The sequence below is a fragment of the Barbus barbus genome (genome assembly GCF_936440315.1).
Source record: "Barbus barbus genome assembly, chromosome: 7".
In the NCBI taxonomy this organism is placed as follows: Eukaryota; Metazoa; Chordata; class Actinopteri; order Cypriniformes; family Cyprinidae; genus Barbus; species Barbus barbus.
In genome coordinates this window covers 3,145,330-3,255,315 of record NC_136735.1, presented here as the reverse complement: position 1 = coordinate 3,255,315, position 109,986 = coordinate 3,145,330, and the positions used below count along the sequence as shown (strand labels likewise).

The 109,986-nt window shown below is 38.8% G+C and overlaps 7 protein-coding genes across 9 annotated transcripts; all 7 read left to right on the top strand.

Moving 5' to 3' along the window:
• The first annotated feature begins 1,826 nt into the window (after positions 1-1,826).
• LOC306873213 (NXPE family member 3-like) lies at positions 1,827-7,577 on the top strand. The gene is made up of 6 exons (XM_079422325.1): positions 1,827-2,177; positions 2,399-2,814; positions 2,904-2,974; positions 4,633-4,836; positions 5,190-5,530; positions 6,191-7,577. The coding sequence occupies exons 1-6, from the start codon at positions 1,926-1,928 to the stop codon at positions 6,386-6,388; spliced, it is 1,482 nt and encodes a 493-aa protein (XP_079278451.1). The 5' UTR covers positions 1,827-1,925; the 3' UTR covers positions 6,389-7,577.
• Positions 7,578-21,352: 13,775 nt separating this feature from the next.
• LOC306872452 (uncharacterized protein) lies at positions 21,353-28,986 on the top strand. The gene is made up of 7 exons (XM_079421013.1): positions 21,353-21,613; positions 21,735-22,049; positions 22,168-22,251; positions 22,798-22,863; positions 23,251-23,355; positions 23,444-23,478; positions 27,637-28,986. The coding sequence occupies exons 1-7, from the start codon at positions 21,574-21,576 to the stop codon at positions 27,961-27,963; spliced, it is 972 nt and encodes a 323-aa protein (XP_079277139.1). The 5' UTR covers positions 21,353-21,573; the 3' UTR covers positions 27,964-28,986.
• A 9,867-nt stretch (positions 28,987-38,853) lies between these two features.
• Positions 38,854-68,086, top strand: LOC306872273 (NXPE family member 3-like; the record flags this gene model as incomplete). The annotated part of the gene is made up of 11 exons (XM_079420771.1): positions 38,854-38,930; positions 41,773-41,949; positions 42,609-42,782; positions 42,960-43,133; positions 43,494-43,611; positions 64,220-64,576; positions 65,026-65,441; positions 65,545-65,615; positions 66,414-66,617; positions 67,053-67,396; positions 67,889-68,086. The coding sequence occupies 11 exons, from the start codon at positions 38,854-38,856 to the stop codon at positions 68,084-68,086; spliced, it is 2,310 nt and encodes a 769-aa protein (XP_079276897.1).
• An 8,863-nt stretch (positions 68,087-76,949) lies between these two features.
• LOC306872272 (uncharacterized protein) lies at positions 76,950-83,582 on the top strand (the record flags this gene model as incomplete). Its single annotated transcript, XM_079420770.1, has 8 exons — positions 76,950-77,176; positions 77,289-77,603; positions 77,722-77,805; positions 78,370-78,447; positions 78,838-78,942; positions 79,031-79,065; positions 81,987-82,160; positions 83,346-83,582. Exons 1-8 carry the CDS (start codon positions 77,137-77,139, stop codon positions 83,580-83,582), a joined length of 1,068 nt encoding a protein of 355 aa, XP_079276896.1. The 5' UTR covers positions 76,950-77,136.
• Positions 83,583-87,413: 3,831 nt separating this feature from the next.
• LOC306872412 (uncharacterized protein) lies at positions 87,414-91,680 on the top strand. Its single transcript, XM_079420944.1, has 6 exons — positions 87,414-87,525; positions 87,685-88,002; positions 88,224-88,370; positions 89,904-90,008; positions 90,303-90,355; positions 90,451-91,680. Exons 1-6 carry the CDS (start codon positions 87,477-87,479, stop codon positions 90,673-90,675), a joined length of 897 nt encoding a protein of 298 aa, XP_079277070.1. The 5' UTR covers positions 87,414-87,476; the 3' UTR covers positions 90,676-91,680.
• A 4,174-nt stretch (positions 91,681-95,854) lies between these two features.
• On the top strand, positions 95,855-100,895 carry LOC306872271 (polymeric immunoglobulin receptor-like; the record flags this gene model as incomplete). Its single annotated transcript, XM_079420769.1, has 8 exons — positions 95,855-95,894; positions 96,039-96,359; positions 96,698-97,018; positions 97,109-97,438; positions 97,646-97,735; positions 97,813-97,911; positions 99,301-99,353; positions 99,482-100,895. 8 exons carry the CDS (start codon positions 95,855-95,857, stop codon positions 99,977-99,979), a joined length of 1,752 nt encoding a protein of 583 aa, XP_079276895.1. The 3' UTR covers positions 99,980-100,895.
• A 230-nt stretch (positions 100,896-101,125) lies between these two features.
• Positions 101,126-107,424, top strand: LOC306872285 (polymeric immunoglobulin receptor-like). 3 transcript variants are annotated; one of them, XM_079420790.1, is made up of 8 exons: positions 101,126-101,217; positions 102,361-102,399; positions 102,725-102,812; positions 103,154-103,345; positions 104,814-105,131; positions 105,490-105,810; positions 105,901-106,230; positions 106,991-107,424. In XM_079420790.1, the coding sequence occupies exons 4-8, from the start codon at positions 103,306-103,308 to the stop codon at positions 107,095-107,097; spliced, it is 1,116 nt and encodes a 371-aa protein (XP_079276916.1). In that variant the 5' UTR covers positions 101,126-101,217; positions 102,361-102,399; positions 102,725-102,812; positions 103,154-103,305; the 3' UTR covers positions 107,098-107,424. The 3 variants fall into 3 exon arrangements, with proteins under 3 accessions (XP_079276916.1, XP_079276917.1, XP_079276918.1); XM_079420791.1 differs by lacking the exon at positions 101,126-101,217 and having other exon boundaries at positions 102,318-102,399; XM_079420792.1 differs by lacking the exons at positions 101,126-101,217; positions 102,361-102,399; positions 102,725-102,812 and having other exon boundaries at positions 103,157-103,345; positions 105,493-105,810.
• The last annotated feature ends 2,562 nt before the right edge of the window (positions 107,425-109,986 follow it).

The following is a 109,986-nucleotide window of genomic DNA, read 5'->3' as shown; positions in this document are numbered from 1 at the left end:
TGCTTTATTGATTTTTTTTTTTTAATTGCATTCAACTACAAATTCAACTGGCTGAATTGCATTCAACTAGAAATCAAACAAAGCCAAGCTAAAAAGCTGTTACTGAGAACAGCCATGTTTATTCAACTGAATTTTGGTCATATAGGCTACTATGTGTGATCACCTCATTTTCAGAGCCGTACGTCCATGTTCTTCACTCACAAGCTGATGTAAAATAGGAGAACAACAGACTTAGCCATGGTCAAGTCATCAACGAAGAAATCAAATGCACAAGGTAATCTGGAGTTTATGCACATTATTACATTTGTCATATTATGGTTCAAAACGGTGTCATGTTTTGAAAGAAATTAAAGATGATTATTTCCATGTATTATCAGTTTGCAGGTTAAGACACTATGCATTACTACTGGCTTGTTTTCTTTGGACATCATACTGTTTGGTAAGTTTGTAAGACATTTTAAATCAGATGTTAAAATTATGGTCAAATAAATAAGCATTTTATTTCTGCCTATTATAATGATCAAATAAATAAGTGTTTAATAAACAAGACAATGATGTGTGGCATTCAATTCAGTTTGAATTAAGAATGCATTTCAATGCATTATCAATTCCTAAATTAAAAATGGCATGCTTAAAAAAAAAGTAATTTTACAGAAAAAAAAAAAAAAAATTCTTTCATACAACATTTCATGAGAATTAACAGAAGTTTAGATGTTAATGTTTTATTGAAAATAATCAAGTTTGAAGTCATCGTTGTGGAGATAAGTGTTTAGTGCTTTAGTTGGGCTTCTGACTCTTCACTTTATAATATTAGTTTTCTTTGGCTGCTATAACTTTGTTTTTCTAAGGCACATTTATTACAACACAAACTGGTAGCAAATAATCTGATCAAATAAACCAGGTTATTTATTGATGATGACTCATCATACAGTATCCTGATCACATCATGAGTCTGAATATGTTAGGTTTTTTACAGCAGTCTTGTGACGTCATGACATTTTTCTTTTTAAATCATTATATGGAAAGTGGCTTGAATGGAGGCTTTTTGATTCACACAAATATCAGGAATCAGCACATGAATCTCAGCAATGGTGACACTCAACAAAAAGCTTGTTTTGTAATGATCAGAGCTGATCTGAATATTTTGTCTGAATATTGGTCTCAAACTGAATTCTTGGAGGACTACAGCTCTGCACAGTTTAGCTCCAACCAGTTCCAAACCATATCTGCTTGGAAGTTTCTAGTGATCCCGAAGAACTTGGTTATCTGGAATAGGTGTGTTTGATCAGGTTTGGAGCTAAACTGTTCAGATGTGTGGCCCTCCAGAAATTTAGTTTGAAACCAATGCTCTTGTGTATATAATTTCTTCAAAAAGATTTACAAGCCTTCAAAATCTCAATGCAGGGCCACGTTTCAATCAGTAAAACTGTAGGACTGCAACAAAATATTTTTTATTTTTTTAGCATACTCGGATATTAGGCATTTCTGATGAAGTTAGTGATTCAGGCCACTTTATGATGACAAGATCATCATCAGTATGTAAACCACTTCATCTGATCAGGGTTTATTTTTTCTCACAGGCTTAACTTTAACAAATGTGCTTTGGAAACGCAGTTACATTAAAAATACATTGTTAAGTCTTATCGGAGTAAAATTACAGTAACATCATACATAATGTTGTTACTGTAATTCAACTTTATTTTAAAATTAATTATGTTCAAACAACATGTAAAAGTTAATTCTGCATAAAAGATGCCTTTAACCATTTGAACTAGAAATGAATGTAATTTGGTGTGAATGATATCCTGGTTCTTTCTCAGGCTCTATGGTTATCGAATACTGCGATCCACATTAAACAATTTCAGTCCCCCAGACCTAAACCAGCTCCTCAAAATAACAGTTCATCCATAATATCTGCCTTTGACATGGGAATCAGTGATGAGGAGTGGGAAAGACTACAGAAGGCTATTGACTGGCCAATTCCAGATCAAGAAATCACTCACTTGGATCAGAGCACAAGTCCAGTCCACTCAACTTTCTCTATTGTGGGACTCAAAGAGAGTTACAAAGTGGGAGAAACCATCTCTGTTACTATCACAGCCAGAGACCACAACAAGAACCTGAAAAGATATGGAGGAGATTTTTTCAAAGCAAAACTTTTCAACGCAGAGCTAAAAGTGTGTTATTTTAAAATATTTAATTTTTTAAATACATTTTGTATATATCAAAAAATAATATACAGACATTTTTCATGTTAAGTTTCACTTGTGTTAATTGATTTATTTGCTAAATATGATGTTTAGGGTTTAAAAGCTTATATAAAAATAAAAAATAAATGTATTTGCCAACAGACATTAGTTTTCTCCATTACACTTGTTCTTTTCTGTTCTTCTTGAAGGCGAGTGTGTACGGGGAGGTTGTGGATCATCGTAATGGGACTTACTCTGTTGCTCTTCTTCTGCCCTGGGAGGGTCAGGCACAAGTGTTTGTACGTCTTGAGCACTCCAGTGAGGTTGTGCAGATTCTTCAAAAATACAGGGACTCTTCATTCCCACGAACCCACTATAATGGCTTCTTTGAAGGATTTGGACCCGATAAAACCAGGATCAGTGAAGTAGTAGAATGTAATATTAAGTGGGGTGCAGATGGAAGTTGGAGGAAAGGCGACTGCTGCTGTGAGTATAAGGATATAAGAACAGGGACGGTGTGGCAGTGTGAGAGACCAAAGAAACTTTCCTGTGACAAACTAGTTCATCACTCTTACGGAATTTTGGAAAACCCATTAAATCTTTTTGAGAAGCAACTTTTTGCAATGTGGGTAATTATTGTAAATTTAATTTCAGAATAATTGCAGAAGTAAACAAATTGTAGATTTTACATTATTATTATTATTTTCTCCACAGGAAATTAACAAATGTTGCTATCAGTGGAGACAAAAAAATCCTAAATGTACTTTCCAACACTGCAGCCAATGGTATGTTTACCATCTCATTTCCTGTTTGGAAAGAAGTTTAAATTCAACTACAGAAAACTAGAATTAGGTTTAAGTTCTCATTTTATGTTTATTGTTTACAAATTGGTTTATTGCATGAATATTGTATTTGCTCATATGAGCAACACTGAATCGCATCAATCGACTTTTTTTATCAAACTGCCCCTTCCTCTGGAATCCCGTTTCTGCCACTGAATACAAAATAAAGAAGGGAGACAGTTATTTATTAATATTTTTTTAATCACAAAATTCTGACTTCTCGCAATTACATGATATAGAATTATATTAAGAATTGTGTGACATAAACTCTTCTTTTTTTTCTCGCATAATTGAGACAAATGTCAAAATTGTGAGATTTGTTTTCTAATTTTTTACTTTTTCTTTCTCAGAATTGTGAGATAAAAAGCAATTACCTGAGTCACAATTTTTAGTTTGTTTGTTTAAATTCCATGGCGGATATTACATTACATGTATCCCAGCTAACAGAGAACGTTCTCAGATCTTCTAACATTCTCTCAAGGTTATAAACAAACATTCCTCCAGTAATGTTAATATAATATTACATGCTATTTGTAGAAGGTTTTTTAAATGTCCTCATAATAATGGGAGAAACCCAGAGTTAGATAGTCCAGGGGCCAGAGAGTAAAAGTCCTGCCATATATTTGTTCCACCCATGAACTCAGCAGCTGATTTCACCAGAGGAGGAACCAAGACATAGGTGTGTTCGACTTGAAGCGGTGCTGCGCAGAATGATCACTGTATGACATCAAAGTACCACGAGAGTGATTAGAAAGCATAAGGATCCATCTGCTCTCTTATCGCTCTCATGGTATTTTGATGTCATACACTTATCATTCTGCGCAGCACTGCTTCAAGTCGAACACACCTATTCCTTTCAAGTCACAAGCAAGTCTCAAGTCAAATCCCAAGTCCTCAAAGAGTGATATAATTAAGTGACTAATTAAATGATGATTGTGCATTAGTGATGAACACCTGCTGTTAACAATCAACATCACTGAAGAAAAGAGAAACACAAGACCTACAACTGACTTCAGCCACAGCCTTGGAGGAAATCAAAATCCAAAACATTGCCACCATAATTTACATTTATTAATTTAGCTAACACCCATAATTCCCATAATTGTGGACAGTGTTTGATTTAGTTGGGCTCTTGAGCCTTTTAATAATTCAGAGAAATTTGCTTCTAAGCAATTACAGTGTTGTTTCACAACAAACGTTTGTGCGTTGCTGAATCAAACCTTTATATATCAGATTAGTTTATGCTTTTGATGAGTGAATGTTGTTGGTTTAAATCTCGTTTGTTTATCAACTGCATTTGATAGCTCAAGAAAAAAGAAAAACAAAACTTCTATTAAGCAAATGCCACCATAATACTTCAATATTGAAGAAAAAAATCCTGTTCGGGATCAGGCTTTTAGACATAAACAAGTATCATTTGATGCTCAACAGTGATGAAAATAATTATTAATACTGCATTGCATGTTGGAAAACTTTCTCCGGCACTGGCCAAAACATACACAGACCACAGATTAGAGGACAGATATCATCTGAAATCAAATTACAAGATAATTTACATAGCTATAACATAGCATTTTCATGTGAATGTTTCTTTGCTTTAGGCACAGTGGAGAAATGTAGGACTGGCATGATGACACCGGTTCCCGCAGGATTTTATTTGAAAGATGTCTGGAAGTCTTTTGTATGCAACACTCGACAGTTCAGTCCTGCACAAATGGGAAATTGTCTTAAAAACAAGATTGTCTATTTGATGGGAGACTCCACCACAAGACAGTGGTTTGAATACTTCGAAAGAACAGTACTGGGCAAGTATGACTGTGTTGTCATTGTCATTTAATTTGAAACATAATAGCATGAAAATATAATGCAAATTAAATGAGGAATTGACATACAGAAGCCACACAATGTATATGGGTATAACAAAAATGGAAATTACATTAGATGAAAATATCCAATCAAGTGGCACACTTTTCAGGCAAAACACCAAAACATTCAAAGTTTTTAGCTTGAAAATGGTCATTACAAAAAATGGCTTATAAAGGTGAACTTAGTTCTGTTTGCAGATGCTGCTTGGTCATCATTTACTCACCCTCTTTTCCTTCTTGTCGTGAATTTGTCATGCTATGATTCTAACGTTTGTTTCATGTATCTTTATTAGGTATAAAAAGATTGCACCTCCACACTCATTATAAACTTGGACCCCTGACGGCTGTGGAGTTGACAAATAACATCATTATTCACTGGAGGCCACATGGTGTTCCTTTGCGATTTGCTAAAATGCCTATTACTGACCTGCCTTATATGAGCAATTATATTGATACAGTAGCTGGTGGGCGTCATGCAGTCATTGTCTTCACATACTGTGCTCATCTGGTTTTTCACCCGATAACATTTTACGTGCATGAAGTGGCCAAAATCCGCCAGTCTGTGGTTGCACTACTGAGCCGCGCTCCAGAGACCACTGTCATCATCAAGTCTGGAAACACTGCAGCACAAAAGGTACACTTGCTCTTTTCTTAAATGAGAGTAGAAACTCTGGGGTTCAAAGAGACATCTCAGTATGTTACAAAACACCCTGTACTTTTATTCCCAATGTAAAATTACTGCTTTCAATTGGAATAGTTCACCCAAAATTTAGTGAGTGAGTGAGTTATATTTATCCAAAAATACATTATATAGGTCAAAATTATTGATTTTTCTTTTATGCCAAAAATCATTAGGACATTAAGTAAAGATCATGTTCCATGAGGATATTTAGTAAATTTCACCCTCAGATTCCAGATTTTCAAATAGTTGTATCCAAATATTGTCCAATCCTAACAAACCATAAATCAATGGAAAGCTTATTTATTCAGCTTTCAGATGATGCATAAATCTCAGTTTTTCAAAAATTGACCCTTATGACTGGTTTTGTGGTCCAGGGTTATATATATATTATGAGGGAGAATCTGAGAAGAATAAATAGTGTTTTGTGAAAAGTGGTCAACATTTGATTTCTTGAACATTTTGCTATAAATATTGGATGAATAACACAATTTTGGGCAAACTACTCCATTCTGCTAGGTAAAAAGAGTGGGTTTGTTGTCATTTCTTTCCATGTTTGTTTGTATAAACACTCTTGGCAATAAAGCTCTTTCTGATTCGGATGTGTTTTTCCAGAATATTTTTCATAGTGATTGGCACATGTTGCAGTTGGACACAGTGATGCGGGAGATGTTCAGAGACATAGATGGAGTCATCTTCTTAGATGTCTGGCAGATGACTTCCTGTCACTATCTACTTGAACACATTCACCCAGGACCTGTTATCATTGCTAATGAAGTCGACATGTTGCTCTCATATGTCTGTCCTGCCTGAGGCCTGTTCAAATTGATTTGGTTCCATAAAGGAAATGGGAAACTTACCTGGTCGGTGGAAGACTAATCAAGTTGTCACTTAACCAGAATTCCTCTAACCCGATGGGATATTACCACTGACTCTCTGGCAGTGGTGTAGGCAGATTTTTAGTTTTCATTTCATAATTCTACAGTAAAAGTGGAATATTCAAAGTATGTCTTTTTTTTTTTTTTTTGCCAATTTGTTGTTAGTTTGGCTTGAGAAAGCCAACCTACTGATCTTCTACTTAAGCTTGTTATTATTCTTCTTCTTAGCCAAATTTATGAACGCATCTCCTCCTAGAGCTTTCAAGCTAGAACCACCAAACTCAGCCCAGCTCTTCAGACTGATCTCACTTAGTTGGCTATATTTTTTCTAACTGATCCGACTTATAGTTTTCATACAAATTAATATTAAAAATCATAAAAATCCCATAGCCTTACATTCATGGAATGTTCAGATGAGCCAAGACTATTCAAACTCCAACTGTCAAAATTCAAACGTAAACAAACTGAAGCCCTTTAGACTCAATCAGACTTCCCTTCTATGTACTATTTCTAATCAATTCAAACTCATCTATCTAATATTTCTAATTAATCTATCTATCCTAGCGACATGCTAATCATGCTAGAAACATACTAACAATATGCTAGAAGCTTGCAAATCATGCTAGCAACATGCTAATCATGCTAGCAACCTGATAGTCACTTGCTAATCATGCTAGTAACTTGCTAATCATGCTAGAAACATGCTAGCAACATGCTAGTCACTTCTTAATCATGCTAAAAACATCCTAGCGACATGCTAGTCACTTGCTAGTCATGCTAGCAACATGCTAGTCACTTGCTAATCATGCTATCAACATGCTAGTGACTTGCTAATCATGCTAGAAACATGCCAGTGACATGCTAGTCACTTACTAGTCATGCTAACAACATGTTAGTCACTTGTTTATCATGCTAGCAACATGGTGTTCATACTAGTGACATGCTAGTATCTTGCTAGTGACTTGCTAATCATGCTTGAAACATGCTAGCAACATGCTAATCATGCTAATCACGCATCTCCTCCCAGAGCTTTCAAGCTAGAACCACCAAACTCAGCCCAGCTCTTCAGACTGATCTCACTTAGTGTGCTATATTTTTTCTAACTGATCCGACTTATAATTTCCATAAAAATTAATATTAAAAATCATAAACATCCCATAGACTTACATTCATGGAATGTTCAGATGAGCCAAGACTATTCAAACTCCAACTGTCAAAATTCAAACGTAAACAAACTGAAGCCATTTAGACTCAATCAGACTTCCCTTCTATGTACTATTTCTAATCCATTCAAACTCATTCAAACTCATCTATCTAATATTTCTAATTAATCTATCTATCCTAGGGACATGTTAATCATGCTAGAAACATACTAACAATATGCTAGAAGCTTGCAAATCATGCTAGCAACATGCTAATGATGCTAGCAACCTGCTAGTCACTTGCTAATCATGTTAGAAACATGCTAGTGACATGCTAGTAACTTGCTAATCATGCTAGAAACATGCTAGTGACATGCTAGTAACTTGCTAATCATGCTAGAAACATGCTAGCAACATGCTAGTCACTTGCTAATCATGCTAGAAACATCCTAGCGACATGCTAGTCACTTGCTAGTCATGCTAGCAACATGCTAGTCACTTGCTAGTCATGCTAGCAACATGCTAGTCACTTGCTAGTCATGCTAGCAACATGCTAGTCACTTGCTATTCATGCTAGCAACATGCTAGTCACTTGCTAATCATGCTATCAACATGCTAGTGACTTGCTAATCATGCTAGAAACATGCTAGTGACTTGCTAATCATGCTAGAAACATGCCAGCGACATGCTAGTCACTTGCTAGTCATGCTAGCAACATGCTAGTCCCTTGCTAATCATGCTACCAACCTGCATATGCATATAACATGCTTATTTCTTTATCTATCTATCTATCTATCTATCTATCTATCTATCCTAGCGACATGCTAATCATGCTAGAAACATACTAACAATATGCTAGAAGATTGCAAATCATGCTAGCAACATGTTAATCATGCTAGCAACCTGCTAGTCACTTGCTAATCATGTTATAGACATGCTAGTAACTTGCTAATCATGCTAGAAACATGCTAGTATCTTGCTAATCATGCTAGAAACATGCTAGCAACATGCTAGTCACTTGCTAATCATGCTAGAAACATCCTAGCGACATGCTAGTCACTTGCTAGTCATGCTAGCAACATGCTAGTCACTTGCTAGTCATGCTAGCAACATGCTAGTCACTTGCTAATCATGCTATCAACATGCTAGTGACTTGCTAATCATGCTAGAAACATGCTAGTGACTTGCTAATCATGCTAGAAACATGCTAGCGACATGCTAGTCACTTGCTAGTCATGCTAGCAACATGCTAGTCACTTGCTAATCATGCTACCAACCTGCATATGCATATAACATGCTTATTTCTTTATCTATCTATCTATCTATCTATCCTAACGACATGCTAATCATGCTAGAAACATACTAACAATATGCTAGAAGCTTGCAAATCATGCTAGCAACATGCTAATCATGTTAACAACCTGCTAGTCACTTGCTAATCATGCTAGAAACATGCTAGTGACATGCTAGTAACTTGCTAATCATGCTAGACACATGCTAGTCACTTGCTAGTCATGCTAACAACATGCTAGTTACTTGTTAATCATGCTAGAAACATGCTAACAACATGCTAGTCACTTGCTAGTCATGCTAACAATATGCTAATCATGCTAGTGACATGCTAGTATCTTGCTAGTGACTTGCTAATCATGCTTGAAACATGCTAATCATGCTAATCACGCATCTCCTCCTAGAGCTTTCAAGCTAGAACCACCAAACTCAGCCCAGCTCTTCAGACTGATCTCACTTAGTGTGCTATATTTTTTTCTAACTGATCCGACTTATAGTTTTCATAAAAATGAATATTAAAAATCATAAAAATCCCATAGACTTACATTCATGGAATGTTCAGATGAGCCAAGACTATTCAAACTCCAACTGTCAAAATTCAAATGTAAACAAACTGAAGCCCATTAGACTCAATCAGACGTCCCTTCTATGTACTATTTCTAATCCATTCAAACTCATTCAAATGCATCTATCTAATATTTCTAATTAATCTATCTATCCTAGTGACATGCTAATCGTGCTAGAAACATACTAGTCAGCTGCAAATATGGCTTGAACCCAAAAAAATTCTAACATAAGGTTTCTCAGTGGTTTACAGTAGTATCAGATGTACTTAAAAACATACTAAAAGTTTACCAAAGTTTGACTCCAAGAAAGGCCCCATTTTCAAAATTTTCTGTCAGGTCCTTAAAATGACCATTACTCCTTTGTAATCCTCCTAGACCAGGAATAGTGGTGCCTGATACATGTTTTGGCCATGTAATATTCTAATTAGCATATTTGCATTATAGATAAGTGATTACAAGTACAATTATATATTAAATCAATTGGTTACAAGCATATTTATGCGAAAAATAAGTACAGTTCCCCTTAAGTAATTGCATATTTCTCCTTTCTCATATTGTTTTGCCTAGTGTTGGTGGTTTCTGTTCATAATTCTTTTGATTCCAATAAAGAATAAATTCATTAAAACTGTGTGGTACTGTAAAATTATTGTTTGTGTTTTATTTTTTTAAATATTTTTTTATATTTTTTTTAATGTTTTTTTTTTTGCCTTTTTTTTTTTTTTTTTTTTATACTTTTCTATTTTGTTCAGTTGTTTCCTCTTATTCTGGTTCATATTTTATACTTTTTTGCACTGTGACCTTCACTAGATTTACCATTAGTCGTCACACTCTTCCTCCCATAGAGGTTGATTATAGTGATTCTCACAATTCCCAACTTGACATGGTCTACAAGTACCCCTTTTCCACCAAAGCAGTTCCAGGTGCTAGTTCAGAGCCAGTGCTATAGCCGGTTCTTAGTTGGTTTGACTGGCGAACCCTTTAAGAACCGGTTGCTTTTCCACAGGATAGAGAGCCAATACAGAGCCAGGGCTTACGTCACTGAATACGTTTCATGTTTCGGTTCACTAGCGCGGCACAACAGGCTTGTTCGAGGTGCATCAGCGCCACGCAGATCGATCGGCACACAACACACTAAAGCACAGCGAGAGCGATCCAAAAGCTTAAAGAGCCGTCTGCTTTCCAGTCGCTCCCACAGCACCCCGATATGCCTCGCACCGACCGGTCCGCGCAGCGCCGATCCATCCCGGACAAGCCTAAACAAACTATCATCAATGGCGGACGTTGCGTTGCTATTGATGTTCATGGCTTTGCGAACCTACATTGGCATCCAAACACGGCGAATCAAACGTGTTAGCGTTTAGCTGCTATTTCAAATATGGCGGTCCAATTTCTGTTCGTCTTGTTGGTCACGGTAACCCTGCCCCCAGGCCCTGACGCAAGAGGTTCTTCCTTCTAGCCCAGCAATGTTTTGGTGCTACTTACGAACCACTTTTACTGGTTCGGAGCTGGTGCTTTGGGTGTCGAAAAAATAAAGAACCGGTTTGAAACAACCGGCTATGGCTCCGAACCAGCACTGGAACTGCTTTGGTGGAAAAGGGGTAAAACAGGCATGCACCGTAGTCCATATGCCCTGCAACTGCACCGTTGTGTTCGGCAGGCAATTGTGCAATTACAGTGGATCATCTGCAGGAGGCTTTCTGGGGCAGCAGTCTTACTGGTCATAACTGGCAGGAACCGGTTGTTCACCAGTTTCCATCCCCAATCCACTGTGTTCATGTCTTCCTTTCCAATCCAGTGAAAGCCCATTGATCTGCACGATTGTCACAACACTCAAGAATGGACTCTGCGAGTGTATCAGTCTTAACACTACTTGTGTCTTTACTTCCATGTGTTATCGTAGTCCCATAGAAAAGACAATCAGTTTGGCTATTGAAAGGACCAGTTGCTTCTCTGGTACTTCTTTTTGGTGGCTCAGATTTATTATCTTGTTGGATTTTAATGTCTTTTTTATTTATGTACTTCTGTCAACATTTTGAGTGTACTATTTCACCAGCGGAAATGTGTACGTCGTCGTCTCTTTGTACACTTGCATTGTTGATTCCATCAGCTCCCTTCTGATGAACCTCAACCACATCAGAGCCATCTCTTAAGTTTTTACAGCAAATGGGGCAGGCTTCTTGGTTTACAACAACATGACTCATAGTCAAAATTGCATTAGTCCAATGGATTAATAGACCAAGAAAACATGGGGTTAGATACCAAGATTACTTGGCTAGGCCAAATAATGAAGGAGTTAGGATATTTTAAGGGCGTCCTGCCCATCTTGGACACCATCTTGAAAATTACACCTTTCTAGTGGTTAAATTTTGGTAAACTTTTAGTATGTTATTAAGGACACCTAATACTACAAAAAACAACTGAGAAACCTTTTGTTAGAATTTTTTTAGGGTCAGGTGGTTTTTTTTTCATATATGCAGCCGCCTATACTAACAATATGCTAGAAGCTTGCAAATCATGCTAGCAACATGCTAATCATGCTAGCAACCTGCTAGTCACTTGCTAATCATGCTAGCAACCTGCTAGTCACTTGCTAATCATGCTAGTAACCTGCTAGTCACTTGCTAATCATGCTAGAAACATGCTAGTGACATGCTAGTAACTTGCTAATCATGCTAGAAACATGCTAGCAACATGCTAGTCACATGCTAATAATGCTAGAAACAGCCTAGCGACATGCTAGTCACTTGCTAGTCATGCTAGAAACATGCTAGTGACTTGTTAATCATGTTAGAAACATGCCAGCGACATGCTAGTCACTTGCTAGTCATGCTAACAACATGCTAGTCACTTGTTAATCATGCTAGAAACATGCTAGCAACATTCTAGTCACTTGCTAATCATGCTACCAACCTGCATATAACATGCTTCTATCTATCTATCTATCTATCTATCTATCTATCTATCTTAGCGACATGCTAATCATGCTAGAAACATACTAACAATATGCTAGAAGCTTGCAAATCATGCTAGCAACATGCTAATCATGCTAGCAACCTGCTAGTCACTTGCTAATCATGCTAGAAACATGCTAGCAACATGCTAGTCACTTGCTAGTCATGCTAACAACATGTTAGTCACTTGTTTATCATGCTAGCAACATGCTAATCATGCTAGTGACATGCTAGTATCTTGCTAGTGACTTGCTAATCATGCTTTTACAACTGCTTTTAAACTTTTAAACTTTAAGGCTAGGCTTTCTCAAGCCAACCTAAAGTTTGTCTTGACAAACTTTTTTATCTAGTTTAAATTAACCCTCTAAGCGCCAAAGTCGCAAAATTGCGACAAGACGTCATACTTCATGAAATGGGCTGTAGTTCCTAATCTGGTGTAATGGCTCATTTGTATTCCCTTCCACTAGATGGCAGACATGTAGTACTTCGATTCTAGACCAAAATTGTTCGAGGAAATAGCAGAGTAAGTGAGCTATCGTGTCATTGATGCGGAAGCAATTCAGTTCATAGCGTCTGAGTAAATTGTGAGATTTGTGAGAGAAAATCGCCAAACGGCTAATAAAAAGTTGTACTGTGAGGATGTGTTGCAAATGTTATTGGCCGATTCTGACTCTGAAGGGGAATATTTGCCTTTTGGAAATGACGATCGGCCGTCTAATGATCGCGCTTCTCCCGGTACACCTTTTCCGCGCAATTGTGCCGCTGCGCAAGGCGCGATCGTTCACAAAGCACAAACAAGTGATCATTTCAACACTTTGCCCAACGGGGATGGGGGTGGCAGGGGTGGACGTGGTCTTAGTGTCCATAGGAGAGCTGTTTCTCTCTGATGATCGGCCAGATTGCGCTGTTTGTTCTGATCGCGCGCGCTCTAAGTGCCGCCGGCAGACAGTACAGGTGCGGTGTGTGGGGTCGGTCTGTGCGCTGTGCCATGCAATGAGAGCTACCATACTCTCAAGAACTATAAACTGTCACATAGATACCTGATTGGACAGATAGCTGGTCAACTGATCAAAAAATAGGCACATGCATTTTACTATGGCACAGTAATATAGTAATAATTTACTACTTTTTCCTGTTTTACTGTTGATTTCCTCTTTACCTGATCATTTGGAATGAGGATAAAAAGACAAAAAAACAACAACAACATGCAAATAAGTTCAACCATCCATTCAATATCTATTATTTCCTGAATATTACTGATGAACTTATCAAAAAGTAGGCTACTGTTCACATGCGTTTTACTACTATATAGTATAGTAATAATTTAGTACTTTCTCCTGTTTTATTGTTGGTTTCCTCTTTTCTGATCATTTGGAATGAGGAGAAAAAGGCAAAAAAACAAACAAAAAAATCAAACATCAATTTAATATCTACTATTTCCTAAATATTATGAAATTCAAGAGGGCCGCCCCTGATGACGTCATAATATGCAAATTAGATGAGTATATTTACACCCCACATAAACTTTCGGTCATGCCCAACATTTTTCTAATTTACAGTAGATCTCTATCTTTAAGCCATTTCAAGCCACAAGCTTTTGAAATCTTTATATCAAAATCCAGCATTTTTTCCAAAAAACCCTGGCGCCTAAAGGGTTAATATACCTACATATCCAGATGTATACATACAGCATTTTGCTAAAAGTTTTGGGTCACCACCTTCTAATGAACATGTTTGACTACTTTAGTCATTTCTATGAGTTACAGATCTTAATGTTTAAACATATAATGATATTCTAGGGAATTGTGTGCTTCTAATTTTATAGCAACAGTTTGGACAGAACCCTTTTCTATTCTAACATGACAGTATCTCTGTGTATAAGACACGGTTCAAAAATACATGATTGATTCAGTCAGTGTGGAAGAACTTGACTGGTCTGCAGAAAGCCAAGTCCTGATCCCAGCTGAACACCTCTGGTGTGACTTTATATGCAGACCTTGAGCCAAAAACTCATCACCAAACACCAATGACTTGTATAGACACTATAAGGACAAAAGTATTGGGACACCCCCTTCTTTAGAACAGAAAAAGGCACTAACAAAACTGTGGCAACAAAGATGGAAACATAATTCATGTAATTAAAAAAATTATTTCCATCTCTGTTGCAACAGTTTTGGACGTGTCTAAAATGACAGCACCGTCATGTACAAGTCATTGGTGTTTGGTGATGAGTTTTTGGCTCAAATGACACTTTGTGTGGGACAGATGTGGAATCACTTATGGATAAACTTCAGCTTTTTCTTCAACGGGAAATTAAGCAGTATTATCATGCAGTTACTTTGAGCAATTATCTCCGCCAGACAATTATTCCAAGAGGTCTACGCCTGCAAAAAGCACCTGCATTTGGCTTGGAGAACTCAGATTTCTGTACCCGTTGGTGTGAGATATTGAACAAATGCTCATTTGACTTGATGGCATTGGTGATTAAAGAGACTACCAAACAACTTGAGTAAACAAGTTTGGATTCTAAGAAAATGGAGATTCAACTTGGTGAAATGGTGACAAAAAGTAAGCTCACAGAATTAAAAAAAGATCTTGAACGTCAGCGAGCGGAGTTGTCTAAAGAGATCAAAGCTATTAAACCTACAAAGTTCGCAAGAGACAATGGTGACTATCAACATGGAAAGGATGGAAAACCTGAGTCTAATACATTCCATCGCAGTCGGGCTGCTACCTCTGGTTTTCGCAGGCGCACACAACCTGGTGATAACAGAACTTGGGCTTCTTCAACCTCATGTGATTCTGACTCCGATCCTGTTGGACGACGGCAAAATGGTTCCACCTTTTTAGGCCATACTCAGCCCGACAGTTATGGAATGGATCGAAGGGTAAATCGATCAAGAAGAGATGTAGAAGGGGCAAGCGGAAAAGGCCTTTCTCTACCTCCACGGATGACAAGGCGCAACCAGGGGATGCGTTAATGAACTTTTCAGATAAGTCACTTTCAAAACCTTGTGTTACTGCTCTGAGCAAGGTACTTTCCTTTATTCCTACTAATGAAACTAATGATTTTGACACTATGATTGACTTTCACAAATTCTTTAGAACATTGAGACTTCGGGAGTTCTTTGGTACAAGTGAACAGTGAACAGTTGTCCGCATCTAATGATGTTCCGCCTGTTACCACACAGGGTGTTACTCTTGAATAGTCTATGGCTCGTCTTCCTTTTAAAAGGAAATCTACCTTTATTCCATCTAAGAATATAAATTCGTCCTTAGACACTTATTGTAGACTTGTGGAATTAGATGTAAAAAATGCACTTAAGAATAAGAGGCAATGTAAAATCTATAATAATTTGTCGAAAATTGAGAGGGATGCTTTACTTGATCTTAGTAAAGACAATACGGTGGTAGTACATCCTGCAGATAAGGGTGGAGCTATTGTACTTCAACAAGCTTCAGATTATGAAAAAGAAATTCGCAGACAGTTGGATGATCATGTTTTTATGAATTCTTACCTGCTGATCCCACTAATAAATTAAATACATGTATTAAGTCCAAGTTATTGTCATACTTTGAAAACGGTGAATTCAGTAAAAATTAATATTAATTTCTTAAAGTAGATTTTCCAATTACACCTATTATATATACATTGCCCAAAGTTCATAAAGGACTAGATAACCCTTTGAAAGGTTGTCCTATCATGATCGGTATTGGTAGTCTTACTGAGAACATTTCTTCTTATGTGGATTTTTATATGAAATCATTTGTACCCATGTTATCATCTTATGTAAGAGACTATGGATTTTATTGAATCTTTATATGGTGTTGATTTTGCTGTTGATGATGTGCTCTTGCTACTTTTGATGTTCAGAGTTTATATACCAACATTCAAGATTCCAGTACTGGAGTTAACTTCGACTCTAGAGCTATTCAGAGTCGGGGAATCGAGTCTTTTGGAGTCGACTCCCCATCTCATATAGTTAGCCAAACTAGATGTAGTTAGATGTAGTTTTTGTTTGTTGTAAATGAAGATTGTTTTCATTCTAATTAATATGATATTTTTATGCTTTACTACATACAAATATCATGTTTAATATGTAATGCAATCATTTTCATTTTTTGGGAACCTATCCCTTTAATGTAAATTTAACAAAAAATAAATATTCTGTTGTAAATTTGAAAGTAATGCATTATACTTGACTAGATACTTGAAAAAAGATTACATGAGTCTAGAAACACTGGGGCTTAAAGATGTGTGCTTTGGTGAGGCTCAAGCAGTAAATCATGGGCTTGACTCCCAGTGAAGTTACCATGCTTGAACTGATTTAATTTTAAGGCTTCAACATGGATGATTTTGGGGAAAACAATTCCTTTATTACTACTAGTTTACTGTGATTTTTTTCAATGGTAGGAAAGGTATATTATTGTTTGTGAAAGACACACTTGGCAATAAAGCACTTTCTGATTCTGATGTGTTTTTCCAGAATATTTATCAAAGTGATTGGCACATGTTGCAGTTGGACACAGTGATGCAGGAGTTGTTCAGAGACATAGATGGAGTCATCTTCTTAGATGTCTGGCAGATGACTTCCTGTCACTATCTACTTGAACACATTCACCCAGGACCTGTTATCATTGCTAATGAAGTCGACATGTTGCTCTCATATGTCTGTCCTGCCTGAGGCCTGTTCAAATTGATTTGGTTCCATAAAGGAAATGGGAAACTTACCTGGTCGGGAAGACTAATCAAGCTGTCACTTAACCAGAATTCCTCTAACCCGATGGGAGCGTGACTCTCTGGCATGCTACAATATTATTTGAATTTATTAACCACTGTCAATTTTGGGCCTGATATTCCAAATAACTTAATACACTTACAGGCTACAAAATATGTGTGCTATTTTCATTCAGAATTAACCAGTATAAATCCTCTTAACCTGCGCTCCTATTTTTGAGCATTTTGTGAAAAACGACACCAAATAAAAATGTCTGTACCTCTTGAACCCTAAGGTCTATATTTAAAAATATGGTATTGTTTGAAACTAGACACTTGAACCTTTGTTACTCTAGAGTCATAATAACTCAAAATTAGTATAGCAACAAAGCAAAACAAGGTAAAATATACATGAAAGTGAATCGCGACATTTTTGAATGAAATTCACTAAGGGAAAAATGAATGAGAATTTGATGCCAAAGGCCTGAAATCACCATAGAGATAAAGCTGAATATCTGACCATGTTCTGATTCAAATTTGAGGATGATACTCCCAAAAATGTAGTTTCTGTAAGCTTTTATTTATAAAAAAAAAAAAACAAAGTCTAGGCGTCCTTTCAAAAAAGCCATTTGGAGACTCCAAATGGACACCTGGTAACCAAATGTCCAAATGAGTCAAAACTGCATAATACATACTGTATATGTATCAATTCAGAACTGCTCTGCCCACCAAAACACACAATAAAAAACTATTTCTGAACAGCATTTGTAGTGCTGACTCATTTGGTCATTTGGTTACCAGGTCTACAAATCCAAATGGCAATTCTGAAAAAAAAAAAAAACAAATTCCTAAACTTTTTTTTTTTTTTTTAGGTAAAAACTTACAGAAACTACATCTTTATGGTATTTAATTTCAAGAAAAACTTTGGAAAAGACATTTGGATCTTTTATTTCAAGAAAAGTCTAGGAATCCTTTCAAAAAGGCTATTTAGAGACTCCATAAGACACTGCATACTACATACAGTATATATATATCACTTCAGCACTGCTCTACCAATGAAACCACATAAAAACACTAAACTATTTCAGAATTTGGACATTCTAACTAAACAGTCTTTATTTTGAACAATTCTAAAAATGAAAACAGTGAACCAAAACAGATTTGATCATTTTTGAACTAATGAAAACACAAAACATGCAAAATGCATTGTTTTTACAACATTTATCATTTTATTTATTTTTTTCTCTGGTGTTCTCGATCGCCGCTCCTGTGGTATAGCAACGGTGCCACAAGAGAGCTGCCATGGTTAATGAAAATGAAAATAACTATAGAGACTGAATTGTTAGTTTTTTTATTTACAATTTACATGTTAGTATTGGGTTTCGACTTAATTGAATATTGCAATGACATGAAAAAATATTAAATATAAAGCTGTTTAAAGTTGACTTATATCTTACCAAAATGTGATTATATGTTATTTTATTTTATTTTAATTATTGATTATTTTATTATTGATTATTATGTACATAAATGGTCCATGGTGAACATATTTAAACATGTTTTTAACCCTGTTTAGTTTTATGCAGCTGAATATAAAAAGTCCACTTACAAACTCGTCAATGACAGCTGTCACAGGCAACCGGTTCGAGTCCTCAGAAGCAGCCTTCGTTATCGGACGCCGTTGAAATCAGCAACTATTTGTGATATTATATCAATAAACTTTGATCCTTTAATTTCCAAAATAAAGTGGTGGAGTGTAACTAAATAAATTCCTTGTATCCATACAGCCTACAGTTCAGTGAGTTTTTTTTTTTCCCACATGACAGCAACACTACAAAAACATTGTCTTTTACAATATGATGCACTGTTGTACATTAACAGTAGCCTATATAACAGATGTGGCTGATTATGTGCAAATGGCAAAATGAGCCACTGAGTAATGCTCTGTATTTAAAATTGCATGTTTTTTTGTTGTTGTTGTTGTTGTTGTTGTTTTTTAAGTGTTTGTTTTCAAATAGATGGAAACAATTTGGCATTAACCTATGGCACTTTGGCCAGGTTATCCTCATGAATTATTAGATTAATATTACTCAGGGCTCAAGTGCAACAATTCAAGTCACATTTGAGACTGAAAACTAGGCAAAACTAGATGAGTGACAGCGTTTAATGATTATTAAGGGAGTTTGCAAATGTGATTGATTTAATACAACTGTTTGTTAAACAAGAAGTTAATATTAATTTAAGTGACTTATATTGTCTGACTACAACAATATTGCCTTATTTTGCTCTTTTTCGTTAACAAAAATAGTTTCCGACAAATTAACAGCTGAGCCGATGCGTATCTCCATTCAAACACAGCGGTGTTTTGTTTATAAATGAGCTGCGTTTTTATACTAATCTAGTGTGAATGATTCATAAAGACAGTTGTGTACTTTGTTCCTGAATGAATCAGCCGTTCAAACGAATCAAATAAATGAATGTTTCAGTGATAAAATCAGTGACTTGTCGCCACCTGCTGGCAGTTTTAATTTCATTTTTAAAGTATATTTTCTCTTATTTAAATAATTTAATATTTATATATTCAACATTTTATCTTTAAAACATTAACCTCAATATGAATTTATGAATTTAATTGCACTCTCAGCCTCATTAAACGTCTGAAAATACACCTACAAGCCACTTGTGTGTTCTTCTGTGCCACCTCTGTAGTACAAATGTATTCCTTAAATACTGATTTCATTCGATTGATAACTTATTCTTATTCTACTTTTTATTCTGTTGTGTTATTTAGAAATGTTAAAAAGCTTATACATTTTTGAAATGATAATTAAAAGATTATATACTTTTAATAAAGTTAGAAAAATGCCATTACAAAGGTAAAAACTAAATTCCCTGTAAATCACTTTAAGGAGTCACATTTCACCTCGTAATGGGAAGGTTAATTTTTTATCAGAATTTTTAATTATTGATTAGAAGGTGCTCCTAAATTAAAGAAAAGTAAGCGTAGAGCTCTGTTACTCCATCAGTTGATCTGTAAATTATTGCAGATTTGGGCAACATTTAATGCACTTTGGCTCTTAAAGTCACATAAACTGAACAAAATTAAAAATGCAACACTTTTGTTTTTGCGCCCATTTTTCATGAGCTGAACTCAAAGATCTAAGACTTTTTCTATATACACAAAAGGCCTATTTCTCTCAAATATTGTTCACAAATCTGTCTAAATCTGTGTTAGTGAGCACTTCTCCTTTGCCGAGATAATCCATCCACCTCACAGGTGTGGCATATCAAGATGCTGAGTAGTGATGGGTTAAACATCTATGCTTCTTGTTTACTTTTACTCTCATTTGAAATGAATTTGCACTTCAAATAAACATGAGGGTACTTGCAGTTGAATTGCAGAGCGACTTTTAATCTATTTTGCCCTATACAGAAAATAGTAATAGCCTACTGAAGTGTTGAAGCTTATACATTTATATGCCCCCAGAATGAATGGTAACACCCACAACTATTGTCTGCCATTAGATTTAGGCATGCAACACTATTCTGTATTGTGCCACCCTAACGTTTTATACTGGCCCCTTTCGGCCACCCTATAAAAAAAATCCTGGAGGCGCCACTGGTCGAGGCTTTGAAACATTTCAACACTTGTCTCTACGGTGACACCTAGTGGTCATTTTCAAGTATTGCTCTGAAACAGCTTCAACAAAGAAACAATTAAGCAAATTGACGAATTATAATATATGTTGTGTTAGTTGATCCACCAAGTGATTTGGGGGAGTGGTTAGTGCTTGGGTTTGAATCCCAGGAGAAGCAGTCATCTTCACAAACAAAGTCTCCTATGTGCAGGTTCGGTAATCTCACTTTGATGGCAATTAATATGTTCTTGTCGTTGGCATTAAAGTGAAATGATTGAACCTACACACAGGAGACTGATAAAAATGCTCATTTTAGAAGACAATTTCAAACAACACTTACAGGCTTTTGCATCTGAACTCTGACCAAAATAAATTAGTAGAAAATATATTTATGTAAATATGTTTTGAAACACATTTCTATATATATATATATGTATTGGCCATTTTTGTATATTTTGAAATATATTTAAGCATATATTTGCTTATATAAATATATTTGCTAAAATGTTTTTCAAAAAAGTTGAAAAACAGGAAAGGCTGTGGCAGGAAACAGGATGTGGTTTGTGAGTTCACAGCTAATTTCCTGGTCATTTTTCACACATAACGCTCTCAACATCACATGGAAACTCAGACATATTGTCCGTCAGCGCTAGTGTTTGATTCTCATCACATGAGATGAGCAACAGACATTACTTTACTCTGCACCGAGAGAAGAGAGCAGTATTCACAGTATTACTGGAGATTTGAGTTTAAGAAAGTTGTTTGAGGAACTGCTGAGAGTTTCGTGCTGATCTTCTGAACTCAACCGATGAAGAAATGAAGTCCACACTGATGATTTCTGGATTTCTACTGATGGGTAAAAGCTCAAAAACCTTTCATTCATTTTTTTTTTTTTAAATACATTTTACTGATACATAAAAAGTGTTTATTTAAATATGGCTGTGTGTGTGTGTGTGTGTGTGTGTGTGTGTGTGCAGTGAGCAATTCAGTCTCTGAGAGGATTACAGAGAGAGGAACAGAAGGAGGACAAGTGACTCTTAAGTGTCCTTATGCTAAAGGATATGAAAACTCCTACAAATACTTCTATAAAGGACGTTACAGCGATAAGAAACTTCTACTAAAATCTGATGGAGGACGGTCAGTGTCTGGTGGCAGATTCTCTCTGCGGGACGATCATCAGACGAGATCATTTATGCTGACCATCAGAAACCTGAGGATGGCAGATGCTGGAAAGTACGGCTGTAGAGCTGGATGGGGAGAATATACAATCATCCAGCTGAATGTGATCAAAGGTGATTGATATTCAGGACTGAACAGCAGTCTGTTTTATCCACTATGTTCATGCTTCACGCTGCAGTTGATGGTTTTGTAATGTATTTTTCATCTAAATAATGTGATCTTGTTTCTCAGCTCCAAAGAAAACAAGACCTGTCCAGATCTCGACCAGCACCATTGACTCGTATACACACACCAGCACTGACCACACCAGCACAGGTACCTGAACACACACAATCACTGACTTCACTCTCAGGCATCTTTACACACACGCATTTGTGTTAAAACCATTGCTAATGTGTAGTCCCTGTGTTTACATCAATAATTCAAGTCATAATTTCAGTAAAATCATTAATAGTTAGTCTGATTATCTTGAATACAGAGGCATCAAAGCTTCTGAACACATTTTCAACTAGTTCTGACTAGACTGGTCATGTCTCAATTTCATCAACACCTCAACATCTGTAAAAAATGAACCATTATGACCAGTGACCTCAACACCTGAAATATTGATTCAAATGTAAAATATCTGAATGTTTGATATGTCATTTTATTACAACCAGAGGTTCTAGAGTTTATGAACGGCTCAAAATAAAATAATTCCATCATTAAATCATTTGGACATGAGCACAGCATTACATTACATGGGTTTTCCATGATGTCTTAACATCTGCATTCATGAATCTTTCAGACACGTTTATCCAAAGAATCAGTTCATTATTAATTGTGAGCAGCATGCTCTCTCTTTCTCTCTCTCTCTTTTAGTGACACCTCCAGCAGAAAGTGAAATGACAGGAAGTACTGCAGTTCATCTCAATCACAGAAACACTGGTGAGCACACAAATTACACTACCTACAATGCAACTGTGTCCTGTTTGATTATGTGGTATATTTTGTAGAAAAGCAATTTTTTTTTGAATATTTGTAGAGACGCATTTTAGCTGAGGATGAACCTGATCAAAGTGATGCACACATCAGATGTGGTTAAACTGGTTTCACATCAGCCGTAGACAGAAGCGTTTTCCTCAGAGGACTGAGGTTCACCATCGCGGTTTCCCTTCGGTTACACAATATAACAACAATATATTTCCAATATTTTATAATGTTGGATGTTGCAATAATCAAAATCATTTATGTCAGTTTTAAGATTGTTATTGTTTATTCAGCAGTATAATCATAATCAGTGCTGTGTTGTTTTGTGTTTAACGTTGTGTTCAGATCTGGCTTCTGTCGCTGGCGGTCTGGGTTCGGTTCTGCTGGTTCTGGTTCTGTGTTCTGGAACGTTCCTCATCCTGAAAAAGAGGAAGATGAAATCTGGGACAGGTAACAGTTTATTTGTGATTATAAAGTCCTTTTTGAAGGTCTGAATAGATTTGACTTTGACTTTTCTCTCTTTTCGTGGTCCCTTCAGCTTTATTTCAGCAAAATGTGCAGCTCAATACAGAGGTGGGTGATCAAATCTTTATCTGTAGAAGCTCAGAAATATATGTTACATTATTATTTATTGATGAGCAGTGAATGCTATCTATAAAAACCAGAGGTGGGTAGTCCAGGGGCCAAAGAGTACAAATACATATAACAAACAATCACATACAATACACAAAAAACTACACAAAAAAAGAAAGTCGCTAAAAATACAGCCATTAGAAACATTTGCAAATCTCCAAGTCTTTCTCCAAACCACTTAGAAATATTTTTAAATATCTAATAGGCACCAACTGATTTAACCTTAATTTAATTTGAAGAAAATTCCAGTCCGAAGGGGCAGTATATTTAAAACCCTTAGTACCCAAATTAGTTCTAGCAGAAGGTACATTGAGATTATAATACATTTGTGAATGAAGTGAATAATTACCAACTGTTTTTTATTGAATCAAACAACAGAGATACTGTGGTTAAAAAAAAAAAAATTTCCTTATATATCATTAGGTACCAATGCATTTTTCTTTGAACAGCAAGAGAGGACCAAGCAACGCTACTGTATAATGTACAATGATGTGTTAAATGTTTACAATCAGTGATAAACCTTAAGGCACCATGATACACAGAATCTAAAGAGGAAAGAAGATAAGATGGTGCATGTTTGTACACTACATCCCCATAATCAAGAATTGGTAAGAATGTCGCAAACACAAGTTTCTTCCATGCATAAAATGAAAAAAGAAAAATTCTAAAATAAAACCCTAACTTTTTCCTTAATTTTTGTTTCAAATAATTAATATGTGAGCCAAAATGTAATGTGTTATCAATTATAATGGCCAGATATGTATACTCTGACACTAAAGTAATCAAATTTCCTTGCAATGTCCGGAGGGCAATCGAACTGTCTGCCATAGATCTAGAATTTAATAACAGCATAAATTTAGTTTTCTCAACATTTAAAACCAACTTTAGAGTATAAAATCTTGCTTGAATGATCAAAAACAATCTGCAAATCACTCAAAGCTTCTTGTTTTGTAGGTGCAGAACAATAAATAACAGTGTCATCTGCGTAAAAATGGAAACTTGCTTTGTCAATGTTAACATCAACACAATTTATGTAGATAGTAAATAATAAAGGCCCCAATACAGAACCTTCAGGAACTCCCTTAACCACATCCAATAATTCTGATTTGCAGCTTTCAACCTGTACGCATTGAGTTAGTGATGAACACTTGCTGTTATTGAGAATTACAGAGGATCAGATGTTGAAGTTTTATTGGTTAAAATGATGCCACCATCATGGAGATCAGTGTTTGCTTTAGTTGAACTCTTGGCCCTTGACTCTTGCGTTAGATTTTTGTCTGGAGCAATGCATATGGTGTTGTAAAGCAAATAGATCAGTGCTCTACAGTGAGCAGAAAATCAGCATGAGGTGGTTAGATTATATCCAAAATAACTTTCATATCATTTATATGTTATGAAACTACAGCATGCAAGCAAAGTTTTTCTTTAACAGTTATAGTGAATTAATTTGTGATTATGTAACGCATATAAAAATTTGATCTCCAGTAATAATTAGACACGCGAAAGGTGTGTCCCAATTCAAAAACCGCATCCTACAAAGGTCTAATTTGTAGGCCGATTGCGTAACCGCGGCAAAGACCGTCCCAATTCACGATGCGTCCTCCGAAGGATGCATTTGAAGGCCGATTCAGTCATGACTGCTCAATCATCATTTAATTAGTCACTTAATTACCTCATTAACGTTAACTCTTTGAGGACTTGGGATTTGACTTGAGACCAGAGGTGGAAAGTCCAGGGGCCAAAGACTAAAAGTCATATTTTTGTTCCACCCATGAACTCAGCAGCTGATTTCACCAGAGGAGGAACCAAGACATTCCTTTCAAGTCACAAGCAAGTCTCAAGTCAAATCCCAAGTCCTCAAAGAGTTAAAGATAATGAGATAATTAAGTGACTAATTAAATGATGATTTGCTGTTAGCAATCAACATTACTGAAGAAAAGAGAAAGAGGTTTTAATTTCTCTGTTTGGTTTATTACCTACATTTGATTATTAACGAAAACAAACAGCAAATGCCACAATAACGCTTCAATATTGAAGACAAAAAATCTGTTCAGGATGAGTCTTTTAGACATGAACATTTATCAAATGATCTTCAACAGTGGTGACAATAATTATTCATACTGCAGTGTATGATGGGAGTTTTTCATGCATTGCAGCATGAAGCATTTTGTTGATTGTCACCATTGTTGAGATTCATATGCTGGTTCTTGATGTCAGTGTGTGTCTAAAATAAACCATAGTTCAAGTTTTTATATGTATTACATTGATTTAAAATTAACTGTTAGAAAAATGCCTTGCTTTCTGCAGTTTTTTTTTTTTTTGCAGTAATGGTGAACCAAACATATTAACAAAGCAGTAAACAAAACATATTTTGGATATGTTTGAACAAGCTCATAGTGACTAGTGATGTTACGTTCGTGAACGAATCGTTCTTTTTGAACGAATCTTTTAGGTGAACGAATCATTCTCGTTCACGTAATCCATTGACTGAGACTCATATTTCTCGTTCACTGAAACTCCTCCCTCCACCGCAGCGCGCCGCTATTGCGCGCATGCGTAGCTCTGGACCGTTTCCTCTGTCAAAGAATGACTAAACCTCGAGCCAATAGCCTTCGAGTATGATACGAGGACGGAGCATGTGATTTGTTGAATCTAGTGAACGAATACGCCCTTCATTGAGTTGCTTTGAGTTTGAAAGAGTCAAATGAACTGTTACATACATACATCTCGTCTCATTATTACGTTCGTCGTTCGAACAACTGGTTCTTTGTTTTATTTTTTTATATTAGTGTTGTTTTATGTTTGAACAGTTACATACTTTTAAATAAAAAAATATTTCATTATGTTAGTCATGTCATGCACTTTTGTTTGTTTAAAAACTGTGAAACATAAAAAAATATGGCAGTATTGATTATTTGCGTCACGTCATCCCATCTCATTTGCGTCACGTGACTCACGTCAGCAAATAGCATTTCAGCTCGGGTTTAGAAGGGGCATGTAATTGGTTGGATCGAACGAACGAATATAATAGCATCATTGACCGAGATGGCTCTGTTTTGAGTCTGAACGAGAGAGAGATCTCCCGTTCGTGAACGAATTGAACGAACTGGTAGCTATACCCAGTTCGTTGACCGGGTAGGTCGGCCATTCTGTCAATCTAGTTCATCAATCAGCAGAAAGCGGATGCAAAGCACAGGTATCCGTACTGTGCATGCACGCTTGTTTATATTCATATTTTACATACAGAATAACTCCTCGTTTAACATAATCTCAGATTTGAACGTGTAAATCTCTGCCTAAACAATTAAATGTTAACTAGCCTAGTATGCAAACAAATAAAAAAACACTTGTGCTTTGGTCATCCGAAAAGAGTGTAATTTAAAAGATAAAAAGAGTAATGACTTTGATCACTTATTTAGACTTATTTTATTCATTTAATGAGAAGGGCACACTTTTTAATGAAGCCAAATCGGTTTTTATTTTGTAACAAGTAAATACGTTAGTTGAACGGCACATGCTGACGTATTTGTGTAATATGGAAAAATGGTCACTGAACGAGTTAGTGAACGAATCTGAACGAATCATTTTGGTGAACGAACGAAAAATGAACGAGTCTCTGGAAAGAACGAAAATTTCCACCACTAATAGTGACTATTTGAACACTGTAGAGCACTGATCTATCTACTTTACAACATCACATGCATTATTACAGAGAACAATCTAGCACAAAAAGTCAAGGACCAAGAGCCCAACTAAAGCAAACACTGATCTCCATGATGGTGACATCATTTTAATCAATAAAACATCAACATTTGATCCTCTGTAATTCTCAATAACAGCAGGCGTTCATCACTAATGCACAATCATCATTTAATTAGTCACTTAATTATCTTATTAACTTTAACTCTTTGAGGACTTGGGATATGACTTGAGACTTGCTTGTGACTTGAAAGGAATGACTTGGTTGCTCCTCTGGTGAAATCAGCTGCTGAGTTCATGGGTGGAATAAACATATGGGAGGACTTTTACTCTATGGCCCCTGGACTACCCACCTCTGATAAAAACTAGTAAATATTTTTTGTACATGCTGTTTTTCAGTCTGAGCGTATGTATGAGGAGATTCCAAACAGTGATGTCATCACTGCAACATCTTTGACCAATCAGACGCCTGCATTACACTTCAACATCCGCCCACAAGTCTCTACTGTTTATGCCACGGTAACCAATCAGCAGCCTGAATCACACCCCAGTCGTATCCACTCCACCAATCAGGTGACAGATACAGACTGTGATTATTATGCCAATATGAAGTCTCCTGAACCAGCAACAGACAGCAGAACAGAACTGATCTATTCAACAGCGACATATCCACAAAACATCAAGACAAACGACGGCCCGATATATTCAGAGATCAAACATAAATAAAAATACTGTCAAAACTTCTGCAACAGACATCTGCACTGATGCTCCAAGTGAGAAAAACATGGTGGTACAAACAATATATTTTTGACAGAAGACTAAGGAGGGTAGTCCGGACTACTGAGCGAATCATTGGTACAACCCTCCTCACTCTCCAAGAACTATACTTATCCAGAGTGAGCAAAAGGGCTGGTAAAATCACTCTGGACCCCTCACATCCAGCACACAACCTCTTTGAACTGTTACTGTCTGGTCGACGCTACAGAGATCTGAGCACCAGAACGACCAGACACAGGAACCGTTTCTTCCCTCAGGCAATCCATCTAATGAACTATTGACACTAAACAGTATTTGACAGTATTTTACTATAACAAATTCCTTGTATGTATAAACATACCTGGCCAATAAAGCTCATTCTGATTCTGATTCTGATTTTTTATAAATTAATATGCTGACACACTTTTTTTTTTATCAGTATTTTTAAAACAGTATAATTTGTTACTAACAAGGAAATTTACTAAAAAAAGTGAACAAGTATTCTTTGTAAATTATTCTTAGTAAACCTCTTTTACAGTTAAAATGAAACCGTAGGAGTTATTCTCTTTTCTTCAGTGATTCTGTTTGTTAACAGCAGGTGTTCATCACTAATGCTCAATCAGCACTTAATTAATCACTTAATTACTTAGTGAACTCAGCTGAAATAAGTTCAGAGCACTCATAATTGTTAGTTTTAAAAAACCTAAATGGTTTAAAACAATAAGTTTCATCAAATGGTTAGAGTTACTTTAACTTGTTGGATTTTATGTGATGTGTGTCAGCTTTAAAAAGGGAATGAAATGTATTTATAATTACAATTTATACTGTTTTACTCACAATTGTTCTATAACATGTATGTTGGCTGTAAACCGTAAGTGTTAAAACAGACAGTTATTTTGGTAAGACAAGTGCTGAAAATGAACTGTACCAAAGTTAATATCTGCACAGTAAAATCCTGAGTGTTAAATTAAAGGGGTCATATGATGCTTTTTTTAAAGATCATTATTTTGTGTATTTGGTGTAACAGAATATGTTGACATGCTTTAATGTTCAAAAAACACATTATCTTTCAAATACTATACATTATTGTAGGTCCTCTATGCCCGGCCTCTCTCAAATGCTTTGTTTTGTTCAAAGTCCCTCCTTCCAACAATTAATCACATAATTACCTCATTAACTTTAACACTGCTTCAGTGTTACTTTAACACTCTTTTAGAGTGGGACCATACAGGTCCTTCTCAAAAAATTAGCATATTGTGATAAAGTTAATTATTTTCTGTAATGTACTGATAAACCTTAGACTTTCATATATTTTAGATTCATTACAACACAACTGAAGTAGTTCAAGCCTTTTATTGTTTTAATATTGATGATTTTGGCATACAGCTCATGAAAACCCAAAATTCCTATCTCAAAAAATTAGCATATTTCATCCGACCAATAAAAGAAAAGTGTTTTTAATACAAAAAAAAGTCAACCTTGAAATAATTATGTTCAGTTATGCACTCAATACTTGGTCGGGAATCCTTTTGCAGAAATGACTGCTTCAATGCGGCGTGGCATGGAGGCAATCAGCCTGTGGCACTGCTGAGGTGTTATGGAGGCCCACGATGCTTCGATAGCGGCCTTAAGCTCATCCAGTGTGTTGGGTCTTGCGTCTCTCAACTTTCTCTTCACAATATCCCACAGATTCTCTATGGGGTTCAGGTCAGGAGAGTTGGCAGGCCAATTGAGCACAGTAATACCATGGTCAGTAAACCATTTACCAGTGGTTTTGTCACTGTGAGCAGGTGCCAGGTCGTGCTGAAAAATGAAATCTTCATCTCCATAAAGCTTTTCAGCAGATGGAAGCATGAAGTGCTCCAAAATCTCCTGATAGCTAGCTGCATTGACCCTGCCCTTGATAAAACACAGTGGACCAACACCAGCATCACTGACTGTGGGTACTTGACACTGGACTTCAGGCATTTTGGCATTTCCCTCTCCCCAGTCTTCCTCCAGACTCTGGCACCTTGATTTCCGAATGACATGCAAAATTTGCTTTCATCCGAAAAAAGTACTTTGGACCACTGAGCAACAGTCCAGTGCTGCTTCTCTGTAGGCTTGACCTGGGGAATGCGGCACCTGTAGCCCATTTCCTGCACACGCCTGTACACGGTGGCTCTGGATGTTTCTACGCCAGACTCAGTCCACTGCTTCCGCAGGTCCCCCAAGGTCTGGAATCGGTCCTTCTCCACAATCTTCCTCAGGGTCCGGTCACCTCTTCTCGTTGTGCTGCGTTTTCTGCCACACTTTTTCCTTCCCACAGACTTCCCACTGAGGTGCCTTGATACAGCACTCTGGGAACAGCCTATTCGTTCAGAAATTTCTTTCTGTGTCTTACCCGCTTGCTTGAGGGTGTCAATGATGGCCTTCTGGACAGCAGTCAGGTCGGCAGTCTTACCCATGATTGCGGTTTTGAGTAATGAACCAGGCTGGGAGTTTTTAAAATCCTCAGGAATCTTTTGCAGGTGTTTAGAGTTAATTAGTTGATTCAGATGTTTAGGTTAATAGCTCGTTTAGAGAACCTTTTCATGATATGCTAATTGTTTGAGATAGGAATTTTGGGTTTTCATGAGCTGTATGCCAAAATCATCAATATTAAAACAATAAAAGGCTTGAACTACTTCAGTTGTGTTGTAATGAATCTAAAATATATGAAAGTCTAATGTTTATCAGTACATTACAGAAAATAATGAACTTTATCACAATATGCTAATTTTTTGAGAAGTACCTGTATATGCTCCAAGCAGTGTTAATTTAACACTCAGGATTTTACTGTGTACTATCAAAGTCAATGTGGACCAGAAACTGTTTGGTTACCCTCATTCTTCAAAATATCTTATTTTGGGTTCAGCACAATAAATGAATAGAGGTTTGGGACAACATGTGAGTGAGTAAATAATGACAGAAATTAAATTTTGGGGTGAACTATCCCTTTAATGACAGTCGACAGCATGTTTAGTGTCCTGTCCCTTTAAGACCTGCACGTATCTAATATACAGGCACATACATTTTTTTACATTTTTAACTGCAATCGGGACTGAGGCTAATTTTTTTAGCAGAATGTTCATCATCTTCATGCAGTATTTCCTCAATACATTGAAGTACAGCACTATAAAAAGATAATTACATTTTATGCCATGTCAGCTTAATGTAGATTTTTATACGATAACTTAGAAACACTTAACATACCCGGTCACTTTCAATACAGATGCTTTTTTAGTTGCAGGAGTCTGGCGACGAAGACGACAATGTCGTCTAATAGTGTCACTGGAGACATGTATGGAAGTTCTAAGCGGCCATGCATTATTATAATTTTTCTGTCTTGTTTTCTCGTGATCTCGACATAACGAAAGTTGTTTTGTCGTTATCACGACTTAATTTTCTCGTGATCTCGACATAACGAAAGTTGTTTTGTCGTTATCACGACTTAATTTTCTCTGTGTATTCGGCATGAGAAAATGATATAGAAGCAGCATCATCGCAGCATCATGGATGATCGTGTATTCGCTTTTACTTTGATTAGGGACTCACTGGAACTGAAATAGCTCTGTGTCTGTCAGTGATTGACGACTTACACATAAGTGTTCAACACTTGAGAAGGAGGCTGTCGGGTCTGTAACTTTATCGTCGAAGACAATATAGCGACCCTGAACGGCCTCTCTCTCAATGTAGAGATAAAGTCCATATTTTCTGCAGGAAATTAGTAACTTTATGATGGAGATATCAGCCGCTAGTGCGTACACCATAATATTCGCCAGAAACATTCAAAAGGTGCGGGATTTTCTCGCGATAGCTACAATTACGTCGTGAGAAAACGGTTTTTACGTTGAGACCAACAACTTTCGTTATGTCGAGATAACGAGAAAATTAAGTCGTGATAACGACAAAACAACTTTCGTTATGTCGTGATCACGAGAAAACAAGACAGAAAAATTATAATAATGCATGGCCGCTTAGAACTTCCGTAGACATGAACACTTGACGGCATCAAGAATGTTCTGATGTCAGAAAAATTATGCCCTGCTATCCACAAAGCGCCCGTAGTGTAGGGCCCGTATTCCTAAAGATTCTAAGAATCCTTTTAGAGAACTCCTAATTTTGCTTAAAATTTCTAACTAGGAGTCTTATCTTAAAATGATTCAGGACCAATATGAGAGCAAGGAAAAGATAAAAACTTTTATCTTAGTGAGGAGGCGGGGCGGACCCCGTTGCTAGCTATGACACAGTCTTTTGAAGACTGTGATTGGTTTGTTGTCCAAGAAGGAAGTAAAAGAGCGCTTTTAAGAGTACGGTTCATTACTAGCCTTCACTTGTAATTTTTCCTGTTTTACTGTACACTCTCTCTCTCTCTCTCTCTCTCTCTCACACACACACACACACACACATATTACATAGGTATATGTATTCTTTATTTTTTTATTTACTATGCTGTCATACTTAACATATTTTATAGGAAATGAACAGCGACACAATAAGGTCCTGAAAGGGCTGTCAGGATATAGACCCAAATCATCGCTGCTGCATAGTTGCATTTTTCTAGTTGCCAAATATGTTAATGTAGTTAATGTAGTGATTTCTGTCACTGTGACATTTCAGCGCATGTTAGCGTGTTTTTAATAAGATCGGTCACAAACATGATCCCTGCATGATCTAATGTGTAGCGTCTTATTAACTCACTGTCATGCATTGTGTGCAACACATTTCTTCTCCCTCTTCATGTTTCATCCATTTTCTCCACTGCTGAAGAAACTCTTAAGCATCTTAAAAGTCCTCGTCAGTACTCCTAACAATTTTGGACATTCAGACCTCTTTTAAGGGTTATGATGCTTTCTGCATTACTTTTTTCTTTACTTGGATCTTTTCTTTAATTTTAAGAGGAAACACCCACATTTCTAAGAATTTTCTTAGAATTTTGTTACTAGGAGCAACTCTTAGCCGCACTAAGATTTTTCATGAATACGGGCCCTGATCTTCATGCTTATCTCCAGGGAAATCTTTGTCATGGTTGACTCTGTAACAGATTGCTCTGTAACACGACAAAGATGGTGCCGCTGATGGCAGCTATTGTGCGTTGCTCTCCAGTTTTTTTCAGTTTTACCAGGGATGACCTGCTGAACATTCGGCAGAACACACCACAAAATCATTTAAAATCGGATTTAGATTTTTCGGACGTTTTGCTGGACATTTTAGTTGGCAGAGCCGTAGCTCTGGACAAATGCTACAGGAGGCGCAGGCAGGAGAAGCGAGCAGGTGTGCTCGTGAAGCTCAGACAGCGCGGACTTGGAATGCCATAGCCTAGCATCCATCTGGCGAATCTCCGCTCTCTACCCAACAAAACGGACAAACTCCTTCTGCTCTCCCGGACAAACAAGGATTTTTCTAACTCTGCTGCCCTGTGTTTCACGGAAACCTGGCTAAATGGCGACATACCGGACAGCGCGATTAATCTGCCTAATTACCAGCTGATCAGAGCAGATTGCGATGCGGAATCAACGGGGAAATCGCGCGGTGGCGGGATTGAATATAATTGAATGTAACTGTGCTGTTCAGATCTAGAAACGCTCTTCATTAACTGCAAGCTGTTCTATTCGCCGCGGGAGTTCTGCTCGTTCATTCTCGTGAGTGTCTACATTCCACCGCAAGCGCACGTGACCTCAGCTTTACAGAAACTTGCTGATCAGATCACAGACACAGAACAACAACACCCAGACTCTGTTTTAATCATTCTCGGGGACTTTAATAAAGCAAATCTCTCCCGCAAACTGACAAAATACAGACAGCACATCACATGTCCCACCAGAGACAGTAATATATTGGATCACTGTTACACAACAATAAAGGATGCATATCACTCGGTTCCACGAGCAGCTTTAGGACTCTCTGATCACTGTTTGGCTCATTTTATTCCGACCTACAGCCAGAAACGTAAATCTGCGAAGCCTGTATTAAGATCTGTTAAAAGATGGACTAATGAAATAGAGCGGGATCTACAAGCCTGTTTCTCTCTCACTGATTGGACTGTTTTTGAAGCCGCTCCCATCGATCTGGACGAGCTCACAGAAACTGTAACATCTTACATCAGTTTCTGTGAGGATATGTGCATTCCTTCCAGGACTCATTTAACCTACAACAATGACAAACCATGGTTCACTGCCAAACTCAGACAGCTCCGTCAGGCCAAAGAAGATGCTCACAGAAAGGGGGATAAAGTCTTGTATAAACAGGCCAAATACACACTGGAAAAGGAGATCAGAGTGGCAAAGAGGAATTATTCTGACAAGCTAAGGAAAAAGTTATCTTCCAGTGATCCTGCTTCAGTGTGGATAGGAATGAAGGATATCACCAGTTACAAGGCACCATCCCCCAGCACTTTGGAGAATCAACACCAGGCAGACGACTTGAATTAATTTTATTGTCGTTTTGAAAAATCACCCCACACCCGCCCTGAACACCTCTCCACACAACCATTCACACCTCCAGCAACCCCTCTCTCCCCCACACCTACAATTCAAATCAGTGAAGAAGATGTGTGCCAGGTCTTCAGGAAGAACAAAAGAAGGAAAGCACCAGGCCCAGATGGTGTGTCGCAGCCTGTCTGAAATCCTGTGCTGACCAGCTGGCCCCCATCTTCACACAGATCTTCAATAGATCACTGGAGCTGTGTGAAGTCCCCTCATGCTTCAAACGCTCTACTTTAATCCCCATCCCAAAGAAACCCAAAATTACTGGACTTAATGACTACCGACCTGTGGCCCTAACGTCTGTGGTCATGAAATCATTTGAAAGACTGGTTTTGACTTATCTGAAGGACATCACTGGACCCTTACTGGACCCCCGCAGTTTGCCTACAGAGCAAACAGGTCTGTGGATGATGCTGTCAACATGGGACTGCACTTCATCCTGAAGCATCTGGACAGACCAGGAACTTATGTGAGGATCCTGTTTGTGGATTTCAGCTCCGCTTTTAACACCATCATCACAGAAACCCTTCAGAATAAATGAACCCAGCTCTCCGTCCCCACCTCCGTCTGTCAGTTGATCAACAGCTTCCTGACAGACAGACAGCAGTTAGTAAAGCTTGGTAAATTCACCTCCAGCACTCGTACCATCAGCACTGGAGCTCCTCAGGGCTGCGTTCTCTCCCCACTGCTCTTCTCCCTCTACACCAACGACTGCACTTCTAAAGACGCCTCTGTCAAGCTCCTGAAGTTTGCAGACGACACCACACTGATCGGCCTCATCCAAGACGGTGATGAGTCTGCTTACAGACAGGAATTTAAGGAGCTGGCTGTCTGGTGCAGTCTTAACAACCTGGAGCTTAACACGCTCAAAACTGTGGAGATGATCGTGGACTTCAGAATAAACCCCACTGCTCTCCCCCCACTCACCATCATGAACAGCACTGTGACTGCAGTGGAGTCATTCAGATTCCTGGGCACCACCATCTCCCAGGAACTGAAGTGGGATATTCACATCGACTCTAAGCCCAGCAGAGGTTGTACTTTCTTCACTTTTCTCCACTTAAGACTTCTGCACAGTACTGCAAGTGCAAAAACATTAACGTTCAGCATCAACATCCGAGACCGTCAGACCGTTCTTATACTTTCTATAAGAAACATTATTATTACTTATAAAAAATTCAAAATCTAAATGAAGGCAAAAACATTTGTATGGTCATAACAATTTTTATGATTTGTAATAACACCTGAATGCAACTGATGCAGATATATATAAGGCAGAAAATCCTGTTTGCATGATAAACGTTAAATATTGATGTAATATTGTATTTTATGTATTGTTAAACGTACAAAAGCCTTATTGTTTACTCTTCAAATCGAGATCTGTCCCAGGCTAACATACCTTATTTACACTAGCTTCTGTTATTTTAGCCATTTGACCTCATCATTGTAATCTTCCTGTATGAGCACACAGCCCGGTGCCAAACTTTGCAGTTTAACTATGAGCTTTTTTAGTGTCTTTTACTTTTAGAAGGCGTTGGGAACACCAAGACATACAGCCTTAGGGCATTCGCACCAGAAATAAGAGCAAAAGCATGGCGCGATCGGAGTATGATGTCTAAACGAGACAAAAATCCAAACTATGTTTCGGTTAACATTATGGTTTGTAAACAATGTAATTGCATTTTCAGTTTTAAAGTTTCAGTTTTAAAAATTCAAATTCTTATCTTGGATACACTGAAGGCAAACGTCTTCTCCAGAAAATCAGTGAGTAGTAATGGCGCCGGCGCGATGCAGCGTGTGCCGTGTGGGGGATGGGAAACGCTGAATGAAATCTCGCGGGATCCACCCTGCATGCAGATCGAGGCAGGGCTGCATCTCGAGGTAGTTTGATGTCTTGGGGGATGGGATCTCTGTTTTTTTTTTTTGCTAAATCTCAGTGGAACATTGGGTAGAAATGCTGGTGTGGAATCATAGAGTCATCAGAGAAAAAAAGAGTCATCGTACTCATCCTGTACAAATCGCAAAACACAGCAAATCATACAGGGAATAAAGCTAAATAATAATAATAAATAATAAATCCATAAAAATATGTGTAGGCTATTGATGTTTTACAGGAAATGTTTGTAAAAGTATAGGCTACATTACAAATTAATTAATTTATAATTAAAAATATCCATCGTGTCTGTAAAAGTATACTGTACATTACAATGGACAATACCCAGGCAGAAAATGGCCAGTACTTTTTCAGCTCTCTCTCTCTCTCTCTTTGTCTCTCTCTCTCTCATTTTAATAAATCAGTTCATTAATTTGTTTACTAATTTTTTACAATGTACATTGAAAATGCAGGCCAGTCCTCTGGCCGAACTTCATTAAAGGTCTGCATGCCTGCAGCGCAACCACTGGACCCGACCAGTTTTCTTGCGCCGCAGGATTAAATTCCCGAATACAGCGCGGTAGCAGTCGGTAACTCTGGTGTAATTTGAACGGGAGCAGGAGACAATCATTGTTTAATGTTCAGAAATTATTATTTCAAGACATGGAAAGCATTTTGGCTCATTTATATGGGCCGCCCCAGGCATGTTTGCAATATGTTCATTGTCAAACTCAAAAATCAGATTACTTTTAATTATTAAAAAACGCCATTATTTTATTTAAAATAAATACTTATTTTATTTTATTGACAAAATATTTTAGTTTGTCTTGTATATTTTTTTTCATACGATCAAATAACATTTTAGGCTGTCATATAGTCATGTTACAACATGCCCCTCAGCTATTAAAATGTACCCCACCTACGGAGCATGTTGTCACATTTCACTTCCAATTTTTGAGGGTAAATAAAGAAAAATGTATACACTGTATTTATGAAACAAAGCAACATATTTGTACTAGACAAGTGTGAAATTACTGTGGATAAAAAATTATACTCTGAACAAGAAGTGGATTTACACAATTTGAGAAAGTCAAAAAGTGTTACTTTGTGCCCCGCTCTCCCCTACACTTTTATTTGTTAGCCTATCTCTCTTTCAGTAGCGGAAATTTAAATGTGAGATTCTGGAAATGAGATCTAAATTTAGCGAGAATTGTCAGGTTCACTTAACTTATTTTTTTGTATTATTATTTACTTGATCATTTTAAGGCAACGGGTTTCCAAAAAAATTTTAAGTTGTCAACTTATTACTTTTTACAGTGTAGCTATTGTTTCTAAAGGCTGTTGTTTCTCATAACAAATGCGATATAGATTAATAAAAAAAAGTCATTATTGGCCTGGTAATGATTAATAGGCTAGCCTTATTATAACAAATGCTACAGTTAAGAACTATGGTTCCCTATCTTTCGGTCACTATGAGTTATGTCGTGACGACATAGGGGGGGATTTACTTGGAAGCCCCAAACATCTCTGACTTAAGAGAAAACGCCAATGAAATTGGTTAGTGAGCCACTCCCAGTACATACGGGTATAAAAGGGCGACAGGTGCATCCACTCATCGGATTTTTGCTTCAGAGCCAAGTGGATGAAGACGGTTGTGCGATTCTCCACAAAGCCTCATCTTTGTTTTGTTCCTGGTTGGCGTCACGGTGCAGGCAGCGGAGTTCCTTTTCACCAGCGATTCCCCTGGGCACTTCAACTGAAAGCAAAATCACAGACGATCGCGTCTTTTTCAAGATGCCGTTTCGTCCGTGTCCTCTTGGTTGCGGTCGTTTTCGGTCCGCGGATGACGATTGTTGTCTTCAGTGTATGGGTCTCCAGCGTGCTGAAGCTGCGTTCGTCGATGACTCATGCGCCTGTTGTGGGCGTATGAGCATGACGTCGCTGCGATCTCGCCTTTCCTTTCTGAAAGGATAGGCACCCTCTGCCGCCACCCGTCCCGGTCTCTCTGGCTCGAGCAGAGGACCGCCGGCTGGCGCTCTGGGAGATCTGAGGGTTACAGTAAGAGCCTCTCTGCCGGGTACGTCCCCACGGACCTCTTACTCCTCACGCAGCGAATGTCCCGTCCGGCTCCCGGGTGATTTCGCTGGTTCGTCCCATGGGATGCCCAGCATTTCATTCGGTGCACCACCCGAGGACAGGATGTCATTCGCCGCATCGGGGGACGGGTTTACGTCCTCTGAGCATGAAGGTGCAGCAGGGTTGCCCCCCTCGGGTGTGTTCGCCACCACTGCACCGGACCCAGAGTTGACGGCCATGCTTGCCAGGGCAGCCGTGAGCATCGGGCTGGAGGTCAACAGACCGCCCAGTCCCGAGCCCTCGCGGCTGGATGATTGGTTTCTCGGAGTGGGGCGCGGCTCACAACCGTGGTCTACTCCAGTGCCTTTCTTCCCGGAGGTGCATGAGGAGCTGATGAAGTCATGGATGGCCCCTTTCACGGCCAGAAGCCCCTCGTCTGCCTCCTTCGTCCTCACTACCCTCGATGGCGGGGCTGCCAGGGGGTACGCGGGCATTCCTCAGGTGGAGCGCCTTCGGAGGCACTTGTGCCCACGAAACGCCGCCACTTGGAGGAATCGTCCGCGTCTCCCGTCCAAAGCCGGTAAGCTGACGGCTGCTCTTGCGGCCAAAGCTTATAGTGCTGCGGGCCAGGCAGCCTCTGCCCTGCATGCCATGGCTATCCTGCAGGTACACCAAGCCAAGGCACTCAAACAAGGCACGGAGGGTAGTTCCGACCCGGGGTTGATGCAAGAACTGCGCACGGCGACTGACTTCGCTCTATGAGCGACGAAAGTCACGGCGCGGTCCCTCGGGAAGGCGATGTCTACCATGGTGGTCCAAGAGCGCCATCTCTGGCTCAACCTGGCAGAGATGAAGGATGTCGACAAAGCACGCTTTCAGACAGAGGCGATCCAGCACATCCTGCCCCAGAGCGATGCACCGGCAACGGTTGCCCCCGGGTCCAGGCCTCTGTCTGCTCATCGCCGTGGGCGCCCCCCTGTGTCCTCCAGAGCTGCTCCGCCCCGTGCCGAATCAACACCTTGGCCGGCGCGTCGAGCCTCTCGCAGGAGGGCGGCGCCCCCACGTCCCAGCCAGGCCCCAAGTCGTCCAGGAGATCAACGAAGCGGCCCTGACGCGGGCAACCCGGAGATGTTGGAGTTTGCTCTTTCTCAGGAGAAGGCAAGGACAGCGCCGCTCCTTCCCCCGGAGGAGGGCCGGGTGGAGAATCTTGTGTTTCCTTTTGTTTCTGTTCCGCTGTTGGCCCAAGGGCCAGAGGTACCCACAATTTCACAGAAAGAGCAATTTCCTTTTCCTCCGTGTTCTCAGGTTCACGGGTTGACAGTGTGCGACGCGCTGCCTCCTCACTCTCGCCCGCGACCCATCTTGCCGGCGGCCAAGAGAGTGTGGTTCGGGGACGCAGTGCCTCCCCACGCACCTCTAGCCAGTCCCCTTTGGGACCCAGGGAGTTCGGTAAGGATGCTTCAGAACGCTCTGCCTTCTGTACCATCCAGCCCTACTCCTCTGCTCTGCACCACCACAGGTACAACGATTGTGCCGTTGGAGCCCCTTGCACAGCGTCTGGAAGCGTGGCTTGCGCTGCCCAGCCCGTCTCAGTGGCTCATGCGCACAATTCGACTCGGCTATGCGATTCAGTTTGCCAGGCGACCTCCCAAGTTCAGCGGTGTTCTCGAGACCTCAGTGGTAGTTCGGAACGCTCCTGTCTTGCGCGAGGAGATTGCTGTCCTCCTGGCAAAGGATGCAATCGAGCCGGTCCCTCCAGCCGATATGCGGCAGGGGTTTTACAGCCCTTACTTCATCGTACCCAAGAAAGGCGGTGGTCTTCGACCAATCCTGGATTTGCGAGTCTTGAACCGGGGCCTGCACAGGCTCCCGTTCAAGATGTTGACGCACAGGCGCATGATCAGGTGCATCCAGCCCCACGATTGGTTTGCAGCGATCGACCTGAAGGATGCTTACTTTCATGTTTCGATCCTTCCGCGACATAGACCGTTCCTACGGTTTGCGCTCGAGGGTCGGGCATGGCAGTACAAGGTCCTCCCCTTCGGGCTCTCCCTGTCTCCCCGTGTCTTCACGAAGGTCTTAGAAGGCGCCCTTGCCCCGCTACGGGAAGTGGGCTTCAGGATCTCGACGACTGGCTCATTCTGGCCCAGTCCCGAGAGCAGTTGTGCGATCACAGGGAGCTGGTTTTACGGCACCTCAGCCAGTTGGGGCTTCGGGTCAAGTGGGAAAAGAGCATGCTCTCCCTTGTGCAGAGAATCTCTTTTCTCGGTGTGGAGTTAGACTCGTGAGTATGACGGCGTGCCTCACGGACGAGCGCGCCCAATCAGTGCTGAACTGCCTAAGTTCCTTCAGAGGCAGGACAGTGGTGCCACTGAAACAGTTTCAGAGGCTCCTGGGGCATGTGGCATCCGCAACTGCAGTCACGCCGCTCGGATTGCTTCATATGAGACCACTTCAGCACTGGTTGCACTCCCGAGTCCCGAGGTGGGCATGGCGCCGCGGTTAATTTCGGGTGAGTATCCTCCATCAGGGAACGATGGTTACGTACGTAACCGGGACGTACTTTTTCATAAGAGCAAGTACAAGTCAGAATCGAGACCCAATGGGTTATAATGATGAGTGATGGAAAAACCTGGCCTTCAGATATTCCAATGATGGCACAGATTAAATCATTAAGAGCCTGATGAACTGTAAGAAATAATATCATTATAAGAAAATGTTAAATTGACTTCCCATATTGAAGTCCTGTATTAAATTAGAACATTCTGTCAAACTATAGCCTAAGTGTCTAAATAATATAAAATACAGTACATTATATCCTATGTAAACAAGTAATTGTTAACTAGCCTTTTACTTTATTGCAGTTACACAATCAACCAAATTTGCATGTGTGGTGGATAGCACAAAAGACCATTTTACAAAAATAAACATTTAAGCAAACAAACAAATAAATAAACCTTAAGAGGGAGCATGACCCGGGGTCCACTTCAACCCCCCCATTTTCAAACCAAAACTACGCCCTCGGATATATGACTTGACTGTAATTCTTCGCAAACTTTAGGCGGATATTCGTGTGTGGGACGAAAACATTTCTACGATTAATTTTACTGCTTTATGTATCATGAAACCAAAAGTTATTCTTTGTAAAGAAGAGACTCTAAGCTTTCAAATGATACCATATATGGGCTGATACCATATAAGGTAGGCTTTGCAAATGAAGCATAAATATTTTTAATGCAAATTCTTACATTTTATTTAATCTGTGTGTCTGTAGATGATCTGTCTGTTTGTGTTAATTCTTAAAATGTATTTAATCTCTTCCAGATTTAATGTGATCTGTGATCTCTTAGATCAGTGTTGTGAGAGTTTGTCATTAGCTCTACAATCCTCAAACTGTGTCCTGAGAGAGTTGGATCTGAGTAACAATGACCTGCAGGACTCTGGTGTAAAGTGTATTTCTGATGCACTGAAGAGTCTAAACTGTCAGCTGCAGATACTGAGGTATTAACAACATATAAGAGATAATTTACAGTCAGCTGGTCACAATGTTGATGTGTGTCTGTAGATGATCTGACTGTAAGTCTGTAGAAGATCTGACTGTGTGTCTGTAGATGATCTGTCTGTGTGTCTGTAGATGATCTAACGGTGTCTGTAGATGATCTGACTGTAAGTCTGTAGATGATCTGACTGTGTGTGTCTGTAGATGATCTGTCTGTGTGTGTCTGTAGATGATCTGGCTGTGTCTGTAGATGATCTAACTGTGTCTGTAGATGACCTGACTGTGTGTCTGTAGATGACCTGACTGTGTGTCTGTAGATGACCTGACTGTGTGTCTGTAGATGACCTGACTGTGTGTCTGTAGATGACCTGACTGTGTGTGTCTGTAGATTACCTGACTGTGTGTGTCTGTAGATGATCTGACTGTGTGTGTGTCTGTAGATGACCTGACTGTGTGTGTCTGTAGATGATCTGACTGTGTGTGTTTCTGTAGATGATCTGTCTGTCTGTGTGTCTGTAGATCATCTGACTGTGTGTCGGTAGATGAAATGTCTGTGTGTCTGTAGATGACCTGACTGTGTGTGTTTCTGTAGATGATCTGTCTGTCTGTGTGTGTCTGTAGATGGTCTGACTGTTGATGTGTGTGTTCTGCTCTCTTTCAGTCTTGCTGGCTGTAATCTCACTGTTCAGTGTTGTGAGAGTTTGTCATTAGCTCTACAGTCCTCAAACCGTGTCCTGAGAGAGCTGGATCTGAGTAACAATCACCTGCAGTACTCTGGTGTAAAGTTTATTTCTGATGGACTGAAGAGTCTAAACTGTCAGCTGCAGATACTGAGGTATTAACTACATATAAGAGATAATTTACAGTCAAATGGCCACAATGTTGATGTGTGTCTGTAGACAATATCACTGTCTGTGTGTGTCTGTAGATGATCTGAGTGTGTGTCGGTAGAAGATCTGTGTGTATCTGTAGATGTGTCGACTATTGATATGTGTGTTCTGATCTCTTTCAGTCTTGCTGGCTGTAATCTCACTGCTCAGTGTTGTGAGAGTTTGTCATCAGCTCTTCAATCCTCAAACTCTGTCCTGAGAGAGCTGGATCTGAGTAACAATGACCTGCAGGACTCTGGTGTAAAGTTTATTTCTGATGCACTTAAGAGTCTAAACTGTCAGCTGCAGATACTGAGGTATTAACAACATATAAGAGATAATTTACAGTCAACTGGTCACAATGTTGATTTGTGCCTGTAGATGATCTGACTGTGTCTGTAGATGATCTGACTGTGTGTGTCTTTAAATAATCTGTCTGTGTGTCTGTAGATGATCTGTCTGTGTGTGTGTGTGTGTGTGTGTGTGTGTGTGTCTGTAGAATATCTGACTGTGTGTCTGTAGATTATCTGACTGTGTCTGTAGATGATCTGACTGTGTGTCTGTAGCTGATCTGTGTGTCTGTAGATGATCTGTCTGTGTGTGTCTGTTGATTATATATCTCTGTATATGTCTGTACATGTTTCAACTGTTGATGTGTGCCTTCTGCTCTCTTTCAGTCTTGCTGGCTGTAATCTCACTGTTCAGTGTTGTGAGAGTTTGTCATCAACTCTACAATCCTCAAACTGCGTCCTGAGAGAGCTGGATCTGAGTAGCAATGACTTGCAGGACTCTGGTGTAAAGTTTATTTCTGATGCACTGAAGAGTCTAAATTGTCAGCTGCAGATACTGAGGTATTAACAACATATGTGACCCTGGACCACAAAACCAGTCTTAAGTGGCTGGGGTATATTTGTAGCAATAGCCAAATATGCATTGCATGGGTCAAAATTAAGTAAAGATCATGTTCAATGAAGATATTTAGTAAATTTTTGTAAATTTCTTACTGTAAATATATCAAAACTGGCGGTGGTTGAGGAGAGACCCCCCCCCCCCCACGATTGTAAAGCGCTTTGGGTGTATAGCAATACACAATAAAGCGCTATATAAATGCATCATTCATTCATTCAAAACTTGTTTTTTGATAAGTAATATACATTTCTAAGAACTTCATTTGGACAACTTTAAAGGCGATTTTCTCAATATTTAGATTTGTTTTGCACCCTCAATTCCAGATATTCAAATAGTTATATCTTGGCCAAATATTGTCTGACTCTTAACAAACCATATATCAATGGAAAGCTTATTTATTCAGCTTTTCAGATAAAAAAAAATTGACACATAAGACTGGTTTTGTGGTACAGGGTTACATATAAACATTACAATATAAACAACATATAAACAACACAATGTTGATGTGTGTCTGTAGATGACCTGACTGTGTGTGTCTGTAGATGATCTGTCTGTGTGTCTGTAGATGACCTGTCTGTGTGTGTCTGTAGATGATCTGACTGTGTGTGTCTGTAGATTATCTGTCTGTGTGTGTCTGTAGATGATCTGTCTGTGTGTGTCTGTAGATGATCTGTCTGTGTGTCTGTAGATGACCTGACTGTGTGTCTGTAGATGACCTGACTGTGTGTGTCTGTAGATTATCTGTCTGTGTGTGTATGTAGATTATCTGTCTGTGTGTGTCTGTAGATGACCTGACTGTGTGTGTCTGTAGAAGACCTGACTGTGTGTGTCTGTAGAAGACCTGACTGTGTGTGTCTGTAGATGACCTGACTGTGTGTGTCTGTAGATGACCTGACTGTGTGTCTGTAGATGATCTGACTGTGTGTGTCTGTAGATGATCTGACTGTGTGTGTCTGTAGAAGACCTGACTGTGTGTGTCTGTAGATGATCTGACTGTGTGTGTCTGTAGATGATCTGACTGTGTGTGTCTGTAGAAGACCTGACTGTGTGTGTCTGTAGATGACCTGACTGTGTGTGTCTGTAGATGACCTGACTGTATGTGTCTGTAGATGACCTGAATGTGTGTCTGTAGATGATCTGACTGTGTGTGTCTGTAGATGATCTGACTGTGTCTGTAGATGATCTGTCTGTGTGTGTCTGTAGGTTATCTGGCTGTATGTTGACAGAGGAAGGCTGTGGTTATTTGTCTTCAGCTTTGAGTTCAAACCCCTCACACCTGAGAGAGCTGGATCTGAGCTACAATCACCCAGGACAATCAGGAGTCCAGCTGCTCAACCACAAACTGGAGATACTCAAGTATGTCAAACACTAATACAGACATACTGAACGTGTGTGTGTGTGTGTGTGTGTGTGAGTGTGTGTGAATTATGCAGATCTACATTAATGTGTGTTTGTGTGTTTCTAGTGTGGATCATGGAGGAGAGATCAGGATGACAGCAGGACTGCGAAAGTGTAGGAATATAAACACACACACTCTCTCACACACACACACACACACACACAGATTGTTGTTTGAGTGTGTCACTGATCTCATCTCATAGACATTCATTGTTTTTCTATCAGGTTAATAAGGTCTATAAGGTTTTTTAACTAGTTAGCAGTGTCGGTCAGCACCAGGGGGCTCCTTTACTCTCAAAGATGATTTAAGAAGCAAATCACTACATAATGTAAACAGAACAGTAATATGTGGATTCAGCTTTAGAGTCATGTGGAAATATCTTTCTTTTAATAAATAGAGATTTATATTTATTTAACTGGACTGTGAAATAAAGAGTGAACAAAGAAACATATCTTTAGTAACAGTGTGAAAGTGAACAGCACATAACAGACACAATAAACACAGATATCTATCAGTTCAATACACGTCACATGACTAAACATGCGTCAGTGTTTCAGATACCTCGGTTTTCACAGTCCACACTACAACCCCAAAACAGTGTTATCACCTTCATCCACTCGGGAGAACTTCTTCAAAAAGTTAAGTTTTCACAAAAACAGCATCTCAGTGTGAACAGAAGACCGAACAAGACCTATCTTCCAATTAAAACTATCCGTCCAGAGCAGTAAAACAAATGACAGAAAAGCAGCAAGAACATGAAGAAAATGCAAGAATGTTTTTTCTATTATTTTAAAGTCAATTATTTAGTTAATTAATTAATTAAAAATTAACATTAGTCCACTGATGAAATGTAATTTTTAGTTTGTGTCAGTACACATTAATAATCAAAATATTCATATGTATGTATGCGGTGGCTGGTCAATAGAGGGCACCACACACACAAAATAATAATAATAGTTATTATTATAAACTATATAAATTGATATGTGAATAAAGATAAGCAGCTCGTTAACTTTAGCTGAAGCTTGTTTGATGTTGTGGTTTATAGAGACTCTTGTGATCCTCACAGAAACCTCTCCTGACTCGTTCTGCTCAGAAACTGAGAAACTAAATAAATGCAACACCATAAATAATGATAGCGGCATTAAAATACAATTTCATGTTATTTCACAACATATACTTTTATATGCTGAGTCTGGTAATCCCAGGAGACCCAGACACGTAACTGATTTAAATGCTGACAAATAAACATTAATGTAACCGTTTAGGCTAACATTAGCTAGCGATGCTGTCTCCTAAACGACATTGTAATGGTATTCTTGATAATTGATAACTTACCTTCATAGTCATGAACACATTCTTTAAACACTTATATAATACAGTAAAGGCTTTCTTATTTCTCAACTCTATCTCTATCTATCTCTCTCTTAATATATATATAGGGCTGTCGTGATTCGTCCATTTTATTCGACTTCATTTTGCTCGTGTCGACTAACCAGCAAAATACCGGAAGTGGCGCAGCGCATTTCACGGACGAGAATCCAGAAAACACATTATTAGACCGTTTTCCAAGGCTGCATGATATATTAAACCCATTTAAAAATAATAATGAATCATAATTGTGAATTCACAAACGCTAGGATTGAATTAAATAATTCTATGTGATGCAGTGCTTTTGATACTTTATTTGAACTAATTATTATTGCATTATTGCTGTTATATAGGTATTTTAAGTCATTTTAAAAGGCTATTGTTCACTTACATCTATTTTTATTACCACAAAAAAAAAAAAAAAAAATATATATATATATATATATATATATATATATATATATATATATATATATATATACAGTATATATATATATATATATATATATATATATATATATATATTATATATTATAGGGCCCTATAAAATCCGTTTTTGCAAATTGAGTTTTTTCTATTTTTATTTGTCTATAGTTTTAATGGTTAAATTAAATTGTATTAATCAAAAAGCCTGTCTAATTAATTGAGTTTTACAGTTTTATCTTTGCCCGAATTCTTTTTTCCATTGTTTTCTGGATTCCATTTTAATGGTTCCATTCAATTTTAATCATCAAAAGTATATCCAATTATTATTATTATTATTTTTTTTTTTTCAGAAATACTGCACATTTACATTTTTCTCCTAAATAAATTCTGGTTAATATTTCTGGTAAATACTCCTTTAAAAAGTGCAGGGCTTGGCCTCAGAAAAAAATAATAAAAAATCCTACATTTAAAAAACCTTGCTGATATGACCATGAGTTGGTCTAGCAGTAGTATGAGCACAGCTTTCACTCTCAACCAAACTAACATTACTACCCAATCAGAATGTTTTGCTCTTATAAACACAAGGCGTGTATAATAGTATCCAGTAGCAGAGCCGCAGCCCTGATGAATGAAGAAGCAAGAAGAAAAGATGTCCATCTAGTGCATATTTACATAGAAAAACTAATTAAAAAGCAGTGGAGCTTTGTGAACAGCTCTGAGTATAATCATGTCATCTCCATCAGAACGATATGATTGTAGAACATATTTAGTGGGATTTTTTTAAAGGTCCTGTTCACACAAGATCTCTTAATGGTAACTTGCAGTATTTTACAAGTAAAGACCTAGAACTGCTTAACATTCATCTGGGAAACATTGTGGATTATCTCACTAGATTTGTAACATAAATCATTTATAAACCTTATTATTCATCAATACAATAGAATACATCAACCTATTTCTAAATATGCCATTTATTGTACATCACAAATTCAAAATAAAGGTTTCTGAGTTTGCTGAATATTAAAATTTAATGGATTTAAACAGTTTAATCTTGCTGTAGAGCGGTGGTGATGGCGCAGTGGATAAGACACATGCCTTTGGTGTGAGAGACCCGGGTTCGAATCCACTGTGAGACACCAATGTGTCCCTGAGCAAGACACTTAACCCCTAGTTGCTCCAGAGGCGTGCGACCTCTGACATATATAGCAATTGTAAGTCGCTAAATGAATAAATGTAAATGTAAAGTGAAACGTCAGGCCGGTGGCGCCCCCTGACGGAATTTGTTATAATACATTATGTACTTAAAATGGTTATGTCATATTATATATGTACAGGCATATTACATTATGTATTTTAAAAGTGTTGTTCAATAAAACCATGCAGTTACTTGGTTTTGATATTTTATTTGAGCCAGTTATTATTGTGTCATCATTAGTTATGTATAAATAATAAATAGTCATAGTAAAGCCTGGTTTACACTTAGACCGGTTTGTTACTAAAAAATATCAAATTACTCAATTATCAAAATAATCAGTAGATTACTTTATTACCAAAATAATCATTAATTACATCCCTAGATTAGTTAAAATATTTATTTTTGTAATTAAATTAAATATTTTGTTATTGAAAATATATTAAAATATTGTCTCAGTGAACCAAGTATCTGTATTTGATAAAAGATTAAAAGCTATTATGTAGTTGCAATTTTAAGACAAATGCTATAACTCGTGAACGAAATGAGGTATCTTCATCAAACTCGGTACACACGTGTACAAGCTCAATCTTTGGTCAAATAAAGAAAATTATGCAGCTCTATAAACTATTATGGAGGCGCTATAAACCTTGCTGTGTAGCATCTGTCTCCTGAGGACAGTAGATTGTAAGTAAAGTAAAGTCATGACGTATTGTCAAGTATGGTGACCCATACTCGAAATTGGTGCTCTGCGTTTAACCCATCCAAGTGCACACGCACAGCAGTGAGTAGTGAACGCATGCATGCACGCACGCACGCACGCACACACACACACACACCCGGAGCAGTGGGCAACCATTTATGCTGCGGCGCCCGGGGAACAGTTGGGGGTTTGGTGCCTTGCTCAAGGGCACCTCAGTCGTGGTATTGAGGGTGGAGAGAGCGCTGGACATTCACTCCCTCCACCTACAATCCCTGCCGGCCCGAGACTCGAACCCACAACCTTTCGATTACGAGTCCAACTCTCTAACCATTAGGCCACGACTTCCCACATAAGAGCATCACCCCAGCTTTCTGGAAGTTGTTGGTGATTTTACAGACACGTCTTTTAGGGTTTATTTTCACAGCTTTTATGATTTGTCTGTCATCAACTACTGTTGTTTTCTCAGCCAATCAGGTCGTTGTTGGTTGCTGGTGTCGCTGGTGGTTTCCAAACTCTTGATTTCTCCATGCTCTTTATATTTGCTATAGCTACAATTGACTTCCTCTTTTCTTTTAGCATCCAAATTGCTTGCTTTTCTCTCAAAGTCAGCTCCCTCATCTTCATCCTGGTTTGTGTGCGTCATCATCGAATGCAAGATTCAGAATACAGAAGTAATGGATATAACTGATACGACACATTCCCTGCTTTTAATATCTGAAGAATTAATGCAACAGGACACAGCTGATCACTTAGAAAGACCTGTGAGGAAACTGTTCCAATACTTATGCTCACATCAGATAGAGGGATGAAACTCTAAAAGTGCTGTTCTTTTTATTTGGTAAAACATCTATGTGTTGAATCACCTATGTGACATTCTGTAGTTTTGTCTCATATCCATCTTTTCATCATATTTGTAAATGTCTCGACTCCACAGCCAACAGAACAATTTTGTCTTTACTGTTCCAATAATTTTTTTTTTATATTCTGTCTTCGGTTAACTTTTTCTTAAACTTTTACTTTAACTGTGTAGCATTAAATAATTTCTGATGTTTGCTAAAATAGTTGGATGTGGTTCAAACGATTAGATTCAATAGAAAGGATACAAGTGAATGGAGCGTTGAATCACTGTCTCACTCGATTCCTTCAGAAACTTATTCATTCACAGAATGAAACACTGTGTTGCTCTGCACTGTTAAAACTAATAGCACATTAGTTCTTGCAGCCTCGTGCATGTGCTGATATACAGAAAACTACATCACTTGTGCAATGAATATAAAAACGTAAAAACTCATACATGGGTGTTTTTTGTTTCATTGCTGGAATTATAAGGGCATTCTAACTGTATTCTGATGGGCTTCATCACGCAGTGAATGCTTTTGGACTCTCAAGACGTGTTTTCTTTTTCCTCAAAGTTGGATAATGTCAGCTCTCCTATCGTCTCTCAGTCCCTCACAGTCACACAAACATTATGTCAGGACAATGTCTTTAAATTCTAATCAAAGAAAAATCATAGCTTCTGTTGTCTTCTTTTTTAAAGAACTTCAAAAGTTGCGAATTAACCATTTTGTGTGAAAAATTATCAAATTGCTTCTTGTTACAGTAACGTTACCAAATTCTGATTGGCCAATCGCTGTTATTTAGTTCGTAAATGATCATAAATAGAGAGTTTAACATTTCATGAGCATGATAAGTTTTACGTAATACACAAAATTAATCATCCAAAGGAGATGTGGTTTTACAGAGGGGATGCTTTTTGTTATTTTTGTCCACCAGGGGATCCCCCTGCATCCCCCCTCAATACACATACTCATTTCCAGGTGAGTTCCAGTAATGCTTTGTAAAAAATTACTAAAGTAGTCAAACATGTTCATTAGAAGGGGGTGACCCAATACTTTTGGCAATATAGCATGTGAATTATGTTATCGTTTGCCCTTAATTCCGTTTGAGGAGCATTGGAAATTGACATCGAATGTACTCTACAGGCTCGACTGTGAACTGGCAAAAAAGGTTTTTGTTTTCTCATGGCACTTTCTGTTGAAATATCAGGATGTTCCCTGTCGATACTACACTCGTACTGCGTCGCTAGACGCTATGGGGAAAAACTCCTTTTTCTCCGAGGACTGAAGACTTTTTCAATCACGCAGTGTGACTGCACGGCCATTGGTTCGCGCAGTAATAAAAAACGAACCAATGGCTCGTCAGTGGTACTGCACGAGCCTATGGCGGCAAAGCCCGCCAGAGCCCGCCAGAAGGGGCGGGGTCATCTGGCTATATAAGCGGGTGCTTCGCCATAGGAAAACAGATCAATTCTCCTTCAGCGACGACCTCTTCGCTGATCCAGGACTCCAGACGCTCGCCGTTGACACGCATCGCTGCGGATTGGAAGGCTGCCTTTTTTCCCACTCCCCGCTGATCCAGCCCGCTTCGCCGAGCCGCTTCAGCGATCAGAGCGGACGCCAGCTCGTCCCCTGCTGCCATCCGGCGAGCCTTCAAGAAGAGCAAATTTCTTCTAAAAGAGCAAGCGGCGTTGTTGCAAATGCCGCGCCGTCAGTGCGTCTCGTGCAAGCTTTCGCTGCACGATGCCGACGGCCACTCAGAGTGTGTTTCCTGCTTGGGTAAATCCCACGCAGAGGCCGCTCTGAGCGAGATGGAATGTTCATACTGCATGAACATGAGTCTCGTGACTCTGCGCACTCGGATCGCTTTCTTTTCAGAGAGCGACTCCACCCCTCGCGCTCTCCCGTTTTCTTCCTCCCAGGGACCTGGTGGGAAAAAACGGCGGGGTAAAGGGCTTAAGCGCTCAGCGGCGAGCGAGCTCACGCCAGCTCAGACCCCGCGTGCCTCGCCCCCGCTATGCAGAGTGGATTCTCCCGTCCTCTTTGAGCACGCGGATCAACGTCCCTCGGTTGGCGCGAGTGACGTGATCTCGTTCGGTGCTTTTGAGGAGGAGCTATTAGATGACAGCATGTCTCTAATAGCGTCAGACGCAGAGGATATCTCGGGCTCTACCATCGACCCCGCCCCCTCCTCGTCTGCCGAGCCCAGCGAAGCAAAGCAAGGGATGGATGCCGAGCTCTTCCGCATCATCTCTAAGGCCGTTGATGAGCTGGGTTTGGAGTGGTCTACGCCGGAGGAGCCCACTCGTAGTCATCTGGACGAATGGTTCCTGCCGGGGCGCCGCACGGCCCCATGTCAGCGAACTTCTCCGTTTTTTCCGGAGGTCCATGACGAACTCACAAAGTCGTGGTGTTCTCCGTATTCGGCCCGACTCCGCTCTAACTCTTCTTCTGCTCTCTCCTCAGTGGATGGCGCTGAAGAGAAGGGCTACGAGAGGTTGCCCCCTCTTGATGAAACTGTGGCTGCGCACCTTTGCCCGCCCTCCGCCATCGGATGGAAAGCAAAGGCTGCTCATCCCTCCATGCCGTGCAGGACGACTTCCGCCCTTGCTGGACGAGCATACTCCTCCGCCGGACAGGCCGCCTCAGCGCTTCACTCCATGGCTGTGCTCCAGGTCTTTCAAGCCAAAACTCCTCCGGTCCATGGACGAGTTCGGGCCTGATCCCGCAGTTTTTAAGGAACTGCGCAGTGCCACCGACCTGGCTTTAAGAGCTACAAAGGCTACAGCACAGTCCATTGGGAGGTCAATGGCCAACTTAGTGGTGTTGGAACGCCACTTATGGCTAAACCTCACGGAGATTAAGGAGGCTGACAAGGTCCCCTTCCTCGACGCACCAGTCTCCCCTGCTGGGCTCTTTGGACCTGCCGTTGAGGGCTTTGCAGAGCGATTCACCACGGCTCAGAAGTCGTCCCAGGCTATGCGACACTTCCTGCCTAAACGGTCCAGCTCTGCAACGGCCACCAGTCGCCCCAAGCCTGCTCCAGCGCAACAGCCAGCTAAACCTGCGCCGTCGCCCGCTCAGCCTACAAAGAAGCCTGAGCCTCGGCAGCACTCCCGCTCGGCCAAGCGCTACCCCTATCCAAAGCGTCAAGGACCCCGGCCCAGGCTGACCCTGGACCCTGCGCCTCCGGCGTCATCCTGATCTGATAGGAAGAAAGAGGAAGGGTCAAGGTCCCGCAGATGCTGGGCAAACCCCAAAACTCCCTCTGTTATGCCTTCAAGCACCCCGTTCAGTTCTGGGTGCCAAGGCAGACCGGTTTGTTTCAAATCCTGTTGTGAATCACAGGCCCTCTCCAGAAGTGCCTTCACATACAGCCGCTGTTATAGCGAGAAAAATAAAAAACAAACATTTTCAAAAAGAGAGCAAATTTCCTCTTCCAAATACCAGGTGCGTCGAGTTCCCGCAAGGCGACTCACCACCCGAGCTAATCCAACCCCTTTCCACACGGGCCAAGGCCTGGCGGGCCATCCCCGGAGTGTCACAGTGAGTTCTGGGGATTATAGAAAGAGGTTATACACTTCAATTCGCTCGAAGACCCCCGCGGTACAGCGGCAGGGTCCCCACCTTAGTGCGAAGCAGCAATGCTCACGTTCTGCGAGCCGAGGTGCAGAAAATGCTGGCAAAAGGAGCTATAGAAATAGTTCCCCCAGCTCAGAGCGAGTCAGGCTTCTACAGCCGTTATTTCCTCGTCCCCAAGAAGGATGGCGGCCTCCGGCCCATCCTCGATCTCAGACGTCTGAACTGCGCCCTCATGAGACGGCCATTCAGAATGACTACAGTGAAGCAGATCCTCTCGCAAATTCGTCCAGAGGACTGGTTCTTTTCGCTGGATCTGAAAGACGCTTATTTTCACATCCAGATAGCCCCCCATCACAGACGATTCTTGAGATTCGCCTTCGAGGGTGTGGCTTATCAATACACGGTCCTGCCTTTCGGGCTGGCTCTAGCTCCCCGCACTTTTACGAAGTGCATAGACACGGCTCTCTCCCCTCTGAGACAGATGGGAATCCGTGTCCTGAATTACCTCGACGACTGGCTCATTCTGGCACAGTCAGAGGCAGAGCTGGTAGCACACAGGTCCCTCCTCCTCGGGCACTTGGAGAACTTGGGATTCAGGATCAATTTAGCCAAGAGCTCCCTGTCCCCCAGCCAACGAACATCGTTCCTGGGGACAGTGTTCGACTCCGCCTGCATGACGGCGAAAGTCACGCCAGATTGCGTTCTGGCCATACGGCAGCTCGCGGCTTCCTTCAAGATTGGAGCCTCCTACCCACTCAAATCGTTTCAAAGAATGCTGGGCCTCATGGCCTCCGCATCGCCAGTTCTTCGGTTGGGCCTTCTCAAGATGAGACCCCTTCAGTACTGGCTGAAACCTCTAATTCCGCCTCATGCGTGGCGTCATGGACGCATTCGTGTCAGGGTGAACCGGGCCTGCGTGTCAGCCCTGGTCCCCTGGAGGAACCTACAATGGTTCGAACAAGGCGTGACAATGGGTTTGGTTTACAGAAGGAAGGTTGTTACAACAGATGCTTCCAACACAGGTTGGGGAGCTCTGTGCAACGGCAAACCGACCTTCGGCTCCTGGACGAACGCAGAAGGACAAATGCACATCAATTGCCTCGAAATGGAAGCAGTATGTCGAGCTCTTCAGTTCTTCCTGCCAGTCCTGAAAGGTCACCACGTGCTAGTCCACTCGGACAGCATGACGGTGGTGTCGTACATAAATCGCCAGGGTGGGCTCACCTCGAAACGCCTTTTCGAGATGGCAGAGCGCCTCTTACTATGGGCTCATCTCAACCTGCGTTCACTGAGAGCAGCTCATGTGCCCGGCATTCTGAACCAAGGAGCAGACATGCTCTCTCGGAACAATGTCCCCTCAGAGGAGTGGATGCTCCACCCACAGACGGTTCAAGAAATCTGGCGACTCTTTGGCAGGGCAGAGGTCGACCTCTTCGCCTCCAAAGACAACTCTCACTGCCAGATTTACTTTTCGAAGAGCAAGGACGCGTTGGCCCACGAATGGCCCAACCTCCTTCTTTACGCTTTTCCCCCGATCGCTCTGATTCCTCAGGTAATCAGGCGGATCAGGGAATGCAAGCACAAAGTGCTTCTAGTGGCCCCGCTCTGGAAGAACCAGCTTTGGATCCCGGAGTTATCGCAGCTGCTAATAGCGGCTCCGTGGCCTATTCCCCTGAGGCGAGACCTCCTCTCCCAGGCGAACAGAACGATCTGGCACCCCCAGCCCAGGCTGTGGGACCTGCATCTATGGGCACTCGATAGGACTCAGTAGATCTCCCCGAGAATGTTCTGAACACCATTGAACAGGCTAGTGCCCCGTCCACGAGACGCCTCTACGCCTCTAAATGGTCGGTTTTCTCCGCCTGGTGTCAAGCCCACGGTAAAGACCCGACAACATGTGACATATCAGTGATATTGTCATATCTACAGGAGCTGCTGGATAAGGGCCGCGCCCCTTCCACGCTCAAAGTCTACGTGGCAGCTATAGCAGCCTCTCACGCTCCTATAGCCGGACAGTCGGTGGGCCGGAACAACCTGGTTGTCCGTTTTCTGAAGGGATCTCGGAGGCTCAATCCGCCCCGACCCCTCACAGTCCCTGCATGGGACCTGCCCACGGTCCTGAGAGCCCTTAAGGGCCCTCCTTTTGAGCCACTACAATCTGCAAGCTTAAAAACACTGTCGCTCAAAACCGCTCTGCTACTAGCGCTAGCATCGGTAAAGCGAGTAGGTGACTTGCAGGCTCTCTCTGTAAACCCTGCCTGTCTTGAGTTTGGGCCTAACGACTCTAAGGTCGTCCTAAAACCAAAACACGGCTATGTTCCTAAGGCGCTCTACACTCCATTTAGAGCCCAGGTTATTACGCTCTCTGCGCTCCCCTCTTCTGAGGAGGACCAAGAGCTCAACCTTCTCTGCCCAGTCAGGGCATTGAGAATGTACATCGAGCGTTCCACGCCATTTAGGCAGACGGAACAACTCTTTGTCTGCTTTGGCGGCCGCACCAAGGGGTCTCCGGTCACAAAGCACAGAATATCTCGATGGTTAGTTGACGCTATCGCACTAGCATACTCCTCCCTGGGCCTCCAGAGCCCCATTGGAGTGAGAGCTCATTCCACAAGAGGCGTGGGCGTGGTCTAGTGGTGTGTCTATGGCAGACATTTGTGCGGCGGCCGGCTGGGCCTCGCCGTCCACATTTGCCAGCTTCTATAGCTTGGATGTCCCGGCCTTACAGGCTAGGGTTCTCTCTGCTTAGATGGCACACACCTGTCTTAAGCGGTCCCCTCAGGCATTGCCTGATTCTCCAAGAATGCTCTTGGCCCCATTCCTGGTGCTGAGGCTGTACTTATGACCGTTGAAACGATTTCTAGGCTGGACTGACCTCTGTAGAGTTCGGTCCTCATGCCTCCTGCAGGATGCTTCCTGCTCATAATTGGTCCCTCTGAGCCTTACTGCTCAAGGCCAGTTTTACGGTTGTCGTTTCTCTTCATGGCATGGCGGGATTGTATTTGTTCCCCATAGCGTCTAGCGACGCAGTACGAGTGTAGTATCGACAGGGAACGTACTCGGTTACTAACGTAACCTCGGTTCCCTTAGATACGGGAACGAGTACTGCGTACTATGCCATGCCATGCAGCTGCACGACTCAGATCGTCGCTTCAGTCGAATTGGCCTGTTTTCCTATGGCGAAGCACCCGCTTATATAGCCAGATGACCCCGCCCCTTCTGGCGGGCTCTGGCGGGCTTTGCCGCCATAGGCTCGTGCAGTACCACTGACGAGCCATTGGTTCGTTTTTTATTACTGCGCGAACCAATGGCCGTGCAGTCACACTGCGTGATTGAAAAAGTCTTCAGTCCTCGGAGAAAAAGGAGTTTTTCCCCATAGCGTCTAGCGACGCAGTACTCGTTCCCGTATCTAAGGGAACCGAGGTTACGTTAGTAACCGAGTACGTTATTTTCCCTTAACCATTTGGTGCTTAAGTGTGGAAGGTTAAAAAGATAGGTTTTGCTCTTAATTCCTTTCTTGTCTAGTTAATTCCCTTGCCTTAGGGCAGATTGTTCTTCTATTTCTTATTCAATGTACCTGAATTTTTCTTGTTTTTCTCTTAATGTTCGGGGGATTCGTGACCTTACTAAACAGAAAGCTTTATTTTTATTTTGTAGATCTAAAAGAAGAGATGTTTATTTTTTTACAGGAAACTCACTCTACTGCTAATGATGAGTCTTTTTGGTCTGCACAGTGGGGAGGTAAAGCTTTATTTTCACATGGGTCTACTCATTCTGAGGGAGTTATAATTTTATTTAAATATAATTTTAATGGTAGGATTCTCGAGTCACACTTTTCGCAAGAGGGCAGATGGATAATTGCTATAGTTCAGTCTGGAGAGGCTGTCTTTATTTTTTGTAATATATGTGTCTTTGTCTTCTGGAATGTCACCACGTTTTGCCATTGGGAGAGGAATTAGGCAAGGTATTTCCCCCTTCTTGTTTTTGTTAGTTGCAGAGCTTCTTAATCTTTATACAGTGAATTGTTCAAATATTGAGGGCATCGAAATTGTAGATCGCACTATTTTGATTAGTCAACTTGTAGACGATACATGTATTTTCCTAACAGAGAAAAGACAGGTCCCTATTATATTAGAAGCTTTAAAACTGTTTTTGCATGCCTCTGGCCTTTCTGTTAACTAGACTAAATCTGAGATTAGGACAATTCATCACTGATATATCAGATGTATGTGAAATTAAGGTAAAACAAACAGTTAGATATATTGGTATTGTAATTAATAAATGTTCATCTGAAAGAATTGAATCTATTTTTTCTAAATGTTTACTTAAAGCAAAAACAGTTTTTAATAGCTGGTCTCAGAGGAATCTAACTATCCATGGGCGTGTTCTGCTCTCCAAGGCTGAGGGAATTTCGAGGCTGGTATATCCTGCCCTGTCTTTGTATGTTAACCCTAAAATGTGCTCAGATATTGACAGGGCTTTTTTAAGTTTATTTGGAAAAACAGGACTGAATATGTGAAAAGAAAAACTGTTGTTAGAACTTTTTCAGAGGGTGGGCTTAATGTCCTTGATTTTAGTACTCTTAATATTATTTTTAAAATCAATTGGATTAAACATTGCTTGGCCCAGACTAAATCTATATGGTTTCATATCCACTGTTTGTTCTTTGAAAAGTGTGGTGAGTTATCCTTTCTACTATCGTGTGACTTCAAATATAGTAAACTTCCCATAAAATGATCTAACTTTCATAAGCAATCACTAGAAGCATGGAAATTAGCCTTTAAACATCATTTCTCTCCACATTCATGCATACTATGGAATAACCAATTTGTGTTATCTAAAAACAAGAGTATATTTAAAACAGAATGGTTTGATAAAGGGATTATATTTCTTTCAGATTTATTGAATACTGATGGTGAGATTTATACTTATCAGCAATTTCTTTCTTCCTCAGGGATTGAATCTTCCTGTAGAGATTATAATTTGGTTATGAAAAGCATTTCCCATGAATTGCTTCACCTTGTGAAAATACATCTCAGTTATAATTCAGCTGTCCGTCAAATTCCAAACCTTGTTATCGGAGGTGTTAATATCAGAGGTGGGACTTTCAAGTCAAATCAAGTCTTCAAGTCATATCCCAAGTCCTCAAAGAGTTAAAGTTAATGAGATAATTAAGTGACTAATTAAATGATGATTGTGCATTAGTGATGAACACCTGCTGTTAACAATCAACATCACTGAAGAAAAGAGGAACACATAAGGTGTGTTCGACTTGAAGCGGCGCTGTGCAGAATGATCAGTGTATGACATCAAAGTACCGCGAGAGCGATTCGAAAGCTTAAGGATCAGTCTGCTCTCTTATCACTCTCGTGGTACTTTGATGTCATTCTGCGCAGCGCCGCTTCAAGTCGAATGCACCTAAGAACTACAAATATCTTCAGTCACAACCTTGGATGGAATCAATATAATGGCTATTAAGTGTAATAACTCACACATTAGAAAATGTCTTACTCGAGATGTCAGCTGTTACCCAAAAGCACTCATTAAATATAAACAATTCTATTTCATTCCTTCCTCTGAAAAAATATTGTCGGCAACTAATAAATTTGTACTGCCAAATAAGGTAAAGGAATTACATTTTAAGATATTGCATAGGTACTATCCCTGTACACTGTAAAACCCAACAAGTTAGGGTGACTCAAACTGTTTGAGTAAACAAATTCCCTTTGGTTTAAACCATGTAAGTGTTAAAACTTGCAGTTAAGTAATTAAGTGATTAATTAAGTGCTGATTGAGCATTAGTGATGAACACCTGCTGTTAACAAACAGAATCACTGAAGAAAAGAGAAACACCATGGCCTTAGATGAACGAAATAAACTGAATAGACTGAAATAAAATGCATTAAATCTCTCAAAATCTGATTAAACAACCCTACAAACCACATCACCAGCTCCACTTATTAATAACCAGACTGAGACATCTACAGACGATCTGATTGAGAATTAACTAAGGTTTAGATGTTGATTTAATTTCATTTGAAGTAACCATGTTAGAGATCAGTGTCTGCTTTAGTTGTGCTCTTGACATTTGTGTCAGGTTTTTTTTTTTCCCCCCCTTTTGGTGATTGTAATTATGTGTTACTAGAACATATTTGTTATAATTCAAAAGCCCAGAGAAAGTGATCAGTAGTTGGTTTCTGTATATTTCTAATGAGAGTTATTTGTTAGTGAACTGATCTCAATGAGAGTGAACATAGACTCATTGTGTGTCTAATCTCTAATTAAATGTATGTTATGTTGATTTTAGTGAAAATGATTCTAAGAGCCAGTAGTTCCACGACAAACAGTTAATATAATACTTGCCAAACAGTTTGTCCACAAAAAAACTTAAATCTACAGCAGCAGCTACTCACACAGACATCAAGAATCAGTTTGTGAACCTCAACAATGGTGACCATTAAAAAAATAAAAAATCATGCAGCAATGCATGCTGGGAGCCACTGATGAGTTTTGTCCTATGCTAGTACCCAGCATGCATTGCAACATGATTATTATTTTATTTTTATTTTTAAATGGTCACCATTGTTGAGGTTCATAAGCTGATTCTTAATGTCTGTGTGAGTCCAGCTTATGCCAAAGATTAAAACTTTATTGTGGACAAATAATTTGACCAGTCCTTTTTATTAACAGACTGCCATAGCACCGCTGGCCCTTAGAATAACTTTCACTACAATCAATTCATCATTCATTAAATCAGAGATTACTTAATAATCTTCTCTGGGCTTTTGAGTTGCAGCAAATATGCTCCAGGAACACTTGCTTTCAACAGCCAGAGAAAAAGAAGATGCTATTAAATTCAAGGGTCAAGAGCCCAACTAAAGCAGACACTGATCTCTAACATGGTTACTTCAAATGAAAATAAATCAACATCTAAACCTTAGTTAATTCTCAATAAGATCTTCTGTAGATGTCTCAGTCTGGTTATTAATAAGTGGAGCTGGTGATGCTGGTTGTTTAGATCTTGAGATTTAATGTATTTCATTTCTGTTGATTTCAGTTAGTTGTTCTTGTGTTTCTCTTTCTGTCAGTGATTCTGGTTGTTAACAGCAGATGTTCATCATGTGTCTCAGCATTGGACCCAAATCTTTAATCTTCTCAGAAATATGTATCAAATAATGTTGCTTTGGCGTTATATTGTTCTTAGGAAATAACCGTTTCATATTACTCAAATGCTGCTGTCGCCTCTGGCTTGCTTAGTTGGGGACGTTTCATTTCCAGCGATATCGCCGACCTTATTGCAAAGACACTATTTAAATTTATTGACACATTATTTTCCTTTTTTGATATTGTGCAGTGCTTTGACACAATTTGCATTGTAAAAAGCGCTATATAAATAAAGGTGACTTGACTTGACTTGACTGGAGGGCCGCAGCCCTCACATACCATGTAGTTTTCAAATAAGCCTCAATGACTTGATTAGCTGGATCAGGTGTGTTTAATTAGCATTGCATCTAAACTGTGCAGGGTTGTGGCCCTCCATGAACTGAGTTTGACACCCCTGTTATAAGGGAACACGGTTCAATCTGTTTATATTACATTGTTTTGACAAATGATAAATTAAGTATTTACTTTTTTGCAACTTTACGATCAGTCACTTGTTGTATTCCTCACTTGTAAGTCACATAAAAGCATTTGCTAAATGAATAAACATAAATCTAAATGTAATAAAAGCATGAGATCTGGTTTATAAGGACTGACTGGCAGTGGTGCAAGTGTGATCAGTTTGGATTTTTGAAAATGTGCACCTTTCATGTGGAAAATGGCACTAAAGTAAATAAAAAAGCTGTAACATTTCCCTTCCCAGAGTTAGGAAGTAGGTTACATCCATCTCAGAAAAAAAGGAACACAAAGTACAAAGGCTGTCACTGTGGCAGCACCCTTTCAAAATCTTTATTGCCATCATACAGGTACAGTAAAACTTTATTCAGCTTATCTACTGTAATTAAACAAGAGAACTAGATAAGAACAATACTTATAGGACAAAAATAAATAAATAAGAGAGCAGAGCCATTTCTGCTTCTGTGTGTTCTATATATATTTTTATTTACTGATATATTTTTTTCATAGCTATTGATCACATTGTGCCATATGTACAATTTAGGTATTAATATGGACACTTTAGGTACTGATATGCACATTTAAGAAACTAAAATGCACTCTTTATGGGTAAATAAGGTACAAAGGTATGTCTATTGAAAAGGTACCGCCCCATTGACAGCTTGTGTTCACAGCACCCTTCCTTGGTGCCATATTCTAACACACATTTTTATCATTGCCCCTTGAGCTATATTTCCCTTGCAATAAAATAATGTTTACACTCCTAATCTGCATTCATCTAAAGCAGAAATCAAACAAAGCCAAGCTAAAATGCTATTCCTGAGGACAGCCTTGTTTGATTGTTGTGGGAACGCCTCGTTTTCAGAGCTGTACTGCCATGTTCTTCACTCACAAGCTGACATAACGAACAACAGACTTAGCCATGGTCTCGCCATCCACGAAGAAATCAAACGCACAAGGTAATCAGGAGTTAATGGACATTATTACATTCATGTTTTTAAGGATTACGAAGTTGATCATTTCCATGTATTATCAGTCTGCAGGTTAAGACAATATGTATTGCTGCTCACTTGTTTTCTTTGGACATCATTCTGTTTGGTAAGTTTGTAAGACATTTTAAAGCAGATGTTAAATAATGATTAAGTAAGAAATTTATTTCTGCCTAACACGATAACAGAGCTGTGCAGCATCGAGCTCAGTTTGAATTGACAATGCATTTTAAATTCCAATTAAATTTAGGCATCTGAAATTAGCAAACCAATGCAGAATTTGAATGTGTTGGTGCAACTGCTGTAATTGGCGCTTTGCAGGGAGCTTGATTGACAGGCGATCTGACCAATCATAGCACTGAATCCGCCATTTTGTCCGACAAACAAATCAGACAGAAGAATAGATTAACGCAGGTTGACTTAAACTGAGTAAAATGAGTTTGTCTTTCCATGGTTTAAATAAAATACCTTCTAATGTTCATTCAAAATTTATTTTGTGCTTTCATTTTCTGATGCCTGTGTTGCATAGCGAGTTCATTATTTTGGGGGCGGAGCAATGAAATGAAGGGTGTGTTTATTATGGGTAGGGATGTGTTTGTTTGGATGTTGATTTCAAATATCAACAGTGTTTCTCAGAAATCATGTTCCACCTGCTGTAAGCTGGCATAGAAGGTATTTTAACACTGAAAAAGTTACAAACTTCAGCTTAAAGTAATTTCATAATTACTGCTGAGAAAGTGGAAGTTTGACATACAATTATATACAAGCAACTTGCTGTTTATTTTTTATTTGTTTTGTGAAGGAAACTCTTTACCTTTTTCTTTTGAACCCAACCCATTCACAGTCTGTGCATGATTTTACCAAATGCCTATAGATCTAGATCTAACCTTTTCTATTAATATCCAAGTATGTGTACACAGCAAAAAAATCCAGGGTGAAATGAACTCTCCTGGGAGTACATGTGAGACCACACTCAAGAGTGTGAAAGTGTTAAAATAAGAGTGTTAAATTAACACTGAAGCAGAGTTAAAGTTAATGAGGTAATTAAGAGAATCATTGAGTGATGATTGACCATTATTGAAGACACCAGATGTTAACGAGCAGAATCACCAAAGAAGAAAATCACAATTTCTGTGTCACCATTATAGTGGTCAGTGTTTGCTTTAGTTGTGCTCTTGACCCTTATATTTTTAAAATTAGATTTTGCTTTGCTGTTATAACAGAATTATAACAGACCGACAGACAAGCAAAGAGAAAAAGGAAAAAAATATATGCATATATATATATATATATATGTGTGTATTGTTTTTCCTAAATCTCTGAACTCCTTCAGAGCCAAATCTCTGATTTAAATAATTGTTGATTATAGCAGTCTTATGATTCATTAGCATAGGATTACCAGCATTTTCAATACAATCTGAAGGATTTCTTAAAGTTGTTTGTTCAAAAATCTTTGAAAAGAGTCTAATATTTAGACACCCAAACATCAAGAATCAACCTGTGAATCTCAACAATGGTGACAATCAAAAAAGCATGTTGCAGTGCATTCTGGGTGCCACAAATCGATTCCATCCATGGCTCCCATGATGCATTGCAGCGTGAATAAATTATTAGCTGAATTTTCTTAGTAATTTCCTTTATTCTTACTATTATTATTATTATATATATATATTTTTATGTGACTTTTAGTATCTTATTTTCTAATGTTTAGAGTTGATCTGTTTATGCTGTTTGTCACCGTTGTTGAGATTCATACACTGATTCTTGATATCTGTGTGTGTCTAAAATAAGATTTTTATTGTTTTTTAATTACCAGAACCACTTTCAAGGACCCCTTTTAATTATTGAATACTGCAGAATCACAGAATTTGTATAATCAACAAGGTAAATCTGACGGTTTTAGATACTGAATGAGTTTGGCAATATAGATCAAACGATCGTTATGTAATAACACTAACAACATCACATGACCTCTTTTTTCCTTTTGTTTGTCTCTCTGCTGTAACTCAGTTACAGTATTCAAACAAAATCTAACATTAATAATGTATGGGTCAAGAGCCCAACTAAAGCAAACACTGACCACTATAATGGTGACACAGAAATTGTGATTTTCTTCTTTGGTGATTCTGCTCGTTAACATCAGGTGTCTTCAATAATGGTCAATCATCACTCAATGAATCTCTTAATTACCTCATTAACTTTAACTCTGCTTCAGTGTTAATTTAACACTCTTATTTTAACACTTTCACACTCTTGAGTGTGGTCTCACATGTACTCCCAGGAGAGTTCATTTCACTCTGGATTTTTTGCTGTGTACCTACCATTTGCACATAGAAATAAAATAAATTTGGTGTGAATGATATCCCGGTCCTCTCTCAGGCTCTATGGGCATTGAATGGTGGGATCCACATCAAACAATTTCAGCCCCCCAGACCTAAACCAGTTCCTCAAAATAACAGTTCATCCATTATATCTGCCTTTGACATGGGAATCAGTGATGAGGAGTGGGAAAGACTACAGAAGGCTATTGACTGGCCAATTCCAGATCAAGAAATCACTCACTTGGATCAGAGCACAAGTCCAGTCCACTCAACTTTCTCTATTGTGGGACTCAAAGAGAGTTACAAAGTGGGAGAAACCATCTCTGTTACTATCACAGCCAGAGACCACAACAAGAACCTGAAAAGATATGGAGGAGATTTTTTCAAAGCAAAACTTTTCAATTCACAGCTAAAGGTGTGTTTTTTATTTTTAATAAAATTATTTTTAAAACACATTTTTGGTTCAAATATATATATTTTTTTAAATAAATCAACATACAGACATTTGTCAAATGGAAATTCTGTCATTAATTACTCTCATGTTGTTCCAAACCCGTAAGTACTAATGTATTTTTGATGAAATCCGAGAGCTTTCTGACCCTCCATAGACAGCAATGCAACTGAAATATTCCCAGAGCCAGAAACGTAGTAAGGACATCAGTAAAACAGTTCATGTGACATCAATGCTTCAACCGCAATTTTAGCGAATCTTAATGAAGGTCTTACGGGTTTGGAACAACATGAGGGTGAGTAATTAATGACAGAATTTTCATTTTTGGGTGAACTAAACTTCACTTTTTTTTCACTTTTCCAACAGACATTAGTTTTCTCCATTACACTTGTTCTTTTCTGTTCTTCTTGAAGGCGAGTGTGTACGGGGAGGTTGTGGATCATCGTAATGGGACTTACTCTGTTGCTCTTCTTCTGCCCTGGGAGGGTCAGGCACAAGTGTTTGTACGTCTTGAGCACTCCAGTGAGGTTGTGCAGATTCTTCAAAAATACAGGGACTCTTCATTCCCACGAACCCACTATAATGGCTTCTTTGAAGGACTTGGACCCAATAAAATCAGGATCAGTGAAGTAGTAGAATGTAATCTTAAGTGGGGTGCCGATGGAAGTTGGAGGAAAGGCGACTGCTGCTGTGAGCATAAGGATATAAAAACAGGGACGGTGTGGCAGTGTGAGAGACCAAAGAAACTTTCCTGTGACAAACTAGTTCGCCATTCAGGCGGACGTTTGGAAAACCCATTAAATCTTTTTGAGCAGCAGCTTTTTACAAAGTAATGATTCAAAATGAATTTCAGAATAAATGTAGAATTGTAAAACAAACAAGCAAACAAAAAAAGTGTACAAAATGTTCTTTTTCTCTCTCTCTTTCTACAGAAAATTAACAAATGTCGCTATTAATGGAGACAAAAAAATAATAAATGTCCTTCCCAACACTTCAGCCATTGGTATGTTTACATAATGATCTCAGTACATTTTGACCATGTCATTTCCTGTTTGGGAAAAAAAAGAGAAATAAAATAATGGTTCATTTTTTCAACAGAAAACCAAAATTAGGCTTGAGTTCCCCATTTTGTTTATTGTTAGTAAATTGGTCTATTATAGCATTAATATTTGGCATTATTTACACACTGAAATTGTTGCGCACACAACATTAGCGACATTTCAGCAAACAAAATATGTAAAATGTCATATGAATTGAACCAAATATGAAACCTATAGAAATAGGAACAATTTCATATATATTTTTTCCATTTATTGCGATAAGACAGTTTAGACAGACAGGAAGCAAAATGATGGAGAGAAGGGAAGGTGATCGAAAAAGATCCTTGAGTCGAGAGCTACAAATTTCAGAGGATGATAGACATGTATTTAAAGCATTTCTTATAAAACATATATAAACACACATATTTTTGTATGTTGCATATATAAATAAAATACATATTGTTGACACGCTTGCTGCATATAATACCGTATGAAAAATCATCATATATTGTTAACACATGTATACCAATTTTCCTATGCATGGGGATTTTATATGTCATAAAAATATATCCTCATCTACCCACAGAATATGTCATATAGTACATTTCTCTATGGGCTTCTTTGTTTTTTTCCAAAAAGGAAATGGTCAAAACATACATGGACCACATATAAGCGGACGGAGATCATCTGAAATCAAATGTAGTTTCAAAAGAGTTCACGTAGCTACAAAAAATGTAATGTGAATGTTTCTTTTGCTTTAGGCACAGTGGAGAAATGTAGGACTGGTATGACGACACCGGTTCCTGCAGGATTTTATTTGAAAGATGTCTGGAAGTCTTTTGTATGCAACACTCGACAGTTCAGTCCTGCACAAATGGCAAACTGTCTTAAAAACAAGATTGTCTATTTGATGGGAGACTCCACCACAAGGCAGTGGTTTGAGTTCTTAGAAAGAACAGTGCCAGGCAAGTATTGACTCAGTTTTCAATGTTCAATTTAAGACTCGATAGCATTAATGTATAATATAAAATGAAACAAGGAAATGACATACAGAGGCCAAGTAAAGGATATGGGGCACTTAATATAAATATGAATATATTGGCATTCGATGGAAATATAAAAACTGGTGCACTTTTCAGGCAAACTTGCAAAATGTTGTTACAAAAATGGCTTATAAAGGGGAAGTCGCTTCTGAAAAAAGCTTATCTTGCTTGTAGATGCGTCTTGGTTAATATTTTCCATCTAATGCAATCACATTGAGACCTGTATATAAATCAGTGCAGGGACAGTTCACCAAAAAATGAAAATTCAGGCATCATTTACTTACACACTTGTCGTTTAAAGGATGTATGAGTTTCTCAAGCTACGATTATAATATTTGTTTCACATATCTTTATTAGGCATAAAAAGAATGGACCTCCACACTCATCCTGCAGGTGGCCCACTGATGGCTGTGGAGTTGAAAAATAATATCATTGTTCACTGGAGGGTGCACGGTGTTCCTTTGCGATTTGGTAAAGTTATGCCTATTATTGACCTGCATTATATCAGCAATGATATTGATGAAATAGCCGGTGGGCCTCATGCAGTCGTTGTCTTCACATACTTTGCTCACCTGGTTTTTCACCCAATAACATTTTACGTGTATGAAGTGGCCAAAATCCGCCAGTCTGTGGTTGCACTGCTGAGCCGTGCTCCAGAGACCACCATCGTCATCAAGTCTGGAAACACTGCAGGACTAAAGGTGCTCACTTTCCAATCCTACTGTATTTTAAACTCTTTGAAATGTTGTATAGTTGGTATGGTATTTGATGTACATGAAAGTCTACAGTGTTGGGGCAACGGGACAGAGGTGTCAGTCAATAAATGAGAAAAAAAGTAACTTGAGTTACTAAATTTAACAAAAAATAAATATTCTGTTGTAAATTTGAAAGTAATGCATTATACTTGACTAGATACTTGAAAAAAGATTACATGAGTCTAGAAACACTGGGGCTTAAAGATGTGTGCTTTGGTGAGGCTCAAGCAGTAAATCATGGGCTTGACTCCCAGTGAAGTTACCATGCTTGAACTGATTTAATTTTAAGGCTTCAACATGGATGATTTTGGGGAAAACAATTCCTTTATTACTACTAGTTTACTGTCATTTTTTTTCAATGGTAGGAAAGGTATATTATTGTTTGTGAAAGACACACTTGGCAATAATTCACTTTCTGATTCTGATGTGTTTTTCCAGAATATTTATCAAAGTGATTGGCACATGTTGCAGTTGGACACAGTGATGCGGGAGATGTTCAGAGACATAGATGGAGTCATCTTCTTAGATGTCTGGCAGATGACTTCCTGTCACTATCTACTTGAACACATTCACCCAGGACCTGTTATCATTGCTAATGAAGTCGACATGTTGCTCTCATATGTCTGTCCTGCCTGAGGCCTGTTCAAATTGATTTGGTTCCAAAAAGGAAATGGGAAACTTACCTGGTCGGGGAAGACTAATCAAGCTGTTACTTAACCAGAATTCCTCTAACCCGATGGGAGCGTGACTCTCTGGCATGCTACAATATTATTTGAATTTATTAACCAGTCAATTTTGGGCCTGATATTCCAAATAACGTAATACACTTACAGGCTACAAAAAATGTGTGCTATTTTCATTCAGAATTAACCAGTATAAATCCTCTTAACCTGCGCTCCTATTTTTGAGCATTTTCTGATAAACGACATAACCAAATAAAAATGAATGTAGCTCTTGAACCCTAAGGTCTATATTTAAAAATATGGTATTGTTTGAAACTAGACACTTGAACCTTAGTTACTCTAGAGTCATAATAACTCAAAATTAGTATAGCAACAAAGTAAAACAAGGTAAAATATACATGAAGGTGAATCGTGACATCTTTGAATGAAATTCCCTAAGGGAAACATGGATAAGAATTTGACGCCAAAGGCCTGAAAACACCATAAAGACAAAGCTGAATATCTGACCATGTTTTGATTCAAATTTGAGGATGATACTCCCAAAAATGTAGTTTCTGTAAGCTTTTATTTATATATATATAAAAAAAAGCCTTTCAAAAAAGCCATTTGGAGACTCCAAATGGACACCTGGTAACCAAATGTCCAAATGAGTCAAAACTGCATAATACATACTGTATATGTATCAATTCAGAACTGCTCTGCCCACCAAAACACACAATAAAAAACTATTTCTGAACAGCATTTGTAGTGCTGACTCATTTGGTCATTTGGTTACCAGGTCTACAAATGGCATTTCTGAAAAAAAAAAAAAAAAGCCTAAACTTTTTCTGAAATAAATGTTTTTCTTTTTTTTTTTCTTTTAGGTAAAAACTTACAGAAACTACATCTTTATGGTATTTTATTTCAAGAAAAGTCTAGGAATCCTTTCAAAAAGGCTATTTAGAGACTCCGTAAGACACTGCATACTACATACAGTATATGTATATCACTTCAGCACTGCTCTACCAATGAAACCACATAAAAACACTAAACTATTTCAGAATTTGAACATTCTAACTAAACAGTCTTTATTTTGAACAATTCTAAAAATGAAAACAGTGAACCAAAACAGATTTGATCATTTTTGAACTAATGAAAACACAAAACATGCAAAATGCATTGTTTTTACAACATTTATCATTTTATTTCTTTTTTTCTCTGGTGTTCTCGATCGCCGCTCCTGTGGTATAGCAACGGTGCCACAAGAGGGCTGCCATGGTTAATGAAAATTAAAATAACTATAGAGACTGAATTGTTAGTTTTTTTATTTACAATTTACATGTTAGTATTGGGTTTCGACTTAATTGAATATTGCAATGACATGAAAAAATATTAAATATAAAGCTGTTTAAAGTTGACTTATATCTTACCAAAATGTGATTATATGTTATTTTATTTTATTTTAATTATTGATTATTTTATTATTGATTATTATGTACATAAATGGTCCATGGTGAACATATTTAAACATGTTTTTAACCCTGTTTAGTTTTATGCAGCTGAATATAAAAAGTCCACTTACAAACTCATCAATGACAGCTGTCACAGGCAACCGGTTCGAGTCCTCAGAAGCAGCCTTCGTTATCGGACGCCGTTGAAATCAGCAACTATTTGTAATATTATATCAATAAACCTTGATCCTTTCATTTCCAAAATAAAGTGGTGGAGTGTAACTAAATAAATTCCTTGTATCCATACAGCCTACAGTTCAGTGAGTTTTTTTCCTCACATGACAGCAACACTACAAAAACATTGTTTTTTACAATATGATGCACTGTTGTACATTAAACTGCCCAACACTAGCCTATATAACAGATGTGGCTGATTACGTGCAAATGGCAAAATGAGCCACTGAGTTCACTGTATTTAAAATTGCATGTTTTTTGTTGTTGTTGTTTTTTAAGTGTTTGTTTTAAAAGTCGTGATGTATTGTCAAGTATGGTGACCCATACTCGAAATTGGTGCTCTGTGTTTAACCCATCCAAGTGCACACACGCAGCAGTGAGTAGTGAACAAATGCACGCACACACACACACACACACACCCAGTACCTGGGGAGCAGTTGTGGGTTCGGTGCCTTGCTCAAGGGCACCTCAGTCGTGGTATTGAGGGTGGAGAGAGCACTGGACATTCACTCCCCCACCTATAATCCCTGCCGGCCAGGGACTCGAACCCGCAACCTTTCGATTACGAGTCCGACTCTCTAACCATTAGGCCACGACTTCCCCAAATAGATTTTCAAATAGATGGAAACAATTTGGCATTAACCTATGGCACTTTGGCCAGGTTATCCTTATGAATTATTAGATTAATATTACTCAGGGCTCTAGTGCAACAATTCAAGTCACATTTGAGACTGAAAACTAGGCAAAACTAGATGAGTGACAGCTTTTAATGATTATTAAGGGCAGGGTTCGAATTACGGGGGAGCTAAGGGGAGCTCGGCTCCCCTGAAAAGGACCTGGGCTCCCCTGAAAGCCTACTTTGAGACATTTAGGGGGAGCTCTAAAACACTGTCCATTTTTTGTGTCGCATATAGATTTTGATTTTCTGTACTGTGGCGGGAGGAGCCAACGACAGACACAGTGGGCGTGGCGTCAAGCCTCGGAGAGGTTTTTATTAAACAATAAGGGATAAAATAACGTGTCCAAAGGGGAAAAAGTGTCCAAATAAACGGGGAATCTGGTGTCCTCGCTGTGCCGCGGGGCTAGTGAAGGAGGGTAGTGTTCATCAGGGAAGGGTCCAGGGAAGGGGCGGAGTCCGGTGGCCGCACGCGCTCCCCTCTCGGGGCCGGGAGCAAGTGGCGGCGGCGTCTCGTGCGCGGCTCCTTCCTACTCCTTGGTTCCCGGCGCTTCTGGGGGACTCGACGGCCCGGCATCCTGGCCCGTCAGCCGCCTAACGGGTGCGGCAGTCCTGCTCGACGCACCCTTCCTGGACCCACGAGGACACCAGCGTGCATGCACGGGGAAGAGACCGGTCTCCCGAGGAGAGGCGCGCTCGGCGTTTAAACGGCGGCGGTGATGAGGCTCTATTCACGTCAGGTGCGCCTCATCACACGCCGCCAGCCCTGCGTGTTCAGCGCCCCTCCTCTCTCACACACCCACTCCTGTCGGGAGCCTGGTGAAGGGCGGCGAATACGGGACGGGGTGGTGATGATGGACAGGGGGGAGGCAGCCGACTCGTCACAGTACATTAAGGTTCCTGAAATAAATGATGATATTAAAAATGTGTAAATGTTGTGTGTTTATTCGTTCATTACATTACTATTTCCGAACATCTGTTTTGTTTTGATTTTTTTCTATTTCCGAACATCTGTCTCCACTAATAAATGCAATGCTGTGTCTCCTGCTGTGACCATCCATGCGTGACGGCGCTGCACTGAAATTACTAGTTTACGTCACCACTTGAACTTCTCACTGAGTTGGTATTTGAATGTTAGCTTAACTTCAAGTTCAAAACATACTTTATTCGTTTTTTGGAACACTCTGTGGATACTAATAAGAATGTCAAAAAGAAAGCAGCCAAACCTCAGTCAATTTGGATTTACAAAACAAACGAAGAGGAGTGATGACAGCGCACCAGCTACAACTAGCTTGCCGGTGTTACCGCCGCCGCCGCTAAAAGTTGCTGCTAGTGACAGCACCAGCACCGAGGATAGCGAGACTTGGGCGACCCTCAACATCCTGGGTTACAGGATGGAAAGCAAAGACAGAAGACCCCAGGCCTCTGTGGTCACTTCTGATTTAAGGTAAGAATCATGGAATTACTTACTTGATCTGTGCGTTTGTGAGGATTGGCCCTAATCCTATTTAATATTGATGTATTTTTTTATGATTGTTATGTGAGTTATTCTGTTTTTATCATGATTTGCATGATGTAGGCCTAAGCGCGGTTGATTCAGAACCGTGGACAGAGCTGTTTGCCCTAACACTGACAACACTGACTGACGCTTGCGTTTTGAAGTAAACGGTTAAGTAAACAATAGGTTTACTGTAAACCTATTGTTTTAAATGCCCGAACATGCACCAAAAGCGTTAAAGTCAGTCAGGGAGGATCGGAAAATAGGGCTCCCCCGAAAGCCACTTTGTAATTCGAACCCTGATTAAGGGAGTTTGCAAATGTGATTGATTTAATACAACAGTTTGTTAAACAAGAAGTTAATATTAATTTAAGTGACTTATATTGTCTGACTACAACAATATTGCCTTATTTTGCTCTATTTCATCAACGAAAATAGTTTCCGACAAATTAACAGCTGAGCCGCTGCGTATCTCCATTCAAACACAGCAGTGTTTTGTTTATAAATGAGCTGCGTTTTTATACTAATCTAGTGTGAATGATTCATAAAGACAGTTGTGTACTTTGTTCCTGAATGAATCAGCCGTTCAAACGAATCAAATAAATGAATGTTTCAGTGATAAAATCAGTGACTTGTCGCCACCTGCTGGCAGTTTTACTTTAATTTTTAAAGTATATTTCCTCTTATTTAAATCATTTAATATTTATATATTCAAAATTGTATCTTTAAAACGTTAACCTCAATATGAATTTATGAATTTAATTGCACTCTCAGCCTCATTAAACGTCTGAAAATACACCTACAAGCCACTTGTGTGTTCTTCTGTGCCACCTCTGTAGTACAAATGTATTCCTTAAATACTGATTTCATTCGATTGAGAGCGTATTCTACTTATTTTACTTTTTAATCTGTTGTTTTATTTAGAAATGTTAAAAAGCTTATATATTTTTTAAATGATAATTAAAAGATTATATACTTTTAATAAAGTTAGAAAAATGCCATTACAAAGGTAAAAACTAAATTCCCTGTAAATCACTTTAAGGAGTCACATTTCACCTCGTAATGGGAAGGTTAATTTTTTTTATCAGAATTTTTGATTATTGATTAGAAGGTGTTCCTAAATTAAAGAAAAGTAAGCGTAGAGCTCTGCTACTCCATCAGTTGATCACTATCTTTGGCTCTTAGAGTCACATACACTGAACAAAATTATAAATGCAACACTTTTGTTTTTGCCCCCATTTTTCATGAGCTGAACTCAAAGATCTAAGACTTTTTCTATATACACAAAAGGCCTATTTCTCTCAAATATTGTTCACAAATCTGTCTAAATCTGTGTTAGTGAGCACTTCTCCTTTGCCGAGATAATCCATCCACCTCACAGGTGTGGCATATCGAGATGCTGAGTAGTGATGGGTTAAACATCTATGCTTCTTGTTTACTTTTACTCTCATTTGAAATGAATTTGCACTTCAAATAAACATGAGGGTACTTGCAGTTGAATTGCAGAGCGACTTTTTTTCTATTTTGCCCTATACAGAAAATAGTAATAGCCTACTGAAGTTTTGAAGCTTATACATTTATATGCCCCCAGAATGAATGGTAACACACAAAACTATTGTCTGCGATTAGATTTAGGCATGCAACACTATTTTGTATTGTGCCACCCTAACATTTTATAATGGCCCCTTTCGGCCATCCTATAAAAAAAATCCTGGAGGTGCCACTGGTCGAGGCTTCGAAACATTTCAACACTTGTCTCTACGGTGACACCTAGTGGTCATTTTCAAGTATTGCTCTGAAACAGCTTCAACAAAGAAACAATTAAGCAAATTGACGAATTATAACATATGTTGTGTTAGTTGATCCTCCAAGTGATTTGGGGGAGTGGTTAGTGCTTGGGTTTGAATCCCGGGAGAAGCAGTCATCTTCACTGTCTGCAGGTTCGGTAATTTCACTTTGATGGCAATTAATAGGTTCTTGTCGTTGGCATTAAAGTGAATTAACTGAACCTACACACAGGAGACTGATAGAAATGCTCATTTTAGAAGAAAATTTCAAACAGCACTTAAAAGGCTTTTGCATCTGAACTCTGACCAAAATAAATTAATAGAAAATATATTTATGTAAATATGTTTTGAAACACTTTTCTATATATATATATGTATTGGCCATTTTTGTATATTTTGAAATATAGTTGCGCATATATTTGCTTATATATATACACAGCAAAAAATCCAGAGTGAAATTAACTCTCCTGGGAGTACATGTGAGACCACACTCAAGAGTGTGAAAGTGTTCAAATAAGAGTGTTAAATTAACACTGAAGCAGAGTTAAAGTTAATGAGGTAATTAAGAGATTCATTGAGTGATGATTGACCATTATTGAAGACACCTGATGTTAACGAGCAGATTCACCAAAGAAGAAAATCACAATGTCTGTGTCACCATTATAGTGCTCAGTGTTTGCTTTAGTTGGGCTCTTGACCCTTATATTTTTAAAGTTAGATTTTGTTTGGATACTGTAACTGAGTTACAGCAGAGAGAGAAACAAAAGGAAAAAAGAGGTCATGTAATGTTGGTAATGTTATTACATAACGATCATTTGATCTATATTGCCAAACTCACTCAGAATCTATAACAGTCAGATTTACCTTGTTGATTATACAAATCCTGTGATTCTGCAGTATTCAATAATTAAAAGGGCTCCTTGAAAGTTGTTCTGGTAATTAAAAAAAAATAAAAAATCTTATTTTAGACACACACAGATATCAAGAATCAGTGTATGAATCTCAACAACGGTGACAAACAGCATAAACAGATCAACTCTAAACATTAGAAAACACCCAGAAAGCACTGCAACATGCTTTTTTTGATTGTCACCGTTGTTGAGATTCACAGGTTGATTCTTGATGTTTGGGTGTCTAAATATTAGCCACTTTCTAAAGATTTTTGAACAAACAACTTTCAGAAATCCCTCAGATTGTATTGAAAATGCTGGAAATCCTATGCTAATGAATCACAAGAATGCTATAATCAACAATTATCTAAATCAGAGATTTGGCTCTGAAGGAGTTCAGAGATTTAGGAAAAACAATACACACACACATATATATATATATACATATGCATATATTTTTTTTCTTTTTCTCTTTGCTTATCTGTCTGTCTGTTATAATTCTGTTATAACAGCAAAGCAAAATCTAACTTTAAAAATATAAGGGTCAAGAGCCCAACTAAAGCAAACACTGACCACTATAATGGTGACATAAAAGTTGTGATTTTCTTCTTTGGTGATTCTGCTCGTTAACATCAGGTGTCTTCAATAATGGTCAATCACCACTCAATGAATCTCTTAATTAACTCATTAACTTTAACTCTGCTTCAGTGTTAATTTAACACTCTTATTTTAACACTTTCACACTCTTGAGTGTGGTCTCACGTGTACTCCATTTTTTGCTGTGTATATATATATATTTGCTAAAATGTTTTTCAAAAAAGTTTTATATATATATATATATATATATATATATATATATATATATATATATATATATATATATACACTCACCTAAAGGATTATTAGGAACACCATACTAATACTGTGTTTGACCCCCTTTCGCCTTCAGAACTGCCTTAATTCTACGTGGCATTGATTCAACAAGGTGCTGAAAGCATTCTTTAGAAATGTTGGCCCATATTGATAGGATAGCATCTTGCAGTTGATGGAGATTTGTGGGATGCACATCCAGGGCACGAAGCTCCCGTTCCACCACATCCCAAAGATGCTCTATTGGGTTGAGATCTAGTGACTGTGGGGGCCATTTTAGTACAGTGAACTCATTGTCATGTTCAAGAAACCAATTTGAAATGATTCGAGCTTTGTGACATGGTGCATTATCCTGCTGGAAGTAGCCATCAGAGGATGGGTACATGGTGGTCATAAAGGGATGGACATGGTCAGAAACAATGCTTAGGTAGGCCGTGGCATTTAAACGATGCCCAATTGGCACTAAGGGGCCTAAAGTGTGCCAAGAAAACATCCCCCACACCATTACACCACCACCAGCAGCCTGCACAGTGGTAACAAGGTATGATGGATCCATGTTCTCATTCTGTTTACGCCAAATTCTGACTCTACCATCTGAATGTCTCAACAGAAATCGAGACTCATCAGACCAGGCAACATTTTTCCAGTCTTCAACCGTCCAATTTTGGTGAGCTCGTGCAAATTGTAGCCTCTTTTTCCTATTTGTAGTGGAGATGAGTGGTACCCGGTGGGGTCTTCTGCTGTTGTAGCCCATCCGCCTCAAGGTTGTGCATGTTGTGGCTTCACAAATGCTTTGCTGCATACCTCGGTTGTAATGAGTGGTTATTTCAGTCAAAGTTGCTCTTCTATCAGCTTGAATCAGTCGGCCCATTCTCCTCTGACCTCTAGCATCAACAAGGCATTTTTGCCCACAGGACTGCCGCATACTGGATGTTTTTCCCTTTTCACGCCATTCTTTGTAAACCCTAGAAATGGTAGTGCGTGAAAATCCCAGTAACTGAGCAGATTGTGAAATACTCAGACCGGCCCGTCTGGCACCAACAACCATGCCACGCTCAAAATTGCTTAAATCACCTTTCTTTCCCATTCTGACATTCAGTTTGGAGTTCAGGAGATTGTCTTGACCAGGACCACACCCCTAAATGCATTGAAGCATCTGCCATGTGATTGGTTGATTAGATAATTGCATTAATGAGAAATTGAACAGGTGTTCCTAATAATCCTTTAGGTGAGTGAATATATTATATTATGTATTTATTTATTTTATTTTATTTTATTTTTTTATTTTTTTGCTATATGGGTTTGCAGCCGGAAAAGAGCAAAAGAGCAACAGAAAAGCACTCAAAGGTGGAGGCAGAACAGAAACTGACAGGAAACAGGATGTGGTTTGTGAGTTCACAGCTAATTTCCTGGTCATTTTTCACACATAATGCTCTCAACATCACATGGAAACTCAGACATATTGTCCGTCAGCGCTAGTGTTTGATTCTCATCACATGAGATGAGCAACAGACATTACTTTACTCTACACCGAGAGAAGAGAGCAGTATTCACAGTATTACTGGAGATTTGAGTTTAAGAAAGTTGTTTGAGGAACTGCTGAGAGTTTCTTGAAGAAATGAAGTCAACACTGATGATTTCTGGATTTCTACTGATGGGTAAAAGCTCAAAAACTTTTCATTCTTTTTTTTTTTTAAATACATTTTACTGATACATAAGTGTTTATTTAAATATGGCTGTGTGTGTGTGTGTGTGTGTGTGTGTGTGCAGTGAGCAGTTCAGTGTCTGAGGGGATTACAGAGAGAGGAACAGAAGGAGAAGAAGTGACTCTTAAGTGTCCTTATGCTAAAGGATATGAAAACTCCTACAAATACTTCTATAAAGGACTTTACAGAGATAGGAAACTTCAACTAAAATCTGATGCAGGACAGTCAGTGTCTGATGGCAGATTCTCTCTGCGGGACGATCATCAGACGAGATCATTTAAGCTGACCATCAGAAACCTGATGATGGCAGATGCTGGAGAGTACGGCTGTAGAGCTGGATGGGGAGAATATACAATCATCCAGCTGAATGTGATCAAAGGTGATTGATATTCAGGACTGAACAGCAGTCTGTTTCATCCACTATGTTCATGCTTCACGCTGCAGTTGATGGTTTTGTAATGTATTTTTCATCTGAATAATGTGATCTTGTTTCTCAGCTCCACAGAAAACAAGACCTGTCCAGATCTCGACCAGCACCATTGACTCGTATACACACACCAGCACTGACCACACCAGCACAGGTACCTGAACACACACAATCACTGACTTCACTCTCAGGCATCTTTACACACATGCATTTGTGTTAAAACCATTGCTAATGTGTAGTCACTGTGTTTACATCAATAATTCAAGTCATAATTTCAGTAAAATCATTAATAGTTAGTCTGATTATCTTGAATACACAGGCATCAAAGCTTCTGAACACATTTTCAACTAGTTCTGACTAGACTGGTCATGTCTCAATTTCATCAACACCTCAACATCTGTAAAAAATAAACAATTATGACCAGTGACCTCAACACCTGACATATTGATTCAAATGTAAAATAACTTAATGTTTGATATGTCATTTTATTACAACCAGAGGTTCTACAGTTCTAGAGTTTATGAACGGCTCAAAATAAAATAATTCCATCGTTAAATTATTTGGACATGAGCACAGCATTACATTACATGGGTTCTCCATGATGTCTTAACATCTGCATTCATGCATCATCTGCATTCTCTCTCTCTCTCTCTCTCTCTCTCTCGCTCTGTCTCTCTCTCTCTCGCTCTCTCTCTCTCTCTCTCTCTCTCTCTGTTAGTGACACCTCCAGCAGAAAGTGAAATGACAAGAACAATGACAGGAAGTACTGCAGTTCATCTCGATCACAGCAACACTGGTAAGCACACAAACTACACTACCCACAATGCAGCTGTCCCCTGTTTGATTATGTGGTATATTTTGGAGAAAAGTAATTGGTTTGAATATTTGTAGAGACTCAGTTTAACTCATGATGAACCTGATCAAAGTGATGCACACATCAGATGTGGTTAATCTGGTTTCACATCAGCCGTAGACAGAAGCGTTTTCCTCAGAGGACTGAGGTTCACCATCGCGGTTTCCCTTCGGTTACACAATATAACAGCAATATATTTACAATATTTTAGAATGTTGAATATTGCAATAATCAAAATCATTTATGTCATGTATGTTTTAAGATTGTTTTAGTTTATTCAACAGTATAATCAGAATCAGTGCTGTGTTGTTTTGTGTTTAATATTGTGTTCAGATCTGTCTTCTGTCGCTGGCAGTCTGGGTTCGGTTCTGCTTGTTCTGGTTCTGTGTTCTGGAACATTCCTCATCCTGAAAAAGAGGAAGAGGAAATCTGTGTCAGGTAACAATTTATTTGTGATTATAAAGTCCTTTTTGAGGGTCTGAATAGATTTGACTTTGACTTTTCTCTCTTTTTGTGGTCCCTTAAGCTTTATTTCAGCAAAATGTGCAGCTCAATACAGAGGTGGGTGATCAAATCTTTACCTGTAGAAGATCAGAAATACATGTTACATTATTGTTTATTGATGAGCAATGAATGATATCTATAAAAAACAGAGGTGGATAGTCCAGGGGTCAAAGAGTAAAAGTCCTGCCATATGTTTGTTCCACCCATGAACTCAGCAGCTGATTTCACCAGAGGAGGAACCAAGACATTCCTTTCAAGTTACAAGCAAGTCTCAAATCAAATCCAAAGTCCTCAAAGAGTTAAAGATAATGCAATAATTAAGTGACTAATTAAATGCGGATTTGCTGTTAACAATCAACATTATTGAAGAAAAGAGAAATAGGAGAACTACAACTGACTTCAGCCACAGCCTTGGATGAAATCAACTGGAAGAAAAAAAAAACATTGCCACCAAATTGTGGTCAGTGTTTCCTTTAGTTGTACTCTTGAGCCTTTCAGCAACCCTAAGAATTTTTTTTCTAAGCAGTTACAATATTGTTTCACAGAAAACGTTTGTGCAATGCTGAATTAAACCTTGAAATAGCAGATTAGTTTAGCATTGGTCGAAATAGTATATCCATCCATCCATCCATCCATCTTTTTCCGCTTATCCGGGGCCGGGTCACGGGGGCAGCAGTCTAAGCAGAGATGCCCAGACTTCCCTCTCCCTAGACACTTCCTCCAGCTCTTCCGGGGGGACACCGAGGCGTTCCCAGGCCAGCCGGGAGACATAGTCTCTCCAGCGTGTCCTAGGTCTTCCCCGGGGTCTCCTCCCAGTGGGACGCGCCCGGAACACCTTCCCGGGAAGGCGTCCAGGAGGCATCCGGAACAGATGCCCGAGCCACCTCAGCTGACCCCTCTCAATGTGAAGGAGCAGCGGCTCTACTCTGAGCTCCTCCCGAGTGACCGAGCTTCTCACCCTATCTCTAAGGGATCGCCCAGCCACCCTGCGGAGAAAGCTCATTTCAGCCGCCTGTATCCGGGATCTTGTCCTTTCGGTCATGACCCAAAGCTCATGACCATAGGTGAGAGTAGGAACGTAGATTGACCGGTAAATCGAGAGCTTCGCCTTGCGGCTCAGCTCTTTCTTCACCACGACAGACCGGTACATCGACCGCATTACTGCAGAAGATGCACCGATCCGTCTGTCAATCTCCCGTTCCATCCTTCCCTCACTCGTGAACAAAACCCCAAGATACTTAAACTCCTCCACTTGAGGCAGGAATTAATAATAATAATTATCTCAGAATTACGAGATAATTTTTCATGAAAAAAAAGTTTTTGCTCTGTTTTTCTGAATTAACGAGTTAATTATCTCAGAATTACGAGATAATTTTTCATGAAAAAAGGTTTTTGCTCTGTTTTTCTGAATTAACGAGTTAATTATCTCAGAATTACGAGATAATTTTTCATGAAAAAAAAGTTTTTGCTCTGTTTTTCTGAATTAACGAGTTAATTATCTCAGAATTACGAGATAATTTTTCATTAAAAAAAAGTTTTTGCTCTGTTTTTCTGAATTAACAAGTTAGAAATGGTGTCGTAATACCCCTCTAAATCGATTAATGTCACATATCTCCTTTTATACGAATCTTGCAATGAAATGCAGGTAGAAGAATATAGTAGACCTAATACAGATACAAAGACAGCAATAAATAACACGAATATTAAGCAGATGTACATAAAACAAACAGAAAAAATAACAGAAAAAGTCATTATATCTCAATTCTGGGCGTCTAGAATGAAAAGTGCTTTGAATGCGCGTTCCCTCTTTGTTGGTCCTGCAATTACCGTACGTATAGTAATACGCGCGCACCATAATGTCAATCGCAGCTGGCTTGACCGTGTTTTTCTGAACTGCGGCTGGATCCTGGAGAAACACAGCAATGTCAAGCAGATCAGAATGTTCTTTTCGTCTGAACAGCCGCAAAGTCTTGAGGTGTCTGCGCAAAGTTGACGCACTAATAAAAATACCATTTATATTACTTAAAGACAGCAGTATCTCAAACCCAAAGTAAAATAAAACCGGATTAAACTTGAAAGGCGGGACATGTTTACTTCCATGCAATCCAGCTAAAATAGAGCTCCTGGCAGGATTTTGAGGGATCTCATTAATTCAGAAAAACAGAACAAAATATATTTTTTTATGAAAAATGATCTCATAATTCTGAGATAATTAACTCAATAATTCAGAAAAACAGAGCAAAAACGTTTTTTCCATGAAAAATGATTTCATAATTCTGAGATCATTAACTCGTTAATTTAGAAAAACAGAGTAGATTTTTTTTCCTCAAGTGAATGCAATACGCTTCCGTTCTTCATGTCTGTGTGTGTCTAAAACTTACTAGAGTTCAAATTGTTATATGCATTACACGGATTTAAAATTAACTGTTAGAAAAATGTTTTGCTTTCTGCAGTTTAATTGCAGTTATGCAAAACCAAACATATAAACAAATCAATAAACTAAATATATTTTGGATATAATCATATAAGTTCATAGTGACTATCTGAACACTGTAGAGCATTGATCTATCTGCTTTACAGCACCACATGCATTATTACAGAGAAAAATCTAGCACAAGAAATCAAGGACCAAGAGCCCAACTAAAGCAAACACTGATCTCCATGATGGTGACATCATTTTAACCAATAAAACATCAACATCTGATCCTCTGCAATTCTCAATAACAGCAGGTGTTCATCACTAATGCACAATCATCATTTAATTAGTCAATTATCTCATTAACTTTAACTCTTTGAGGACTTTGAGGAGGGATTTGACTTGAGACTTGCTTGTGACTTGAAAGGAATCTCCTCTGGTGAAATCATCTGCTGAGTTCATGCGTGGAATAAACATATGGGAGGACTTTTACTCTATGGCCCCTGGACTACCCTCCTCTGATAAAAACTAGTAAATATTTTTTGTACATGCTGTTTTTCAGTCTGAGCGTATGTATGAGGAGATTCCAAACAGTGATGTCATCACTGCAACATCTTTGACCAATCAGACGCCTGCATTACACTTCAACATCCGCCCACAAGTCGCTACTGTTTATGCCACGGTAACCAATCAGCAGCCTGAATCACACCCCAGTCGTATCCACTCCACCAATCAGGTGAGGGATACAGACTGTGATTATTATGCCAATATGAAGTCACCTGAACCAGCAACAGACAGCAGAACAGAACTGATCTACTCAACAGCGACACATCCACAAAACATCAAGACAAACGACGGACCGATATATTCAGAAATCAAACCTGAATAAAAATACTGTCAAAACTTCTGCAACAGACATCTGCACTGATGCTCGAAGTGAGAAAAACATGGTGGTAAAACAATATATTTTTGACAGAAGACTACGGAGGGTAGTCCGGACTACTGAGCGAATCTTTGGTACAACCCTCCTCAGTCTCCAAGAACTGTAGTCATCCAGAGTGAGCAAAAGGGCTGGTAAAATCACTCTGGACCCCTGACATCCAGCACACTCCCTCTTTGAACTGTTACTGTCTGGTCGACGCTACAGAGATCTGAGCACCAGAACGACCAGACACAGGAACAGTTTCTTCCCTCAGGCAATCCATCTAATGAACTATTGACACTAAACAGTATTTGACAGTATTTTACTGTAACAAATTCCTCGTATGTATAAACATACCTGGCCAATAAAGCTCATTCTGATTCTGATTCTGATTTTTAATAAATTGATATGCTGACACACTTTTTTATCAGTATTTTAAAAACAGTATAATTTGTTACTAACAAGAAAAGTTACTAAAAAAAGTGAACTTAAGTACTCTTAGTAAACCTCTTTTACAGTTAAATAAAATGAAACTGTAGGAGCAAGATGGTCGCCGGGTGCAGGTGTGGTTTGTTTGGCTCCACACTTGCCCCTTTGTTTAATCTTTTTCTACAATAATTTTTGATCTCATTTGGTATTTTTCAACAATTTTTCATCAACACTAAAGAAATATTCGGCCAAGGATGGATTTTAAACATTGGAAAGTGGGATACTGAGTCTTGCTGCATATGGCTGCTCTGTTTGTTGTTCCTGATAAGTCCATGTGGTTTTGCTGTCAGTGCTACGGGAAATGAAACACATATTACATCTGTTAAACTCATGTCCATGGTTGATAGACCAAAACTGAACTTCTTCAGCCAAGGATACCACATTATTTATTCTATCTGCTGGCAAAATAATCATCATCAAGGAAAAGAAAGTCATCAGCATGTCAAGAGAAGCAAATGGTATGGTCCAAATGTTTTACTGATTCTTCTCCTGCTCAGCGGCGATATACAGATGAACCCAGGACCATCAACAAACCAACATATAACTGAACCAGTAAGTGGATCGACTGAGTGTAATCCAAGCTGGAGTGTGAACTGTGGTACAGAGATCAGTGGACCTTCAGGGTGGAAGCTGGGAGATGTTGAGTGTTTGGCCAAACTACCCCTGGATATCTTACAGGATGTGCCCATGCTTGAAACATCAGAGCCCCGTAATAGTCGTATCCTTGATTCAGAGAGTTTTGGTTAGTTTAAACCACCCCTTATATGTAAACAATATAATGTGTTTTCTGGAGTGAAGCAAACAAACAAACTACAGGTATTTTATGAAAACTCAAAAAAAAGAGGAGCCATCGACCATGCTGCACAGAAACAGTTTAAATTATTCCAGACTGTGAACCAAGCTAGAGTCATTTGCGATTCAAAACTCAAACCAAAGGGTATTTTAGGGGGTCACTTGAATATCCGAAGAGGGATCAAGTTGAGCATCTGCTTATGAACTCAAACCTGGACTTTTTAGCATTGAGTGAAACTTGTTTGTCTACCAGTACACCAACATGCATGATTGATGTTCCTGGTTATAGTTGTTATAGAAAGGATAGACCATCACGAAGAGGAGGGGGAGGCATGATTTATATTAAGGATACTTTTAAATGTGTTGAGGTAAAACTAGATATTGCAGGATTAGAATGTCTGGCGTTAAATGTTATAATGTCCCCAAAAATTAATTTTAATGTTGTGATTCTGTATAATCCACCCTCACATGATACTTTTTATTATAATTTAGAGGAAATGTTGAAGTTTTTAAATTGTCGTAAGGAAACTGTTTTATTTGGAGATTTAAACATAAATTGGTTAGATAAACGTAGGAAGCAAAAACTGAAATCAATTACAGCAAAACTAACCAGTTAATAAAATTTAATTTAAATTTAACCAGTTAATAAAAGGTCCAGCTAGGATAACAAAAAACAAGTAAAACTCGTATTGATCTGGCATTTACAAATAAACTGAAAGGGTAATAAAAACATATAATCTTCTGACAGGTTTGTCTGACCATAACATGATCCTGGTTGTTAGAAAATTAACAAAGTTTGCAAATGTTTTGAAATGTTTGCAGAGTAATTTTTGTCAAACTTTTAAACCAGGAGTAGGCATCCCTAAGAGTAAAATTATAAGATTTAAAAATGATCTAAAAAATATTAATTGGGATTATGCACTACAAACTGGGGACCTGCACAAAAACTGTGAAACTGTGATAAGAACCATTGAAAAGATTATTCATAAGTATACACGACTATCAAATCTGTTAGATCTCTATATAAACAAACACTAAAAATTTTGGATAAGAAACCAAATAGATCGCATCATTGTAATATTTTACAAAAATATAGTTTGCTTAGTTATTAAAATGTTTTTTAAATAATCTTGTTCCAGATATTATATGCCAATTAATATCAAAACAGAGTAGTAAGGGGATCACTACAAGAGGTGCAACTAATCAGAATTGTACAGTACCAAAGAGAAAAAATAAATTTGCACAATCCACATTTACAGTTGAAGGTACACTGCTTTGGAACAGCCTGCCAGTTGAACTGAAAATACAAACAGAGTTGAACATTTTTCAACGAAATGTGAAAAAGTGGTTCAAATAAAAGCAAGTTTGTGAACACTGATGATGTACACAGTCTCAGCTTTTTATTTATTTAGTTTTATTTTTTTATTTTGCTTTTGTTTGGTTTTTGTGTGATTATTGTTTTGCTGTTGTTAAAAAAGCCTGAGACTGGGGCTGCAAATTAGCCTTTGGCTGGAAGCCTATATGTGGAGCATCGGCTACTTGAAATTGTAGAATGTTATACTGCATTGTCCCTGTTAACGTTGTCCCCATACAGTTCCCTTTTACTTAGATGGGGACATTTCATTCGGACTGTGCTGGATGCAACATACACCTTGCAGAATCTGCAGAATGTTATTTATTTTACCAAAATCAGACGGGTCATACACAATTCATGTTGTTTTATTTAGTACTGACCTTAATAAGATATTTCACAGAAAAGACATTATAGTCCACAACATAAAATAATAGTTGAATTTATAAAAATGTACCCGTTCAAAAGTTTCCATATTTGATTCTTAATACTTTGTTGTTACCAGAATGATCCACAGCTGTGCTTTTTTTTTTAAATAAAATACATTAAATCTCAAGATCTAAACAACTCCACAAACAGCATCACCAGCTCCACTTATTAATAACCAGACTGAGACATCTCCAGAAGATCTGATTGAGAATTAACTAAGGTTTAGATGTTGTTTCATTTGAAGTAACCATGTTAGAGATCAGTGTCTGCTTTAGTTTTCTTGACCCTTAACTTCTGTGTTCTTTCTTTTTCTCTGGCTGTTGTGAGCAAGTGCAACTCAGAAACCCAGAGAAAGTGATCAGTAATTGGTTGTTATTTGATAATAATGATAATAATCTGTTCGTGAACATAGACTCATTGTGTATCAAATCTCTGATTAAATGGATGTTGTATTGATTATAGTAAAAGTGATTCTAAGAACAAGTAGTTTTGTGACAGTCAGTTAATATAAAAGATTTTCCAAACCGTTTGTCCACAAATAAAGTTTTTGTCTATGGTAATAATTAGACTCAGACATCAAGAATCAGCTTGTGAACCTCAACAATGGTGCGTGAATCCTCAGCTTCATGTTGTTTATTCTGCTTTTGAGTGTATAAAATGAATCCCTGGAAAACTAATTTAGGTATTTGTAATGGGTCAAGCCACCTATCAATTTAAATTTAATTGTAATTTAACATAATCTTGTCGGTTAACGGTTAAAACGTTGGTTAGGAGAAATACAATAACCAGAATGAACTTTCATATTTCCTATAAACATTAATCAGAAAAATTATAATAATACAACTGCAACTGTTTATGATCATTGCTTGATTGTCAACACTGGCCTGTATCTAGTCTAAAATATTCAATAAAATATATTTTATGTAGGCCTGTACAATTTAATATAGGCTTTTTTTGTTTGTTTGTTTCAAATGGATGAAGAACAGCTAGCCTATAATTTACGCAATAGGAGAAATTATGTATGGAAACAGCTCAAGGGCAACTTTTTTTTGCGATACACCAAAACTTACAAAAAAATACAATTCGTCTTTGTAGGGATGACGTCATGATGCACACCATTTTATCAGTAAAAGGCCAGTTGGATGGAAACATGCATGAGAAGCATGTTCATGTTTCACTGATGTTTTTCTCTCTGCACTGCAAAACCCAACAAGTTAGGGTAACTCAAACCATTTGAATAAAGCAATCCCCTTGGCTTAAACCATGTAAGTTTTAAAAACTTGCACTTAAGTAATTAAGTGATTAATTAAGTGCTGATTGAGCATTAGCGATGAACACCTGCTGTTAACAAACAGAATCACTGAAGAAAAAGAAACACAAGAAGTACTACAACTGACTTCAGCCACAGCCTTAGATGAAATCAACTGAGATAAAATACACTAAATCTCTCTAAATCTGATAAAACAACATCACCAGCTCCACGTATTAATTACCAGACAGACATCTACAGAACATCTTATTAAGAAGTAATTAAGATTGAGATGTTGATTTCTTTTTGTCTGAAGTAACCATGTTAATATAATAGTTAATACTTGTTTTAGTAAAAGTGTTTCTAAGAACCAGTGCTTCTGAAATAGTCAGTTAACACAAAGGACTTTCCAAACAGTTTGTCTAGAAAACATTTTCATTCATGTTAGTGGCTAGGCTCACACAAGACATTAAGAATCAGTTTGTGAACCTCAACAATGGTGACCATCAAAAAAAAAGTTCATGCTGCAATGCATGCTGGGTACTAGCATAGTATTAAACTCATCTGTGGCTCCCAGAATGCATTGTTTTGCACCAAATTAACCTTCATAGTAGACAGCAAATTTCGCAAAGTTTTTTTTTTCGCATAACTCGTTGTCGATAATAAAACGGCGCAAAATCTGGATGGAAACTTGTTTGTTGTGAAGATGTTTAAAGCTGGATGTGGTTAGAGAGACAGAAAGGGGAAGTATTTCTTCACTCAGTACGGAAGAGAAAGACTGTAACGTTTGTCACAGAATTTGGTCTCATATTAAAGTAAAATGTTCAGCATGTGTGTCGTTCTGCTCGTGTTTTCCAGCATCTGTACAGGTGAGTTAAGACAGAGGTCTTTTGTACAGATTTTGACATGTTTTCATGTTTTTACTGCATGCTGATTCAATGATTATATACAGTATATACATTATTATTCAGTTCTGATATCTCTTTCTCACACATAACAGCTCTATATAACTCTGTTTCTGTTTTCAGTTGTTGTTGGTGCTGCAGAAACAGTCACAGGACACAGAGGAGAGAGAATAGACATCAGATGCAGATATGAAGCTGGATATGAATCAAATTCAAAGTATTTTTGTAAAGGCGAGTGTAACTTTGGAAATAAAAACATCATGGTTAAATCAGGATCTCCAGCTAAAAACAAGAGATTCTCTCTGACTGACGACAAGAGGACCAGAGTTTTCACCGTCAGCATCACTGACCTGAGAACAGAGGATGAGGGACAATACTGGTGTGCTGTGGAGGGGAGTATTTATGATGACTATTCAGAGATTTTGTTGATTGTTAAACAGGGTAAGTTATTAATTTTATTAGATGTCATCGAAAGTGTGAAATTACTAAATCTTGTAAGCTGACTGTTGAGTTGATTGTTTGCTTAGACTTAGACATAGACTAGTGTGTTCAGAATATTTTTTGTAAGAGATTACATGAAAGATTATATGTATATTTATATGAAAATTAGTGTGAAAATTTAAATCAGCATCGTTAAGTTGATCTTTTCTGTCATCCATCAGATAACAAGATCACAGAACGCTCAACTATCAGCTCTTTTTTAAACACACCGTCATATTTCAGCACAACAGAGAAAAATCCAGGATCCAGCAGCATCACAATCACAGAAAGAACAGAAACAATCACAGATCAGCACAGCTCCTCAACAGGTCAGTTCATCTGTCTGTCACGGCATATCTTATATATATGAATATTGTGCTTCTACTTGTACTTGAATACATATATTAGATGACTCTTTAGAGATTAAATGTGTGTTTATTGTTTTAATGTACATGCAGGGTCTGAAATCCACATCTGTGTTGAAGACTGAAGGTTCAGTCCCCAGATATTTCCTTCCTTGTTGTTATAATGTACTTTAAGTTGCTTTTGATAAGAAACTGTCTTCAATAGAAAATTCTCTTCATATTCACAAAATGATATGAGCGGTTTGTGTGTACATGTAGTGCTTCATTTAGATGTGTTCATGTTCTTACTGCATGAGCAGCATGTTCATGTTTCATTGATCTTTTTCTCTCTGCACTGCAAAACCCAACAAGTTAGGGTAACTCAAACCATTTGAATAAAGCAATCCCCTTGGCTTAAACCATGTAAGTTTTAAAAACTTGCACTTAAGTAATTAAGTGATTAATTAAGTGCTGATTGAGCATTAGTGATGAACACCTGCAGTTAACAAACAGAATCACTGAAGAAAAAGAAACACAAGAAGTACTACAACTGACTTCAGACACAGCCTTAGATGAAATCAACTGAGATAAAATACATTAAATGTCTCAAAATTTGATAAAACAACATCACCAGCTCCACTTATTAATTACCAGACATACATCTACAGAACATCTTATTAAGAAGTAACTAAGATTGAGATGTTGATTTATTTTCGTTTGAAGTAACCATGTTAACATAATAGTTAATAATGATTTTAGTAAAAGTGATACTAAGAACAAGTGCTTCTGAAATAGTCAGTTAACACAAAGGACTTTCCAAACAGTTTGTCTAGAAAACATTTTCATCTATGTTAGTGGCTAGGCTCACACAAGACATTAAGAATCAGTTTGTGAACCTCAACAATGGTGACCTATCTCCTATCTCAATATCTCTTTGTCGATAACAAAACGGCACAAAATCTGGATGAAAACTTGATTATTGTGAAGATGTTTAAAGCTGGATGTGGTTAGAGAGACAGAAAGGGGAAGGGGAAGTATTTCTTCACTCAGTACGGAAGAGAAAGACTGTAACGTTTGTCACAGAATTTGGTCTCATATTAAAGTAAAATGTTCAGCATGTGTGTCGTTCTGCTCGTGTTTTCCAGCATCTGTACAGGTGAGTTAAACTCTGATCATTTCCTTAAACATGAGCAAAATGAAGTGTGTTTTAAAGTGTGAGCGTGTTTTCTGCAGTTTCGTCAGAACTGAATCAGTCCATGAAAGGGAATGTGGAAATTAAGGGTTTTTTCTAAACACACAAGAAGGGAAGTAAAGTGATTATGGTGAGAAGTGTGTTGATTTCACACTTCCTGATAATATGATTTTTTATTTTTTTTTTACATTCAAAGGCAGCAAGTGTAACAAAGAGGAACATCGGTTTCCCCGTCTGTCTCGAATGGTACTCTGGTGATCCGTTCAGTCATCTTCTCTCATTTACCTGCAGGTATATGATCAGTCTCTCGTTGTGTTTTCTCTCAGGTTCGTCTCTGATCATCGTTGTGTCTGTGGTTCTTCTTCTGCTCATCGTTGGACTCGTTTCATGTGTAGCGACTGTCTGCTTGAAGCGTCGGGCTCGAGCTAAAGGTGGGGTTTGTCTTGAAATCTCAAGGAACTAATTCCACAGCTTCCTTTGCATGGCATTTATTATCCCTTTATAAGTTTGTCAGAGTCATTTATTGATGATAATCATGTTTACAGTTGTTTGCCAGTGAATGATATTGTTGTGTGAGGAAGGAGTGAATGGAAAGATGTTGTTTCCCGCTGCTGGTCACACCTGGGCGATGCACTGTGATGTTCAGATCTGATATATTATTAAATGTGAATTATTATTATTGTTGTTATTATTACTATATGTAATGTAGTATATTTGTTTTACAGACTCTGATTCAGCCTCTAAAGTGCCTGAACCTGGAACAGAAAACAGTGAAGCGGTTTGTGAATTATTTTTTTTTTTTTATATACAAATAAATGTTTGAATGAATGTTCTTCATCAAAATCTGTAATTGATTTCTAATTTTATTATCAGGTTCCTCAAACGCTGTACACTTACGAGGAGATTAAAGACACCAGACCTCACCCTGACTGCAAAACTGCCCAATTACCCACAAACCCCTCTGGTGCTATTACCACAATCTATGCTACTCCACAATTACCCACAAACCCCTCTGGTGCTATTACCACAATCTATGCTACTCCACAATTACCCACAAACCCCTCTGATTCTATGAACACTGTTTATGCTACCATTTAACAGTGAAAGTTTGCATGAGCCAGTGATTACTGTAAATAGATGTTAGTGATTGACCTTTTCATTTTGTCGTTTTACCTGCTGATTTAATTTATGTAAATTTCTCAATATGCTAATGCAATATGACAATTGTGTGTATTTGTATATAACTATATGAACAACATAAAATATAATTGTTTGTATAACAATACAGTGTTATTATTTTAACATGAAATCACATCAGTAACTAATGTTCTTGTTCTTACAAACTCAGCAGCAGCTCACGTCTGTCCATATAAACTGCTTCATGATTTGTTGATTAATGTTTCAGTTTCATACACAGCTCTTCAAGCTCAGTTGTTCAGAATTATAAAGATATGAACTGTAATTTCATGTTGATGAGAACAGGGCTCATCTGGACAGAATGTGTCTGTATTGAATCTGAGCCGCTGTCCTTGGTGCTGAACTCTAGAGGGAGCTGCTGGAATCTCTCTCTCTTTTTATTGAAGACAGTCAGTCATTGAATTTTATTAAACATGTTAACTTTTGTGGATATATTGTAAAGTTCAGAGGATGTTTGCAGCTTTTGCAGCCGTAGGTTATATTCTACTGATGTCATTTGTGCATTATTTGTTTGTTTATGTGAAATGCAGGCAATGGCTCATCTTATCATATGGATTTGCAGCTCCATATATTTTGCATAGTTGAACATAGTTGACCAGGCAGCTGCTGTGCACTGAACTGAAGTACAGGAAAAAGTGCGTTGACTATTAAGTGACAAGCAAGCAGACTCAGAAAAATATAAAAACAAATACAAAGCGCTTCACAGCTTTGTCTCATCTGTGTGTAACAGGATCCAGATTAAAATCATAATACACATAAGCCCACAGTTTTTGGGCAAATGACTTCATGTGCAATATTAAGCACATTTTGATTGCATAAGTGACTTCTGTTGTACAGTTTTACTACTGCTTTTTGAGGCTTTTATTGAATACAGGACAAGGGAAGTAAAGTGAAAGTGTGAGAAGCGTGTTGACTTACTACTTCTTGTCACTAATGACGTTTTTTTGCCATCAAAGGCCGCAAGGGAAACAAAGAGGAACTCATGAGGCGTAGAGTGCACAGAAAAACATGCAGCAAGGACACTTTATATGTCAACAGTTGTGTGTTCTGCTTTCCTCTGTACAGTTTGTTCTTTTAATGCATTGTTTTTGTGATCTCTCTCTCTCTCTGTTTAAGTTGTACCAGTGACATATGGTAGCAGAAAACAAAGGAGGAGGAAGTTTGCATCTCATTGTTTTCTTGACAAAAACACCACCTGAAACACACATTGAGAGCTTCAGAAGAACTGAATCTACTAACAACAGAGAAGATAAATGAATAAGAGAAAAATGAAGATCATTATTTTCACTCTGCTGATTATTCCTGGTAAGAATCTTTCAGTGTTGGTCTCATTCAAGCCTCATAAGGAACATATCAAAGCATTGTATTTGGTTATGTTTTGTAGATACCTTGACCTCAATCAGTGTGACAGGATATCCAGGGGGTGTAGTCAACAGCACATGCAGATATGAAAATAAATATAGAGAACATGCAAAGTATGTTTGTAAAAGGCAGAAGTTAAAGTGCTCTGAACTCATCAGGACTGGGACTAAAGATAAATGGGTTCATTCTGGGAGATTCTCTCTGTATGACAACAGAAGCGTAGCAGTTCTCAATGTGTCCATCAGAGATCTCAATCTGCTGGATTCGGGAACATACCGGTGTGTCTTTGGTCAATCAGGAATAGACTCCTACACTGAAGTGAAGCTGACCATTATATCAGGTGAGTAACCCAGATACATTAAACTCATATTTTGAACGACCATCATCAGCTGTTTTTTTGTTTTGTTTTTTGGTAATCTGGTGAACAAATGATATACTATAAACCTGTTTCTAAGTTAAGTTTAGATTTTCTTCTTTCAAGCACTGGCTTAGTTAATGCATCTTGATGAGACAAGTCAAGTCAGCTTTATTTTTATATATTTATATATTCATGATTTATCAATTTCACTGTGCTGAGAGTGTCTGATGTTTTGATCTGCTGTTCTCTCAGGTTTGTCTCTGATCATCGGTCTTTCTGTGATTCCGGTTCTGCTCATCATTGGATTTGTGTTTGCGATCGTGAGTTTCTGCAAGAGGCGTCAGGCTCAGAGTAAAACATTTTTTTGAAATCACAAGGAACAGTTTTCTTTGCCCCGCTTACAAATTAATTTATCTGAACAATATTTTAAAACATAGTATTATATTACTATTACACTTTTATACAGTAATTTATATAGTCTATATTATATTTAATGTAGTATATTCGCCTCTAAACTTCCTGAACCTGGAACAGAAAACAGTGAATGGTTTGTGAAATCAATGTGTTCGATAATAATGTTTTTATATGAATATGACCATAATCCTGCTGCGACGTCTGGGAACCTTGAGAGCTGTGAATGATTTCTCATTCTCTTCACAGGTTCCTCAAACAGGCTTCATTTATGAGTAAATTGCAGACACCAGACCTCACACTTCTCCCCGTGCTGTGACCTTGTCGAGGTGGAGAGGCTTGCGTGCTTCTATGATCCTAAGAGCTAGGCTGGAGGGAGCCTATGGTTCCTGGCAGGTTCAACCATACCAGACTGGTCTTGGGTGAGGAGAGAGACGAAAGGCAGCACCTGGTCCTCCAGGTTGGGGGTTGTGCGTGGCGCCACCACGTAAAAAACCTATTGTTACAGAAACTATAATGAGAAATCCTACTGACATCAGGCCCATAGTAGACCCTGGCCACCCAAACTCAGTATGACCACCTCTGATGAAATCCGAAAGGAAGTCAGGCATGTGAAAGAGGGCTTACTAGGTCCTAAAACCAAGATCCGCATTGGAGCATGGAACGTCCGAACCATGTTTGAGACTACCAAGACAGCACAAGTCCTCAGTGAGATGAAAAGGTATCACCTGGACATCCTGGGGATAAGTTACAGTCACTGGCCAGCTCCGGTTGTCAAGTCCTACATGATGGGTCTGTCATCCTCCATTCTGGACATGAGAACACCCACACACATGGTGTAGCCATCTTAATCTCCAAAGAGAAGGCCAAAACCTTGCTGGAGTGGGAACCAGTAAGTGAAAGGCTGATCCGAGTATGCCTCAACTCAAAGTTTTGTAAACTCACCATCTTACAGTGCTATGCACCAACCAACAAGGCTGAGGAGGAGGTCAAAGAAGACTGGTATGAACAACTGCAAATGGCAGTTTCAAAGGTACCCCAACACGACATTCTTCTCCTAACTGGTGACATGAATGCCAAAGTGGGAACTGACAATTCCAACAAGGAGAGGGCAATGGGCAGATATGGATGTGGTGAAAGAAACAACAATGGTGAACACCTTGTTGATTTCTGCACAAACAACCTGGTCATCAACCAGGTACCATCTTCCCACACAAGAACATCCATAAGCTCACATGGCAGTCACCTATTGGTAGGACCATCAACCAAATCGACCACATCATCATTAATGGTAAATGGCGCAGGTCACTGCAAGATTTTAGAGCTTACCGGGGAGCAGATGCCTATAGCGACCACTACCTAATATGGGATGATATTAGACTCAAAATGATGAATAGATGCATGCACAATTATCCATGTACTGCATACATTTTATGCATGTATCTTACTAACCACAAACAAATGTCTTTCAATTTGAGTCTGTGGAATTCGGGATTAAATATTTATGCAGTGATTTTAACAAATACACACATGTTTGTGTATGAAAATGTTGTGATCTGCATTAATATATCATAAATTGCTCATGCAAAAAGGAATATGTGCATTTGTGGTTCAGGTGACACACGTGCATTTATTGACATCTTGTTTGCATTAATCTTGTTCGGTTCATTTGGATTTTGAGACTTTCACGACGCCCACACACACAACTACCAATGAACAAAGCCCAGTGCAATTCATTAACGTTTTTAACGATTGAAAAATTCGCAAATGTGCATCACTACACTGAAACAAATGCTTTTCAGCCAGTGTCTGCAGAGTTAAGAATTACATCAATGTTCAGCAGTTTATTCAAATAGAGACTTATTTTTGAATACAAATGTTATAGTTTGTATTTAACTATCATAATTTGTGCATGCAGCGATTAAAATGTGCATTTGTGGATCAGGCTACGCACGTGCATTCATTCACTTCTCTTCTGAGTCGATTCTATGTGATTCATTTGAATGTTGAGACTTTCGTACCGCCCGTTTAGCGTTGCCCAATCCACACACACACAGCTCGCGATCCACACGCAGCTGAGCCTAAGAACATCAGCGACCACTAGATGGAACTAGCCCCAGTCACCTGTGCTCATTCCATTGAGTACACTTTTATGAATGTTACATTGTGTTTTCCTTGTTTCTTTTTGGTTTGGCTATTCTACTCTGCCCGTAGAAATATAATAAAAATGTTTTATTGAACTTGTTCTAATTTAACTAGTCTTAGGACACAGAATAGCTCATATTAATTTAGCCAAACAAGAACGTGCTGATGGTACCTTTGTGTTTTTTTTTCTTTCTGTAATTCAACGGCACGTTGTCAGTTATTCCTTCCTTGTATTATTATTATTATTATTATTATCATTAAAGGGCTATTATAGTTGCTCATTTAAGCCATTAGTAATTGCACGTTTATATTCAATTAATTAAACTATTACATTAACTTAAACTGTACTATATTAAAACAATGAGCCTTTTATAGGCTATAGCATAAAGCCTGCTGGTTAAAGGAATGACAATGAATGTTTAGCGAAAAATAGCTAGAACACATTTTATTTAGGCCTACTTATTACTAAACTGTTTTCTGAGTCAGTATCGGCTACAAAGATGAAGTTGACAATGCTAATTTGCCATTTTTTTATAAGTAGCCTATAAATATCGTCTAATTACTATTTACACTTATTGCAAATATCTGCTACTTTTACAGCATGTATAGAATGGATATTTTCACTCTCTTTTTCTCTATTTCTCTCTCTCTCTCTCAGAGGAAGTGGGTGTCTGTCACATTCATCAGTTCATGTTAAACATGTGACCAGGAAAGAAACACTCAAACTCAGCTGAACACACATCGAGAGCTTCAGAAGAACTGAATCTACTAACAACAGAGAAGATCACTGAATAAGAGAGAAGAATGAAGATCATCTGGACTTTCTCTCTGCTGATGATTCCTGGTGAGAATCTGAACTCACAGTAAATCACTAAAACACTACAGAGTCTTTAACTTTAGTTCATTTTGATGTTGAAAAGTTGAAGAAAGCACATTTCTGTGTAGTCCCATAAATATATTAAAGTGTTTTAATGCTGGTTTGTTGTAGGTGTGTTGAGCTCCATCAGTGTGACAGGATATTCAGGAGGAGGAGTCAACATCACATGCAGATATGATAGAAGATATACAGACAATGCAAAGTATTTTTGTAGAGGAAAGAATCCAGGCTGCGCCGACCTCATCAAGACTGAAGAGAAAGATAAACGGGTTGATTCTGGAACATTTTCTCTGTATGACAACACAACAGCAGCAGTTTTTACTGTGACCTTCAGAGATCTGAGTGAACAGGATTCTGGGACGTACTACTGTGCTGTTGATAGAGCTATCATTACAGATTTCTACACTGAAGTGAAGCTGAAAGTTTTAACAGGTGAGTAACTGAGACCCTCAAACCTGTGATGATCTCCACAACATCAGCACAATCAACACTGACTGTAATTACTCTGGTTTGTAGGGTACTTGTAATCCTCTAAAAAACATCAGAAAATCAATAACAGGTCAATTATATTTTTTTATTTAGCAGTGTAAATTTACACTTATAAAATGAGTAAGCAACCAGATATCTTAATTAAATACAAAATCAAAAATGATCAAAGATAAAGAACAAATGTATAAATACAGTGATGAAGAGGAAATGAAAGAAGATGAAGTGTCGTTCTTCATCAAGAATATCACCATCATCACACTGATATCTGAGTTTGTGTTCAGCAGGTCAAAAGATCAGTGCTGTAAGAGGATATTCAGGAGGAAACGTCATTATAAACTACAAATATAACATACAGTACAAGAACCATGAGAAATACGTCTGTAAAACTGGAGGAGATTGGTGTTTAACTCTAATAAACACAGACAGAGCAGCAGAATGGACACATGTCGGTCGATTCTCTGTTCATGACGACAGATCTGCTCGTCTCTTATGTGTGTTTATCAGAGAACTGAATGTGATCGATTCTGGAGAATATAAGATTATAGTCAGAGTTTCTGAAGAATACAGTATCTTCTCTGAGTTTCACCTGAACATCACAGACAGTGAGCTGCTTTCATTCACTCATGCATTTGTTTCTGTGGTGAACTGATGAATCTGTGGTTTAATGTGAACTTGATTTGACTCTCAAACAGCTGATTGTTGTGAGAAGAGCATCAGTCTATCAGCTGCTGCAGGAGCAGCTGTGAACATCAGCTGCAGATACCCACAATCCCACAGTGCTGATGTGAAGTTTGTCTGCAGGAGATCTGGATCTGATCTCTGTGCTGAGGAGACGTCTGTGGAGGAGAGCAGAAGATGGAGCGCTGAGGGACAGATCCAGCTGTATGATGACAGAGAGCAGCAGCTCCTGACGGGAACCATGAGTCATGTGACTCGACAACATTCAGCTGAATACTGGTGTGGAGTTCAGTCTGATCAAGGACACAAGAGCTTCATCACACGAGTCCTCATCAGCGTCACGGGTCAGTGCTGATGAAACACAAACCAGCATCTCTTATGCTTTTATTTCAAGTTGGCAGTTTGTGGTTTGTGTGTCAGGAAACACGTCTGATGGTTCATTAATGTGTGAAAAGCATCAGCATCTTTAAACGGAAGTGAAGTATCTGTGAGTCAGAAAATACCCGCATGTAGCACTCTATCTTACTGACTCTGGCTTTACTGTGTTTTAGAGGCAAATAGTCACAGAATATCTACATCATCATCACCATCTTTATCATCAGCTGAATCTCCACTGATCTCATCTGCGTCTCCTGTAGCAGGTACAAACTCACAGATTTCTGTCAGTCGGTCAGTTTTGATCTTCAGAGTGATTGAGTGAATCTCTGGTGTGTTTCAGGCTCTTCTCTGATCATCAGTGTGTCTGTGCTTCTGCTTCTGATCTTCACTGTGATTCTGTTAGTGATCGTGATTCACTGGAGGAGGCATCAGTCTCACAGTAAATCTCCTGCTCCTTTAAACACTCCTACATTTTTACTCTCTTTAACAGGTTATTTTGCATATTTCCTACACTGCTCAAGCTGGTATATTAAAGAGGTCATCGGATGCCCATTTTCCACAAGTTGATATGAATGTTTATGGTCTTAATGAAAAGTCTATAACATACTTTGGTTAAAATTTCTCAATGGTAGTGTAAAAAATATATTTTTTATCATGTCAAAATCAGCTCTGTTTTCAGGGAGCCATTCTAGTCCATTTTGCTTTTAATGCTAATGAGCTCTGCTGACCCCGCCCCTCTCTTCCATGGAGTGACGATCAGATTGTAAACTGCTACGAAACTGGCTAACTACATTATTAGGAAAGGCGATTTGTAAGGATTCATAAAAAACCCTTTTACTCACTTCTTCTGTAGATAAAGCTGGATCACGAATGATTTGTGTGAACATAGATGCATTCAGGAAAGGAAAGGATGTGTAGCTATGGTGACCCATACTCAAATTCCGAGCACAAACTCAGAATTTGTGCTCTGCGTTTAACCCATCCAAGTACACACACACACCGCCGCACACACACACACGCACGCGCACGCACGCGGAGCAGTGGGCAGCCATTTATGCTGCGGTGCTCAGTTGGGAGTTTGGTGCCTTGGTCAAGGGTCTCACCTCAGTCATGGCATTGAGGGTGGAGAGAGCGCTGGACATTCACTCCCCCCACCTACAATCCCTGCCAGACCTGAGACTCGAACCCACAAACTTTGGGTTACAAGTCCGACTCTCTATCTATTAGGCCAAGACTGCCCCAAAGGCAGATCGGCAGATTTATGAAGATCGTTATCTGAGCATTCCCTTCAAAACAAAAGTAACGTTAATCCTCTGCATCTTCAGCAGCTCAGATGTTGGGAGTCAATGATGACTGCTATATTTATTATTACATCCAACAACAAAACACCTCAATCGCTTAATCGGAGACATCTTGTCTTCCCCTGCACCGAGTCGACACAATGGCAGACAGCTCTCAGCTCACTCAGGGCGGGTCTAAGGTAAGATGGCCTTGTCAATCAACTATCGTGGGAGGGGTCTGTATGTCATTCTGACAGGAACCTCAGAACAGCCTGCTTTGAGAAATGGGATTTTAAAATAGGGATTTAAAAAAATTTAAATAAAAAACACTGGGTGTATTTTTATCATTATAGGATGGATGTGTACACACGCTTCCAACACACATTTATGTTCAAACATGTAAAGTGTATTTTGCATCTGATGACCCCTTTAACATTCATAGAGATGTGATCATGTTGACTCATGTATGAAGGAAAATAATATATGTATTGAGATGTAATATGATCCAAATGCGTAAAAAAAATTGTTCATCTGTTTATTTTTGACAGAAGCTCATTCCTCATCCAAAAGATCTCACACGACACCAGCAAACAGTGACACGGTCAGTAGAATCAATGAGATTTTAAAAAATATGTTTGTTTTGATCAAACGTATAAGAACTAATTGTAGTATCTGATTTTTGAAAGACTGAATTATTATTAAATATGTAAAAGCTCTTTCTCTTCCCAGGTTTCTCATTATCATTGTGATTACAAGGAGACAGAAGACAATCACAGACAATTACCCACAAACCCCTCTGATTCTACTAATACAATATATGCTAATCCAGGATTACCCACAAACCCCTCTGATTCTACTAACACAATATATGCTCATCCAGGATTACCCATAAACCCCTCTGATTCTACTAATACAATATATGCTCATCCAGGATTACCCATAAACCCCTCTGATTCTACTAACACAATATATGCTCATCCAGGATTACCCATAAACCCCTCTGATTCTACTAATACAATATATGCTCATCCAGGATTACCCATAAACCCCTCTGATTCTACTAACACAATATATGCTCATCCAGGATTACCCACAAACCCCTCTGATTCTACTAACACAATATATGCTCATCCAGGATTACCCACAAACCCCTCTGATTCTACTAATGCAATATATGATACTCCAAGATTACCCACAAACCCCTCTGATTCTACTAACAGAGTTTAGCATACAGTTTAGCGTCGCAGAAGTCCACATGTCTTTCAGTCATTATCATCTACTGAGGGTCTGAATGACACAGACGGTCCTGATAATGTTCCTTCAAAAGTGATCTGTATTCACATTAATGTCTATCATTACATGCAGTTATGAGCCAGTGAATACATGTTAGTTATTGACTGTTTCAGTTTATTTGCTCAGTAAACACAACCATTGCACCTGCTGAAGGGATTTATGTTATTTTCTCAATATATTGTGTATTTATGAACAAAATAAAAGATGACTGTTCTTTATAACAATACAGTGTTATTATTTTAACATCACATCAGTAACTGATGTTCTTGTTCTTACAAATTCAGCAGCAGATAACGTCTGCCTACATAAACTGCTTCATGATTTGATTTATGTTTCATTTAAACAGCTCCTGATGGTCAGTTATTCTGCATTATAATGTTTAATGAAATGTAATGTAATCAGCTAGACAGAGTGTTACTGTGTTTGTGTTGAATCTGATCTGCTGTCCGTGGTGCTGAACATCATCTGAACACTAGAGGGAGCCGCTGGACTCTCAATCCTCAACACTTTCATTTATTTGTTTCACTTTCGTTTCAATCTGATGTGTTTGGTATTTTTCTCCTGATGGATTGCTGGATGGCCCATGTCAGCCACCAGAGGGCACTCCTTTAGGATTGTTGTTTTTCAGTCTGGACTTCCCATCACCCCGTGCACTCATGATTGTCTGATCATTCACAGCTGTACTTCTTTTAATGCTCAGTTCATCCTTGATTTATACCCTGTTCTCAGTGTGTTTGGTTGCTGGATTATTATTTTTGTGGTTTCCTCTGTGGATTACTTTTTGCTTCTGTTTCTGTTTTTGCCCCAATATTGACTACTTTTTGAACTCTATAATAAAAGCTGCAATTGGATCTATCTTGTTTGAGAGTTCTTCGTGACACAATCAGAAACGTTCACAGTTGTCATAGAAAGCGCTACTGTTTGGATGTGTGTCAATCATTTTATTTTCACTTCCCAAATGTATTATTCTCTCTCCCTCTCTATCTATCTGTGGCCGATGTAGAGGAAGTTCATCAGTTCATGTTAAACATGTGACCAGGAAAGAAACACTCAAACTCATCTGAATACATAGAGAGCTTCAGAAGAACTGGATCTACTAACAACAGAGAAGATCACTGAATAAGAGAGAAGAATGAAGATCATCTGGACTTTCACTCTGCTGATGATTCCTGGTGAGAAACTAATGAAACTTATGAAAGCATCGGAACGTTCGCCTCATTTAAGCCTCATAATTAATATAACTACAGTATTGTATTGAGATGCTGGTTTGTTGTAGGTGTGTTGAGCTCCATCAGTGTGACAGGATATTCACATTTACATTACATTTATTCATTTAGCTGACGCTTTTATCCAAAGCGACTTACAATTGCTATATATGTCAGAGGTCGCACGCCTCTGGAGCAACTAGGGGTTAAGTGTCTTGCTCAGGGACACATTGGTGTCTCACAGTGGAGTCGAACCCGGGTCTCTCACTCCAAAGGCATGTGTCTTATCCACTGCGCCATCACCACCCTGACTATTCAGGAGGAGGAGTCAGCATCACATGCAAATATGAGGAAAAATATACAGCAAATGAGAAGTATTTTTGGTAAAGTACAGAATCCAGTTACACCAAAGATTGGATGGTGCTCTGATCTCATCAAGACTGAAGAGAAAGATAAACGGGTTGATTGTGGAAGAGTCTCTCTGTATGACGACACAAGAGCAGCAGTTTTCACTGTGACCATCAGAGATCTGAATGAATGGGATTCTGGGACGTACCAGTGTGCAGTTGATATAACTATCAGTACAGATTCCTACACTGAAGTGAAGCTGAAAGTTTTAACAGTTGAGTAACTGAGACCCTCAAACCTGTGATGATCTCCACAACATCAGCTCACTATAATTCATTAAAATAAACGATGAGTGTATTCATGCACTATTCTATTTTACTTCAGAATTATATCTCTAACAGCCCATATAATGTAACTAACCATAATAATAAGTGAGATTATGCATGGCTAAGGATTTTCTGCTTTGCATCAGGAATGTATTTGGCTAAAATCATTTCATCCACCTAGCCGTGGATCATCGCTTACATTTACTTAAAACTCTTCCTGAGAGTTTAAAGTTGCTGAAAAGCACAAGTTGCCACTTTGTGGTTTCTTGTGAAACATTCCGGATTTTTCAACAATGTGTAAAAGACATCAGCGTTTGTGAGAAAAGGAAAGTGAAGTAAGAAGAAAACATTTTATTTTCTTGTTATTGACACTGCCTTTTCTGTGAGAGACAGATGTTTAGAGACAGACTCAGATAATCATCATCTTTCTCATCAGCTGAATCTCCACTGATCTCATCTGCGTCTCCTGTAACAGGTACAATCTCACAGATTTCTGTCAGTCGGTCAGTTTTGATCTTCAGAGTGATTGAGTGAATCTCTGGTGTGTTTGTCACTTGTGTATTTAAAGTTTAAGACATTAATGTGTGATTTTCTGTGAAAAGTGATGCATAAATTAAAATGACCTGGTTCTTTTAATAGTTCAGACCTCATTTATATAAGTCTTTTTTGGACTGGAACATCTAGATTCAATGTGTGGTAAAAATATGCTTGTCTGATTGCAAGATGAAGTGTGTATTTTATGTGACAATAGTGTCATCAACAAAACACTGTTTTCAAATGTTTTAATGTTTCTTATGGAGGAATCTACTAGTGATCACATGAAAAAAGATAACAAAAAAATCAACAATCATCATGATATATAATCAGTGGATCTGTACACAGCTAAAGGTGAGTGACACCTCGTTTATAAATGTACACTTTGCTTATACAGTTACCATGGGAACCGGTGCTGTTGCTGCTTTCACTATCATTGTCACTATCTATGAAATGAATGTGATGCACAGAAACACTTCATTAAACTCTAGAAACATTAAACATTGCATCTCTGATAAAAAATAAATAAATAAAAAATCGTTAAACTAAGCCTTAAAAAATAGAATAATTTTGTGGAAATATCTGCATGTGATATAATATTTATATATTATATTATACAATATAATAACTGCATGTGAAGCATTTGTGACAAACTAGTTTCACTTCCCTCTTTATTAACCATCTCTCTCTATCAGAGGAAGTGGGCGTCTCTGACACATTCAGGGGTTCATGTTAAAGACATGACCAAGAAAACTCAGAACTCATCTGAACACACAACAAGAGTTTCAGAAGAAGTGAATCTATAAACAACATAACAACAGAGAAGATCACTGAATAAGAGAGAAGAATGAAGATTATCTGGACTTTCACTCTGCTGGTGATTCCTGGTAAGAAATTCAACTCACAGTAAATCACTAAAAACACCACAGAGTGTTTAAAGGGGTCATGAAGTGCCTCTGTTTTTTTGTTGTTTTTGTACTGTTCTCTGAGGTCCACTTATAATGTTATCAAAATTTTTGCATCAAAAACATCATAATTTATAGGTAATTGGCTATTTTCTGTCCTGTTTTTAACCCCCCTCATCAGAACTCACTGTTTGAATTGGTGTGGTCAATTGTAGACTCAGAAGTAAACACCCGTTGTGACTGGCTAATATTTGTGCATGTTTGACAGCATATGTCCTTCACAGATGAACACTGCTTGATTTAAAAATACTCAAAATATGATCTGTTGAAGCAATTGTGATGATGTAATAAAAACAGTTACTGTGACATTACTGCAGGATCCAATAGAGTCAGCACAACATTGTATTTTAGTTTCAGTCCTTCTGAGAATACTGCGTTGAATTGTGTCTTTGTTTGTAAACAAATCCGCTGTAAAATGAAGTGAAAAAAGGACCGAGTTCTTACTGCGCTGTCTGGATCTTCATTAAAAATAACTTCATTCACTCTTTCCTAACGTTGGGTTCAGAAGGAAGACTGTGTTTCCACAAATTGGCACTGCACAGCGTCTTGTTGTCTTCAGAGCATCTTTATCGTTTGGTTTCTGCATAGACCCTGCATTCGCCTCGCTCGTATTTACACTACATGTGCAAATTGGTGGGCTAAACAGGTAGCTAAACAGTCACAGATGTAGAATCGGGGGGCGGGGCTAAACAGGCAGTGATGTAGAATCGGTGGGCGGGGCTAAACAGGCAGTGATGTAGAATCGGTGGGCGGGGCTAAACAGACAGTGATGTAGAATCGGTGGGTGGGGCTAAACAGGCAGTGATGTAGAATCGGTGGGTGGAGCTAAACAGTCACAGATGTAGAATCGGTGGGCGGGGCTAAACAGTCAGATGTAGAATCGGGGGGCGGGGCTAAAAAGGCAGTGATGTGGGCGAGGCTAAACACAGTGATGTAGAATCGGTGGGCGGAGCTAAACAGTTGCTGATGTAGAATCAATGGGCGAGGCTAAACAGGCAGTGATGTAGAATCGGGGGGCGGGGCTAAACAGGCAGTGATGTAGAATTGGTGGGCGGGGCTAAACAGGCAGTGATGTAGAATTGGTGGGCGGAGCTAAACAGGCAGTGATGTAGAATTGGTGGATTGGATTAAACAGGTAGTGATGAAGAAGCAGGCTTTGATGATCTTCTGTGTAGGTGGTGCTTATCCACACTAGGACATCATAGAGTAGAGCATTCCATAAGCAGTCATTTTGGCAGACTGGCTTAAGCTGTTTTTAGACTAACACCAAGTCTAAAAACATTTAGACTAATACCAAGGAAATTTTGGTTTCTCAGTTCATGACCCCTTTAACTCATTTCTGTGTAGTCTCATAAATATATTAAAGTGTTTTGATGCTGGTTTGTTGTAGGTGTGTTGAGCTCCATCAGTGTGACAGGATATTCAGGAGGAGGAGTCAGCATCACATGCAGATATGATAAAGGATATACAGCATATATAAAGTATTTTTGTAAAGGACAGTGGTCTGGGTGCACATACCAAATAAAGACTGAAGAGAAAAATAAATGGGTTGATTCTGGAAGATTCTCTCTGTATGATGACACAAGAGCAGCAGTTTTCACTGTGACCTTCAGAGATCTGAGAGAACAGGATTCTGACACGTACTGGTGTGGAACTGAAAGAACTGGAAAAGATTTATACACTGAAGTGAATCTGAAAATTTTAACAGGTGAGTAACTGATGCTTAAACCCATGATAATCTCCATACTCAACATCACCGTACTCAACACTGACTGTAATTACTGTTATCACACGTGTATCTCATAAATGACACCAACAACAACCTTTTAACCTCCTGCTGTAACACTCAGAAAATAGTCTTAAATAGTGCCGACAGCAAAATGATACTGTATATGTTCACTGAGAACAAAATGACAAATAATCAAAAGCTGGAGAAAATAACGTAAGAACCCAGTGATCACAGGACTGTGTGTTGTGTGTGTCAGTGAATGATGATCAAGTTTAATTTCCTTTTAAGAATGATAAGGAACATCATCATGATATCTGATATCTGAGTTTGTGTTCAGCAGGTCAAAAGATCAGTGCTATGAGAGGATATTCAGGAGGAAACATCATTATAAACTACAAATATAAGATACAGTACAAGAACCATGAGAAATACGTCTGTAAAACTGGAGCAGATCAGTGTTTAACTCTAATAAACACAGACAGAGCAGCAGAATGGACACATGTCGGTCGATTCTCTGTTCATGATGACAGATCTGCTCGTCTCTTACGTGTGTTTATCAGAGAACTGAATGTTATCGATTCTGGAGAATATAAGATTATAGTCAGAGTTTCTGAAGACTACAGTATCTTCTCTGAGTTTCACCTGAACATCACAGACAGTGAGCTGCTTTCATTCACTCATGCATTTGTTTCTGTGGTGAACTGATGAATCTGTGGTTTAATGTGAACTTGATTTGACTCTCAAACAGCTGATTGTTGTGAGAAGAGCATCAGTCTATCAGCTGCTGCAGGAGCATCTGTGAACATCAGCTGCAGATACCCACAATCCCACAGTGCTGATGTGAAGTTTGTCTGCAGGAGATCTGGATCTGATCTCTGTGCTGAAGAGGCGTCTGTGGAGGAGAGCAGAAGATGGAGCGCTGAGGGACAGATCCAGCTGTATGATGACAGAGAGCAGCAGCTCCTGACGGGAACCATCAGTCATGTGACTCGACAACATTCAGCTGAATACTGGTGTGGAGTTCAGTCTGATCAAGGACACAAGAGCTTCATCACACGAGTCCTCATCAGCGTTACAGGTACAGATGACTTTTTTCATATTAATTATAATCTAATCAAAATTCCATTCAGCAGATCACAGTGTGTCTTATAATATGTTACTCCATGGTCTGTCTGAATACTGCATTCTGATTGGCCAGCAGGTATGCATTAAAACCGTTTAATGCACAAGTTTCAAGTCAGTTTACTCACAGTTCTAATGTCCTACTTTAATTGATGCACACAAACCCAAACACACACACACATACACTCAGAGATCTAGAGATACAATAGTCTAGATACTGAGATCTCTACATTATATTCCTCAGCATCGAGGTGGTAAAATTGCTAATTTTACAGTAATTAAACACAGCTTCATTGTTTGTAGAGAGAGACGCACAGACGCAGGTAACTCACACTCACAGCCTCTCTCATGATAATTACAATAAATGCTATAATTAATTCAAATAAGTGTGATCTTATACTGCACTGTTTCATCTCTGTGTCTGATCTGAAGCGGGCAGAATGCTAGCGCTAATGAGCTGTAAATATATTTAGCTTTAACTCTTCAGTGCTGGAAAATTACCATGGTATAAGTGGGATAATGCTTTATTCTTAATATCAGTCTTTAAATAACTGCTCAATATTGTTATATTTATTTCATTTCACATTCATTTTCCAGCTTGCATTGTTTCTGTCAGCATTGCAAATAGCTGTTTCCATTGTCTAGATTCAACAGTTTCTATAAGCTACAGCAGTGTGTAACTGCAGGACCTGCATATCTTGTTGTTTTATACGCAGATGTTCCAGAAGCAACAGGGACAACACAATCATCATCTTCATCATCATCATCTTCTTCATCATCACCTTCATCATCTCCACAGCAGAGAATGTGTGTCAGGAACTGATTCATTTAAAGGAGTCTGAGATGTTCAGTATTCGGCGTCTGAAACAAACACTGATCATCAAATGACACTCGTACTGTGTGAACAGATCATGTTTAGCAAATTAACCTTGACTGTAATGTCAGAGGAAAACCATTTCCTCCAGATGAGTCTGATTGTTTCTTCTGATGCGTAAACATGTTTTTTTTTTTCTTTTTTCCTTACTTTCCACAGTTTGTCACTTGTGTATTTATACATTAATGTGTGTTTTATTGTAAAGCTGCTTTGAAACAGCACTGAATGTGAAAAGTGATATGCAAATAAAAGTGACTCTTTTCACAACTCTTACTTTACTTACATTGATCTGTCTTTATTGACTGGAGCCTCTGAATTCAATCTAAGGTAAAACTCTCTCTTTTTTTTTTTTTTTTTAATTGAAGTGTGTATTTTATGCAATGCTAGCGTCATATAAACACAATCACAAAATACCGTGATTGTAAATATAAAAGTATACTGTTTTCAGAACAGTATCAAACACTGCCAGACAGATAATCATAGACTCACACCATCGATTCAGTCACTGTTATTATGTGGAGCTCCGACAGACTGAACAAATAATCAATTTCCTTTACAAAATATAGCTGCAGTGCATACAACTGTAAGATAACTGCAGGACAGTGAAGTACAACTGGAGATTTGCAGTAAAATGAAGTTTAGATACAATAACTGCAGATCAGTGACACGCTGAAATACATGTGAAGATTTCAGATGCAAAAACTTCTAAGTATGATTATTTTATTTATTTGTATGAGCATGTTTTAAATAAAGCTCCTATAATCAGGTTCAGTAATTTCACTTTAATGGCAATGAGGTTTTTGATTGCCATTAAAGTCTTCATGTATAGGCCCTGTACTGTATTGAGCAACATGTAGCATAATATTTCCCCCGCACGTGAGAGCTTCCTTCGAAGGTAGGAATCATTATATAATCAGCACACAGTTAAAGATGAACGGCACCTCAGTGAAAACCGCTGCTGTTTACAAGTCTGTCCACCAGGTGTCGCTGTCCTAAAACCATCAATGCGATGCATTCAAGAAACACTTTAACACTCTAAAAACAGTTAAACACATTAAATGTTATCACTCTAAGAAATAAGAATATGAGATGATAGAATAATTATGTCAAAATCTCTGGTTTATTTTTTTTTTGTATAATGAGTTGCATCTGTAGTGTCGTGTGAAACTTCTCTCTCTCTCTCTCTCTCTCTCTCTCTCTCTCTCTCTCTCTCTCTCTCTCTCAATTCAATTCAATTCAATTCAATTCAATTCAATATGTGCTTTATTGGCATGACAATTGTTACAATGTATTGCCAAAGCATAGTGTTTACATTAAATATAAAACAAGTATGTAAAAAAATAAATAAAAAAATAAATAAATAAAATTAATAAAAAAATAAAAATAAAAAAATACATGCATGTGTATATATAATTAAACAAAATAGAACAAATTAATTCTAGAATTCTGTGAACAGTTTAAAAGTGTGTGAGTGTGTGTGTGTGTGTGTGTGTGTGTGTGTGTGTGTGTGTGTGGGCGCATCACTGATTTGTTGACTCCTCCCTCTTTTTGTGACAGGCATCAATGTATCTTGCTGCTAGTGAGATACAATCTTGTTTTTCACCTAATAAATACTGAAGTTGTGTTTTCTTGTTTAACATTTTGAAGTCAGGGTAAAGTGTTTCAAATTTGGGATAAAATGCCTCTCTAATGTGTTGATAGTTAGGACAGCTGGTGAGGAAGTGTTGCTCTGTCTCCACTTCTCCATGAGTACAGTATGGACAGATGCGGCTCTCTCTGGGCAGCCAGTGCTGTCGATATCTGCCCGTCTCTATAGTCAGAGTATGACCGCTCAGTCTGTACCTCGTCATCTGTCTTCTTAGTTTACAGTCTTTCACTGTACTCAGATATTCTGCAGTTGTGTAATCTCTATTTAGGGCCAAATAACATTCAAGTTTACTTTGTTTTTCTGTTGTTTCTTTCCAATAGGTTAGATAATTTTCTTTTTGTTCTTTTATAATTTGGTTGGGCCAAATGTTGTGGCTGATTATTTGAGTGTCCTGCTGCTGGATGTTAGTCATGTTAGTCTGTGTTTGCAGCTTCAGGACCATCTGAATTAGGGGACTTTTTTCAGGGTTCACTTCATGGTTTTTAAGGGCTTTAAAATGATAAGAGTTGGGGTCGCTCATTTTTAAGTGTTTCCAAAATTTGATGGCTCGTTTCTCAATGTGCATTAGTAGAGGGTAAAGCTCTCTCTCTCTCTCTCTCTCTCTCTCTCTCTCTCTCTCTCTCTCTCTCTCTCTCTCTCTCTCTCTCTCTCTCTCTCAGAGGAAGTGAGAAGCACCCGGCTGCAGCCTGCAGATTGAGGCGGGGCTGCACCTGGGGCGGGGCTGCACGTGTCGCCCCGCCCACAATGCTTCTCATTGGTTAGTGGCAAAGTAATGACGTAGATCGAGGCGGAGCTGCAACTGGGGCGGGGCTGCACATCTCGTCCCACCTACAAGGGTTCTCATTGGTTAGTGGCGTCAAGTCATTACGTCGATTCTAGCGGTTTTTCATTTACGTTCTTCTTGGCTGCATGGTGAGTACAGGCGAGCTACGTCTCTTGTCTAATTTGTTTAATTACAATTTTTAATTCTGAAGTGCCGTTTAGTGTGTTGTTAAAAGGAAATGTAAAGTAGTTTCAAAATAAAATCGCATAACTTTACTCACTCAGCCATGTCACGCAAGGTGTAAAGGTCTGCTTTTAAATAACCAGGTCTGCGTTTCCCAAAAGCATGGCATAATGCTGCCTTCACGTTCTATCGGAAATTTTATAATTCTCACTATTGAAGTTGTAATTACGAGCTCATCCCATTA

Excerpts from the sequence above, each read along its gene's own strand:
- LOC306873213 (XM_079422325.1), top strand. The coding sequence starts at position 1,926 with ATGGGAATCAGTGATGAGGAGTGGGAAAGACTACAGAAGGCTATTGAC. Across the intron at positions 2,178-2,398 it reads TTTTCAACGCAGAGCTAAAA|GCGAGTGTGTACGGGGAGGT; the intron begins GTGTGTTATTTT and ends TTCTTCTTGAAG. Across the intron at positions 2,975-4,632 it reads TTCCAACACTGCAGCCAATG|GCACAGTGGAGAAATGTAGG; the intron begins GTATGTTTACCA and ends TCTTTGCTTTAG.
- LOC306872452 (XM_079421013.1), top strand. The coding sequence starts at position 21,574 with ATGAAGTCCACACTGATGATTTCTGGATTTCTACTGATGG. Across the intron at positions 22,252-22,797 it reads CACTGACCACACCAGCACAG|TGACACCTCCAGCAGAAAGT; the intron begins GTACCTGAACAC and ends TCTCTCTTTTAG. Across the intron at positions 23,356-23,443 it reads GAAGATGAAATCTGGGACAG|CTTTATTTCAGCAAAATGTG; the intron begins GTAACAGTTTAT and ends TGGTCCCTTCAG.
- LOC306872412 (XM_079420944.1), top strand. The coding sequence starts at position 87,477 with ATGTTCAGCATGTGTGTCGTTCTGCTCGTGTTTTCCAGCATCTGTACA. Across the intron at positions 87,526-87,684 it reads GTTTTCCAGCATCTGTACAG|TTGTTGTTGGTGCTGCAGAA; the intron begins GTGAGTTAAGAC and ends TTCTGTTTTCAG. Across the intron at positions 88,003-88,223 it reads TTTGTTGATTGTTAAACAGG|ATAACAAGATCACAGAACGC; the intron begins GTAAGTTATTAA and ends GTCATCCATCAG.
- LOC306872285 (XM_079420790.1), top strand. The coding sequence starts at position 103,306 with ATGAAGATTATCTGGACTTTCACTCTGCTGGTGATTCCTG. Across the intron at positions 103,346-104,813 it reads CACTCTGCTGGTGATTCCTG|GTGTGTTGAGCTCCATCAGT; the intron begins GTAAGAAATTCA and ends GGTTTGTTGTAG. Across the intron at positions 105,132-105,489 it reads GAATCTGAAAATTTTAACAG|CAGGTCAAAAGATCAGTGCT; the intron begins GTGAGTAACTGA and ends GTTTGTGTTCAG.